We start from the raw sequence: 113,522 nt of genomic DNA, 5'->3' as shown, positions 1-113,522 counted from the left end.
GACTTTGGGGAGAGACTTTTGGGGTCTTTAGCATCCCCATTCTTTATATGGATGGACAACTGATATTTTCTCAGTCTTATGTAAGCTATGAATAAAAATACTTTTAGAAAAAATTTCTACTTTTATTGTTTTGTAACCCAATTGGCCAAGAAAAGGAATACTTGTTATAGAAATGCAGCTTAAGACCAGATGGTGCTGCATTCCTTAAGCATTTTATAAGGGAAGATGAGCCGGGACCTAAAGGTGAAGCAACTACAAACTTTCACTATTGGCATTGGACTTAATTTTCTATCATGCAAGTTACTTAGACTATCCCCCGGCCCTCGACCCACTCCCGGCCCCGCACCCCTTTTAGGCTCCCTTTTTCATAGGGCGAAAGGGTGGGGATACACCTTTAGTAGTTGTACCATTGTTCCATTCCTTCTCTCAGATTCTTTAAGGTACATTTTGTCATTAGCCAAAATCAGATAGGAGCTTTTGATCCAAGTGATTTTATTTATTTTTGGTTTTTGGCCCACGCCTGCTGTGTTCAGGGTTTACTCCTAACTGCGCTCAGAGCTCATTCCTGGCAGTACTGGGTTTGGGTGGCAGAGAGCGGGGTGGGGGGGGGGGCTGGTAGGGAGGGACATATGGGTGCCAGGGATCAAACCCAGGTTAGGCTGTACTGTCTCTAGCCCCAATCTGAATAATTTTATAACATGGCTTCTTTACTAAAGGTTTACTAATTTATTTTGGGTTTTGGGCCATTTATTGTTTTGTTTTCAGGCCACACCTGGCAGTGCTCAGGGGTTACTCTCAATTCTGTGCCCAGGAATCTCTTCTGGTGTGCTTGGGGGACCATATGGGATACTGGGGATTGAACCCAGGTCTGTCACATGCAAGGCAAGTGCTCTACCAACTATACTATCACTCTGGCCCCCAAAGATTTTTTTATTTAATGTGAAAATTTTACCCCTTTTTTGGGGGGAGGGGCATACCTGGCTGTGCTCAGGGTTTACTCCTGGCTCTGCACTCAGGAATCACTCCTGGCAGTGCTCAGGGGTCCATATGGGATGCTGGGAACCAAACCCAGGTCATGGGTGTATGCAAGGCAAGCACCCTACCTGCTGTATTCTCTCTCCAAAATGTACTTCTGAGGGCTAGGGCGATAGCTACAAGGGCTGGAGAGCATGCTTCGAATGCAGGGGCCCCAGACTCAATCCCTGAGCACCATGCCACGAGTAGTCCCAGAGCTCAAATGAAAAAAACCCATGTATTTATATCCTGTAAAGTAATGAAAGCTAAGAAAGTTTTAGTTTTTACTTTAAAAAGCATGTTTAAGATAACATCTATTATAAGACCACAAATTTTAATGTAATTATACTAACATGAAATCTTGCAAGACATAAAAATGAATACAGTACGACTAAGTTGAGTTTGCTTTTTGTTGTTTTGGGGCCACACCCAGCAGTGCTCATGGGTTACTCCTGGCTCTGCACTCTGGAATATTCCCGGCAGGCTTGGGGGACCATAAGGGATGCCAGAGAACCAACCTGGGTCAGCCACGCTCAAAGCCCACTGTACTAGTGCTCCAGTACTAAGTGGAATTTATCCTAGTAATAAAAGGTTGGCAACACTTTTTTTTTTTAAATGTAATTTTGGGCTGAAGAGCTAGTACAGCAGATCAAGTGCTTGCCTTGCTTGCTGTTGGCCCTGCACCCCATATGAACCCAGGGCACTGCCAAAGGTCACTCCTGAGAACCAGACACAGCCCCTGAGTACTGGCAGCTGTGGTCTAAAAAATTGTCTAAATGTAAGGGCCAGAGAGAGAGCTCAATGCAGTATGCCTGGGTTCACTTCCTAGCACTGTTTGGTTTCCTGAGCACTGTTAGTGTTATCCCCAAATAAAAAATAATAAAAATGACTTCAGGAATTCAGAAGGTAACTAGGTTGCATAAATCCCCCAGGTCAGTATGAGGTTGAGTTTAAATCCTGCATGCACCAAGGTGGTCCTAAAAGCCCCAGTAGGGGAAGTAATTTACTGTATCAATATACAAAGGAAGCTCAAAATGACTACATACAAGATTGTGGAAATGACAATCGAACAGATTAAAACTACTGGACGTTGTAACCTAAAAGGATGACTGAGGTGAGGGCAGATGCAGAATACATGTGTTGTCAGAATAAAGTCCTAGATTTGATTCCCCAACACCCACAAAATGAAAGGGTAAATATTATGGTAATTCTTTTTTTTTTTTTTTTTTTTTTTGCTTTTTTGGGTCACACCTGGCGATGCACAGGAATTACTCCTGGCAGTGCTCAGGGGACCATATGGGATGCTGGGATTTGAACCCGGGTTGGCCGCGTGCAAGGCAAATGCCCTACCCGCTGTGCTATTGCTCCAGCCCCCTATTATGGTAATTTTTTTAAAAAATGGAAAAACTGCCTGACAAAATTCAACTCAAAATTCAAAAACTCATTTATGATTAAAAGGGAAAAAACCGCCTTACCAAACTAGGAATACAAGGAATCTGCAAGGTATGGCTAACAGCAACTTAGATGAAAAATAACTAGGTGAAGACTGTTTTCCCCCTAGGGTTGGGATCTGTTCCAACACTGTTGGAGGTCAATGAAGCAAAAGAAAATATAATCAAGATAGAAATGTCAAAGGACATTGAGAAACTACTAGGACCTAGTAAAGACAGAATACACAATTCTATTGCTATGTACAATTAGAAACAATTGTACTATCCACATTTGGAAACTAAAATGTTAAAATTTGAAAACCGAAATGTTGAGGACACTGATAAAGTCAAATGACCTAGGATACATAACAAGATACGCCATGTTACGGATTGGAAGATCCAATTCTCCAAATTGATCAGTATATTTAACTCCAGTAAAAAGCTCAGAAGGAATTTCTGTAGAAGAGTTGATAAGCCTGTTACAAAATTTTTTAATGGTAAGGCACAACTAGGATAGCCAAAGATTTCTGGAATAAAGATGGAGTTCTCATCTGACTTCAGACTCCACACAGGCTCGCTCTTCTAGCCCATGTTTTCCTTCAACATGGATCTCGTTTGTCTCTGGGTCTCTATGCTTGACTGTTTCTACTCTGGAGAAGCCTGTGTTCTCTTGAACATCTAGTTCTTCCTTTCCCTCAGATCTAATAAGTTTCAATTTTTCAATTGCCTAAAAACAAAAAGGGTAATTGAGTGTGGTATGCAATAGAATAGAACCCAGAACAGATCATTGTGGGGCCAAGGATGAAGGTAGTTTAGTGGTAGGGCATTTGCCTTGCATGTGTGAGGCCCTGGGTTTGATTCCTGGCACTACAAAGTCGAATAGAATTAACAACGTGTGAGGGTTTCAATTTCTCCACATTTTTAATTGCCAATATTGTCTTCTAACTTATAGCCATCCTATTTAAGTGATGTGATTTTTTTTTTTGTCATTGTGATTTACATTTTTCTGGATAGCTGATATTGAGCACATAGGCAATTTGTATATTTTAAGTGTCTATTTGTATTACCTATGTATGAAAAAGTCTGGCTTATGAAGCTGGAGACATAGTACAGCAAGCAAGGTGCTTGCCTTGCACACATTAATTCAGGTAGATTCCCAGCAACCGATATGGTCCTCTGGTCTTCGCCAGGAGTGATCCCCGAGTGCAGAGGCAGGAAGTACGCCCTGAGCACTATCCAGTGTGGCCCCAAAGCCAACAAAACAAAGAACTACCAGGGTTATTTGTTTTATTAGTTGCAGGAATTCTTTGTATATTCCAGATACAAGTCCTAAATCATTTATATGAATGAGTTGCAATTCTTTCTTTCTGTGGGTGGTTTTCCACGGTCTTGATGGTACTCTTTGAAGACAGCTTCTAATTTTGTTGAAAAACAATTTTCTTGGTGTCATGTCTAAGAAATTGCCTAATCTAAGACTCAAAGATTGTTTTCTTCTAAGTTTGTAATTTTTCTTTGTCTGATGCATTCTGAGTTAACACTTTGGCATGAGGGTGGATATCCAACTCTTCCAGCACTTTTTGTCAGAGTAAAACACATTTTTGAAGGAAATGCCTGTTTTCTAAGGGGGAAAAGAGGATAAAGCTGGGTCAAAGAGATAGTACAGCAGGTAAGGCACATGCCTTCCATGCTCGATTCGGGTTCAATCCCTGGCACCATGTGTAGTGCCTGAGTTTTACAAGAGTAAGCCCTGTGCACAGCTGAATGTGACTCCCAAAACACAAAGGATAAAGTTGCTGAGTAGAAATTACAAACAAGATACCTTAGTCAAACTGAAATAAATAATTTATTTAAATTTCGCTATAAAATATAGCATAGCAAGTAAATCTGCTACCAGAGTTGGAACTTTCAGTAGAGAGTAACCTACTTACTGTGCTAAACACAATGATGAAAATACCATTCGATGTTTATCGAATTTATCCAGCACTTAAATAATGCAAAACATTCAGTTCTTAAGATATATATTACAGTAAAGAACATTAGGCACAGATGTGAACCTGGCTTAATGATGACAACCGGGTACAACATTGGGAGGATTTAGGGCTGGGGAATGTTCAAAGAGCTGGAAATTATGCTCTGCATGCAACAGTCCTGAGTTCAGGTTCAGTCCCTTGCACCACATGGACCCCCAAACACCACTGGGTACAACCACCAAGTACCACTACTGGGTGTGGGCCCTAAACCAAAACCCAACCCAACCCAAACCTTGAGTTTATATAAGCAATAAGATGGCGAGTTGCTAACAGACTTACTTTAAGATTTATCTTGAAATATCTTATTAAAACTCAAGTCTTTTGCAACTCCCAAATCCAAAATATCCAGATGTCTTGGTAACCGCTCTTGTGCAAAATGGAATGCAACTCCTGGTGCATCAAAATTTTGAGGTAGAACAGATTTTTAAAGTAGTACCTAAGAGATATTTCAATGAGGAAAAGTCAACTTTTACCTACTCATTAATCTTGCATTTTTCAGTTTACATGTTAATACTGAGTATTCACTTATTGGTAAGCATAGATGTTTTACGTTTTATATTTCATATTCCCACAGGTGAATGTGTTTTTCTTTTATCCATCAACATATTCCTATTTTTGGAAGTACCTGTATGTTTTTCTGTTTATCGAGAATGGTGAAAAGTATTCTTAGTACTTTCCTTCTTCAGATTTAAGCTCTGAAATTTCTGAAACCCATTATATGATGAAGATTCTTCTTAACCATTATCTCAAGTATATATATTAATCAGGTGCCATCAAATTCTTTTATCAACAAAGAAAATGTTTTTCATTATTTCAGTCTCCCTTAAACATGAGCAGACTTCAAAAGTTAAAATAAAGGCTTCTCCTTTTCTTTTTCTTTGCTTTTTGGGTCACACCCGGCAATGCACAGGGGTTATTCCTGGCTCTGCACTCAGGAATTACTCCTGGCGGTGCTCAGGGGACCATATGGGATGCTGGGATTCGAACCCAGGTTGGTTGTGTGCAAGGCAAACGCCCTACCCGCTGCGCTATCGCTCCAGCCCCAAGGCTTCTCATTTTCTGATGAACAGTGGGCTCTTCCAATAGAACACAATTATCCACTCTATTATTCAAAAGTAGGCATTCAAAGTTCAGGATAGTAGATCGTGAAGATTATATTACCTATGTTCTTCCCAGATTACACCCCTCTCTTAGCTGCAGCACAAGGAACCACAGAAAGCTTAAGTACTTCTATTTTAGAGTCCTCTAGCAAAGGAACTTTTTGTTATTTGATATTTAAGCCTAAATTTTTCAAATCCCATCTTAACTTTCAAAGGCAAGTAATTATATTCCAGATTTTTAAAGTATTTCATCAGTTTTTTTTAGACTGGTAAAGCGAAGCTTTTTCAGGGGAGATAGCCTGTTTGTGAAAGATGCTTTCAGGAATTCTGGTTGTCATTCTGTTGTTTTTTAAAGTAGATTCAATATGCTGAAAGCATATCCAGCTATATATATATATATATATATATATATATATATATATATACACATATATATGTCTAAATCTCAGGTATCAGAAAACTTGTAATCTATATATATAAAACTCAGGCTTGTAGTAATAAACCCAAAGATAGCACCATTTGCTCCTTGACTCACTGCTTTCTACATTTTGGGTAACTCTGAAATGCAAACCATACCCAAAATATGAGCAGATGTTCTTTTGTTGGTGGCGGTTTTTTTGTGATGTACATAATTAGATATTCTTTTAGGTCAGAACTGTAAACCTATTGTGCAAAATGGCCATTTTATTAAAAAAAAATAGTAAGCTGAGTTGAACAATTATTTCTAATAAAAATTTTGGTGTTTTAGGTCCCTTAAGTAGGTACCTATCATTATTTAGGAAATGTTTGAACTCAGTGGTATTAGAAAAATGAACATGTGTAATCCCGTAAAGATGACCAGTGTTTTCTTCACCAAGCTTTCATTTCATTTCTTCCTGACGACTGTTTTAAAGGGCACTGACCTACATCTTTAGTCCTGAGCTTTAAGAAACAGCTGATGATATCCTTCAGTAACTTTACAAAATGGTTGGTGACACATACTTCTCCATCAAAAAGATGGTCATCTAGCTCTACAAAGAGAGACATGTGCCCACAAAGTTCTCTTAGTACTTCCTGTTGAAGGTATAATTCCCTCTGTTGAGGAAGCAGTTCATATACTGCCATACCTGAATGGGTTCTTAAGACTCGCTCACAGATATTTACGACGTGATAAAGACTTTCTGAGGGCAGATGCAAACCATTCACCTTTTTAACACACAAGAGTGACCCGGTCTTAGAGGCTCTGAGATCTGATGCGTATAGCGCTCTAAGGCAGTCTTCACAGGGCAGATCAGCAGACAGCTGATCTGCAATACAGCCTGCACAAGAAGTGAGCTTTTGCCTCTGATCGGTCAGGTCTAGCAATGCCTCACTGAGTGAACAATTAGACCAGTCGAGGCAAACATTCTTTCTGTGAACAAGAGTCTTTAAAGCACTGCCACCATACTGACGCTGAACTGTCCAAAGGGCCAAATCTGTCCTCTGGGCGATTGAAATGTCAAGGATGCTGACTTCACTAAGAAAAGCTTCATGTGGTGATCTGTATCTGGGCTCCAAATCATGGTAAGCCTTCTGGAATGCCATAGAGGTAGGGTTGGAGCTGATTAGTAATACCTGTCTGAGCATCTTCAAAAATAATTCCAAATGATCTTGACTAAATTTGTAAGTCAGAAGATATGGAAAAGGTATGACCTTTGGGAACACATAATTGTGGTAGAGCCATTTCAAGCTCTCAGCATTAAGTAAAAATCCCAGGAATCCGAGTTTTCGTTTACTTTTAATTATTTGATTATTGCTAGTGTCGAATAATGTAACAAAAATAGTCTTGGCTTCACTGAATACATGATTAATTTTACTAAAAGTCTCAGGCAACAGAGGTCCTTTGAGTCCCTTTCCATAACAGTTTCTACTATTGAATATGTCAAACAGATTGTTAATCAAGCGTAAGAAATGGATGGTGCCGGTACAGTTCTGGAAAGGAGGCAGACCCAGTGAGAGAAGATATTCTAATGCACTGGCCACACTCTCACTGAATAGCTGGGCAGCACAATTCATTTTGAGTACATGGTTCTTCAGGTTTGCCAGCTTTCCTGGGATCTTTTCCAAATCTGATAATTCCTTTTCCTCTAGAGCTACTAACTCCACAAGGTGCTGCCAATGTGCTGTGCCGTGCATGAACCGAATGCTTTGGAAATCCTGAAACGTGTTGCGTATTAACTTCAGCAAGTGGCAGGAATCAAAGAAATAGGCAATCTGTTGAGAAGAGGATGAAGGATGCTGAAATGTGCACTTCATATTGTCTTCACTGATGTGGATCCCCAACACTTTGGCCATCTGCACACTGTGTCCTGTGGCATCTGAGGTCACGGCCACAACCGTGATCCCTATGTCACTCAATTTTCCAATCGTCAGACGGAGCAGCTGGGCCTGCAAATAGCCAGATTCCCTGTTTACAAAAAAGTAACCAAGAGGAGTTCTCCAGTGACCGGCAATCCCCACTGCCATTAATAAAATAGTTTCAGAGGCCAGTGGCATTTCATCGGCATCCAGCCTGCCAAGACCAAAGTCCATGAACCCTTGCAAATGGTGGTCGCTGGGGTCCCACTGAAGCTGCTGCTTCAGAGAAACACCTTTAATTATCAGTGAACAGTACTGATAGCGTTGGTCTCCGGTCTCTACTCTTTGTTGCAGAAAAGAAAAAATGCTGCTGTTGAAACCTGGACTGGGTTTGCACTTGGAGAGCCATCTAGGAAATATGAAACATGAAAACACTATAACTAAAATGAAGAAACCAAAGGGGAACTATCTTCAAAGATACTTAAAATAAGCATAAACTTTTTGAAGAAATGAAGCCAAGGGCATATAGTCAAATTCTACGGACATTTTCAATGACATATGCATATGCTCACCTTATCAAATATAGAATCTTAGAACACAAGTAGTATTTTTAGATGCAGATTATAAAATTCTTATTTACTTAAAAAAATTACAAATCATCTGGCCAGTTTGTGCTAAGGGACTTACCTGTGAATTTATTAAAATAAGAAGGTGATTGAAGGGAAGGAAACTGAGAACTTGTGATACACTGAGTTTGTTGTGTAGATCTGGAAAGTGCACCAAGGGAGCACCTAGGCCACTTAGCTCACAACATGCTTTTATTGGCGAACAAACGTGAAGATCCATTCCCGAGAGACCTGTGAGCATTAGGTAAACCTCCTTCCACGGCCTCAAAATATGCCCCGAAGATCTGCCATCACCCTGCCAGGCCCATACTATGTTTCAGAAATTCCTTCCCACCGTCCCAGGCTGCTCGGTATCCACTCCTGTCACAGGGGCTGCCTGCAGAACCCATGACATTCAGAGCTCATGTAATTCTTTCTAGTTTGTCACAGATTATAAACCAACAAGATTAGGGGCTGGAGAGATAGCACAGCGGGTAAGGTGTTTGCCTTGCACGCGGCCGACCCGGGTTCAATTCCCAGCATCCCATATGGTCCCCTGAGCACTGCCAGGAGTAATTCCTGAGTGCAGAGCCAGGAGTAACCCCTGTGCATCGCCAGGTGCGACCCAAAAAGCAAAAAACAAAAAAAAACAAAAACAAAAAAAAACAAGATTAATAACTGTCGGCAAAATAAAACCTAAACGGAAATGAAGTAGAGGTTGACAAGTCAATCTCAACTGGTCTACTTCTGTAACGTGTCTTCTATGAGGGTGTCTGATGTGGTCACATGCTTGGTTACGCGATTTATTTTGGGATAGCCAAGTTCTACTTAATCGACACTTTCAGGGTTGTGGTTTCTAAGTGTTTTGCTACATGGGTGGAGAGAGCTGAAATGTGCTGAGAGTGCCCAGCACCACCGTCTTGAGTTCTGCTGGGAGTGGCCAGAAAACCACAGTATGGCCCCGAAACCAACCATTTAATCAAGCAAAAATGGCCAAGTATTCTGCTGTAACCTAGAAGTTCCATAAACAGAATTTATGTAGTAATATGCCACAGAGACTTATTACACCTACACATATCTATGATATACATACATACACACAAATAATTCATAATTTAATGCCACTTATGACCTATTAAGTCACTTTCAGGTTGCATCAATATACCTGAAAAAGTTACAGGGTGAAAAAGAAATTTGATTAAGTAGTTTATAATCTATGTAAAAGGTATATTGTATTGGGTTGTGACATAGTGGTAGCGCACGTGCCTTGCCTGTGTGAGGCCTGGATTCAATCCCTGGTATGCACACGCACACGCATACACACACACACACACACACACACACACACACACACACACACACACGATCAGAGTATTAATTTATTGGTGTTGGCGGTGGGGAACCTGGTGGTGCTAAGGGATTACTCCTATGCGGGACCATATGCGGCACTAAGGACCCAACCAGGGACAGATGAGTAGAGTCCACGGCAAGCATGATAACCTCTGGACTATCTCTCCAGCTCCCGAGATGCATTTTTATTATTTTTATTTATTTATTTTGCTTTTTGGGTCACACCCGGCAATGCACAGAGGTTACTCCTGGCTCTGCACTCAGGAATCACCCCTGGCGATGCTCAGGGGACCATATGGGATGCTGGGAATTGAACCCGGGTCAGCCGCATGCAAGGCAAACGCCCTACCCGCTGTGCTATTGCTCCAGCCCCACCGAGATATATTTTTAAAGTCTGGTAAATTTAGAGGCAAGGGAGATGGCTCAAAGGCAGGGAAGTGCATGCCTTGCATGCAGGAGCTCCAGGTTCTATCCCTGGTACCATATAGTCTCCCCCTGACTGCTCTGAGTTGAGAATAATCCCCAGACACCACCAGATCTGACCCTAAAAGCAAATACATCAACCTAAACTTAAAAAGTGTGACTTGGAACAGTTAGATGCTCAAATAGTCAGGAGCTGATGCGAAGGGACAGGAAATAAAGAAGCCAAGATATGAGGCCCCAGGTCCAGCTTCAGTGACTCACTAACCTCTCCCTCCACTCCTTCCCTCACCAAAAAGGGGGCAGGAATAAAGAAAACTGAGTAAATGAAAACAAAACTTGGAGAAACAAAAGGTATATATGGAATGCCTCACATAAAGCCCAAAGTCTAAAACCAGTTAAGGTGATCTTGATTTTTCCTTTTTGGTTTGGTTTGGGCCACACTCGGCAGTGCTCTGAGGTTGTTCCTGGCTCTGCACTCAGGAATTACTCCTGGCAGTGCTCAGGGAACCCTATGGGATGCTGGGTTTGAACTCGGGCATATCATGTGCAAGGCAAGCATCTTACCAACTATATTCTCCCTCTAGCCCCCAAACCAGTTAAGCTTCTAAACTCTTATAGACAAGAAGGCCTGAGACAAAAAAGGTGTAGGAGGAGGAACATGCATAATATATCTATAAAAACGGTTTCTTGTGTATCCTTTAGTGCCCCCTGAATTCCCAAGATGAAGATGGCATATAGTTATTTTTAAAAAGTTTTTGTTGTTTTTGGGTCAAAAACAGAAGTGCTTAGGTGTTCCTGACTCTGTACTCAGGGATCATTCCTGGTGAGCTCAGGGGGCAATATGGGGTTCTGGGAATTGAACCCAGCTGTTTGCATGCAAGGCGAACGCCATGCTACAATTTTATCTTAATTTTTGGTCATACCCAGTGGTGTTCTGGGACTATCCCTGGTGGTACTTAGGGGACCACATATGGTGCCAGGGACTCAACTACGGTGTGGCTGCCAAGTACCTCACCTGCTGTACTATCTCTCTGGCCCCTGAAATTTTGACTTATTTTTGCCAGGGATCAAACCCAGGACTCATGCACACAAGGCATGTATCTTAATATGGTTCGAATCCCAGCATCCCATATGGTCCCCCGAGCACCAGCAGGAATAATTCCTGAGTGCATGAGCCAGGAGTAACCCCTGTGCATCGCCGGGTGTGACCCAAAAACCAAAAAAAAAAAAAAAGGGAAAGGGCTGGAGATATAGTACAGCTGATTATGGTTCTGTGAGCACTAGCAGAGGTCAGTCTCGAGCACAGAGCCAGGGAATGCCCCTGAGCACTGCTGAGTGTGTTAATCCCTCCAAATAAGTAAAATAAAACCAGGTGCTAGTGTACAGTCAGTGCCCAAAGCTAACAATACTATATTGTATACTTGAAAGTTATTAAAGTCATAAAACTTATAAGAAAAAATGGGGTCAGAGAAACGATGCAGCAGGTAAGGCACTTGCACGCAGCTGACCAGGTGGGATCCCAGAGCACAGAATCAGGAGTAAGGCCTGCGTGCTGCCAGGTGTGGCCTCCAAATTTTATTTTTAAAAATTTTAAAATTTTTAGTCATTTTTGCCTTTGGGGGCACACCTGGCAATGCACAGGGGTCACTCCTGGCTCTGCACTCAGGAATCACTCCTGGCAGTGCTCTGGGGACCATATGGGATGCTGGGAATCAAACCTGGGTCGACCGGGTGCAGGGCAAATGCCCTACCCGCTGTGCTATTGCTCCAGCCCCATAAATTTTATTAAAAAAAAAAAAAACAACTGTAAGGAAATAAAGGAATTGTACATGTGTTTGGTGACATGAACAGACTTTTAGTGGTGATCATGTTCTTATTTACACAAACACTGAATCCTACCTAAAAGAAACTAATGTTAAGTCAATTATAACAACTGTCACCGTCACCCCGTTGCTCATCGATTTGCTCAAGCAGGCACCAGTAACGTCTCCATTGTGAAACTTGTTACTGTTTTTGGCATATCAATACACCACGGGGAGCTTGCCAGGCTCTGCTATGTGGGTGGGATACTCTCGGTAGCATGCCGGGCTCTCTGAGAGAGGCAGAGGAATCGAACCCGGGTCGGCCACATGAAAGCTGAACGCCCTACCCGCTGCGCTATCGCTCCAGCCCAATTATAACAACAACAACAAAAGAGATGTTTTCCCTAAGATAGATGGGATCCATAAGCAGTTCTCCAGTTCAGCGCCCATTTTCAAGTTTTAAAGCTAAGGCAGAGAGTACAGCAGCTAAGATGCGTACTATGCACAGGGTTCAACCCCTGGCACCTCTGGATCAATATCTGAACAAAAGAGCCAGGAGCCTCGCAAAGTATGGCCCCAAAACAAAAACATAATATTAGTTTTAATACTGCTGAAGTGGTGAAAAGCCAGAGGCACCTTCCAGGAGTGGGGGAGGGGTTCTGGCCTCAGTCTCCCTCACTCCAGTGAACCGAGTGCCACTCTTTTGATGGCCAATGCATATCTTTCTTACAGCTGTTCAAACTTGTAAGTAACCAGTGTGCCAATTCTTCATGCCGCAGGTATTTATCAAGAGGTCACTCTGTTCCAGGCGTCATGCCAGCAGAAGGCTGGCAGAACCGAGCACCAGGACTGGTCATTCTATTTGCATGGTTCACAGACTTAAGGGGCTTAATTACTAGAGGGTCCATCATCCAGAAATAGTGGGAGGACAGACTAGCTAATCTGAGCCTGAAGAGTGAGGACCCATCACCAGAACTAATGTGGACAATGGGCGAGTTCTATTCAGATTTCAAACTTTCCCAGCAGATGGAATCCTTAAGGCAAGAAACAAGAAATGTCTCACGACTGGAAACGGTATGTAAGGCAGAACCACAGGGCCCAGTAGGAGCTGCATCTCAGAGAGGCCAGTAAGTCACAGCAAACTGAAGGCATTTGGTCTGCAGGAGGCTTAGGCAGCAAGGAAGTGACTGGGATGGGCTGAACTGGTATGTGGGAGTCTTAAACTCCAGGAGCTCTGAGGGTGACCTGATTTGGATAAGGTCTTTACATAGGTAATAAAAGTTAAAAGAAGGGCTGGAGAGATGAGAGGACAGGGGTTAGGGTGGCTGCCTTGAACGTGATCAACTTTGATCTCCAGTGTTATATAGGTCCCTCTAAGCACTTCCAGGAGTGGTCCCTGAGAACAGACCCAGGAGTACTTCAGGGTGTGGCCCACCTAGTCGTCCATACCCAGCTGAAAATATAAAGTTAAAAGAGGCCATTTGGGCTGGAGTGATAGCATAGCAGGTAGGGCGTTTGTCTTGCATGCAGCCGACCCAAGTTAGATTCCCAGCATCCCATATGGTCCCCCACGTTAGGAGTAATTAATTGCTGAGTGCAGAGCCAGGAGTACCCCTGTGCAATGCTGGGTGTGACCCAAAAAGAGAAAAAAAAAAAAAGGCCATTAAAGTGTATCCTAATCTGACATGAACACGTCCTCATAAAAAGAGAAATCTTTTCACAGAAACACATGGACACAAGCATAAGGAGGTAACAGCAAGAAACATGGGGAGAACATTTACCAACAAACTCACAGGATGGGAAGATGATAAACTACCAGTACATGAGTCTGTAAAATCAGCCTTGCTTCATTTCAAGAGGCTCTGACTACTTTACCAAAAACATATTCTTCAAAACAGGTAGGGCATACTTAGTAGTATAGTGGGTAGGGCATTTGCCTTGCATGTGCCTGACTGGGGATCAGTCCCTGCCATCCCATCTGGTCCCCTGAGCACCACCAGGAATGATTCTTGAGAATAAAGAATTTCATTAGACTCAATATCGTTCTGTGTGTGTGTGAGAAATATTATCACTGCTATAGTAATATGCAAGTGCCATCAAGAAGTTTATAATAAGACAAAAATGACAAATACAATAGCCTTAATGTATAAAAATAAGTAAATGAACAAAATATTTGCCTAACATCTGAAAAGCATTCACTTACGTTCTGAGGATGGAAGAATGAGGCAGTTTAAGAATCTTTCTCACGTAATCATAGACTTTGCTACTACACAAGTAGAGTGTACACGCGAACTGTTTCATTTCTGTAGAGTACTCAGCTATCTCTCTCCAGTTATATAATTCCCACTTAAAATCTGTTAAAAGAAATGGATTTACTCACTAGGATGAAAAATGTGTAGTTAACATATTCAAGTACACATCAGAGCATTTGGGTACAAAATTGTAGCTGGGCATTAATAGGCCAAAAAAACAAAAACAAAAACAAAAAACCCAAAAAAACCGAATCCCATGATAACTTAGTCCAGAGCTAATTTCAGACCTCTTGACCAATTTATTCTGGATAATTCACTAGAAAGAGTGAGAGAGAGAGAGAGAGAGAGAGAGAGAGAGAGAGAGAGAGAGAGAGAGAAAAAGAAAAATGTTTCGACTTAAATTATTATTTTATTATTCATTGGTAGTCAGAATAGAGATTTTCAGAGGAAGAGGAAGTAACTGCAAAAAATCTTTGGATTGTGAAAACATTTACTTATTTTTGTTCCCTGGTTACCGTTTATCTAAGGGTGAAAACCAAAGACAAGAGACATTTCCGGGGGCTTGAGACGGCATAGGGACTAAAGGGCTTGCCTTGCACCAGGCTAGCTGACCTAGGTACTGTGTATGGTCTCCCAGGAGGAACCCCCAAACACAGAGCCAGGTGTGACCCCACTTCCCAAAGAAACATTTCTAGGAAAAGATGCTAATGAGAATGAACAGATAATCTTGCCTATCACTAAGGAAAAAAAAATCCTATCTTTGGCGGGAACCACATTTATTATCTCTATTAACCTCTTAAAAACACACACAAAATAGCCTCCCCTCCTTTAGAAAGACCCATACTTTTCTAGTAATAATAGAACATGCTTCAGTCTGTTTTTGTGCTGTACCCAGGGATGTTCAGCGGTTACTACTGACTTCGCACTCAGGAACCACTCCTGGCATTGCTCAGGCGATGATATGGGGTGCCAGAAATTGAATCTGGGTCGGCTGCGTTAAAGGCAAGCACCTTACGTTTATCTCTCTCTCTCTCTCTCTCTCTATATATATATAGAGAGAGAGAGAGAGAACCTTACCGTACTATATCTCTGCCCTATGGAGTACAATGGAGTACATGTTTCATGTGCAGAGGTCCAAGTTTCATGCAAGTAACCTCTAGGTCACTGAAGCACTGGTCAACATTAAATTTTATCATTCATACACTTATTTGCTTTTCCTGTAATAGACATTGAATTGTATTCTTTAAAAAAATTTCTTTTTGCCTTGAGGGCCATACTCAGCAGTGCTTGTGTTCCACTCGTGGCTCTGTGCTCAGGGTATGAAGGGTACGATGGAGGCCAACTCCATGCTAACTAAGCACATGTCAAGCTCACTGAACCATCTCCCTGGCCTTTGTAGTCTGGGCTGTGGTACTAAGGCTTCATTTCTTTGCCAAGAGTATTTCCACAGGTAAAACAAAAATAGATACTTAAAGATAGTTCAGAAACAATAATAGCTGTTTTGTGACTTTCACAGATCTCTGGATGATATACCTGAAAACTGTGCACGGAGCAGAAACTCTGTTTCTTCAGAAAGTAGTTTCTCTTCTACAAGGGCGTCAATTAATTTTAAGTCCTTTCTCTTCTTGATCAATGTACAGTTTTCTACAGAAACGAGCCTCTTTTGGGGTACCTGGAGCATCTGCTGCACCTCGGCCAGCTTCTCTACGCTGGTCTCTACGCTGGTTGTCAGAGGTGTCCTTAAACTGTAGTTATGGTCCTCAGCGGCGGTCTCGAGAGAACTGTCAGGAAGCGACTGCTTTAGGACCTTCTGTTTTGCTTTACCTTTAAGGGGTGTACCCTGAAGAACCTATAGCAGAAATACACGGAGGTTATTTTGGAGATGCCCCGACAGAAGTCATCTATAAAAAATACCCTGGAGAGAATGCAATGGGCTGGAGCGTGTGTGTCCAGATGGGATCCCAGGTTTGGTCCTGGCTTTGATCCTCAGCAGTTTCCAGAGCACGGCCAGGTACGGCAAAACCCCAAACCAGCAAATGCAAAGCACCCACCTGCCATTGTGGAGACTTAGTTAGAACAGAAAAGGCCATACTCTGATTTTTTTGTTTCTGGGGGTCTCCTAAGTGATGCTTAGGAGATCTGAGGCTCCACCAGTAATTTTTGTTTATTTATTTATTTTTTTGCTTTTTGGGTCACACCTGGCAATGCACAGGGGTCATTCCTGGCTCATGCACTCAGGAATTACCCCTGGCAGTGCTCAGGGGACCGTATGGGATGCTGGGATTCGAACCCGGGTTGGCCGCGTGCAAGGCAAATGCCCTACCCGCTGTGCTATCACTCCAGCCCCTCCACCAGTAATTTTTGGCCAACTGGCCTGGAGGTTTGGTGCAAGGGCCAGAAGATTCGATGCTGTGGTCCTTTAGGGGTATACCCAGCAGTGCTAGAGCAGTGCTGGGGACCATGTGGTGTCAGGAATCAAACCCATGACGATTTGTACTATCTCCCAGGCCCATAATCCAAGTTTTAAAGGTGACCAGGGGTCCACCCAGGCTGGGACTAGACCCAGGACTCCTACATGCCCACTGAGTTCTCACCCCTGCCAATCTCTATTTCCAAATGTATCATCTACAGCTTTTCCACCTTTGTCCAGATGAGACACCCTTTCACCCAAGAAATGTAACACAGGCGAGAACTACCAGAAGCATACTGGACTTGTCATGCAGTTGAGTTTGAGTTCATTTATGGTAGCTGTGTGTTCAGATATCTTATACTGTTGCCAAATTTGTCATGACCCCCCACATTCAATCACCCCAGTTTAAGAAATAAGGGTTTGGGGCCAGAGCAATAGTACTGTGCGTAAGGTGTTTGATCCTGAGTATCCCAAATAGTCCCTGAGCACCCAAGTGCATAGCCAGGAGTAACTCATATGAGCATCACCAGGTGTGGCCCACCCCCCAAAAAAGAAGTGAGGGTTCATATGACAATGTAAGCACACACATTCATGCAGAAATAGTAACTTGTTCTGAAACAAAAGCAAGAAAAATGGCTGGGGCTGGAGCGATAGCACAGAGGGTAGGGTGTTTGCCTTGCTTGCAGCCAACCCGGGTTCGATTCCCAGCATCCCATATGGTTCCCTGAGCACCGCCAGGAATAATTCCTGAGTGCAGAGCCAGGAGTAACCCTTGTGCACCACTGGGTGTGACCACCTCTCCACCACAAAAAAAGAAAAATGGGCATTACCGAGTGATAAGCCTTTGGCTTTTGAGCACAAAATTAAAATCACTAGGCAGCAGGGGTGAAAGAAGCAGCTGAATAGAAGTGACAAAAGTTCGGTGACCGAGAGTCTAGGGAACTGTGGCTATATAGTAAGTAGTCTTATACAACAAAACCATCAAAGTTATCACTACTGGATTCATGCTGCGTAAAATACAATTTAAAAAACACTAGCCATAAGACAAGCTACTGTGAGTCTTCAAGGCCTTGTAAAATGGACTTGTTTTCACCTAGATGTAAGTACCTTGTACAGAGAAACAGAAGGCACGGCTCCTTTTTTCAATTTTCTTCTTATGCCATACGATTCAAAGTCACTTTCTTGAAAATGTCTGGAACACAATATAGCACCTGGGCCTGGGATCCAAATCTTCTTACTCCTGGGGTCCACACGATTCACGGCCCTGATCCATTTCGAGCGTTGTAACGTATCAGTTGGAAACCTAGCAATCATATTACATTTTGATTAACAACAAATTATTACATATAGAATTATCAATGTAATTGAAGTTTAGCTTTTGTAATCTGATTTTACTTGTTAGTTGATATTTTTAGTCCATTACATGAATGATGTCATCTATTTCCACTTACATGGAACTAATTCTGATATTAATCAGTCTTCAGGGTCTACTATAGCACCTGAGCTAATTTGTCTCCTCCTCCTCTGTGGTGATTTCAAGTCAGATCCTTAAATTACTTGGTACCCCCTGCACAGGAAGGAACCTAATTTTCTTCGCCTTGAATATGGGCTGATGTTAGTGACTTGCTCCCAAGAAATACCATAAAAGTTCCCAACACTTCTTCCTCCCTGTTTTCCCTATGGAATGGCTTATTCTGAGGGAAGTAACTCCCATATCAGAAGCAGTTCATGGAGATCCTACCTGGCAAGAATGAGGCCCAAGCCAAAAGTCTTGTGAAGATACTTCTTGAAAGTATCTTCCGTAGTTTTTTTTTGGGGGGGGTGGCTACGCCTAGTGATGCTCAGATGCTCAAGATGCTCTTGGCTCTGTGCTCAGGGATCTCTCCTGGTCAGTCATATGCAAGCTAAGTGTCCTATCTGCTACACTATTGCTCTGGCCCCTCAAAGTTTCTTGACTAACATTGACAATATTCTTTTTTTGGGGGGTAGGATGGGATAGCAGTGGCACATCCAGAGGTTTTCAGGGGCTATTCCTGGTTCTGTGCTCAGAAGTGTCCCTGGTGGTATGCGGGGGACCATATTAGGTGCCGAGGACGAATCTGGGGCTGGTAGCTTACCTCCTTTATTATCTCTCCAGCCCTTGACTACAATCTTAATTGATGTCTGGTAATGCTAAGTCATTGCTGAAATCTGACCTCTGAAAGTACAGGAGCTAATAATACTCAACACTAAAAAAAAGTGGAGGGGCTGGAGCAATAGTACAGTGGGTAGGGTGTTTGCCTTGCACGTAGCCGACCCGGGTTTGATTCCCTGAATCCCATATGGTCCCCTGAGCACTGCTGGAAGTAATTCCTGAGTGCAAAGCCAGGAGTAACCCCCATGCATCACCAGGTGTGACCCAAAAAGCAAAAAAAAAAAAAAAAAAAAAAGGCAAGCAAACAAACAAAAAACCCCCAAAACAAAAAGAGTGGAGCTATCTAGCTTCTAGCATGATGCCTCAGTGTCATCTGGGGTGTCCAAAGAGCCCACAAGAGGGGGTGTCCTTGCTTCTAGCCATCCCTGGGTGTCTTCAGGAGGCTGTGAAGGGTGCAAGTCCGCTGGTACTAGGACATGGGTGACAGCTCGGCACTGCTCAAGGCCTGGCAGTGGCTTCCAGTCCCCACCACTTGCTGCTATGGTTTGCAACGGACATTTTCCTTTCTCTGTTGTTTGTTTTTGGGCAGTGCTAGGGGTTACTCCTGGCTCTGCACTCAGGAACTACTCCAAGTGGTGCTTGGAGGACCACATGAGGAACTGAGGATCAAATTAGGGCCAGCTCTGTGCAAAGCATTCATTCTACCTATTGTAGGATCTCTCCAGCCCTTGTAATGCACAATTTCATCTGCATAATCTATGGACAAAGTGACTCACATGGCCCCCTCCCCCCACCAAAAAAGGGGAAAGAAACCAGAGAGATCAGAGGTGAGGCAGTTTAGGTCCCAGGCACTGCCTGTGTCCCCAGAACCACCAGGAGTCACTCCTGAGCACAAAATCAGAAGCAACCTAAGAGCACCATAGTTTAAGAAAGATTTAGAGGAACCAGGGACAGTTCAGCAGGAAAGATGTATGCGTGAAACTGTCATTTGCAGCATTATAACTCACAGCAAGTTGGTAAAAAAGAAAAGCACGCAGCATTATGGATCATTAGAATTACATTTTCTCAAGGCAGGGTTTTAAGTTACCCACTGATTCCAAATATTTATTGTTACTAACCTATAATTTAACTTAAATATGTTAATGAGAATGTAAATTATAATTGGTATACACTTTCTGGACTATTTTGAAGTATGAATTAATTTTAATTTGTCACACCCAATTATTTACTACCAAAGTTCAGAGTTCGTAATTTCTTTTAAATGTTAATCCCAGGAGCCATAGAGATAGTACAGGGGTTAGGGCACCTGCCTGTGCGCAGCTGACCCAAATGTAATCCCCAGCACCACAAAAGGTCCCCAGAAGCCTGGTTAGAAGTGGTCCCTGAGGACTGCAAGGTGTGGCCCGAACACAAAACACAAAGACCTAAAAATGCCCCCTTGGATTTAGCAAGATAATTCAGTGATCCTTATTCTATTTCAAGAAAGCAGGGTTAAAAGGTCTCAGGCTACAGTAATTAAAAGGTTAACAGGACTTGGAGGGAAATGCAGGCTCCCTTTGGTTATCAATGGAAGGAGGGGCAAAGGGGCAAATAGCCTTCAGGGCTTCTTCTCCTTAAATCTGAAAACTGTGTGAGGGGTTCAGTGGCTTTAGGCAAGTACTTAAACCCTCCCACCCCCAAGGAAAAGACTCAAAGGTAGTTTAAAATGGGAGGCATCAGCCCCACAGTCTCACATTCACTGTCCTTTGTCAATTTATTCGAGGGGGCACCAGTAATGCCTCTATTACACTCAGCCCTGAGATTTTAGCAGCCTCTCATCTTTCCCAATGACTGGAGGCTCTTACAGGGTCAGGGGAATGAGACCTATTGTTACTGCTTTTGGCATATTGAAAATGCCAGAGGTAGCTGCCGGGCTCTTGGGCTCTTAGAGAACATGACAAGCTACCGAGAGCCTATTGCCCACTTGGGAAAGCCTGGCAAGCTCCCCGTGGCATCTTCATATCCAAAATACAGTAACAGATATAGACATACCTCTCAGAGAGTCGGCAAGCTACCCATGGTGTATTTGATATGCCAAAAACAGTAACAAGTCTCACAATGGAGACGTTACTAGTGCCTACACGAGCGATGAACAACGGGACTACAGTGCTATCTTGTTACAGACTGTCAAATATATGATCACTTAATCCTTGATAAAGGAGCAAGAGTATGAAGCAAAGAAAGCCCTTCAACAAGTGATGCTGGGGAAATTGGCAGCTACATAAAAAAAAAAATAGAAAAGAACAAAAAAGAACTCTGACCTCTCTCTAACTCCAGGCACAAAAATCAGCTCAAAATGGATTAAAGATCTCAATATCAAGGGCTGGAGCGACAGTACAGCGGGTAGGGCATTTGCCTTGCACACAGTCGATCCAGGTTCAATCCCCAGCATCCCGTATGGTCCCCCAAGCACCTCCAGGAGTAACCCCTGAGTATTGCTGGATGTGACCCAAAAAACCAAAACAAAAAAACCTCAATGTCAGACCTGAATCCCTAAGGTTCATGGAGCAAAACATAGGCAGAACCCTCCACAACACTGAAGATAAAGTGTCTGAAAGTTTAAATACCATTAACCAAGCAAGTAGAAGCAAAAAATAAATGCGACTACGTTACACTAAGACATTTCTGCATCTCTGCAGAAATTTCAGCACCACTTAAAGCAACTGAATACTGTTATAATTCTAAACTCGACTTTTACCATTTTAATTGTATTAGTGTGCACGGGGTGCCAACAATAGATCACCAGCACTGCACTGGTAACAACGCGACCACTGAGCATCCCTGTCCCTTATCACAACAAAATTTTCTCCACGTTGGAGAGAGCTCAAAGGACTGGAGTGGAGCTATGCAGGCAGGGAGTCCCCTGCTGGATGCCCTTCAGGGCAAGGTTCTGGAGGCATGCTGGGGGCATGCTGGGTCCCAAGCATTCCAGTCCCCTGGGAGCAATGCAGGGTGTGGTCCAACAACTGATAACACGTCTCCAAGGTGTGCTTTTCACTTCTCCACACTATTATCTGCAAAAACTGTTTCCTGTTTTTCCATGCTACTCCCAGTTCCCATCCCCAGAAAACCCACCTAGAAAAAAAAAAAATTCGAGGTCAGATACAAGTTCCTCCCTGCTCCCCTCCCCCCTTCTAATAAAGGTACAGTCCGTGTCAAATTATCTAACAAGTTAACGGTTAATGTTTTTTTGGGTACTACTGAGGAAGGGTGGGGCAGGGCGGTTGTCCACAAGGGCTGTGCTCAGAGATCACTCCTAGCCGGGGTGGGGGAACCAGGTGTGGTGCCGGGGATCGACCCCGGGTCACCGCGTGCAGGGCTGTACCGTAGCTAGGTTGGGGTCTACGTCAGCCCCTGCGACTTCCCATCAGCTTGTACCAGACGCAAAAAGCCCTTCCATGGCATGCACGGCCGGATCCCGCGGGCCCCTGACGATTTGTTTCGGGGGCCACATGCCAGTCCTGGCTCTGCACTCAGGAGTCACTTCAGGCGATGCTCAGGAGCACCATATGGGACGCCGGCGAACACGGGCCGATGGCAGGGCAAGCACCCTCCCCGCCAAGGCTCCAGCCCCACGGCATTTCCAGAACTACCGCACACACGGGAACACCAGCCCGCACACGGGCACCCTCAGGAAGGGCAGCGCAGGCCTTCCAGATCTTTCCACCTGCCCTCCTCCCCGCCCCCCTTCTCCTTGCGGCCAGGTGCAGAGCGACGACAACCCCAGAGGTCGCCAAGAACGCCTTCCCAGCAACTGCGGCTGGGCCGGCAGACAAGAGAGGAGAAAGAGAAAGAGAGGAGAGAGGAGAGAGGAGAGAGAGAGAGACAGAGAGAGAGAGAGAGAGACAGAGAGCGAGCGAGCGAGAGCCGCCCGTCAGCCTGAGGGAAGAGACTGACTGAGGTAAGAGTCTGAGGGGAAAATCTGAGGGGAAGATCTGAGAGGAGAGACTGAGCGGCGAGTCTGCGGGCAGAGTCTCTCCACGCGGAGCGACGCCCCCTTCTAGCCCCCTCGCTTCACGCTACGCACGTCACGGCGACGGCGACACGCGGCGAGCGGCCCCGCCCCACCGTGGCCCGGCGCCGGGGCTCGCGGGAGCTGCTCTCACGCACTGGTGGAAGGAGAGGCCGCGCTCCCGGCTCAGCACGGTGTCCCGCGTGCTGCAGCCCACCGCCGAGCAACTCCGGGTCATCTTGAGGCTGCGCGGGGCTCCCCCTTCCGCGAGGCGGCGGCGGCGGCGGCGGCATGGGAATGAGACGCCCTCAGCTCCGCCTGTCGGCGCGGCGGCCACGACCTTTATTTGCCGCGGAAGGCGGGCTCTCGGGGCGCACGGCCCAACCCTTCCTCTCCCGGGGGCGTGGCGCTCGGCGCGCCGGCCAATCCCCGGCCACGTCGTGGCGCAGCAGCCAATGAGGAACGCCGGGGGGATTAAAGCTCGCCGCTGCCGGCCCCTCCTCCCCTCTCCTCAGCGCCGGGCGGGTTGGCGGCTCGGGCGCGGTCCCCGCTGGCTCCCTCCCGGCCTTTCTCGCCCCGCGCCCGTCGGGCTTCAATCCGGCGCCATCGCGCGCCTCGCGCGGCCGGGCGTGAGCGCGACAGGCGGCGACGCCGGGGCCAAGCCGAGGGCGTCCGGATGCGAGCAGGATCTTGAGGGAAGGACCGAGGCCTCGGGCGCCTGAGGAGAAAGGAAGCGGCGGCGCCAAGATGCTGGGGCCGGGCTCGGGCCGGCCGGGCGCGCGCCGCCCGGGGGCGAGGTCCCGTCGCGGGGGCCGCGCCCTGTGCCCGCCGTGGCTCTCCGCGGAGCCTGAGGTGAGGCGCGCACGTCGCCCGCGGGCCGCGCGGAGGTGGGAGAGGGGCTCGTTGGTGAGAGCCGCCGCCCCTGAGGAGCAGAGCAGCAGCGTCCGGGGGCGGCAGGGGAGAGGGGCGCCGAGCTGGGCGGGCGCGGGCGGGCGCCGTGCACCGCGCCGGGAAACGGGCAAGGTCCGCGCCCTGACGGGGGAGCGGCGAGCGAGGCGTTGGGAGTTCGCTCTCCACAGACGGGGGCCGAAGAAGGCTGCCCGCGCCCCCTGGCGCAAACGCACAACGCTTTTGCGTTTCTTCTCCGCGCCCCAGAACCGGCCGGTGTTTCCGGGAACGGTTGCTGCAGGGCCCTCCTTTTGGTTGGCTCTGCCCGGGTTCTTCCAGCCATTGGCCGTTTTTCCTTTTGCTGTTTGTGTCTTTGCTTTTTGGGGGTCACACCCGCGTTGCACAGGCTTTGTTCCTGGCGGTGTTACCCTTGGTGGTGCTCGGGGGACCGGATGGGATGCTGGGCATCGGACCCGGGTTGGCCACGTGCCAAGCAAACGCCCTCCCCGCGGTGCTCTCGCTCCAGCCCCGGGAGGCCGTCTTTTCCGGTATTTCGTCATTTTAACGTGCCTGCGTCTACCCGGAATGAAACGAACTTTTTTTTTTTCTGGCCTCTGTAATGCCCTTCACCCGGACTGTAAGGAATAAGCCGTGAATTGGGGAAAATTGATCCACAGGGCATGTGGGGGTTTGCCTTTTTATTTATTTATTTATTTTTGGTTTTGGGGTCACACCCAGCAATGCACAGGGGTTACTCCTGGCTCATGCACTCAGGAATTACTTCTGGCGGTGCTCAGGGGACCATATGGGATGCTGGGAATCGAACCCGGGTCGGCCGCCTGCAAGGCAAACGCCTTACCCGCTGTGCTATTGTTCCAGCCCCGGTTTTTTTTTTGCCTTTTGTTTGCTTTTAGATCATACCCAGCAATGCTCAGGGTCATGCCTGGCTCTGCACTCAGGAATCACGCCTGTCGGTGCTCCGGGGACCAAAGGGGCATATGCCCCGGGGTAGAACCCGGGGTGACCACATGCAAGGCAAACGCCCTCCTCGCAGTACTATCACCCCAGCCGCCGTGTAAGTTCGGATGTAATGGGCACTGAGGGCAGGACTGGATTTAAATTATGGGTTGGTGGGATTATTAAAGCCTTTTCTGGTATTTGGCCAATTAAAACCTGAGTGGAGCTGAATAGAAACAAGTGAGGTGGGACCTGAGAATGGAGCTCGGTGGGAGAGCATGGGGGAGGCCCTCGACTTACCACTGCCGCCAGTTAAAAAACTAAAATCCATCCTGGATTTCTGCACCACATGGGGTCCCTGGGCCCTGCCAAGAGCAAGCCCTGAACGTTGCTGGGTGTGGTGCTTCCAACTAGAGTGAGGCTGGTGAGTGCTTGGTGTATCAATAGGGATCTGGGTTCGAGGATTGCTATTGATTTTTGTGTGTGTGTGCTTTTGCATCACACCTGGTGATGCTCAACGGTTACTCCTGGCTCTGCACTCAGGAATTACTCCTGGTGATGGGGGCAGGGGGGCTGCTATATAGGATGCCAGGGATCTAACCCTGGCCTGCCAGTTACAAGGCGAATGCCCTATCCTCTGTGCTGTTGCTCCAGAACCAGGGGCTGCTACTGAAACAGGTTCCTAGGTAGTGTAACCTGCTCGGAACCTGGGGGGTTGATGGGAATGAAACCCCAGGTCCAGGCGCTTATCTCCCCCTCTCCCCAATAGTTGAAAGTATTCACGCTGCTGGTTCAACCTCAGAGTACAGAGGAAAAGAGGGCTTTGTTTATTTGGCTACTTAAGTTTCAGATACTGTGACTCCCTAGGAAAGGTGGAATTCTCCTGCTTATTAATGACCAGGAATCACTGGCTTTGTTGCCTAACAGATTTACTTGGATGTTGTAGATTAGCTCATGGAACTGACCTGAGTCCTCAGGGGCCCTTATGAATGGGATGGACATAGTGCGGTGCTGCAGAGAGTTCGGGAACCAGTCTGGAATTTGTATCTTTACATTTGATTTTAGTTTTCACATACTATTTTTTGTTAATGGACTAGTTTATTAATGGCCTTGTGGCCAGTTTGACCACTTGATCATATCTTTGATCCCTTTGGTACCTTCATATCCAGTGATTAAACTTTTCACTGCTGTTCACATAATGAACTGCTGTGATTATTGAATGATTAAATGAGGATATGTAAGCTCTCATAAAGATGGTGTTGTTTGTAAAAGTCTTTACTACTACACAGAGTAATTAGAATATCTTTTCTCAGGAATTACGTTCTTGGAGCTGCTGGCAAAAGATTCCTTGACCTTGAAAGGTAATAACTCAAAATTTTCACGGGAGGAGGTAGTCATCAATAGCAATGAGTGGGAATTTGAGAATTGTTAAGTCAGAAATGAAATTGTAAAGGGTTTGGTGAATTTAATTCAGTGTATAGCATTTCCCCAAGTGATCGGTTACTTGGGGAAAAATAACGTAAAATTTATTGAACAGCTAGGGGCCAGGCATAGTGCTACCCATACACGTTTATTTCTCACAACCAGTCTTGTGTAAAACTATTGAACTTATTGCTGATAAAATAACACTTTATCACTGTCATCCTGTTGCTCATCGGTTTGTTCTAGCGGGCATCAGTAACATCTTCATTGTGAGACTTCTTGTTACTGTTTTTGGCATATCTAATATATCTATCACAGGTAGCTTGCCAGGCTTTGCCATGTGGGCAAGATACTTTTGGTAGCTTGCTGGGCTCTCCTTGGACCGAGAAAGGACTCACCTGCCAGGATGGTTGAGAACCTTTATTCGGTAGAGCCACCTAATCACAAGTGAAATTAAACACAGTATTTTCCTTCAGTAGAAAAAGTTAATCTTTAGCCAGAGAGCTAGTATAGCACGTGTCCTGCACACAGCAGACATGGGCTCAATCCTGAGCAACATATATGATCCTTGGATTACCACCAGGAATAAACTGCCTGAGGACTGAGGGAAACAGACATTATCTTCTGAACTGATTGTGCATTCTCTGATGTCTGTTGGCTGAGACCTGGAGATCATCACCATAGAAACTCTTCCTAGACTAAGAGGGTTTTGGTTTTTTTCTTTTTTTCTTTTTGGGTCACACCTGGCGATGCACAGGATTTACTCCTGGCTCTACACTCAGGAATTACTCCAATTACACCAATTACTGGTGGTGCTCAGGGGATCATATGGGATGCTGGGAATCAACCCAGGTCAGCTGTGTGCAAGGCAAATGCCCTACCCGCTGTGCTATCGCTCCAGCCCCCTAAGAGGGATTTTTTGCAAGGTAGGAGTGTACGTTCGAGGGTTACTCCTGATGGTGCTCAGGAGACCATTGGGATGCTGGGGATCACACCCTGGTCAGCCTCTGCAAGGCGAGCGCTCTGCCCCCTATACTGTTTTTCCAGTTCCCCTGTTTGAATGTTGTGACAAAGCCTGTCAGTGTCTTGACAGCTTGTGTTTTCTGGAGGAAATCCCAAGAGCGACAGGTGAAGATGGAAGCATTTCTTTTTAAGGTTATGATTAATGTGTGACATGCCTTCACTTTGCCCTGTTTTGCTTGTGGTGGAGATCACACAGAAGGAAGAGGGATACTACTGGGGGTAAACTTGGAAGTTGGACTCCTCATATTAAATATCATTTTAAATGCCATTTGGGGGAGGCCCCTTAAAGCATTACCCCCAGGAACCTGGGGGCGCTGAGTCCAAGGACTGCCAGGCAGTGCTGACTGGCTTAGTATTGGTGCTCCAGGAACTTTGTGGTGCTGGGCATCGAGTTTGGTGCCTCTGCATGCCAGGCTTGTTCTTCCGTGCTATGAGCCATCTCCCTTAATTTGCAGTTCATTGAATCAAAGGTATAATAATTAACGTCCAAGTCTGATCATTTCAAGTCTGAGAGCACCTGTAGCCAAGTATTATGCTTGTTCAATTTTTCCAGTCTGTTTTTTTTTTTTTTTTTGCTTTTTGGGTCACACCCGGCGATGCACAGGGGTTACTCCTGGCTCTTGCACTCAGGAATTACCCCTGGCGGTGCTCAGGGGACCATATGGGATGCTGGGATTCGAACCCGAGTCGGCTGCGTGCAAGGCAAACGCCCTACCCGCTGTGCTATCACTCCAGCCCCTCCAGTCTGTTTTTGTCTGTCTAAACTGTAGCTAACTAAGTTCCTTGTGAAAAAAAAATTTTTTTTTTTTGAGGAATCCTCCTTCATTTTTTATTTTTATTTATTTATTTATTTATTTTTTTGCTTTTTGGGTCACACCAGGCAATGCACAGGGGTCATTCCTGGCTCATGCACTCAGGAATTACCCCTGGCGGTGCTCAGGGGACCATATGGGATGCTGGGATTTGAACCTGGGTCGGCTGAGTGCAAGGCAAACACCCTACCCGCTGTGCTATCACTCCAGCCCCTCCTTGTGAAAAGTTTTGAGGGACTTTATGTGAGGTGGTTTTTTGGTTTTTACTCTCTGCCTTGCTCATAATTTTTCTTGGATCCATATTCCCTCTTAGTTCTGCTTAGGTGGAAATAGAAAATTAGAACTAGATCAGTGGTCCCCAAACTTAGTACTGTTTTTGAAAAAAAATCCCTTAGTGTCTTCCTGGAAAGTGCTGGCCCCCAAGATTATACCAGCACCTTGAGAAGGCAGTATTAGCCGCTTTGGGAAACAATCTACATAGAGATTGAGTATCCCTACCAATAGTATTTTGCTTACAGTACACATTTCTTTGGAAATCTTGGCCTTTCTGTTTAGTATTCTTAAAGGAATATAATTCAGTTACTTATAGGAAGATCCATTCACAAATATTTGCCAAAGGCTGGAGTTAAGATGATGCAAGAATAGTCACTTGCCCTTTCCCTCAAAGCATAATAATTTAATATGGAGAGTGTATTTAGTTTTTATCTTTCTGTCACTAAACACATTCTGTGGGCTTCTCCTTTAGTGAACCCAATGAACATAGTTCAGATCTAGTGTTGCACTAAGATTTTAATCAGTAGTGTTTAGATTTTTTATGGGCTGGAGCAGTAGCACAGCGGGTAGATTGTTTTCCTTGCAAGTGGCCTACCCAGGTTCCATTCCTCCGTCCCTCTTGGAGAGCCTGGCAAGCTACCTGTGGCGATATTCAATATCCCAAAGCAGTAACAAGTCTCACAATGGAAACGTTATTGGTGCCTGCTCGAGCAAATTGATGAACAACTGCATGACAGTGCTATAGTGTTTAGTTTTATAGTCTTGAGTCTATAAGACTATTGAAAATCTTAGAGATATTACTCCATAAAGCAGTTGTTTTTGAATAAAGTTATCGCTATCTTTTATCAGACTTGGTGCTGAGAAGACAACTTCAGGTTAAAGTAATTTGTGGGGCTGGAGTGATGGTACAGTGGGAAGGACGCTTGCCTTACACACAGCTGACCTGGGTTCAATCTCTGGCACCCCATATGACCCTCAGTGCCTGTCAGGAGTGATCTCGGCACAGAGCCAGGGGTAAGCCCTGAGAACTTCGGGTGTGGTCCTAAAACCAAAAGAAAATAATTTGCAAAATTATATACTTGAATATTTCTAAGATTTTTACCACTTATAGTACAACTGGGTATCTTGACGGTTTTCAGAAGACAGTTGGAATTTATAGAAAGGTGCATTTAATATTAAATATAAGCAATTAAAATCTTACACTAGGCCTTAAGTTGAAAATAATAAAACAAACGTCCAATGATTAAACATTTTCCACTGCTGTTCACATCATGATTTGTTGTGATTAATGTATGTGGATGAGGACTTATGGATAAAGAAAATTAGGAAGCTTCTATATCTGATGTAATTTTTGTACATTGATTTACCTATAACTGTTTTTACTTTCAGGAATACAGTTGAAGGGTGTTTTTCTTGTACAACATTTGTGCAACTTCTTGTACCAGATCAAATAATCTGAAGATAAGTCGAGCCGGAGCGATAGTAGAGCGGGTAGGGTGTTTGCCTCACATGCAGCCGACCTGGATTTGATCCCTGGCATCCCATATGGTTCTCCAGCACTGCCAGGAATGATTCCTGGGTTCAGAGCCAGGAGTAACCCCTGAGCATCTCCAGGTGTGACCAAAAAAAAAGAAGAAAAAATTGAAGATATGTATCAGGTAAGGGATTTATAAATTTATTGGATTTGACAAAATATGGAAAAGTTGACTCTAAATAGTTTATTTGCATAATGTGGGTTTATTTCAAATTTCACTTGTTTTACTTTTCAAAGATAGCAGATATGATTTCAAAAAATTGTCTGGTTAGTTGATTCAAGAACTTAAAATTGGGTAATTTCTTAGAAAGATTTTTTATCCTGTGAAATTCTTAGAGATTATGTTTTAGGATTTAAATTTACCAAACTGCTGGTATTGATAAGCCAGCAAATAACCATAACCGTTCTGTAACAAATAAACTTTGCTCATGAAGCTGGGAATCTCAAATCAAGTACCACTTCTGTCATTAGTTGTGCATGTTATCTTTCTGTTTCTCAAATTTGAAGAATAGAAAGGGAAGAGTTTTTTTATGGTTACTTGTGTGTAAAACACAAAAATAAAAAGAAAGAAAGGCGCGGGTGGCGAGGCAGGTGAAGGAACGGACGGAGCCAAGATGGTTGGTCTCATGGCAGTTTATTCCAAACTTCTTTCTCCATTCTCCTCTGATTCTCCTCCCGCTTCTTTCTCCCCCATCCTACTTCATTCTCTCTCTCTCTCTCTGCCCCCCATGGATCTGGCCCCCAACCCACTCTTACAGCCTAGTTAAATCTCCACAGCATGAGGGGGTTGGGGCATACACATAGGTGTGGTCAGCAATAGGTTAAGGTTCTTTTCCCTCAGGGGATGCTTCTCCTAGGACTTAATTCTCTTTCAGCAGGAGGATCCACCCAAGGGCGGAGTCCCATGAATGTGTTTCTTTTCTCCTCAGCCAGCAAACATATAAGAATTCATAATATTAATCATTTTGTATGGACACAATAAGAGATGCATTAAAGCTTATAGAATTGCTCTCCTGGGGCCATCTCAATCTCAGACTACAGTGCTCAGGCCAGAACAGTCTTTCCTATCCCTAGCAGGGTCCCAGTCTCATATTGGATCATGACAGCATTTGTCTATGATCAAGCTCTTAACTTATAGTTAAGAATTAGGCACTTTGGCCAGGCCCATCTCATGCCAGGGTGTCACATAACTCACCGCTTGCCCTGGATCCTTCCCGCCCCACGTCGGGGACCCTACTTTGGGGTGCTAGGAACTGAGGGCAACTGAGGCTTAAGTGGAGAAAGCAGATGCCCGGGAGGGAATAATATTCGAGGCCAATTAAGTCCCAAGTTACAAAAACATAATATTGTCTTCTTGTGTCTATACAAAAAAGACATAGCTTTAAAGTAAATTATTCAAAAGGCATAAAGAGGAGAGAAAGGCAATGTTATAATATTCAGTGTCCTAGGAAGTTCTGACCTTACCAATTAGCAGTCATATTAAGGAAAGAGCAGATAAGCTGGTAGAAGTGGTTACAGATAAACAAAGGAATGGGAGTGACTCAGGAGCACTTTGATGGGTGTGACTGATAAACCTAAGCTCCTAGTGGCAAGGGGAGAAAGGACAAACCAATGATATCCAACATCTTGGTGTTAATTTAAGGTGCTGTTTGTTTTGGGGTCACACCTAGCTGTGTTCGGGGGATCTGTAGTAGCCAGGATTAAACCTGGCCTGTTACCTGCAGTGTGTAGATTTAGTCCATTGAGCTATTGCTTTGACCCTCTGTTGGTTATGTTTTTGTTTCTTATGTTTTGAGGCCACATCTGGTTGGGCTCAGGGATCGTACCTGGCACCCTTATGGAGTGCTGGGGATTGAATCCACCTCAGCTGTGTGCAAGACAAACACCTGGCCCGCTGTACTGTCTCTACAGCCCCAATTTTCTGTTTCTGGGGGTATGCTGGGGAATGTAGCTCAGTGCTAGAATGCTGCCTTGCCTGTGTGAGGTCCTGGATTTAATCTTTGGCACCACAAAAAAAGGAAGAACAGTTTAAACATTCATGTATGTCTATGAAGAGGTTTATAAAATATATTTAAAAAATTAAGGTAGCAGTAAAGGAGCTATGTGACCATTCCATATTCATCTTGTGATTATAATCTGCTGTTTGGACAACAATAAACTTAACCTATTTATAACTTTTTTCCCCCCCAAGAGTAAAGGGTTATAAACATAAGGGAAAGTTAGTAAAATGATGTCTTTGAACTATAAATTTGGACTGGCACATTCTTATTTGAAGAGTTCTGTATTAGATTATTTCTAAACATTCTAATAGAGTGTTTTGGCTGGAGAGATAGTACAGAGATTAAGGCACTTGATCTGCGAGTGACTTACCGGTTCAGTATGGCACTGCATAATGGTCCCCGAGCACCACCTGAACACAACCAGAGGATGGGGTAGATAGCTGAAAGGGCTGGAGGGCATACTCCATATGTGGGAGATCCAGTTTGATCCCCAGCACTGTAGGTTACAAACCAAAAAGGGGAGCAGAAAAATTGACTGAGGTAGGGAATTAGCTCAAGTGGTAGAGCATATGTCTTGCTGAGTTCAATTGAACTTGATCAATCCCTCTCTCTGATTCTTCTAGCCCCACATACACCAGCATTGTCGGGTGTACCCTTGGTGACTTTGTGGTCCTCATATATATGGAGAGGGGTTCCTGAGCAGCACTCAGGGAACACCACGATTCTCAGCCAATCTGCTGGTAGTTCAGTGTTACGGGCCTGAGGCTAAGTGGCTTCTGCTTAGGTCCTGCAGTGCCTGGATACCAACCCCAAAGGTGCGCAGGGGATCCAGGGCTGCACCCAGGAATTGAATCCAGGTTAAGACATGCTAGGTGTGTGCCCAAATTATTATACCATCTCCTGATTCTAAAAATCTTTTTGATTGCCTTGTGGATTGGGGACGTATGCCTCAGTGGCTGATAGAGCACATATTTTGCGTGTGTGACTGCTTTGTGAACTAATACAGGTTTTTCCTTTTTAATTACAGGTGATCTTTACTCTGCGTACTTTTCTTTACATGGCATGTAGATGAAGATGAGTCTTCACAATGTAAATAGCACCAGCAATACAGTTGAAAATCTCACAGTAGTAACTGAACTGTTATGTAAACTTTGCTGCTAACTTATTCTTTAGTCTGTATGTCATCATGCCAATAAAAGATGAGTGTCGTGATAAATAAACTAATTTCCTTCAAAGTTTACTGGTGATCAGTCATTACGTGTTAGTTCAAACACATACACAGCAAAGCACATTTGAGTTGCCTCCTTGTCACCCAATGTTAAGTCTAAGTGACATTGTTACAAAAATGATCATCATGAGAGGAAATTGGTTAGTAAAAATGATCGAGCAGCAAACTAAATTGGTAATCATGAAATGAAATTGAATGTGGTTACTGGATTTGAAGATGATGACAGCAAAACAATAATAGGACAAGACATTGCTGTGTGAAGCTACAATTTTCTTTTTAAAAGAAATACTGATGAGGTAAGTTCATTTTGTATATATGTATATATATTGCTTTTTGGGTCACACCTGGCAATGCACAGGGGTTACTCCTGGCTCTGCACTCAGGAATCACCCCTGCGGTGCTCAGGCGACCATATGGGATGCTGGGAATCGAACCCCGTGTGCAAGGCAAATTCCCTACCTGCTGTGCTATTGCTCCAGCCCCCACATTCAATATTTTGTTATGGGGTCACACATAGTTTTCCTTAGGGCTTACTCCTGATTGTGTTTGGATCAATCCTGGTGGGGCTAGTGTGGGGGAGTGGGTCTGTATAGGGTGCTGGGGCTTGCACCGGGGTTGGCTGCATGCAAGACAAGTCCCTACCTTCTGTACTACCTCTACAGTTTGTAATTCAGCATTTGATAAAATTTAAGAACAGAAATCTGCTTATGATGTTATGATGTATTTGGCTGCACAGTGGATTAACTGAGCAAAAATAAATTACCATTTGTCCAGCATTCAGGCCAAAGCATTGAAGTTGGCACTGAAAGAAAATTATAACTGCAAGGATTCTGAAAAAACATTGTGGGGCTGGAGCGGTAGCACAGTGGGTAGAGCATTTGCCTTGCATGCAGCCAACCCAGGTTCAATTCCCAGCATCCCATATGGTCCCCTGAGCACGGCCAGGAGTGATTCAGTGAAGAGCCAAGAGTAACCCCTGTGCATCGCCAGGTGTGACCCAAAAAGCAAAAAAAAATTAAAAATTGTGCTATCAATAAAGGTTCTTTCGATTTTATTCAAAGTTATCTTGAATTGGTTAAAAGAAAGCTCTAATAAAACAATGCCCAGGTGAAGATGTTACAGTGATAAAGAATTACTGGCAGTTGGGGGCTGGAGCGATAGCACAGCGGGGAGGGCGTTTGCCTTGCACGCAGCCAACCCGGGTTCGAATCCCAGCATCCCATGTGGTCCCCTGAGCACCGCCAGGAGTAACTCCTGAGTGCAGAGCCAGGAGTAACCCCTGTGCATCGCCAGGTGTGTCCCAAAAAGCAAAAAAAAAAAAAAGAATTACTGGCAGTCCTAGCATTGTAAGACTTTACAAAATAATTTTGTAGAATTCGCGTGGAGTGTCACTGGTGTTACAGAATACAGAGACCGACATGGAAACGTTCATTCAGCACCATTCAAGAGGCAGTTCTAAGTGTACCACCAGAGAAAGCCAAAAGTAAAGGGAGTCATGTCACAAAGAATGAACAGGAAGTGGTAACAGTGAAAATTTCACACGAAAGGGGTTCTCAGTAAAATGGTAGAAGGTGTGCGGCATTTAGCCAGTTCATATGAAAGGTGTGCATTTGGGGGCGGGAATAGGGAGGGTAGTGCCTTTGCTTTGAACCCAGCTGTCCCAGGTTTGATCTGTGTTGTTACCCCATATGGTGTCCCAGTCCCCTCCAGGAGTGATCCCTGTGTATAGTAAGGAGTGATAACCTGAGCAACTGGGAGTGGCCCCAAACAAAAGAAGTGCTCATTTGAAGATGAGCAGGACAACATTCTGTCTGGAGATGGGAGAGTGCAATGTTCAGGACAGCCTTAGGGGGCCCCACTGATGCTCTCAGCCAGCAGTTTAGTGAAGGGTCCAAGGATCCAATTGGAGCTACCTGAACTCCCGTAGCAGTGCGTGGGGCCTCCAGGGCTATCCCGGGCAATGTAGGCTCCTTGTGGTACCGGGAATTGACCTGAGGTCGGTTGTATGCTAACCTTTTCTGTTTTGCTTTTGGGCTACATCTGGTGGTACTAGGGGATGTTGAGGAGCAAACATGTTGACCACGTGCAAAGCAAGTGCCCTATCAGCTCTGAAACAGTTTTCTTTTTTTAAAAAAGTTTAGTTTTAAAACAAATGACAATGCAGGAAAAAAAATTAGTTTTAGGGTCATAGCCATAGTGTGGCAGGTAGGGCCTTTTTCTTGCCTATGGCCAACCGCTTGGATCTCTGGCATCCCATATGGTCCTCCGAGCCCCGCCAGGAGTGATGCCTGAATGTGCAGCCAGAGAGAAATAAACCCTGAGTACTGCTAGTGTAGCCCAAAAAGCAAAGGGAAAAAGTTTCAGGGTTTTCTCTGATGGTGATGGGTCCCTAGATGACAGCTCAGGCCTTGGGAGTTAGCTCCGGTGATGCTCAGGGGAGCATGGGATGCTGGGGATTAGTTGAAACTAGTCTGTTGGATGTAAAGCATGTGCTCAACCAGTGGGCAATGCCTGGGCCCTAGTTTTGGTATGTTTTAAATACCAGTTTTTGTTTCTTACATTTGTAACAATAAGAATTATTTGTTTTCTTCTTTTAATACAAGTTTACAGATTATTAGTCCCATAGACAAAAACTTCTTTGCATTTCTGTTTTCTTATTTAAGATAAGAACTATCTGCATTTAAAACATCTTATGTTTTATTACGTTTTATAGGGGAGTTATACTTAACTGATGGTTAATGTATTGAGTCTGGAATCGAGTTAATTCACTTAAAAATTTTTTTTTATTAGTGAATCACCGTGAGGTACAGTTACAGACTTACAAACTTTCGTGCTTGCATTTCAGTCATACAGTGGTCAAGTACACATCCCTCCACCAGTGCCCATTTTCAACAATGGTCCCAGCATCCCTCCCACCACCCCCACCCCAACCTCCCCCAGCCCATCCCGCCTCTCTCTCCTTTTGGGTGTTGTGGTTTGCAGTAGAGGTATTAAGTGGCCATCACGTTTGGTCTATAATCTACTTTCAGCCCGCATCTCCCATCCGGAAGGGCCCTCCTAGCATCCTCCACTTGGTGTTCCCTTCCCTATCTGATCTGCCTTTTCCCCCAGCATGCAAGGCTGGCTTCTAAGCTGTGGAGTAATCCTCCTGGTACTTATCTCTACTGTTCTTGGGTGTTAGTCTCCCATTTTGTTACTTTATATTCCACAAATGAGTGCAATCTATGTCTATCCTCTTTCTGACTCATTTTACTTAACATGATGCTTTCCATGTTGATCCACCTTTATGCAATTTTTTTGACTTTATCTTTTCTAACAGCTGCATAGTATTCCTTTGTGTAGATGTACCAAAATTTCTTTAACCAGTCATCTGTTCTCGGGCACTCGGGATTTTTCCAGATTCTGGCTATTGTAAACAGTGCTGCAAATGAACACATAAGTGCAGATGTCATTTCTACTATACTTTTTTGCATCTCCGGGGTATATTCCCAGAAGTGGTACTGCTGTGTCAAAGGAGAGCTCAATTTCTAATTTTTTTAGAAGCGTCCATACTGTTTTCCAAAAGGGCTGCACCAGTCAGCATTCACACCAGCAGTGAAGGAGAGTCCCTTTTCTCCCCACATCCGCGCCAACACCAGTTGCTTTTGTTCTTTTGGATGTGGGCGTTAATTCACTTTATATTGGCCTTTGAATGTACTATATCAAGATTTGTGTATAAAAGTTTTAATACTGAATTTGTCATGTTTGCTTTATATTTAATCCATTTCTAACAGTAGTGGAGATTGACTGGGGTCCTGTGCGTGCCAAGGCATGTGCTCCAGACCTTGGAGCTCTCTTTAACACTTACCTATAATTTGAATTTTGTTTTCTCTTTTTTTTTTCACTGTTAACTCGAGTACATGTGTGTTGTGGTTGGACATCTAATAGGAGCATGTATAACATCCAAATTTCAGTTTAACGCTGAGAAAACCCAACGGATTAAAAGATGCTTTTCAGAGATTTGGTGTCTTTTTGTTTTATATAAAACTAGTTTTTATGATCCTATGGAGCAAGAAAAACTAGTATAGTTGTGCCAGACACATGTATTATTAAATATTTAGATGACACGCTGCTGCTTGAATCATGGGGTAAGGTTCTAGGGAGCCTCGTACCAGATGCAGGGAGGCGAGGATCTTTGAGGATCTTTGGGGGATGGGTTAGTAGGCCCACTATTTTGTTGACTCAAACGGTGATTCACCTTTGTTTTTTTATTTTTGCAGTTAATAATCCTTGCAGCTCTATCCAAAAAGAAAAAAAGAAAAAGTTTAAGACAGTAGAAACTGAGTGTCTTGATTTCTGTCTTACATAACTTTGTTGGGGGGCAGGGGAGAGTGGTGGTAGAAATGCACCCTAGCTCAACTGCACCCTAGTTCAAATGACAGGTGAACTTTGTCATTTGAACCACACGTGTAAGACACTAAGAGTCTGTTTGGAAAGATCAATGAGAGTATTTGCGACCACTCTAGGAGTCTATAAATCAGAAGACCAAATACCAGATGATCAGGGGAGGTGTGCAAAGGAGCAAGGGAAGAGACAGTGTCCAAGAAACAAAGACATAAAAAAACCACAAAAATGAGCTTTGAGGTGGGAAGGGCACAATTGAGAGAGGGCCAGAAAGGGTCCAGGGGCCTTGCTAAGGTGGCTGGCAGTGATGTTAACGCTGTAGCCTGGAACAAACATTACACTCCTGTAAAACTTTAGTTTTACTTGGTTTGGGGCCACACCCGGCGATGCTTACTCCTTACTCAGGGCTTATTCTTGGCTCCGTGCTCAGGATCCATAGGGATGGAATGACGAGCTCGAGCTCAGGTGGGCTGCCTGCAAGGCAAACACCCTCTTCACTGTGATCTAAACCTCAAAAACGAGCCTTAGGAAAGACAAATGGGACATCTGGGTAGGACCCAGGTTCTAGGCCCCGGTGCCGTGGCGAGCCACTTCCCTCCTGCAAGCAAACCCTCTGCTCTGGAGGCCGGGCTCACGCCGCAGGGACAAACGCTAAAGGGCTCTCACAGGGACACTAGGGGGAAGGCGTCCCCGACCACGGCGCCTCTGATCCTCCGTGCCCACGGCCGGCTTTGCAGACGCCCGGACGGCAGGGTAACCGAGCTTGCAAGGACAGTACCGCAGCACCTGGCCAGGGCTCCCGCGAGACGCGCGCGCGCGGCGAGGCCCCTGCAGAGGCGGCCTGTCGGCTGCGGCCACGCCACGGGGGTGCTGCCGACGCCTGGGCGCTACGTGGCGGTCCTCTGGGCCGCGGCCACTCCCCCCGCTGCACCCAGCCGCTCTGTGCGTCTGACGCAGCCTACCCCGGAGCACGGGTGCCGCGGGGTGGCTCGCCCCGCCCCGCCGGTCAGGGCCCAACCAACGCCGCTTCCGGAAGTGCCCTGCGTGCCGCGTAGGCGCGCGCGCGCGCCGCAATGGGCGGGGCCAACGTCCCTCCCGGAAAGTGCCGTGTGGGCACGCGCGCGCCGCGGTGGGCGGGGCCCGCGCCGCTCTCGGAAGTGCCGTGTAGGCGCGCGCGCCGCGGTGGGCGGGGCCCGCGTCGCTCCCGGAAGCGTCACGGGCCGGACGGGCGCGGCGGGCGGGGCCGCCGTTGCCACGTTGGAGCGGAACGTGGAGGTGGCCCAGGGCCGGGAGGAGGGGCGGCGGCGATCGCGGGCGAGTCGGACGGGCGCTCTCTCACTCACGCACGCAGGAACGCTCGCCGAGGGTCCCCGCCAGGTACGTGCCGCGCCCCCGCCCCCGCCCCCTGCGCCGGGCCCGGGGGGGACGTGGCCGGCCGGGGGGGCCGCTGTCCCGGGGCGCGCGGCGGCCGCGCCTGGCGACGGGCCGGGCCGGGCCTGCCCCGGGCGCGGAGGGGCGCGGCCCCGGGCGGCTCGGACGGCGGCTCGGGGTCCCCCGGGCGCCCGGGGGTCGTCGGGGCGCGGTGTCGGCGGCCCCGGGGGCTCCGGGGGCTCTCGGGGCTGCTGTCACGTCCGCCGCCGTGCAGGGGCCCGGGGGCCGCGGGGCCGACACAGCCCCGATTGCTTGTCGCCGGCGCTTGTGTTATTTACCTGCTGCCGAGGGCTTTCGCCGCCGCCGGGTTCACTGCGGGACGCGGGGGCAATAACGCAAAAAAATAAATATTGCCTGGGCTTGCGGGCACGGGAAAACTCCCCGCGAGCTCCAGGAGTGGGTGGTTTTTTTTTTCCCCCCGGAGTCTGGAGTTGTGGGGATGGGCCGTGGTGACAAATCTGCTCTCCCAAACTTTTTTTTTTTTTTTAAACCCCACCTAAAATGGTAAAGCTGAGATTTTGGATGCCGGCGTTGGCCGCCGAAACTGTTTGTAACAGGTCCTTGGGGTCTGGATCGTGTCTCGTTTTGGCCTGTGCTCTTGCAGCGTCCCCCGGAGCCGGCTCGCCCTTCGGGTGGTTCTTCTGTGTCCCTCCTTTCTACGCTGCCCCTTAATTGCAGCCCTGGGAGGGATTTGGAGATGCTGAAGAACTTGGGACTAGCTTGGGGTTTTGGCCTTGTGAGTCTGTGTTACGCAGATCCAAGGTTATTTGGGCAACGTGAGGTTTCTAGAATTAGACTGTCTGATTTTGCGGGAGCAGGTTCTTCTCTGAAACTAGTAAGAATAGAAAGAAATTTGTCGACTGTAAGGATCAGTGAGCCTTAACGTTTAGGTACTGCATTCCTCTTTGAGATTGGCTAGTGTGGGCTCATGTTCCTAGAAGAATGCATGTTGCACACATAGGATCTTCTATGTAATTTCAGGAGGGTTACAAATCCCAAAGTAAAGGGACTTGGTCTAGATCCTCTGAACAACTGTGTCCATTCCTAAGAGATATTCTGCCCAGGCAATGGTGGTTTCTTTCCTAAAGAGATCTCATCCCTGTTTGGGGAGTCAGAATTTTTAATTCTATTCCCTTTTTCAACAGTTTCCTATTTTTTTCTTAAACTTGAGGTGTGGATCAACTCTATGTGGCATTTGTTGTGTTTTTAAAGGAACAGATCTGTTGAGTTGCTTCCTAAATTTGACATCTAGAAAATGAACATCAATAAAGGTTTCCACTTAGTTTCCATGAAGTTTCTCCTAGAGAGAAACTTGGACAAAAAGGAGGATTTGTTTTGGATATTGGGGGTTACACCCTGTGATGCTCAGGGTTTACTCCTGACTATGCAGTCAGGGATCACTCCTGGTGGTGCTTGGGGGACCTTAAGGGGTGCTGGGGATCGTACCCTGGTTGGCTGTGAGCAGATCAAGTGTCCTGCTGTCTCTCCAGTCCCAGACGCTTGCCTTCTTGGACAGTCACTGGGATAAACATTTCTTTGGTAATAGCTGACACAGCATTTCTTTACTCTGTGCTAGTTACTCTTCTGAGTGCTGTGCATAAAATCTCGCTTAGTCCTCATAACAACCCATGATTTAAATCCATTTGCTGTTACTATTTTATCAAGGACATCGCCAAAGGTACACGTAGTAAAGCTGTGTGCCTAAAATCAGATCTGGGCAGGCTGGGGCTGGATTGAAACCCGGTGTTGGCTCCAGAGCCCAGGCTCCTAACTGCTAGCCGTAGATGCTGTTTTGTAGATGGCAAATGTGCCCCAACCACTGCCCATGCAGTTTTCTATTGTGTGCGGAAAATGATTACGTTCTTCATAAAACAGTGTTGAACAAAGCAAGCCTGCATAGTGTGAATTCTTATTGCATATAATTCTGGGGAAAAATTGGGCTGGAGTGATAGTATAGTGGGTAGGGCTCTGGCCTTGTACGTGGCAGACCCTGGCACCCATAGAGTCCCCGACGTTGCCAGGACTAATTCCTGAGTGCAGAGCCAGGAGCAATCCCTGAGCATCGCCGGGAGTTGCCCAAAAAAACAAACCCCATATAATAGTGGAAAAAATTATACAAAGGCTATAGAGCAAGTCTCACTGGGGATAAAGACATGCTTTATTCTAAATCTCAGTGTGTTCCAGAAAATTAGTGATAATGAAATAATCATTTTTCAAGAGAAGAAAATATGTATGTATCCAGATGAAACTATTCCTGCAAGATTCTGGGTTATTTTTGTTTGTTTGTTTGTTTTGGGGGGTGTGCATATGTTCTACCACTGAGCTTCTTCCCCGACAGTCATGGTATCATTGATAGCTTTGACAGTTAAGCCTGTGTGGATGTGGTGCTCTTGTCTAATTTGATTCAGGTCACTAAGGTTAGTTCCAGACCACTGTAGTACAATGACTTGTTTTCTGTTTGTTTCTTACAGATGGTATTGAAGCCTTGGGTTCGAGACAGGTTACTAAATGGAACTACTCTTAGTAAAGCATTGAGGTCAAGAAAGAGACGTTGATCAATTCTTGAAAATCTCACTTAGTCATTTTATATTCTTGTGGATTTGTCTTTCTCTTTCAGTAGTTGTTACACATTAACTAGGTGTTCATAAATTTAGGTGACCTTCTTGTACCTTTGCTCTTAAAGATAATGTAATTCACGTAGAAGGTTTTTAAAAATGCAGATCAGGGGCCGGGAGCAATAGTCCGAGGATAAGGCAACTTGCCTTACACCTGGCCATGGGCAACCTGGTTTCGAGTCCTAGCATCCCATGAGGTCCCCAAGCACCACTGAGGACTAATTTCTGAGTGCAAGACCCAGGAGGAACCCTTGAGCATCACCAGGTGTGGCCCCAAAACAAAACAAAAGCTTATTTATTTATTTATTTATTGCTAGTGATTCGCTGGGGAAAATAAGAAATATGTACTAATGAATTGTAGTAAAATCTCATTAAAATGAAATGGAATACTTTGTTACAAAGTTCTTAAAACATTTTAACAGATATAATATAAGGAGCTACAAGACCCATCAGAGCTGTGTGGATTGAATTCTCTGGTGTTTTCTCATAAAGGAGGTAGGACTTGAGTTTATTTAAGACTTGGTCCTTAAGCGACGCTAAATAGTTTTTGTTGGAAGAAATTTAGAGAGACGAATGGGTGATGAAGATGGGGAGGGAGTTTCCAAAGAGATCACTGGTTTGAGAAAGGCAGCCTTTTTTATTCTTTCTTTAACTTTTTTTTTTTTTGCGCCACAGTTGGTGGTGCTCAGGGCTTACTCCCAGCTCTGTGCTCAGGGATCACTCCTGGTGGGACTCAGGGGCGCGTGTGACGTGGCTGGGATCAGACCCATCTCTTCCGCACGCGAGGCAGACGCCCTACCCGCGCACTGTGGCTCTGGCCCCCTTCAGGGCATTTCTTACTGAAGTAACATTGAGGAACTTTGGGGGGTAACTTGTAGTTTGACTCTGGAGCTAAGCGTCTGAGTTCAACTCGTGGTCCTTTTGCTAGCCTGTACAAATTGGACTTTCTGTGTCCAGTTTTATCACCTGTAATATTTTCTTCACATATAAACAATTAGAATATGTTAAAACTCAGGGCATCGTTAGTCTGTCACTGTCATCCCATTGCTCATCGATTTGTTTGAGCGGGCACCAGTAACGTCTCTCATTGAGAGACTTATTGTTACTGTTTTTGGCACAGCAGTTGGGCGTTTGCCTTTCACGAGGCTGACCTGTGTTCTATTCCTCCGCCCCTCTCCCGGCAAGCTACCGAGAGTCTCGTTAGTCTAAGGTCCTTTTATTTAGTGTCAGGAATGGAACACAGGGTCTCATATGCAACCCCCAGGCTCTACCGCTGAGCCCAGCCCCAGCCTAATGTCCTCTGAGAGAAGGGTGCTTCACCCTCTGAAGATGGGTTAGCAAATGGGCAGAGGTGCTGGTGGGCAGTTGCAACTGTTAGCCTGACTTTACAAAACGTTCAAGTAAGAGAAATAGGAACATGGGCAGGAGAAGTTGTACGGGGTGGGGGGCGAGGTGCTTGTCTCGAATGCTGCTGACTCTGGCTTCATCTCTCATGCCACACGTGGTCTCCCGAGCACCAGTGGGGGTCAGAGGACTGACCCAAGGACTGCTGGGCATGGCCCCTCCCCAAATGAAAAGGAGTAAGATACATATAGTTAAGTATGTGATAAAGCAAGAGTTGATTGTAAAAATTCAAAAGTTAAGAACTGGAAAATAGGAAGAAAACTGGAGGTAGAATAAGCTGTGGATTTCCTCACATCATTGCTGATGGCTAACAGAAGACATCATTTCAGACGGGCGAATCTATTATTAGAGGCATAGACATATTTAATGGTACAAAGGTAAACACCAAGGAAGATAATACTATTGACTGTGACTGTAGAACAAGAGGGGAAGTCTTGTAAAAGATTATGCAAGCTAATTTCATTTGTATTTACCGTAGCTGTGTAAAGAAATAAAGATTAAGGTTATTAAATGAAATTATGAACTTAGAACCACAACATCTTATCAGTGCATTTTAAATCGTGTTAAATAATCTATTAAGCATTTTCAAATTGGATCACTAAGCATAACCTGATTTCCCCCCCTGTGTTTAAGATAGTACAAATAAAATGGTTCATAAGTTTGAGGGGCAAAATACACACATAAAATAAAATGAAAAGACAAAGACTTAGGCTATGGGTCTTAAAACAGAACTAGATAGAATTCAGGTCTAAAAACTTTTTTTTTTCTTTTTGGGTCACACCTGGTGATGCACAGGGATTACTCCTGGCTCTGCACTCAGGAACCACTCCTGGCGGTGCTCAGGGGACCATATGGGATGCTGGGGATCGAACCCGGGTCAGCCGCGTGCAAGGCAAATGCCCTACCCGTTGTGCTATCACTCCAGCCCCTAAAAACATTAAAAATGTTTTTAAACATTTAACTCCATCAAAAAAGAAGTAAATTTCATGAAACTAAAATGGGTTTCTGACAGTGCATTTAATATTGTAAATGCCTGTCAAATAACTATCAAATAATAAAGTAGCACTCATAAAGCCAGTTTTAGGGAGATCACTGTATCACTGTCATCCCATTGCTCATCGATTTGCTCAAGCAGGCACCAGTAACGTCTCCATTGTGAGACTTGTTACTGTTTTTGGCATATCAAATACGCCATGGGTAGCTTGCCAGGCTCTGCCGTGCGGGTGGGATACTCGGAATCAAACCTGTTTTAGGGAGAGAGTAAGAAAAATAGATGCAAATGTTTTATTAGCTATAGACTTTTAATTCAGTCATACTTGGTTCAGGACAGAGAGAGAGGAAGGGAGGGAAGGAGGGAGAGGGGAAGAAAGAGGGAGGGAGTGGGGGAGAGAGGGAGAGAGAGAGATGTAGGGCGGGGATTGTTGAATACCTAATCCGTGAGGTGGAATTGGTTAGTACTTGTTGAACTCAGAAAACGTCTCTTAAGTCTCTTGAACCTTCACAAAGATCTGGTTAGAGGATCCAAAGAAAACTTAATTGAATTACAAAAACGGGATTGGGGGGGCTTACAGAAAAAAACCAACAATTTAATAAAAGTTGTCTCCTCCACCTGAATATTGAATTCATTGAATTCATCTCCTGGATAGAGAATATAAGTGGAAATTGTGGAATACACATATAACTGTAGCAGCAAAAACACTCGGAAAATGTGGGATCTGGCAAAAACAGTGTACAGAGAATATTCAAAACCTTACATACTTAGAAATGTTTTAAATTTATTTCCTTTTCTTAAACCTTTAAAAATACTTAATAGAGAAATAATAAAAATCAGTGACGTAAGCATTCAACTCAAAGTTTAAAACAAATAAATATAGGACTAAGAAATATACCTGAGAAATCGAACTTAGTACTGAAATATAAGGTCAAGGAAATAGTAAAAAATCAGAGCAGATAATTATCCAAAAAAAAAAACAGGGGCCAGGATGAGGCTCAGTGGTAAGGTTCATGCATGCAAATGCAAGGCAGCTTTGGTTTTACCTAGTCCTGTGAAAAAGGGAAAATGGGAAGGAAGGACCCGAGAGATAGTACAGCAGAGCAAGGAGTTTGTCTTGCACGTAGCTGACCCGTGTATGATCCCCAGCACCACATAACTTCCTCTGAACCCCACCAGGAGTGACCCCTGAGCACAAAGCCAGGAGTAAGCCCTGAGCACCGCTGGGTGTGGGATCTCCTCCACCCTACCAAAAAAGGATTATCCTGAATAAACATTATTTACCAAAAGTGACCTTGAATAAGGGAAATTCAACGTTAATTTCTACCCGGGAAATAAAATTGCCAACATAGCAACTTTAGCCAAAGAGTGGTAAGATTAGATGTTTGGTGGGAGAATTCCACCAAATCCACAAAGAGCCGGAAGCCTAAAACCTAAACCAGAGTTCTAGCACGTCAAAAACAAAGGAAGCTCATGTTTTTGTGGAGGAAGTGCACCAGAGCTATGAAGACTAAACACAGTGCACAAGAACGTATTCCCGTTTGATCTCAGCCTCACTTAAGATTTTATTTGTCTTTTGTTTGGGGCCACACCCCGCGGTGCTCAGGGCTATTCCTGGCCTATTCCTGTGCTCAGGGATCACTCCTGGTACCCACAGCTGGGGTCTGTGCAGTTAGGGATCGGACCCGCTCGGCTGCGTGCGTTCAGGGCCAGCGCCCGACGGGCCGTGCTCTCTCATTTATGATTTTCCAAGCAAGACTTTCACCAGTCTAGCAGCACGCTAGCAGGATAACACTTAGAGTCAAGACAGGTTTTTCAGCGTGTGCTGAGAGGACTCGCTATTAGCAGACCTACGAGTGTAGTCTGTTGTTCCGGGTTTTGAGGGCTGGGGTTCGCGCCCACAGCTGGCAGCGCTCAGGAATTCCTCCTGCGGGCTGTGGCCCCCTGCCTGCCAAGCGAGCATCTCACCGATCTGTTAGCTCTTTGGCCCCATGGGGCTTTTTTGTTTTTATTTTTTTTGGACAGATCTAAGGAGAAAAATTACACAGTTGAGGTCACCTCCAATTACCTAGTGAAGGAAAACATCTGAAATTTTTTTCAACTCAAAATCTTAATAAATGACATCCAGTAAAACAAAACAACAACGGCTATTTTCTTTCCTTTTCTGGGAAATGAGGAGGCCGGCCACACCTGGTGGTGCGCAGGACTTCCCCCTGGCTCCGAGCTCATGGCCATTCCTGCTGGGGCCTGGGGGACCTTAGGGGGTCCTGGGGATCAGACCTGGGTGGCCCCTGGTCAGTGGGGTACAAGGTAAGCTCTTATTATTGCGTTATTAGTCCAACCCCAATGGCTACTTTCTTACATTGTATATTTATATCTTTATGTGTGTATGTGTATACATGCATATAAATCCAAAGTGACTTGCTAGCTGTTTCACTAAAGAAACAAGTCAGTAGTTTTCTCATTTCAAATTATTTCTTTCCCTTGTCTAGGCAAGTATGTGTAGGACCGTATAAACAGCAGTGATAGCACTGACGTCCCGTTGTTCATCGATTGCTCGAGCAGGCACCAGTAACGTCTCCACTGTGAGACTTGTTGTTACTGTTTTTGGCATATTGAATATGCCACGGTAGCTTGGCGGACAGGATACTCTCGATAGCTTGCTGGGCTCCGAGAGGGACGGAGGAATCGAACCCAGGTCGGCTGCGTGCAAGGCAAACGCCCTACCTGCTATGCTATCGCTCCAGTCCTAGATAGTAGCGATAAGAATATTTAAGACAGTGGAGTGAGTACCATGGGAATAAGCAGATGAGGAAAGGAGATCCTAGTTCTGTGTCATCCCAGTTCTGTAGAAGAAGGGACGGGATGGCCAGTTCTGTAACTCTGTGGACGTCTAGGAATATACACTTAATGGGGACTCCTCAGGAAAGCCTCTGTGGTCTTGGTTGTGACTGAGTGGCGTCTGAAAAGGCATTTCCCTGGGCGCTGCCAAAGGAGAGCCGTGCTTGCCGGCAGGAGGGGCAGCGGAGGAAGCGATGCTTTCAGGCCAGTGGGCGCATTCCCGGAGTGAGCCCCGGCGGGAGCATGGGCTGATTGGTGATTGATATGGACTGACCGGTCAGGACGGGTCCGAGTGGGCTCATCGGCTGTCACGATGTGCCACTTGAGGGTGTGATGAGGGGTCCGACTCAGGTTGGAGCCCAGCTTTGGTCTCGGAATACGGGGCTCTATTTTTTACTCGGGAGGCCTGTTCTAAATAAAATTTTTTTTTTTTTGGGTCACACCCGGCGATGCACAGGGGTTACTCCTGGCTCATGCACTCAGGAATCACCCCTGGCGTTGCTCGGGGGACCATATAGGATGCTGGTATTCGAACCCGTGTTGGCCGCGTGCAAGGCAAACGCCCTTCCCGCTGTGCTATCACCCCAGCCCCTAAATAAAATTATTTTTAAGTAAAAATTTGTGAAATGTAAGAAAAGGTCAATCATAAGTGGAGATGAGTAAGAGAAACCGTGGTAGGGCTGTCAGCCAGGACGATCCATACTCGTATAAAAGGGATTCTGGGTGTTTCATGATCCAGCGAACACAGATTTTACCCGTACAGAGCTGACGTGTGCAGTGGGCGGTGGGCTTTTGTCAGTACGGGGAGGGGGGCTGCTGGGCCACTTGTGCTGCTTCTGTTCCAGCGAGGCCGAGGCTTCAGTGTGAGGGCGCCCAGGACGTGCCGCCCCTCCGGCCTTATGCCAGCAGTGCCACCCTGGCATCCTGTGCCTGGGAAGTGTCTGGGGTTCTCTCCTCAGTGCTCGGGCCATGTTTTTTTTTTTTTTCTTTTTGGGTCACACCTGGCGATGCACAGGGGTTACTCCTGGCTCTGCACTCAGGAATTACTCCTGGCGGTGCTCAGGGGACCATATGGGATGCTGGGAATTGAACCCGGGTCGGCCGCGTGCAAGGCAAACGCCCTGCCCGCTGTGCTATCGCTTCAGCCCCAGTGCTCGGGCCATGTGGTCACGGGCCTCGAGTCTGAGTCGGGCCGGTTGCTGGGCATGTGACCCTGCTCCCTGCTACCTCCCTGACCCCAGAGCCAGCTTTTGGAACCTCTCATGCGGTGTAAAATTCAGATTATTAACAGGACACTTGGGACGACAGACAAGGGTGGCACTGGCTCAGATTTTACTTTCGGGAGTGTGAAAAAAAGAACATTTGCCGTGGTATCCTGCAACGTTAACATCGCGCTTGCCTTTGTTTTGGTAGCGTGGTGAGAGGTCTGGGCCTGACCCGCAGTACTCGGGCACTGTTCCCGCTGAGTGCTCTGGGCGTGCTCCCAACAGTGCTCCGGGGCCCGTGTGGTACTGGGGATTGAGCCTGGGCCACCTCGTGCACAGCCTGTGCTCCAGGCCATCGAGCTCTCTCTGCTAGTCTTAATCTTCTTGTTGCCATCATTTGTTTTTTGGGCTCACTGGGCAGTGCTCAGGCTTATTCCTGACTGTCCGGGATCACTGTGAGTTGTGGTGCTGTCTGTGGTGCCGGGAACTGAAGCCGGGTCAGCCATGGACAAGGCAAGACTCTTGTACATGCTCTTGCGCTCGCTCTCTCTCTCTCTCTCTCTCTCTCTCTCTCTCTCTCTCTCTCTCTCTCTCTCTCTCTCTCTCTCTCTCTCTCCCCATTTTAATTTTATTTACTTTTTTTTTTTTGCTTTTTGGGTCACACCCGGCGATGCTCAGGGGTTACTCCTGGCTCTGCACTCAGGAATCACCCCTGGCGGTACTCGGGGGACCGTATGGGATGCCGGGGATCGAACCCAGGTCAGCTGCGTGCAAGGCAAATGCCCTATCTGCTGTGCTATCGCTCTGGCCTCTGTTTACTTATTTTTTTGTTGTTATTTTGGGTCACACCTGATATTCAGCAGTTACTCCCAGCTCGGTGCTCAGGAGTACAGATGCAGTGCCGGGGATCGAACCAGGGTTAGCTACATGCAAAGCAAGTGCCCTGCCTGCTGTACTATCGAGCCAACCGTGGTGGCCCTAGTTTTAGAGACTGCTCTTAGCACTGGGTGCTCCTGCTCCTGGAAGTTGACCTTCTCTTATCTCTGACTGCTACCCATCCTTATCTAAGAGGTGTGTTGTGTAGCAAGGTGAATTCTGCTCGTACTATCCAGGTATTGTCTTTGCAAACCTTTTCTAGACTCATTCTTCAGACGAACGACTATAATCTATAAGCCAAAAAAAAAAGTCCTATATTCCTATGTGTCTCAAAATAACGTCAAAATAATGCAGTTTTTTCTTTCTTTTTTCATATTGAACATTCCCAACAAGTAATACCTAACAATTAGATTTCTTGGCATCTGGATATTTCTACTGATATAAGTTGGTTCTTTATAAGTTTCCATGTTAAAAATTGGCCCTCTGTTACATATTTGATGTATTCTTACGTACAGTCTTTCCTTTCGCAGGATGAAGCTGAAGGAAGTAGATCGCACGGCCATGCAGGCGTGGAGCCCTGCCCAGAATCACCCCATTTACCTGGCTACAGGTGAGCTCCGGGGGAGAAGAGAATCCCACCCGGCCATTCACAGGCAGCATAAGCTGCTTCGCTCCAGACGCATTCTCTTCCCCGGCAAGATGCCGGATTCTTCCCTGTTCCCGGGGTTCCGTCCCTCCGTGTGACTCCGTGACAATGCGCGCCTGGGCGTCTGTGCTGTGTGGTGGTACAGTGGCTCCTGTCGTCTCCTTCTTACCGAGCGGGAGTTGTGCTTTGTCTTTACCCCACAGCATCGTCCCCAGTAGTAAGCACAGCGTGTAACTTGTAAGGAAGTGACCGTCGGAGGGTTGAGGAGATGGCTCAGAGGGTGGGACATGCACTCTGCACGTGGGAGCCTCTGGGTAAATCCCTGACATTAATTACACGACCCCCCGATACCCCCGGGAGTGGTAAAAGAATAAATTGAACATTTTGATTAATAATGAAGAACATTTTTATATCAGTAGTTGGATTTGCATCATCTGTGACTATAAGGCGGTAAAGTTGAGATTTTTACTTTTTTTCCTCCAGAAAGTTTTTATGGGGCTCAACTCACATGGCAGAGTACATACCCAGCAAATCCCCGAGTCTGATTCTGGCACGGCTCCACTGGGGGTAGCCGGGGTGGTGCCCAGGCAGCATGGGAAATGACTGCCAGGCTGAGCGGCCCCAGGCCCCTGACACGGCAGCGGGTAGGGGGTGGTAGGGCATACCTGGAGATGCTCAAGAGTTATTCCTGGCTCTGCACTCAGGACTTACCCTGGCGGTGCTTGGGGACCATATATGGTGCTGGAGATAAAACCCAGGGTGGCCACGTGCAAGACAAATGCCCTCCCCACTGCCCTATCGCTCCAGTTCGGATTCTTCTTTTCTCTTACTTTCCTTAGTCACCCCTTTTTGCCACACCACATGACAGGGATATTTTCACACTCTTGGGTCAGTTCTCTCTGCTAGTTAGGCACGTTGGTGTAAGTAGCTTCTGATGTCGTATCAGCTATAACAGAGCTTGGATCTAGAAGCTGTCTCTAGCCCACCGAGCTTCTCTCAACGGCCCCACCCCCCCGCTGGACTTATATAAAAGCCTCAGTTGCGAGGGGTGGGGCCTCGGCCTGCATCGGAGCTGAGCCCCTCTCAGATTCACTGTCAGGTGATGTCTCACCAATGTAGTTTTTCTAGAACCGGCATCACCAGTCAATCCAAAAGTGCCACCATGTCCCTGGCAAACTCCTCCGTCTCTGGACGGGCCTCACAGAGATACAGTCTGCTGGAAACTTGGATATGTGGGTTTTGTGACTGAAATCTCCAGGCGTTCTCCGAGTTGAGGTGGTCTGCCGCCCCCCACCTCCCTGTCCTGCTTCGGAAGCCTCGGCAGTAACGTTCACACCCCAGCACTGCCACCCAGTTTGAAAAGCTACTCTAGCCTTACCGTTCCAATAAAAATACTGAACGCCCTGAGTAAACGCAGGCTCCTTCGTACCTGTATTGCAGACACAGTGAGAAGGAGAGAAGGAAAGTGCCTGCCTAGAGGCGGGCTGGGGCGGTTGGGGCATGGGTGATGGGAAATGTCACTGGTGAGGGTGGGGCTTGGATCATTGTGTGACTGAAACCCAGTCACGAACTCATTGTAATGGTCTGTCATGGATATTCATTAAATAAATAAAAGGGTTTTTTGTTTGTTTGTTTGGGGGTCCTTCGTGGCAGTGCCCAGTGGCCATTCCTGGCTTTGTGCTCAGGCATGATCCCTGGCGGGGCTCAGGTATTGTATGTGGTGCAGAGGATTCGAACTGGGGTCATAGGATTCGAACTGGGGTCATAGGAAGGCAAGTGTCCACCTCCTCTTCTCTCTCTCTAGCCTCCTCAGTCAAAGTTTGAACTTGGGGTCTGGGAGCAATAATACAGCAGATGAGGCACTTGCCTCGCATGCTGCCTACTGGCCTTCGATCCCTGTGGTCCCTTGAGCCCCTCCAGGAATCCCTGAGCGCAGAGCCCGGAGTAAGCCCTGAGTACCACCCACTAGGGCCCCAAAACAAAACATTTGAACTGAACTTGTAGTTCCTTTGGGGCAGCCGTCATGCTGGTACTTCTCAAGAAGTTTCTAGGGCTGTCAGACTTTCATTTCCTTTAAAAATGACCTTCGCTCCTGTTCTCACTAAAAGTGTCCTTAAATGTGGTCCCAGAGTCTCATCCTTATAATACTTTAAGCCTGTGCCCGATGTGCTGGGATTTCAGCCACTGAAGTAGCATTTCACGCATGAGATAGCTGAGGACATGCATGTAATTTCTTTCTTTGAATGCTTTTTCCCTGAGTCTTATTTTCACATATGTAGTTTGTATATGTATGTATGTATTTTTTTTTAATAGGAACATCTGCTCAGCAATTGGATGCAACATTCAGTACCAATGCTTCCCTGGAGATATTTGAATTAGACCTGTCTGATCCATCCTTGGATATGAAATCTTGTGCCACTTTCTCCTCTTCTCACAGGTCTGAGATTTAACATTATTTAATTATATTTGTGATTGACGCTTAGTGTGTATGTGAATCTGCCATCAGTGACATGAAATATGAGTGAATTTCTGTAGAAGTAGAATAAGTCTTCACACGTTCTGTTGACTTTCACTTTTTGTGTTTGGACCACACCCAGCGGTGCTCAGAGGCTGCTACTGGCTCCGTGCTTGGTGCTCACGCCGGGCGATGCTTGGTGGGAGCCGGGCGTCCTCCTGGGTCCCCACCCTTGGCCTCTCTGCCTGGCCCCTGACTCAATTACATAGTTGTTTGTAGGATGGGAAGAAGATGCTGTAGTTCTGATACTCCCCCTGGCCTAATGGTTACCTTGTTTCACTCCTAAGCACAGGGCATAGGGCAGGGTGATTCATGGTACCGTGCTCCGGGTACTGTGATCCTGGACATCAGCCCAGGGCTTAAGCCCTTTGAACCCTCTCCCTGGGCTCGAGAGTTGCTTTGTTTCGTCTCTGTCTCACCTGTTTGCCAGAAGGAGGTAGTTGGATGAATATTTAAGTACTGATAGTGGCACCTTAATTCACCGTTGTATTTATCTGCTGAATGGTGTCACTCCGCTTGGTAGGTTAGTTTAATTTTTCCTCTTTGCCTGAGTATTTCACAGAGATACTTCACATGTTTCTGAGACAGTAGGCACTCGACTCACTTCTCAGCTATTTATCCTGTGTTGCAGTGTAGAGAAAGATACTTGCATGTAGTCCTGAAATACGCTTATTGCCTCAGTCGTGCAGATTTTGTTGACGAGCTTGTTCCTTAGCTAACATTAGAGGCTCATGTCGCCCTGTTCTTCACAGCTCTCCAGCTGACACAGGAACCCTCAGACCTTTCGTCTAGCAGTGGTTCTGCCGCCCCGTTTGTTGCGTACCTCCATGCCAGCCCTAGCTCATCTCCATAGTCTTCTTCTCCAGAAGCAGGAGGGCTTGTCAGAGGATTCACATCACTTTGATGTCACTTTTCCAGGCAGGGTATAAATACTATTTTTAGAAGATTTCAAATTTCTTAAATTTTCAAACTTAATTATCTTTACTATTTAACAGGACACTACTTTTTTTTGTTTGTTTTAAGTATAACAGATTTTATTTGAAAGTTTTGAGGAAGGGGGTTGGGGGCTGTAGAGACAGAGAGGAGGGGAGAGAATAATGCACTTGAGAGAACACGGGCTTTTCTAGAGTGGAGGGGGCCCAAGCCCACACCCCGGCTTCAGACAGGAGAGTCCACATCGCAGGAGGGGGGGTGTGGGTACACCCTGTGCTCAGGCGCCACGTCTGCTCCCAAACTGCTCGTCGGTGGGAACTTCTGTAATGAAATAGAATCGGGAAGTGGTTTATTAGCTCTATTTTATAGATGAACCACAGGCAGTTTGGGAAGTTTAAATAATTTGTTCAGGGTCTTACTGTTTCAGACTGGTAAGATGAACCTTATTTTTTCACAAATCAAGAATATTGTGTCATACTATATTACTTACGTAGAGTGTTTTTATTCTTGAAGATGAAAAAAAAATACTGTTCACCTAGAAGTATAAATAAAAGCCAAAATGCTGTTTCCCCAAGTCCAAGGAGTTACCAGGAATAGAAGAGGAGCACTATTTCTGCAATATTCATTAAGACAGAATATTAAATGTTTTGGGTTTTTTTTTCCTATGTTTATTTGATTTCAGATTTACTTGATTTGTGTTATTTTACTCATTTTCTCCTTAAAGATACCACAAGTTGATCTGGGGGCCTCATAAGATGGATTCCAAAGGAAATGTCTCTGGAGTATTAATTGCAGGTGGTGAAAATGGAAATATTATTCTATATGATCCATCCAAAATTATAGCCGGAGACAAAGAAGTTGTGATTGCCCAGAACGACAAACATACTGGCCCCGTGAGAGCCTTGGATGTGAATATTTTTCAGGTTAGACTTTGACATTTCGCCTGATTCTGCAGCTTTTTTGAAATGCGTGTCTGGATCTGCTGTGCCCGGTCTGGGGTTTGAGAGCACGACACGTGGGCCTGTGCGGTGTGATGAGTGAGAAATGGACTTCCCAGTGCGATGCAGAGCGGGGAGATGAGGCTGAGTGGGTGAAAGCAGCCCCAGAGGCCGCTGTTTGTGGAGAAGGGTTGCGTGTGTCAGAGAGATGGCCGCTCTGTCGTAACTGGGATAAAGAGCACACACAGATTATGTGTGCCTATGCTCAGGTATAGCGAGACGTAGTGAATAAATTATGAGTCTTGATGGTTGCCATCAGAAACATTACTGAGTATCAAGTATACAAATGCAGAGGTTAATATATACAAGTATATATTAGGTTAGGAAGGCACAGTAGTATAACAACAAAAACTATTGAGTTCTGGAGTGCTAGTCTAGCAGGGTACACAGCCGACCCAGGTTCGATTCCCGGTACCACATGTGGTCCTGCAAGCCCTGCCATGAGTGATCCCTGGGCGTAGAGCCACGCAGGAGTAAGCCCTGGATACTGCTGGGTGTGACCCAGGAAACCACAATAAAACGGAAAATATTAAGAAAATTAGAAAGGTTTTTTTTTCCCCCCCTGTAGACAGGTAGATAATTTGAAACTAAGAAATACAGAAACCCAAACTTCTTTCTGTAGGTTTTTCGTTTGTTTGTTTCTGGGCCACATCTGCAGTGTTCGGAGCTTACTTCTGGCTCTGTATTAAAGGGCCGCCGCTGACGGTACTGGAGGGACCGCATGTGGTGCCAGGATCAGACCTGGGTCGGCCTCATCAAGGCAATAGTTGCCTCATCAAGGCAGTAGTTGATCTTGCCCAATAGTTATTTTGTCAATGGGATCAAATGGCTGTTGACTTTGAATTAAAGTGTCTTAGTGTCTCAGATGGCAGGGCCAGAGAATTTCTCCATTTTCTTGGTTTGTATAAGTTGGTAAGAAAAGAATTGGTGTCAGATAAGGGTCAGTATATGAAAGGTAATCCTTTTCTATACTTTGTATCACAGGTATTGTCTGTTTGACTCTAAAGCATGTTACAGAGAAAATAGGAATATTGTTACCAAAGGCAAGAGTGAACATACATACATGAGAATTTAAGACAAATTCTGCTAACCCTGTCTTGATCCAGCTCCAGAAATTGACTTAGATATTCTGAGATGCAAGCCATTATTTTAGGATCTATTTGAACACAATCAGTGGTGACCTATTTTCTTCCACAATGAAATCTCCAGAGATGCAAAATCACAAATGATAATGCCCTTAAGATGATGGAGTTAAGGATTTACCCATGTGATTATTTTTTAATGTCTTACATTTGAATGTCAGTGGGCATATTATCTCTTTAGCTAAATAGAGCTTTGAAATGTGTTTTTCTAAAAAATTTTAATTTTGGATGAGAGATGTGGTTTAGTGGTAGAGCATGTGCCTTACGTGAGTGGCACCCTGGGTTTGATCCCTGGTACCAGAAATAAACAACCGAAAACCTCTTTAAAGTTCCAGATTGTTGTGCATAGTATTTAGAAATTCATAGACTTTACTTTATTTTTTTAATTAAATGAAGATTTCATATATCCTAAAACTGACAGGTCTTCCCCAGTCTGTACTGAATCACTCTAGACGCACTTAATTATTTCTAAGTCATTCATCGGTTATCATTTCTTTTTGTAGACTAATCTGGTAGCCTCTGGTGCTAATGAATCTGAAATTTATATTTGGGATCTAAACAATTTTGCAACTCCAATGACACCAGGAGCCAAAACACAGGTAGTGTACCAATTTTGATGTGGTCAGTTCCTTGATGCTAATTTCTTTCTGTGTTTACACAAAACTGATTTCTTTAACGTCAGTGTCATCAACCTTCTGAGTGCCAGCAGAGTTCCCGTCAGTGAGTAAAGGATCCGTGTGTTTGCCGAGTCGAGTTCCTCAGCACCAGATGCGTGTTCTGCCAGTGGAGACCAGGGAGGCCCTTGTAGTTTTGTTAGGTGGAGTATTTGAATACAAGGCGCTATTGGCCGTAGTATTTTAACAGTGTTGATTGTAGAATAAAAATCATAGACTAGAAAAGAAACATTACAAACAACAGCAAAAAGCAACCCAAGACTCAGCCCCCTTTCCTGTACTTCTAAGTTGAGAAAAGACCTTTTCTCCCCCTCCCCTTCCCTGAAGTTTCTTTGTGCTGACTGACCACTACTTGAGTAGGTCGCTGGACCGGCCCGAACATTTTCACCGTCTGAGAAGTTACAACACCAGCATCATGTTCTTCGGTGTTACATTTGTAAAGATGTTTTTCTAATGGCTGCCGAAAGGATTTGCCCTACTGTTCCCTTTTCAGACAGAAATTGCTCAGTGACCCCTGGAAATCTGCTTTTCAGCCAACAGACTCCCTCCCGAGTTACATCTGAGGCTACTCCTGTCCCCACTGCCGTGTCCCTCTCTCTCCCCGGGGTTCCGTCACACACCTAGGGAAAGACTGGACTAGGCTGGCTGGTACTTTTATCTTTGCCCCGTTGCCTACCCTCGTGACAGACATTAGTGATAAATACCTTAGTGATAAATACCTATCTACCTTATGGTTCATTATCTGCCTTGTGGCAATTGCAAAATAAAGCATACTTAATTTTTTTATTACCAGGAGCTTATTAATAGATGCCTTTTGAATCAGATAGTATTAAACAAGAGACTTACACTTGAACTTTGAGCTGATACGTATTGAGAATTTAGGAATATAAAAAAATTTGTGGAATCTTTTTTAATCCACTTTTTTGAAAGTGGAGGATCAACTTTAGCTGTTAAGTCTTGTCATAATTGAGAGAAATCATTATTTAATAACTTACTCCTTACAGCCTCCAGAAGATATCAGCTGCATCTCCTGGAACAGACAAGTTCAGCATATTTTAGCCTCAGCCAGTCCCAGTGGCCGGGCTACTGTGTGGGATCTTAGGAAAAATGAGCCTATCATCAAAGTCAGTGACCATAGCAACAGGGTGAGTACCTGATTGACATGTGATGAATGGATATTTCTGTTGTATATTTCTATACTGTTTGTCATCATTGACAGCAAATTAGATTTCCGTAGTCAAATTCTATCTTTTCCACAGCCAGTCATGCTAGAGTTAAAAAGTCATTACTGGGGCTGGAGCAATAGCACAGCGAGTAGGGCATTTGCCTTGCACTCGGCTGACCCATGTTTGATTCCCAGCACCCTGTATGGTCCCCCTGAGCACCGCCAGGGGTAATTCCTGAGTGCAGAGCTAGGAGTGACCCCTGTGCATCACCGGGTGTGACCCAAAGAAGAAAAGAAAAAAATTCTTTATTCCCAATAATGTTGGGCCCCCACGGCAGTGCTCAGGAGTTTCAGGGGTCACTCCCAGCAGAACTCAGCCTCCTGAACCAAAAGGCCAGTGCTAGGGCCTGGAGTCCTCAGGGAACCACAGGGTACAAGGGATCAGACTTGTTTTCTCTTTTTCTGTTGGCCCGGGGAGAGTGGGGTGCCCTAGCTATGCTCAGGGCTTTCTCCCTGGCTCTGTGCCCAGGGATCACTCCTGGCGGTGCCTGGGGCTGCGTGTGGTGCTGGGGATGGACCCTGCACTGACCCTCTGTCAGGGAAGCACCTTGCCAAGCACTGGATACGCTCGCCGGCCCACCTGCCGGAAATACTTTGTAAACGTGTAGTTTCTAAATGCCTGGCTTCCTCTCTGCCCTTGGTTGGTTACTCTTGCTGCCTCCTGTCTGATAGGTAAGGCTGTATAACCCTGAAGTTTCAGGTTTAACAAATTATTAACATTGTATCATCACGTGCTCTAAAGTAATTTAGGCACAATGTACTGCCTTGTTTTGTCAGTATGTTTTTAATTACGTTAGTTACATTTTCTTTTGGTTTTCTTTGTTTTGGGCCATTCCTGGCAGTGCCCAGTTTCTCCTGCTTCTGCACTCAGAAACTTCTCCTGGCAGTGCTCGGGGGACCATAAGGGATGCCAGAGATTGAACTCAGGTCAGCTGCGTGCAAGGCAGATGCCCTACCCACTGTACTATCACTTCAGTGCCCTAGTTTTTGTTTTCAAAAATTAATTTGCCTAAATTAGAGGTACATATATGTGTATATGTATGTATGTATGTATATATATATATATATATATATATATAAACACCTCTATATTTGTTAGAAGAAAATTTATTCTGGGTCCAGTTCTTCAAAGAATCAGGAATTTAAAAATGAGATTTAATGAGATAAAGCCTCTAATAAGCATAATCGTCATCTTGGGAACACTTTGTAGGATCAGGTAAATTTCAATAATGTTAATTTACCTATGGAAAATTTAAATGATACTCCTTGCAATTTTTTAAAAGTCAAATTTAAATTTAAAATTTTTGTAATACCTCTACCCTAGTTACAATTTTGGTAGGAAAACTCACTTACTGTGTCACTCAATAGTGAGTCATTTTGATTTCACTGATCCAATAGCTAAATGAAATGAAAACATTCGAACTTTTTACTTTGAAGATTACAGTTTTTAAGTCCTTAATAAAATTTAATAACTTGTCGTTGTGGTTTTTTTTTTGTTGCTTTTTGGGTCACGCCTGGCGATGCACAGGGGTTACTTCTGGCTTTGCACTCAGGAATTACCCCTGGCAGTGCTCAGGGGACCATATGGGATGCTGGGATTTGAACCCGGGTCGGCCATGTGCAAGGCAAACGTCCTACCCGCTGTGCTGTTTGCTCCAGCCCACTTGTCTTTTTTTTATTAAAAGTAAACTAGCCCCAGTCTGATTGTTTTCTGCCATTCAAAGACAGCCATGTTCCTCAGTTCAGTTTTGCTTTTTCCGGAGTGATGGGACTGCTAACCCTGAGCTTACCTCGCCACAGATGCACTGCTCAGGGCTGGCCTGGCACCCGGAGGTCGCGACCCAGATGGTCCTTGCCTCGGAAGATGACAGGCTGCCAGTGGTTCAGATGTGGGATCTTCGCTTTGCATCTTCTCCACTCCGTGTCTTGGAAAACCACGCCAGGTACCATGTTTATTTGAAGAAACATCTACTTTCTACTTGCAGTTAGCACAAGTTTCTTTTTTTTTATTTTTTAACTAAAGATAGAAAATCTACTTTGTAAAGGTAGTGTTGAAAAAATTACACCTGCTTTTATAAAAGTAGGTTTGTCATGGGTTGTAAAAAATCACAAAGGCAGCACGTGCGGGACGGGGAGACCCAGTGATGTGTCGTGTCGTTCTGTTGTCTGCGGGCACTCCAGGCAGTTCCTTCTCGCACACACCACTCGAGTTCAGTGTTCTCGAGCCGCTGTGAACGGACCAGATCGGGACGGCTCCTCCTTGTGCTCTGCTTCTGTGTGTGCCACGCTGTGCTCTCTTCTGTCTGTCTCTCTGTCTCTGTCTCTGTAGTCTCTCCTCTGGTCTCTTCCGACCTCTCTCTGTCTCTGCTTCTGTGTCTTCTCTGTTCTCCCGCGTCCTCTCATGTGTTCTTCTCTGTCTCTTCTGTCTCCTGTCTCCCGTCAGTGCCCCTGTCTTCTCCTTCAGTCTTAGTTTATATAGCAAATTACATAGGGCGGTAACACAAAGGTGGGTTGAACATCAACAAATCAACAAAGAAGGGTAAGACCATTTCTCGAGGAGATTAACAAAATCTCAATTAAGGAGATTACTAGGAAATCTGTTCAAGGGTGGGGTCCAAACAAGGGTGTGTCAGGGTGTGTCCATTTCTTCCTTCCTCAGCTAGTAATTGCTTAAATAGTTATAGTAAACTTACTTCTAATATTTCTAGCAGTGTCATTCTGTATGAGCACAGTAAGAGATAATATCAGACTTAAAGTTTGGTTCTTTCTGAGGACATTCACAATGTATTCCAGACCACAGTCCTCAGGCCAGGTTAGTCTTCCTAACCCCAGCAGGGTCCTAGTCTTGTCATTACTTTTGGATCATGACAGCATTTGTCTATGACCATGCTCTCAACTTATAGATGAGTATTGTGGCACTTTGGCCTGGTCCATTTCGATTCCAGGGTAGCTCACAGCTTGCCCTGGGTCCATTCTGTCCCTCGTCAGGACCCTGCTATTGGGGTACTAGGAACTAAGGGCAACTGAGTTGAGAAAGCAGATGCCCGGGAGTAAATATAATTGGAGTCAATCAGCTCCCAAGTTGCAAAGCATAACATTAACTGTCTTCCTGTGTCCATACAGAAAGGACATTGCTTTAAGGTAAACTAAGTTCCCTGTGGCAAGGCTAAAGGGACAAACCCCATGTTATCCTACAATGGGACTTGCATTTTTTTTTAATAGTTCAAAAGTTTGTTTCTGTTCTATATACTTTATCAATTTGTTTTCTCTATTAATGGTTTGGTAGTGTTTGTGTGGTTTTGTTTGGTTTTAATTTTATCTTTTGATGCCATTGAAACTGGGCTAAATGCAAGGCATATGCTACACCACTAGACATATTCTGGCCGTCGTGATGTATTTGGGAAAATAGGGTATTCCCGACAGTGCTCCCAAGTGAGCCCTGTGGTGCTTAGTGGACTATATGTTCTAGGGATTTGAACCAGGGTCTTGGCTGCCACAGATGGCCTTCCTGCCTGCAATGTCTCTCTAACCCATAATGGTTTGATTAATTTATACTTTGAATTTTGGGGCATGCCTTGCTGGCTTCCTCCTGTCTCTGCTCAGGGGTCACATGTGGTACTGAGCATCAGACCGGGTTGGCTGGCAGTACTTTCTTTCCCTCCGCATAATGGTTCACTTTCATCTTGTGATCATTCTCTGATTTTTTTAATACCAAAAAATGGTGATCAGATTACATGAGAGCAATGTTGAAATGGTAAATTAAAAGGCTTTCAGCTCCTATCTCCCCGGCTCTCCCTTCTCTGGTTTATTCAAGGGGCATCTTTACTTTTTGAGGGGGCTGCTGGGGGTGCTCCAGGCTCTGCTTGGGCGTCAGCTGGTGGTACTAGAGATGAGACTGGGTCAGCAAGGCCGCACCTTCTCCCCAGACTCTCGTCTCTGGCCCAGGAGTCTGGCTTGTGGCCTCACTGAGTGATGGTCCGGGCTTTGTCCTGGCTCCGCACAGGGATCATTTCCAGTGACGCTCAAGGGATGTGTGTGGTGATGAACCTGGGCCAGTTTGAGGCCCGAGTGACGGTACAGCAGGTAGGGTGCTTGCCTTTGGTCAAAAACGCTTGTGAACTAAAGTTCCCGGGGGCCAGAGGCTGTAGTTCAGTGGTAACGCAGATACTTTGCCTATGGTCCCTAACACCAGACCATCCAATAAACAAACTCAGGGGAACTTCTCAGATTTGAAAAAAGAATCTAGAAAATAAAAACAAAAAGTAGAAATTATAAAAAATGAGATATTTTCTAGCCATTTCTAGCCATAGATAAAGCTATGTTTTGTGCATCTTAATTTATTCATGATCTAAAACTCCAGTTACATATTTTTTACGTTTTATACACATGTATACCGTTAGCTTTTTTTTCAGTTGTGAATGTTATAGTATCACACATTGTTTTTGGGTTAGGGACCACAGTTGGGTGTGGTCAGGGGCTGTTGCTGGCTTTGTGCTTCCGGGTCGCTCCTGGTGATGCTTGTAGGGCCCAGTGGTGCTGAGGATTGAATCCAGGCCTCTCACACGAGAAGCATCTGCTCCAGACCATTGATTTACCACTCTGGCTTTATCACCTGGTTTTTAAATTTAATTTTCTATTTATTAAAAACGCTGATTTGCAAAGTTGCTCATTATACAGTTGTTTCAGGCATTTAGTGTTCCAAAACCACTGGCGTGACCTTCCCTCCACCAATACCCCAGTTTCCCTCTCATCCCCAACCTTCCCTCTTAAGCACATAACAAATTTACTTCATATTACTTGTTCCAACAAAACTTTAAGAAACAACAAATAGAACAATCAGAAAATAAAATAGTAAGAGCCAGCTTGTGATTGCTGTATGATTTTTAACCTACTAAATAAGGAAAATAAAACACTTTTCATTTACGTGAGTTTCCAACTCTGGAATCTAAAGTATATTGCATTAAATTTTATTTTATATTTGGATCTAATTATGGTAATAATCATGCCTTACCTGTCATTGATAGAAGTTCAAAAGAAATTCTCTGCTAATGTATTTTGGGGTTTATATGAAATAGGTAAAACTTTCTATGTAAATTTTCCCCTTACACTTTATATAAACACTGTGGTTTATGAGATTGTTCATGATGATTTGTTACAGGCATTCAGTATTCAAACACCAGTCCCACCTCCGTTATCATATTCCCTCTACTATTGTCACCTTCCCTTCCCTCCACCATTGTCTCCAATTGTCCCGACCATTTCTCATGCCTGCCACAATTATTACAGTCTCACAGTTATTTACTTTATATTGCTTGTTATCAATAAATTCCTAACAGAATGATAAAATAAAATTTCCTTGGAAGAAAATTAGTGTAAATTATTGTATCTTACCATGAAGACATTAAGTCCTTGTATGAGGGATTACTAAGATGATGTTCTAGGTTAAGTCTTGTGTGCAGTTGTTTGGTTACTCGAGATTAGTTGGCTTCTGTGCTCCGTCCCATCCAGTCTGGTGTGCTGCCACTGGATTATCAGAGTTGTGGAGTTTGGAGATGTCATGTGGCAGCCTTTGTGGCCGCGCAGCCGAGGAAGTCCAGAACTTTTAATTGGCTGGTATACAGCTAAAATTAAGTTTTTAACTGGGTGGTGGCTTTGGGGTGTGGATGTGACTGCCAGGGCTTTGGGAAGTACAGGGAGGCAGTGGTAGGTAGCCCACTCTGACTTCGAAGAAACCTGGAGATTTCAGTCACAGAGACCCTCATACCTGAATTTTTTAGCTGATTAATTTCTGGGTGGGGTTCCATCCCAAGACGGAGCAGTCTGGGGGCTGAAGCTATAGTACAGCGGGTAGGGCATTTGCCTTGCACGTGGCCAACTGGATTCGATCCCCAGCATTCCATATGGTCCTCCGAGCATCGCCAGGAGTAATTCCTGAGTGCAGAGCCAGGACTATGCCTGTGCATCGGCGGGTGTGACCCAAAACAAGAAAACAGAAAGACGGTGGAGTCTGACTGGAGGCATGGCAGTGATTTTGCAGTGTACCAAGTAATTTTTAACTGCAGATTTTCTCATCAAAAGATAACCTGTAGCTTACTAAATGCCTAAGTTGTTGGGCATTTCATTGTTGCTGCCATGTACTGTATGCTACGCTGAGTGTCCCTGATGGTCTTAGAGTATACATGTTACTAAATTACTTCCTCAAAGGGCTCTATGAAAGTTTACCTCCTAGCAGTGGTTGAAGCGGTGGTCTCCAAAGCCTAGGTTGATTGATGAATTGATTTTTCTCAGGTTTAAAAATTTGTTCATCTCTTTTTTTTTTGTAGGGGGATTTTGGCAATTGCTTGGAGCATGGCAGATCCTGAATTGTTGTTGAGCTGTGGAAAGGATGCTAAAATTCTCTGCTCCAACCCAAACACAGGAGAGGTAATGGGAATAAATATTTCTTAAGCGTTATCATATATAATCCCCACTGAATAAGAAATGTTCCGTATAATCTCTTTAATGCATTATTACAATAGATGGAGATGTAGGAGAAGTGTTCATCTAGCAAAGATTTTATCAGGAGAGCTGTTGACGCTTAGCTGTTTCAAGCTTGATAGCCGCTCTCTGAAATGGTTTATCTGAAATTGTAAATCATCCCTCACTTCCTATTCAAGGTGTGTTTACCTGCACTCAGAAGTACTTGGTTTATTTCACATGTGGCTACCGGAAACCAGTTTCTTCAAAGTAGGAGCATTTGAGATTTGTGCTTTTTCCTGCTCTGCTATTTATTCCCGACGAGATTCTGACAGTCTGGCAGAGTTTCTGCTATTGCCTTTGAGTGACTAAAGGAAGTTCCAGAGCCAGATGGTCAGCCTTTGTCGTGTCAGCCATAAATGTTGTGTTAGACACACATCTTTCTGTGCACTCACACTGTGTTTGATTTGGTTTCGGTGTGTGTGTCTCCCGACACAGTGCTTGGGGTTTGCTCCTGGTGGTGCTCAGAGGCCCGGCGGTTCGAGGGCTCACACCTGGGCTATAGCATGCAGAACTTCTGCTCACAGCCTTTGAACTATCTCCCCCGCCCCTTTTGGTTTTGATAATGGGGTGACCTTCATCTTCCCTTTTCCTTTATTTAACTTGTTGATTTATCCTTGGTTTTGAAGCTGGGGTGTAAGATAGTGGTTGAATGCATGCCTTGCATGCGGATGACCCCAGCGTTGCGGAAAATGAACACCCCCAAAGACCTTTATTTTTAATATGATATGAAACCTAAGCTAAGCTAACTTGGCTGACTTAAAGTCTCAAAGCCTGTGCTTCTTTGCTTTTTAATGGGGTATCATCAGTTACTATGGTATAAAAGTTAAATATCCACTATATTTGCAGATTTTTCTATATCTTCCTCTTAAAGACAGTGCCATGCTAAATTTTGTTCTTATTCTGCAGTAACATGAAGGACTTGTACATGTTTTCTCACTACTGAAAGCCAAATTTCTCAGGAAACTTTCTTTTCAAGATTTGTGTATTTTGGGATTTTTTTGTTTTGGTCTTGGGGCCATCCCCGGTGGTATTCAGAGTTCACTTCCTGCTGGGTCCCAGGATCACTCAGTGTGGGGAGTGGGGGGACCATGAGGTGCTGGGGGTCGACCTCCACACCACACATGAGAGCATGTGCTCCAACCCATCGGACCATTTCTCTAGCCCTTAAACGGTGTCGTTGTGGGTGTTTGGAGGTTAGCAGGCAAAAACACTTGGCCAAGACAGAATTTTTAGAATTTAACAGTAGACTCTAACTTTTTGGTCTTTCAGTGACAACAGAAAACTGTAGTGTTTGAGATGTACTTATTTCAGACCTCCAAATTTTGAGTAGCGTTTCTTTTCATCATAATAGAGCATTAAAATGGATTTATTTTGAAACTTCAAAGAAACGTAGAATAACTTTTCCTCAACTGAAGACACTTTCTAAAAGAAAATATAGTAGTCTGTTGCTTCTGCCGGTTCTTGGTTCTAATGTGGCTGTGCCATTTTCTAATGATTATTCTCTTGCCTAGGTGTTGTATGAACTTCCCACCAACACCCAGTGGTGCTTTGATATACAGTGGTGTCCCAGAAACCCTGCTGTCCTGTCAGCCGCTTCCTTTGATGGACGGATCAGTGTTTATTCTATCATGGGAGGGAGCGCAGATGGTTTAAGACAGAAACAAGTTGATAAGGTAATAGGAAGTGGGAAGGCTGAGGGTCATGTTTCCTGACAAAGAGAATGACCGTGTTGTATAGTGATTTTGAAATGACTTCTCTGGTTGACAGGTCTTACTCATTGCGTAGTGCAATTTAAAAACTTACTCGAATATGATTTGAAAATATGTGGGGCTGGAGCAATAGCACAGCGGGTAGGGCGTTTACCTTGCACGCGGCCTACCCGGGTTCAATTCCCAGCAACCTATATGGTCTCCTGGTGGTACAGAGCCAGGAGTAACCCCTGTGCAAAAAGCAAAAAAAAAAAAAAAAGACTATCCAAGATCGAAAATGACTTAGATTTAGCTTTAGGAGGTGGGATGGATAGCAAAAAAAAGAAAAAAAATATGTGATAACAGTCTTTCTAAAGTGACAAGTTTGAACTTCATTATTTTTCCAGCTTTCATCATCTTTTGGGAACCTTGATCCCTTTGGCACAGGACAGCCGCTTCCTCCATTACAAATTCCACAGCAGACGGCTGCCCACAGCGTTGTCCTGCCGCTGAAGAAGCCCCCCAAGTGGATCCGGAGGCCTGTGGGGGCTTCCTTCTCGGTAGGTGCACGCGTGTGGGGGCGAGAGGTAGAGGGCTTCAGGGTGAAGTGGACGCGATGACTCCGGGGGGGGAATATCTGATACGTTCAGGGGAGCCTGCTTCCTGTTGGAGTAAAACAAGCTAACAGTCATTTTTATTGATTTAGGTTAACGTTCAATTTCACGGTTCAGAGGCATTAAATATATTCACACTATGCAGCCTTCGCACCGTCCGTTCCCAGCCCCTGGGCCCCCCACCAAGGTGGCTTGCTTCTCTCTCCGTCCTTTGTCCCTGTTTCCTTCCTCCTTGCTTTTTCCTTGAGAAAGTGCTATCTACCTTCTTCCATTCTAGTTTTTCTAATTGCCCATCCCCCGAACGTGCCACTCACGAGGTTCAGCTCACTGCGAGGTGCTGTGTGGGCAGTGAAGGGACGGGACTGATTTCTCTCATGAAGCTGTTGCCTGATTCTGTTCACACTTTGGCTGTTAGAGTAGATGATTGCGTCTCTGCTTTCTTTACCTACTTTAATGAATGTATTAAAAATACATGTAGTATATAATACATAATGTGCTGTATGACAAGGGTTTCTGAAACTTTTCCCCATCATGATCCCTTTCTGCCCAGCGATTCCTATGTGATCTGAGGTATCTAAAATAGGTATACAGAGCAGACATTGCTGATATCAAATTATAAACTCATTTCAAAAATGATTTTTTTTCCACAATCCTTGCATTTGCATTTAGTTACATGTTCCCATATTGGGTTGTGAGCCCAGTATGGTAGCTGGACTTGACGCTAAAGCTTCCTAGACTTATCTGGCCTACCACCCCCTTTCCAAACAAAGAGCCCCTCAGCGTCCCTGGATGGGCCTTCTCTCAGGCTTAGCAGGAGCACCTCCCCTGCCGCCCAGCCGCTGCCGCCTTCCTCGAGAGGAGCCCCTGTGGGGACCCTGCGCTGTGCTCTCACGGCCTCGCTGAAGGGACTTGGTGCCGTGCATGGACTCATGCCTTGCGTTCATTCACCTTTGGGTGGGGGGCAGCTGTCCTAAGTTGGCGGGAGCTCTGTTGCTAGTGATTTGATGCCGGGCCTCGAGACTCTCCCGTGCCGTGAGCCCCTGCCGTGCCAGAGACCCCCAGGCCACCTCTCAGGGCCGGGAGCCCAGGCAGGAAGGGCTGAGACAGCTGGAGGGAAGGTGTAGAGAGACACTAGACTGAGACAGCCGGCGGGAAGGTGTAGAGACACTAGACTGAGGACAGCCAGCGGGAAGGTGGAGAGAGACACTAGACTGAGAACAGCCGGCGGGAAGGTGTAGAGACACTAGACTGAGACAGCCGGAGGGAAGGTGTAGAGAGACACTAGACTGAGACAGCCGGCGGGAAGGTGTAGAGACACTAGACTGAGACAGCCGGAGGGAAGGTGTAGAGAGACACTAGACTGAGACAGCCGGCGGGAAGGTGAGAGAGACACTAGACTGAGAACAGCCGGCGGGGAAGGTGTAGAGAGACACTAGACTGAGAACAGCCGGCAGGAAGGTGTAGAGAGACACTAGACTGAGACAGCCGGAGGGAAGGTGGAGAGAGACACTAGACTGAGGACAGCCGGCGGGAAGGTGGAGAGAGACACTAGACTGAGAACAGCCGGCGGGAAGGTGTAGAGAGACACTAGACTGAGGACAGCCGACGGGAAGGTGTAGAGAGACACTAGACTGAGACAGCCGGAGGGAAGGTGGAGAGAGACACTAGACTGAGAACAGCCGGCGGGGAAGGTGTAGAGAGACACTAGACTGAGACAGCCGGCGGGAAGGTGTAGAGACACTAGACTGAGGACAGCCAGCGGGAAGGTGGAGAGAGACACTAGACTGAGAACAGCCGGCAGGAAGGTGTAGAGACACTAGACTGAGACAGCTGGCGGGAAGGTGTAGAGAGACACTAGACTGAGACAGCCGGAGGGAAGGTGTAGAGAGACACTAGACTGAGACAGCCGGCGGGAAGGTGAGAGAGACACTAGACTGAGAACAGCCGGCGGGGAAGGTGTAGAGAGACACTAGACTGAGGACAGCCAGCGGGAAGGTGGAGAGAGACACTAGACTGAGGACAGCCAGCGGGAAGGTGTAGAGACACTAGACTGAGACAGCCGGAGGGAAGGTGTAGAGAGACACTAGACTGAGACAGCCGGCGGGAAGGTGGAGACACTAGACTGAGGACAGCCAGCGGGAAGGTGGAGAGAGACACTAGACTGAGAACAGCCGGCGGGGGCGGCTTTAGGGGACGGAGAGTGGCCCTGACCTGGCGGAGTCCCAGCATCGGAGGGGACGGGAGAGGCGCGGGGCACACCCCTGTGGGGGCGGCACGAGGGACAGGGTCAGCTGTGCGTCACGGGCCCGAGCAGCTGGCGGCTCCGGCCGGCATCTCTCCGGCGGCCTCTTCCCTAGCGGTCCCCAGGAAGCCCGTCTCGGCCCTCGCCGTGCCGCTCCCCCTGAGCCTGTCCCCTTTTGTCCTAGTTCGGCGGCAAGCTGGTCACCTTCGAGAACGCGAAGCCGCAGGCCCCGCAGGGCCCCGAGCAGCCGGCGGCGCCGCAGCTGGTGTTCGTGAGCCAGGTGGTGACGGAGCGGGAGTTCCTGAGCCGCGCCGAGCAGCTGCAGCAGGCCGTGCAGGCGCAGGCCTTCGGCGCCTACTGCCAGCGCAAGGTCGACGCCTCCGCCTCCGAGTTCGAGAAGAACGTGTGGTCCTTCCTGAAGGTAACGGGCGGCCGTGTTCCCTCTTCAGCGGTTGGCAGAGCTGAGTTTCCGCAGTCCTGAGCAAACTGGAGACGCCTTGTTGTGGTTGTTTCTGTTTTAATGCATCACCGTGAGATTCGGTTACAGACTTACAAACCCCCGTGATTGCGTTTCAGTCAGTGTCCGAGTCCCATCCCTCCGCCAGTGCCCGCTCCGCACCGCCAGCGTGCCAGGGTCCCTCCCCACTGCCTCCGTGGCAGGCACACGCCCTCTCTCTCTCTCCTTTTGGATGTTATGTTCTGGGTGTTATGGTTTGCAGTATAGGCGCCAGGCAGCCACCGTGTTTGGTCCAGAGTCTACTGTGAGCACACGTCTCCCATCCCGAGCGAGCCCCCCAGCCACCATTTACTAGGGTAGAGACACGTTGTTCCGCTCACTCCGTTCCATGATAACTGACCGTGTCACCTTGAGCGTGCTCCCTTCCTCCCTCTGCGAAACCTAACGAGACGTTCTCTCCTGGTGACAAGTACGTTGTAGAGTGGAGGTACTTAGGGGAGGGACATGCAGCAGACCGACTTCAAACTCGGGTGCAGCAGGGGGCCGCTTAGAGGCAGTGTGCCGGGCTGTGTGACCCGACAGCAGAGCAGAGAGCCCCTGTCAGAACCGAGGGCTTTCCGGGTCCTGAGCGGGGTGAGAGAGAGGAGACCTAGGAAGATGGCAGGCCTCACCCGGCTGCTCCCAAGACAGGAGAGTCACGAGTCCAGTTTCCACGTCCGTCATCTTGCCCACACTGAGTGTTTCCTGACGCCAAGGCGCTTGTTTTCATATTTGATAATTAGTACTGGGGAAGAGGGCAGTGAATGTTACGGAGTGTGAGTGTTGCCTTCATACAGGTTTGGGATGTGAGCTTTCGAATATGTCAAAGTGATGGTTTGAGAATGTCTTGTAGAACAGGTCCTGTCCGGGACCCGCCCACGTCCCAGCTCGAATTGTGGAATCCCTTTCCTTTACTCCGAGGAGTTCCTTCTTTCTCTCTCCTCTCAAAGTGTCTATTTTATTTCAAAGATAAAGAGTAGAAAATGAGAGTAAAATGTCCGTTGGGCCAGTGATACAGCTCAGTGGCAGAATGTACTGAGACCCTGGATTCTCTCTCTCTCTCTCTCTCTCTCTCTCTCTCTCTCTCTCTCTCTCTCTCTCTCTCTTTCTCCCTCTCCTTTTCCCCCTTTCTCTCATAAGCTTAATTCGGCAAAAATAGTTACAATAAATAAATTTTTTAAAAACTGTTCTTTGGATTCTTACAATGAACTTCGTATCTGGTCAAGTGAAAATCCTTACAATACAGATCTTATTTCAAGAATGTGTATTTTATTTTAAGGTAAACTTTGAGGATGATTCTCGTGGAAAATACCTTGAGCTTCTAGGCTACAGAAAAGAAGACCTAGGAAAGAAGGTAAACTTTTTTTTTTAATTAAAGGAGGAAATTAGGGGACATTGACTGTATAGATAAGGTGTTTATATACAGGGCTGGAGCAATAGCACAGTGGGTAGGGCGTTTGCCTTGCATGCGGCCCACCCGGGTTTGATTCCTTCGTCCCTCTCGGAGAGCCGACAAGCTACCAAGAGTATCTCGCCCACATGGCAGCGCCTGGAAAGCTACCTGTGGCTTATTGGATATGCCAAAAACAGTAACAACAAGTCTCACAATGGAGACGTTACTGGTGCCCACTCGAGCAAATCAATGAGCAACGGGATGACAGTAATACAGTGACTTATATACAGTGGGTATATTTTTGTTTTGGGGCTTTATAAAATACTACACATTATCTCAAAACATTTAATAAACTTTTATACCAATGTATTTGGTCACCATGGTTTCGAATACATTTTTGGTAAATATGAAGTTCATTTTTTATCTGAATTTACATGTTACAAGAACTAACCGAGATACAAGGCTGTGAGCCTCAACTACTAGAAATGTCAGTTATATTTTATTCTGTGTTCACTCCAGCTTACATGGGGAAAATTAGGGCACTGCTTTATTATATCATAATTTTTCATTCTGTTTATGCTTTTAATCCATAATTCCAATTGAGTTGGATCAGCTATTAAGCTCTCTTATGAGTATTTTGAAGCCCGGCTATCTGTACTGAGTCTGGAAAAAGCAGAAAGTTCAAGTGATTTGCTTAATGTTTAAAAGCCAGAGAGATAGCATGGTGGGCAGGGCGCTTGCCGAGCACAGGGTTGACCTGGTTTTGATCCTGGGCATCTCTTAAGGTCGGTCCCCGAGCACTGCCAGGAGTGATTCCTGAGTGCAGAGCCAGGAGTAACCCTGCGCATTGCCAGATGTGACTCCAAACTCCCCCGTTCCTCAATGGTCAGGGCGCGCACATACGTGAGTGCTCCAGGACCAAGTTTGAACCCCATACCACGTGGGCACCCAAGCACCGCTAGGGTAGCCCTGGAGGTGCTGGGATGCTCTGTGTCCAGACCCTGCCTTGGAGCCATCTGGCCCGAGTGTCACCCGGAGAATCACTGAACACGAATTCAATCCAGTTGCATAGCTGGCTTCGGGGCGGAGGGCTTAGCCCTGCCGAAGTGCTGATGCCGTGAGCAGGGTGGATGCTCGGGCGTAGGAACCCTCCAGGGAGGTGCTTTGGTGAAAGTGCGTGGGTCGGGCACGTGGGCGGCACTGTCCACGCCCGCCTGGTGGCCAATGCGCCGTACAGACCTGGACTCCCTGCACAGCCACTGCCCTCGTCTCTTGGTCGTGTGGCTCTGGTTCACACGTGGGCTTTTTTTCTTTTTCTTTTTCTTTTTCTTTTTGCTTTTTGGGTCACACCTGGCGATGCACAGGGGTTACTCCTGGCTCTGCACTCAGGAATTACCCCTGGCCGTGCTCAGGGGACCATATGGGATGCTGGGATTTGAACCCGGGTCGGCCGCGTGCAAGGCAAACGCCCTACCCGCTGTGCTATCGCTCCAGCCCTACACGTGGGCTTTTTAACTTGTGTTTTTGCTTTGCTTAATAATAACTTCTTTTAAAAAATTATTTTAATGTAGGAGTACTGCTTTTATTCAACCCCTAATTAAGCTGATTGAATTGAGCATGAACTCTACTTTAAAAAATTTTTTTTGATTGAATATCTGTGAGATGTACTGTTACAAAGCTGCTCATAATTGGGTCTCAGTCATACAATGATCCAGCACCCGTCCCTCCACCAGTGCACATTTCCCACCACCAGTATCCCCTGTTGCCCTGTCATCACCCCCCAGCCTCCACCCTCACCCCCAGCTTCCCTCTATGGGAGGCACTTTCCTTCTTGCTCTCTCTCTTCTCCTTTTCCTTTTGTGCAATATAATAACTTCCTAATGCCAAAACTTTTCTCCGTTTGTAAGAGATTAATGTTTTACTGACTATCTCATGGGAAAAGTAATAGGAGCTACACCTGTCAAGAATCCTTCCAGCAGCAGTTCTTCCCTAGTGTGTACCCGAGATTGGGGGCAGGTGTTTTTATTGTTGTTGTTTTGCTTTTGGGCACCCGGCAATGCTCAGGTTCTGCACTCAGAAATTACTCCCAGTGGGCCTTGGGGGACCATATGGGATGCCGGGGATCAAACTCAAGTCTGCCACATGCAAGGCAAACGTCCTATCCTCTGTGCTATCGCTTCAGCCCCTGAGAATTATTGCTTAAAAATTTAGTGTAGTTGTCCTGTTTAAAACACAGCAGAAGGAAACTTACTTATTTGGGGTGTGGCAGAGTAAGTACATGTGAGTACTGCAACTCCTTTTAATTGAAACTAAAGCCATTGAGAAACCAGTTCTAGGGTCGGAAAGTTAGTACGGCAGGTAGGTACTTGGCCTTGCATGCTAGCTAGGAGAACCCTGGAATATCACCAGGTGTGCGTCCCCCCACCCCCCCCCCCAAAAAAAAGGGAGAGAACCCAGTTCTGTAGTCTATTCTTTTCTTAAACATACCTGATTTGGACTTCCGTTGGATTTTTGCAGTGAGAATGGTTTATTCTATGCTGTGAAGCAGAATTCCATTTTTAGTAGGTGGGTTGTTATTTTTATTTCAGATTGCTTCGGCTTTGAACAAAGCGGACGGACCTGGTGTGGTAAGAAGGCTTTTTTCCATACCTCCCTTTTAAGATTCTGGTGTAGGTCTTAACAGAGAAAGGAATGTAATTTCCGAAATTTGTCAGTTTTATTGCTTTTAAAGCATGTCCAGTGTTTAAAAAAAAATGCTGCTTTCAGATATTTGAATCACTGTGATTAATTCTCATTTGGAAGTAGATTAACTGGCGGGGGGGGGGGGGTTCTTTTTTGCAAGAGATAAACAAACCCCCGCCAGGGAGGGCTCAGCTGCCGTGCGGGCCGTTTCGGAGAGAAAGGCAGGGCCGGCGGCTCTCCCCCGCTGGCGTCTCCGGCACGTGGCTCAGTGCTGCTCTGGCCGTGCCTCTGGCTCTGGGCGTTGGTTGGTCTGTCGTCCTCCTCGTCACTAACAACTTCTAACAGCCGTGTTCTTCCACTTCCTCCGTGACTGTTCGTTGCGAAGGCCCGTGCGGACTCTGACCCCGTGGCCCAGAGTGATGGGGAGGAGAGCTGTGCTGCCGGCGAGCAGCCCGTGGGAGAGGTACTGATCTTTGCCTTCTCGATCTCGGGGGGAACGTGCCGCATTGCTCACGTCGCTGCGGGAATAACAGCCACTCAGTAAAAATAAAAATACAGTCGGCGCCCGGGCCAGGGTGCGACTGCTCTCTCCGCCGATTCCCTGGGCCAGCCCGGGACTCCGGGGCGCAGTTAGCAGTGAGCTGTGAGAGCCGTTGGGTGGGTAGGAGGGACACCAGCATGCCGGGTGAAGGGATTGTGCCAGAGATGCACGTTGCCTTGCGTGTAAAGTTCACGTATTTTTCCTTAGCGCCTTAGCATTTGGAGAGCACTCCAAGTGAGTGTCTGGGGTCCCACTAAAGAGTATTTCACTAAATAAATCAACTGTCATGATCCAATATAAATGGATCCTGCGGTGGAGCCAACAGTTGGTCACTAAGGAGTTCTTGAACACAGCCGTTCTATCGTGAAATATTTTCCTTTTTAATTTATTCTGTGTTTTTCAAATCGCTAATAAATGATCCCATAATTTACTTACCTTTCTAATTATATTATGAAAAATTAATCAAGTTCTTACATCTCTTCGTTGATTTTTTTTTTCTGTTGATTGTTCTGTGTGGTATGGGTATATCCTGACTCTAAAACGGTTCTTAAAATCTTTTACTAAGTTAGCAACTTAGTAAATTTTTCAGTCTATTTCAGTTGAACATGAAAGTCATTTCTAAGCTGGGAATGTGGTTTATTGGTAGACTGTGTGCCTCAGGTATATGAAGTTCTCAGTTTGGTTACAGAACTGCAAAAGAAATATATACTTAACTCAAGAATTAAAGATACAGATAAAATCTTACTAAAAATCAGTGAAATTTGGGGATACTTAACATTGTATCACTGTATCACTATCATCCCATCGGTTACAGATTTGCTTGAGCAGCACCAGTCTCCATTGTGAGACGTTTTGTTACTGTTTTTTTTAGCATATGAATAAGCCACGGGGAGCTTGCCAGGCTCTGCCATGCGGGCGGGATACTCTGGGTAGCTTGCCGGGCTCTCTGAGAGGGACTTAACATTGTAGTGCACATTAAAGAAATGTACTTTCATTTATGTTACAGCTAAGCCCAATTATATATTTACCTAAGAGAGAACCATCTAGAAATAGGCTCATTAATGAATAGGTAAAAATAATACATATCAAGCAAAAGAGTAGTCATCAGTGTGTATTTTTTGAGTATTTTAAAAGTTTTGTGTAAGGAAGGATATCTTTCCCTTTATTTGATGGTGCTATTCCAAGCACAGTACCTGACACATTGAAATACTTAGCATGTAATAGATATGTTTTGTTGACCTATGTGTATTTATTTATTTATTGCTTTTTTTTGGGGGGGGTCACACTCAGCGATGCACAGGGGTTACTCCTGGCTTTTGCACTCAGGAATTACTCTTGGCAGTGCTCAGGGGACCATATGGGATGCTGGGAATGGAATCTAGGACGGCCGCATGCAAGGCAAATGCCCTACCCACTGTATTGTCCTTCTGGTCCTGATTTTGAGTTTTTAAATTCTTTAAGACAACACATTAGTTGAGGAAAGAATGAAGGTTATAGTCATTTCTTCTTTAATAGTATCAGTCTATACTATAATTACACTCTACGTTAAAATTACTCTTCGAGAATTATTCTTTTTTTTTTTTTTTTTTTTTTTGCTTTTTGGGTCACACCTGGCTCTGCACTCAGGAATTACCCCTGGCCGTGCTCAGGGGACCATATGGGATGCTGGGATTTGAACCCGGGTTGGCCGCGTGCAAGGCAAACGCCCTACCCGCTGTGCTATCTCTCCAGCCCCAGAGAATTATTCTTGATCTTGAATACTAGACACATTAAAGTGCATGGGTTGGGGCTGGAGCAATAGCACAGTGGGTAAGGAGTTTGCCTTGCACGCAGCCGGCCCAGGTTTCATTCCCTGCATCCTGTATGGTCCCCAGAGCACCTCCAGGAGTCATTCCTGAGTGCCTGAGCCAGGAATAACGCCTGTGCATCACCGGGTGTGACCCAAAAGTAGAAATTAAAAATAAAAATTAAAAACGTGCATGGGTTACAGAAACAATTTTCTTGGATATATTTTACCTTTTGTCTTCTTTTAAATGTTTATGCATAGCTAAGGCGTTTGAAATATTTACTATTTCAGAAGTGTTAGGCCTTTTTGCATTTCTTTCCTTCCTTAGAAAGAAAATACTGAATTTATTTTTACTCAGTCTTGCAAGTAGTCTCAGAAAGTTGTAGCAGAACTGTATATATTTTTAACCCTGCTGCTCAGCATATGACCGAGAGCACAAATTGTCATTGAATTTAGAATACATACAAGATTCCATTTGTATCAAATTTATAGAAGGACACCAAGTGATGTTTTTCCTTTTTTTTAAAGACTGGCGTAGCTAAAACAGGAAGATACTCGGGCCAGCCGGGGGGTGGCTCAGCTCTAGAGTGGACATCTCACGTCTTTGAGTCCCCCAGTTTAATCCCTGTCACCGCAAGACAAAACAAAAAGTCTACTTTCTTAGATCAGAAGTGTTGTATTTAATTTCCCGTAAACTAATACTACTTTTGTTCATACATACAGACTGAAATAAATACTTCTAAAACAAAAGTAAAAAATATCCCAAAAATACACTATCATCAAAACCTAGCAGATAGAAATTTCTAGATGCAATAGGAGCAGAGTTGTTGTATAATCTCAGTGTATTATAAAATGTCACTGCGATGTGAATTATAGCCTGACTATTGTTAATGAGTTCTTGTTATATATTTACAAGTTGATAAGGAGTAGATCTACACGTTTCCATCACCAGCAAGAACTTTGTAACTGTGCTAAGGGATGTCAGGCAGACCAAGGGGGGGGATCATTTTGTTATAGTCGCTCTGCTGTGCCACAGAATAAGTGTTCCCAATGTCAGTGACCATTGGGAACAAATTGGATAAGACTACATGTATCTGTCACACATTTCAAGCTGCTCTTACCCGAGCGGGGTACCTACGAAAACAAAGATTTTTGAGCTTCAGTAACTTCTGAGCTACCAGCAATGGATATAGGAACACTTGCATTTGTCAACATTATTTCTCACGACCTTGGATTTTGCTGGTGGTTGTATAATAAGGGTTAATGCTCAGGAGAGTGCTGGGTTGGATCTTGCTGTAAACTGGGATCTGAGAACTTTATTCTTGACTAACTTAGCGTGTCAATCTTGTCAGTTGATAAATGGTAAATGATCCTTTGTATGAATTTTACTTTGCTAGCATATTCCATAGTTCTTTCCTGGCTAAATTACTGCCCTTTCCATCACTATAGCACATTAAAGAGGAGAAAGAAGAGCGTGAATTTTTACCATCAGCTGGAGGAACATTTAACATATCTGTCAGTGGGGGTAGGTACCTGTTACTTTCAACTACTTTTTTTTTTTTTTTTTTTTGGCCTGGGGAGCAGGGTTGGGCCCTGTGGAGCCTTGCTCAGGGCTTACTTCTGACTCTGTGCTCAGGGATCTTTCCTGCGAATTATATGGAGTGCCAGGGATCAAACCGGGTTCACTGCATGCAAGGCAAATACCTCATCCCCTGTACTACCTCTGTGGCTCTTCTAAATTTTTATTTGTCTGGGGGCCACACCCAGCGAGGCTCAGGGGTGGCTCCTGCTCTGGTCTGAGGGATCGCTCCTGAGTAGGCTCAGGGGAGCCGTGTGCAAGGCAGGCGCCTTCCCCCGTGACTCTCTCACACCCCTTAACTTTGATTTTTAAAAACGATTTGAAGTTAAATAAGTCCCTAAATTAAAGTTATAAACACTCATCACAGGTGGTGGAGGGTTGGAAAGAAAAGCCCAATTACCATTAAGTACATATAATTATTGCCTTGGAAATGGTGGTATATTCTGACATCTATGGGATAAAAACTAGGTAATGACCCAGTTTAAGTAATCTGGAAAATGTGTTAATTTGCATATACTTCAGTGTATTTCAATGGCTCTCAGCAGCTCTGTTAGAAATTAATCCAACAGTAATATTCAGAAATGAGCATTGTGTATTGTGTATACATGTAAAACTTAAGCACAGTATTATTTTCTTTTTCTTTTTTTTTTCTTTTTGGGTCATACCATCGGCGATGCACAGGGGTTACTCCTGGCTCTGCACTCAGGAATTATTCCTGGTGGTGCTCAGGGGACCATATGGGATGCTGGGATTCGAACCCGGGTCGGCTGTGTGCAAGGCAAACGCCCTACCCACTGTGCTATCACTCCAGCCCCTCAATATTATTTTCAATAATAGAAAACACTGTTTAACTCAATTTATTGTTTCTCTGTTGCAGATATTGATGGCTTAATTACTCAAGCCTTGCTGACGGGTAATTTTGCAAGTGCCGTTGACCTTTGCTTGCATGATAACCGCATGGCTGATGCCATTGTATTGGCCATAGCAGGTGGACAAGAACTCTTGGCTCGAACCCAGAAAAAATATTTTGCAAAATCCCAAAGTAAAATTACCAGGGTATGTTATTTTTAAAATAAATAATGCCATTTATCTAATTACTGAAATTATATGCTTTTATTACAAGTAACTAAAATGTAGAAAATAGTAAAGAGCAGAAACTCATTATATCTGACCCAAAAATAGGCAGCTGGCCTATTTTTTGGCCTACATCTCCCCGATACCTGGCCAATATCCAGCCTAGATACTGTTCCGATTTTCTACGTTGCACTTACAATTTTGAAAGGGCAAATGGTTTTCATATTTTTATCTGATAGACACAGAAAAACTGAAAGATACAGATGTTTACGTTCTCTAATTCTTGTCAGATTCTTACACATCCTCCCATGCCTTTTCATCTTAATTTATATAATAGAAGCAAAGTCATACATGCCCTCGGGCCCAGTGCACATGTGGGTGCCGGGGATGGAACCCGGCGTAGAAGCTTGCGAAGCAAACGTCTAATCCAGCCCCTTACGGATATTGTTACAATTATTGTCAGTATTTTCCATATCCCTAAGCATTCTTTGACAAATTAGTTGCCCAGTTCAACTGCATGGGAAGCATGTGTTATTTCTTTGATGGGGTATTTTTGTAATTTCTGGTATTTTCTGGACATAGTGGCAGTTACGCTTCTCGTGCCTAAACTCAGTGTGAGTTTGTGATTGTTTGCTGAGGCTGCCAGTTTTTCTCGGTCCCATTATTGTGGGCCTCCAGCCTGGCCCCACAGGGCCTTTCCTCCCTGCTGGCCGCTGGCTCCGTGCAGTGGCCCGAGGGTGCTGTGCGACTCGCAGCTGAAGGTGCTGGGGTGCTAGGTGGCGCCTCTTGGGCTGCACCTAATGATGCTTGAGTGACCCTGTGATGCTCAGAATTAGCCTCGTCGGGCACATGCCAGGCTGCCCCGTCTGTCCACTGTGCTGACCCCGGAGAGGTCACTCCAGGAAAGGACTTGCTCGCACAGCTCGTCGGAGCCTTTGGGTCCCACCCCCGGGTGCTCTGGGCGCTGCTCCCTGCTGCGCCCCCTCCCGGCCCTGCTCGGACAGCCTCAGGGCCCGGCTGATGCTGACCTCCCCGCCCCCGGAGGCGCTTCCCAGTGTGGGGTCCCAGCAGGGGCCGCTGTCTCCCCGCCGTGTGCAGGCTGCTCCCCGCTGCCCTCGCCACGCTGGCCGCCCGGCTGCTGCTTGTGGAGCCCAGCGAGCTCGGCGCTCCCCCCCGCAGCTTGGTGCTCGTGTCTTGGCCAGGGCGGTCTTTTCTTTCTTGATGAAGTGAACTCAAACTTCCCAGCGCAGATGTTGGTCGTAGAAAGGTTTATCCGTCACTCCACGTCAGGTCTCCTGTTACATGCTCCAGCGATACCCGTACATTTCAGCATTTTGTGAAGTTTGTGATTTTTTTTTCCCTTTTTTTAATCTTTATTTTATTTTTATTTATTTTTATGTTTTTTTTATTGAATCACTGTGAGATACAGTTATAAAGCTGTTCATGGTCGGGTTCCACTGATATCCCCCCAGGCTTCCCTACCATCCCACCTTCCTTCCAAGCCCTGTGAGAGGCTTGGCACTAACCTCCGATCTTATCTTTTCAAAAATTACCCAAATAAATTCCTCCTGCCACAGTTGGTGAAGCCTTCTGTTTTCCCCCAGTTTTCCCTTCACTGTGTTTGTGATTTTTTTTTTGAGGAAAAATAATAACCAATTTTCATGTCATTTGGTCCAGGAATATACTCACTTTGCTGCTGTATTCTGCATGAAGTACTACGAGTAGTTTTTTAAAGATAAGATTAGTTAGCCAGCATTGATTTGTATTGATAAGGTTTTGAGCTCCCCTTTGCTTTCCTTTCCCAAGCTAATCACTGCAGTGGTCATGAAGAACTGGAGAGAGATTGTTGAGTCGTGTGACCTTAAAAACTGGAGAGAAGCCTTAGCGGCAGTGTTGACTTACGCGGAGCCAGATGAGTTCCCGGCGCTTTGCGGTAAGGGAATGGCCCTTGTTCGTGTGCCCAGTGTGTGGCTGGGCGTACTGAAAATACAAGAAATAACGTTTTAGTAAAAATATCCATAAAACCTAGAATGGTAAAAATTCTCACTTGAATATTTTTTTCAGTATTGTTAATTACATTCCTTCTCCATACCTGGCATTGTTTTATTAATAATACCATTTTGATGATTTGGGTTTCAGATCCACCCGATTTGGAATCATATCTCTACCATTTACTAGCTAATGTGTGGGGTAAAAGAAATAACTTTGAAGTTCTCAGTCTGTTCCCATGGCAAATGGCACACAGTAGGCCTTTATAAATATTAGCATGGTACATTACGGAAATTGGTCCTGGTACCGTAAACACCAGGACTAACAGTGTGATTAAGGAATAAATATTATTCACAAGAATAGGAGCTTCAGGCGGGTGTTGGAAAACCCTTGAAGGTACTATGAGAATACAGAAATTACCGGATACTGCCTTCATCCTCGTGTCTTTATGGCCAAGCTACTTAGTGGCGATGTCTGCTGTGCATTGCCACGGGTCAGTGACCGCATGGAGTCCAGTGACCATTAGCAATACTCCAACACTGTTCCCAGTTATTTCCGCTTTCCGTGTTTGCGGTTTGTTTGGGGGTACACCTGCTGGAGCTCAGTGTGGGGTGGGAACAGGACTGTGGGGAGTCGGGGCTGAACCCGGGCCTCCTTGCTCCCCCCACCCCCGCCCTGTCCTGTCTCTCGCACCATTGCCGGCGTCCATGCGGAGTGTATGAGTTCACTTGCTCCGCCCGTGCCGTGTGGGCACACCCTCCCTCGCCCCGCAGAGCCCCCGTGCCCGTGCCACGACCGGGTGATGGTTGTGCCTGCTGCCCGTCGGTGAGGAGGTCTGAGCTCCGGCCCCACCCCGCAGCTCGCCCGGGGTCTGATCCTGCTTCGTTTCTCTCTCCCTGTGCCGCAGACCTCCTGGGGAGCAGGCTGGAGCGGGAGGGCGACGGCCTCCTGCAGACGCAGGCCTGCCTCTGCTACATCTGCGCCGGCAACGTGGAGAAGCTGGTCGCCTGCTGGAACAAAGCTCAGGACGGGAGCAACCCGCTGTCCCTCCAGGTTCGGATCTTTGAGGCAAAACCCTGCTGCTGCTTTTTCTGAAAGTGTTGTCTTTCACGGTGTCTGTGTCCTGGACGCGAGTGAGGTTCCGTCCCGGCACTGCTTTCTCCCCGCCCGTTCTTGTTTCTGAAGTTGTTTTGCTGAGATGATCCTGGGTGTTTATGTCTCTGTTTTCGAGGGCCTTAGTCTGGTACAGTGGGAGAATCAAGTGAAACGGTTTGCACTGCTCAGGGGATCAGCGTTCAGGGTGGTTTGTCGAGGAAAGTAGCGGGCAGGAGCGTGAGCCCTGCCAAGGACGTCTCGGTGCCCCCCTGCCCTCGTCCAGGAGCCCTGGCTGCCATGTTGCAGAGGGAAAAACGGGCGGCGGGGTGGGGTGCCTGGAGCTCATCTGCCCCCACAGGGAATCTGGAGAACAGAAGTCGGGGAAGTGGGAACTGTAGCGTCGGTGCATGCGCAGGAGAGGAAGGAAAGAGTGTGAGAGAGATTCCCAGGTGCTCAAACCCTACGGCAGAACAAAACCAAAAAGTTCCTTTTTCTGTTTGATTTTTGTTTGGGGGCCACACCCGCTGGTGCTCAGGGCTTACCCGGGCCCTGCTCAGTGGTCCCTCCCGACAGTGCTCGGGGACCATGTGAGGTGCTTCCGACTGAACCCGGCTGGACCGTGGGCACGGCAGGCATCCTGCCCGACGGCCTCCTGCTTTCACTTTCAGCCTTTGCCTCTGAGTAGTTGCACCCAGCGGGTGCCCGCTGGCCTGAGGCCATTTAGGTCTGAGTCAGGGAGACGCCCTCATCCACCTACACGGCAGCCGCCGAGTTCAGACTCCGAGGGCCGGTCAACAGGCTTTGAGCATCTCGGTGCTGCTCTCGCCCCCCTCCACCTCTCTTCCCTGCCTCCTCATCCTCTCTTCTTTGTCCTGCTCAGGATCTGATCGAGAAGGTTGTGATCCTGCGGAAGGCTGTGCAGCTCACCCAGGCGCTGGACGCGGGCACCGTGGGCGTGCTCCTGGCCGAGAAGATGAGCCAGTACGCCAACCTGCTGGCGGCGCAGGGCAGCATTGCTGCGGCCTTGGCTTTTCTGCCCGAAAACACAAACCAGGTGATTGGCACTGATTGTTTCTCGGCCCTTGACGTTGCTGTGATGTGAAGGTGCGTCCTTGGATGACTGCTGGGGTCGGACACGAGCGCACGGCAGGAGGGTGCCCTGGAGCCTGGTTCTGTCCCTTGTCTGTGGGTGAATGATACTGACCGTCTTCAGGGATGGGCGCAGGTGGGCTCCGCCTAAAGGTGCGCACAGCCTAGCTCCCTCGGCACGGAGGACGACGTGCGGGGAAATTGAGGAAAGGCCTGGCTTGCTGATTTTTAAGCAAAATAATTCAAGTGATGAAAAATTTATAAAGATTTTTGAAAAGTTCTATACCTGAATATATGTTTTGCTTTTTGGGTCACACCTGGCGGTGCACAAGGGTTACTTCTGGCTCATGCACTCAGGAATTGCCCCTGGCGGTGCTCAGGAGACCATATGGGATGCTGGGAATCGAACTCAGTTTGGCCGCGTGCAAGGCAGACACCCTACCCGCTGTGCTATCACTCCAGCCCCTACTTATTTCTTTCGGGTTTTCTTTGTTTTGTTTTTGTTGGTTTGTGCCACACCTGGCAGTGCTCAGAGCTTACTCCTGGCTCTGTGTTCAGGGATCACTTCTGGCAGGCCTCATGGGACCATACGGGGGTGCCAGAATCAAACCCCGTTTGTCACGTGCAGACGAACACCCTGCCCGCTATCTGACCCCCTTTAAAGTATATTCTTTTTTATTTATTTTAATTTTTTTATTTTTGCTTTTTTGGGTCACACCCGGCGATGCACAGGGGTTACTCCTGGCTCTGCACTAAGGAATCACCCCTGCTGGTACTCAGAGGACCATATGGGATGCTGGGAATCGAACCCGGGTTGGCCTCGTGCAAGGCAAACGCCCTACCCGCTGTGCTATTGCTCCAGCCCCTAAAGTATATTCTTACAGAAAGCATCATTTTAATCTTACTGTCTTTTGCATATCTCAGTAGACTTTTATTATTTACTAGGAAATTATCTGGTGGTAAGACTTTGTGATACCATTTATAATCTTTGTGTAAGGCAATCAGGTACCCCTGGAAAATTCTAAATGAAAACTTTAAACCGTCATATCTGAATTTTTAAAAAAATATTATGCAGAAATGTATAGTATTTTAGAATATTAAAACTAAATATAGGGGCTGGGGTGATAGCACAGTGGGTAGACTGACCCGGGTTCGATTCCCAGCATTCCATACGGTCCCCTGAGCCACGCTAGGGGTGATTCCTGAGTGCAGAGCCAGGAGTAACCTCTGTGCATCTACAGGTGTAACCCAAAAATCAAATAAATAAATAAATAAAACAGTATAAACATTCAATGTACTGCTTTTTTGTTATTTGATCAGCTTATATTTATTGTAGATCTGTAAATTTTTTTTTTTTTTTTTTTTTTTTTTTTGCTTTTTGGGTCACACCTGGCAATGCACAGGGGTTCCTCCTGGCTCTGCACTCAGGAATTACCCCTGGCGGTGCTCAGGGGACCATATGGGATGCTGCGAATCGAACCCGGGTCGGCTGCATGCAAGGCAAACGCCCTGCCCACTGTGCTATGGCTCCAGCCCCTATCATTGTAAATTTTTATAGATTATATTTTATTATATTTTACCCCTAATTTATTTCTTTTCTTTTTGTTAAATTAAGTTCCCTCTTTCTCAAATCGCCATTTTTAACAGCTAATTCTTGAGACCTTTTTCCATATGAAGAAACAAATTGCGTTTTCAATTGCTTTTGCATAATCTTGTGTGATAATTGCTCAGCTACAAGGAAATGTCAGAAGAACAATAAGGTTCAGCTGCCCTCAGAGGCGTCTCTGCAGCGGGCATGGCTCAGGTTCCTTCTCAGCTCCCTGCCCTCTGCTGTGTCGTGGGCCCGTGCTGCCAGTTGTGAGTGTTAGACTGCCTTGTCAGGCCTGGAGGCCGGGGCCTGTTGCTGCCTGCCTGCCTGTGACCGGGAAGGGCCTCTGACGAAGGCCGGCCTGCCGGCGGGTGAATGCTCACACTGCTCTCTCGTTCCCCGTCTCTTTAGCCGAACATCGTACAGCTTCGCGACAGGCTCTGCAGGGCCCAGGGAGGGCCTGCGCCGGCACAGGAAGCCGCCAAGGTGCCCTACGACAGGCAGCAGCTCCCGAAGGGCAGGCCGGGCCCCATGGCTGGCCACCGGCAGATGCCCAGGCTTCCGACTCAGCAGTATTATCCCCAGGTGAGTGTCCACCCCCGGCTGAGTCGGCACGCGTCGGCGTTTCTCATTGAGTCCACGAGACCGGGCGGTGGGCCTAGAGATTGACGTGGAAGGGTCAGACTTGACCACGGCGTGTGTGATGGGGCCAGACAGATGGTGCCGGGCTGAGGGACTTGCCTGGCACATGGGCAGCCCCAGCTTGGTCCCTGGCACCGCACGATCCCCCAGCACCACCAGGAGCAGTCCCAGAGCACAGAGCATGGAGTAGTAGTCCCGGAGGGTCACCAGGTGTGACCCCCCGCCAGTCCCAGCAAGAGGAGAACCAAAGGAACACAGCACAGGGTAAGGCTTTGTGCGGCCAACCCCGGTTAGATCCCAGACCGTTTGTTCCCTGAGCCCTGCTGGGTGCAGTAACCCCCTCCCCCCAGCCCAAATAAGGGAAGGGAAACCAACATCCGGCCAGATGCATCTGTTCTTGTCATTCATAGAACAAACTTTATGTAAAGTAGAAGTGATCCTGTGGGTGACTTGATGAATTTTATCAGACATTTTCAGAAAGGTGTTTGTCCACACCGTGTTTTCCGAATTATTAGTGCAGGGTTTACTGTGTCTTCTGCATAGTACAATCAAGACTCTCCAGAAGATAATGTTTATTTGAACAGCTTGTGTGCTAGAGAAAAGTGAGTGAATGACCAGATGTTTATAAAGCATTAGTCGTGGGGAATATGAAGAACATTAATATTTGTTAAGTTAAAATGACTGGGCATTTAGTGGCACAAATGTAACCTGCTTTTCCTTCCAATATTTCCAGACTGTTTCCTTTCATATTTCCAGACTAATGTAAAGCCTCCGTATTTTTTTTAAACAACAGCTTTATTTTCCTTTGTTTTGTTTTTGTTTTTGTTTTTGTTTTTGGGTCACACCTCGCAATGCACAGGGGTTACTCCTGGCTCTGCACTCAGGAATTACTCCTGGTGGTGCTCAGGGGACTATATGGGATGCTGGAATTCGAACCCGGGTCAGCCATGTGCAAGGCAAATGCCCTACCCGCTGTGCTGTTGCTCCAGCCCCAACAGCTTTATTTTCCTATAAAATAAATGGGCACTTTGCCCATATTAAAAAAGCATCAATTTAGGGCCACAGAGAGCACTCAGGAGAGGGGCACTAGAGGCTCTGGGTGTGATCCCTGGGGCAGCCTGACCCCCCCGAGCGTGGCCTGACACTGTCCACCCCAGGCCCTCGGGTCTCCTTGGCGTGAGTTGGGAACTCTCCTTTTTCCCCAGAAATCCAGGACGGACGCTGATGGCCGACAGGGCCTTCTTTACCGGCCACCGTCCTGGACGGAAGTCTTGGGCAGCCGGGAGGACCGACGCATGCTCTTGCCTGTTTCCTGGCGAGCAGGGCCTGATCAGGATGACCCCGTGACTGGTGCCTGTCCCCAGAGCCGTGGTTTCAGCCCATCCCCAGCCACGCTGAGCCGGCCCTTCCACAGGGAAGGGAACCACAGATCTAGAATGTTCTCTCTGCTTTCCGTTTCCTTCTCTCGCTTCACAGATACGCCGAGAGCCTGATGAGGGCCTGACTAGATTTGATTTGTCATGTATTTTAAACAAAACAATGCCCAGAGAGTGCAGCGGGGCGGGCATTTGCCTTGTATGTGGCCGACCCGGGGTTGGATCTGGTCCCTCGAGCACTGAGCCAGGAGGAAGCCCCAAGCACTGCAGGGTGCGGCCCAAACACTATCAATAAATTTTAAAAATTTCTTTATTTTTGTGGAAGTTGCACTAGACTTACACTAGGAAATAAAATGATGGTTTGGAAAATTGAGCCGAGGGATTAAGTCCCTAGCCAGAGTTTAAGACACAGTTAAATTGCTCTGCGTCGCGTGACTGAGAGGCCTGGGTTACAACCCCCAGGCCCACAGGTGTGAGCGGTTCTCCTGGGACTGAAAAGGGCATCTGGAACTGGGAGAAGGATGTCTGCGTGTCTGTGTGTCTGTCTCTCTCCCTCTCTCCCTCTCTCTCTCTCTCCCTCTCTCTCTCTCTCTCTCTCTCTCTCTCTCTCTCTCTCTCTCTCTCTCTCTCTTTCTCTCTCTCTCTGGGTTTTTCTGGCTTTCTCGCAAAAGATAAATGCATTTGAAGACTTTTGTTAGATTTGGAAATCTCAGAAGAAGAGAAAGCCACGTGGAGGCATGAATTCAAGCATTGTTCACAGAGCAGGCGGGCAGGGCCGGAAGGGGGCAGGATGGTGGGGCACCACTCCACCTGGAGCGTAGCTGCTTAGATACCGGAGTTTTGATGGCTCCCGATTCTCTGGGGGACCCTCTGGCCTTGCGGAAACCGGCGTGGTGAGATGGGCAGTCCGGCGGTGCTCAGCCCTGCCTCAGTCGCAGGCTTGCTCTGGCCTCTCGTATCTAAATAAGGCTTCTCTGGGTCTGGCTTTCTTGGTGGGGGCTCAGCGGGGCATCTCGAATATTCGGCTTTAATATACTGATTGTGTTGTTGATTCTCAGCTTCATCGGGGACTTAACGATTTTTGTGATGCTAACTGGAATCGAGAATGTGGAGCTTTATGTTTACAAATGTGATGGCAGCATGGAGACTATTAATGCTTCCAAACAGTTGCTCTCTCCGTCACTTTCTCTGGAATGTCTTTCCTCCTCACTTGCAGGACTGAGCTCCTGCCTTTCTTCCTGACACTCTGGAATGGCATTATTCCTTGTGCTTCTGATTAGATTCTCACTGATTCTCCCCCCCAACCCCCTTCTCCCTGTGAAGCGGGGAATGTGCATTGTTTTCTTACGGAGCACCCGCAGCCCTGAAAGCAACTGCCTGATGTATGCCGTCTTGCGTCTCTTATTTTTCATTCTGCATGGCCGTGAATGCCTTGGGGTTCTTTTTCTTCTTTTAACGTTCCGTTTTTTATTTTCTGTGATTGGTATTTCTTTGTTCGATTCAGGTTAGAGTTGCCCCTACTGTCACTACCTGGAGTAACAAAACTCCTACTGCCCTTCCCAGCCACCCACCTGCAGCCTCTCCCTCTGACACACAGGTATATCCTTCGTTACTCCTCCCTGGCGACCCCGCTCCCGCCGCTGCCGCCCGATACGCCCACCGGCTCCGTCTCGCTCCTCTTCCCCCTCTGTCTGCCTGCTTTTGGCCTGTTGAAGCTTTGACGATGCGAGAAGCAATTTTTAGTTCAATTAATTTTCTTGTTCCTCTCTCCTCCTGAGTTCCAAATTAACTTCAACTAGAAAATCAATCCAGGTTCTCACTGGTCTAATTCTGATTTCACTGAAGATTTTCTTTTTTTACTCTTTTCTTTCTCTTTCTTTCTGAGCACTGCAGAAATTGAGCCAAAGTCCCCTTGTGAAACTGTCCTTTTATTTCCAGAATGTGGAGAGTAGATGGGAGTTAGTAAAGAGGGACAATCCTGGTGGCTTATAAATATTGTTGGCACTGTGTTCTGAGGCTCCTTGGCGTCTCTTGCCATTCGCTGCAGTGATTGCTCTGGGCCTCTTTGATCCTTAAATCATTCACATTAAATTTCTGGGAGGGGGGGGGATGTGTCCTCAGTAAGATTGGCTGTGAAAAACGCAGTGTTCCTTACAGTCAAGGTGTCCTTTAGCCACGAAAAGCAGAGGTGAGCAGATGCACCCAGTAGCGGTCTGGGCTCAGCGCGTGACCCTCCTCTGTCCTTCCTTCTCGTCTAGGGAGAGAATCCGCCCCCGCCGGGCTTCATCATGCACGGGACCATCCAGCCCGGAGCCGCGGCCCCTCCACCGCCCACCTCGGGGCACATGCCCGCCCAGGTCGCGGCGTACACACAGCCACAGCGTGAGTAGCCGGCGCCCTGTTGTCCTGGCACAGCCGTGCCAAGGACGGCAGCCCCAGAGCCTCATTCGGGAGAAACGAGCTTCCCTGGGCCGGCCCCTGCACAGCACCCCCACGGGCTGAGCCCATACCGAGAGCCGTCAGGGGGGACTCCTGGCCTGCCTTTTGGGTGACAGAGCCTCAGAGGGGCTCCAAAGACAGGAGAGCGGGCAGGGCACTTGTCTGGAGTGTGACCGACTTGAGTTCGATCCCTCGCACCCTGAGCCCTGCCGGGAGTGGTCCCAGAGCACAGAGCCAGGAATCAGCCCTGAGCATCTCCAGGTAGGGCGCCAAAAGACAAAGAATCAGAGAAGTCACGGATGTAGCTCAGTGCTTAGAAGTTAAAGTTTGCAGAGTTTGATTCCACAGCCACCCCCATCACCCCCAAAGAAAAAATAAATTAAGAAAATTAAAATATAGGAGCTGGAGAGATAATACAGTGGGTGAAATCTTGCAAGCAGCTAACCCAGTCCGTACAGCATCCCATATGGGCCCTCAAGCACGGCCAACTGAGATCTGTAAGCACAGAGCTAGGAGTAAGCCAGGTGTGACCCCAAAATCTATAGACACACACACACACACACACACACACACACACACAATTTAGGAAATTATTTGGTATACACTTTTCCTTGGCAAAATGATCCAAATTGCTTTTGGAAAAATAGTCCGAGGTATATTCATTGTTATTTTCCGTTTTCTTTTTTTAGACTTTTTTTCTAAGACAGGTATTGGTTCATATTAAAATTGAGTTGAATGTTCAGAAAGTTTTAATATCTAGGGGCTGGAGTGATAGCACAGCAGGTAGGGAGTTTGCCTTGCATGCGGCAGACCCGAATTCGATCCCCAGCATCCCATATGGTCCCCTGAACATCGCCAGGAGTAGTTTCTGAGTGCAGAGCCAGGAGTAACCCCTGTGCATCGCCAAGTGTGACCCAAAAAGCAAAAAAAAAAAAAAAAAAGTTTTAATAAACTTTGTGTTTTAATAAACTAGAGTGATGTCACGTGGGTAGGCTGTTGGCCTCCACGTGCCCAGGTTGGATCCCTGACGTCACTTATATTGTCCCCTGATGGTCACACTTGGAAAGCAAAATTAAAAACAAAACAAAACAAAAAAAAAAACTCTTTAGCTTTTAAGAAGATCCAAAAAGTTTAAAGTCTGAAAATGTTTAGTCGTGACTAAACGTCTTCCACAGACACACGCCAGGACGCCAGGTCATTGCCTAGCCATAGTCTGAAGTCGATTCCGCTGCCTCTTCGCCTACTTACTTACTGTCCGGCCACGGACAACCGGCCGCAGTGACCATTCCATGGGGAACAGAGTTGGCTGCTCAGGAGCGCCCTCCCGCTCAGGGCTGGACCGACCCACTCTCCCACCTGCTGGACAGGGTCGCTGGCGCTTAATGCAGGGCAGGGGTTTTTTTGTTCATTTTTTTTGTTTTTGGGTCACACCCAGCGATGCCCGGGTTTCTCCTGGCTCTGCACTCAGGAATCACCCCTGGCGGTGCTTGGGGGACCATATGGGATGCTGGGGATTGAACCCGGGTTGGCCGCGTGCAAGGCAAACGCCCTACCCGCTGTGCCATCGCTTCAGGGCAGTTCTGAGCCTCCCCCGAGCTGCCCCTCACTCGCACAGCCAAGGGCGTCACCTGGCAACTGCATCTGGCCCGGCGCCATCTGGTGGCTCGGCGGGTCATTGCCACCCTCCGGAGAAAGTTCCGAGAAGGGCCACGTTTTGCAGTTGTTTGGACCCGGGGATTCCCAGGTTTTCTTTTCCTTCCCTTCCAAATTCAAAGATCGTCAGGAGGGGCTGGAGCGATAGCACAGCGGGTAGGGCGTTTGCCTTGCATGCAGCCGACCCGGGTTCGATTCCCAGCATCCCTTATGGTCCCCTGAGCACTGCCAGGGGTAGTTCTTGAGTGCAGAGCCAGGAGTGACCCCTGTGCATTGCCGGGTGTGACCCAAAAAGAAAAGAAAAGAAAAAAAGATGGTCAGGAGACTGAAGGGGCCGGGGCGCCTCTGGCGGTAGGAGGGGGGCTCCAGGGGCTCCCCGCCAGCAGCAGGCGTGGTCTTGGCACTCACGACGGCTGTGTTGGGGCACCTGAGTATCGACCCGGACTCGGGACCTGACGCCCGGGGCGGGAACCGTGGGGGGTACAGAGGAGTCGAGCAAGCGTGGCTAACGGCGTTTCTTTCCCTCCCGGGGTGTAGCTTACCAGCCAGCGCAGCCGTATCCCTTCGGAGCCGGGGGCTCGGCCGCCTTCCGGCCCCCGCAGCCCCCCGCGCCGCCTGCCTCCAGCGCCTACCCCAGCGCCCCGTACGTGTCCTCCACGCCCGCCTACTCGGGCCAGCCTCCGCTCTACCCGGCGCAGCACCAGGCGTCCCCGCCGGCCACCAGCCCTGCCGCGGCCTTCCCCCCGCCCCTGCCCTCTGGATCGTCCTTCCAGCACGGCGGGCCGGGAGCACCCCCGTCGTCCTCCGCCTTCGCACTGCCGCCAGGGGCCAGCGAGCTGCCTGCGTCCCAGAGAACAGGTCTGGCCCGCAGGGGTGGGCAGGGGGGAATGGCTGCTGACAGGGGTGTTGGCTGCCAGGTGGAGTCTGTCTGCGAGTTGCTGAGTGAGGAACGCTGAGTGAGAACACCCAGGGGGGAGAGCGCGCGGGCTGCCGCTGACCTTCACAGCAGGGGCGAGGACTGACGGGCCAGCTGAAGGCCGGTTGCGTCCGACAGTTTCCACGGCTGCGCTGTGCCCATCGGTGCTACCAGGGGCATCCCCACGCGCCACTGAATGTTGCCAGGGGTCACCCCCAAGCACAGAGCCATGGATGGCCCAACTCGCACTCCTCCTCTCCCCCCAGAAGTAGGAGTAAGTGAATTAGCACGAGTTGAACACACCTTGAACACATACTAGCACCTGCCGCTTTCACTCTCCCGACGTGAGACTCGGGACTGAGGTTTGCGCTGGTGACGGCGCAGTCTGTGATGGAGGCAGGAGCAGCCTCTCGGTCTCAGGCCACGCTCACACGCCCCTCCCAAAGCAGGACTAGAGCCGTGTCTCTCCGCGTCGCCACTGGGAAAATAATCAGTTTCTTTCTAATCCGAGTTAAATATTTGCATATTTTTAGTTTCTAAGCACAACTGCATTTGTCCATGGCAGGAAGTCCTTGCTTAAGCACGATAAGGACATCTCCTAATGCGGCTGGAAAGCAAAGACTAGTAATAGGAACAGCCGAGCTGGCTCAGCCCCCTGCCCCCTGTGATTCAGTTGGCAGTTCTAGCTCTGTAACGCTCTCCTGATGCCCTTCGTGTGTCTGCTTAGCTGCTGTGAACGGTTGTGAGTGAGGTTTGGCTGCAGCTCGAACATGTCTCAGTCACGCCGTGCTTCTTCATGAGACTTGGAAGCCTACTTGCCGTGCCCTGTGGGTGATTCTTGCCAGGCACTAGGATTTTGTTTTATTTCATGTGTTGGGGAAGGGTCCAGCCACACTTGGCGGTGCCCAGGTCCCTCCCAGCATGCCAGGACCACACCCCACCTCCTTCGTGCAAAGCATAGTGTGGCCACTGAGCTCTCCCTCCAGCTCAGCACCAAGATTTCAAAATCCTCTCATGGGAACCACAGAAATACGTGCCCCGAGCTCACGGGAATAGTGTCACAATCATCAAAACATGAATTCACTCATTTGGGGGGTGGGTGGGGCACACACGAGTGAAGTCACACCTGATTCCTGGCTCTGCTCAGGGATCACTCCTGGAGGTGCTCCTGAGATCATATTTGCAGGCAGTGCCAGGGATTGAACGGGGATCAGCCACGTGCACCTTAAACCCTGTATTACCTCGGGCCCCTTTTTGTTTTGAGCTCACACCACTTGACCCCGATTCCTTCCCAGCACCGCATCTGATGCCCCCAAGCGCTGTCGGGAGTGATCCCTCAGTAGGGACATAATAGTAAGTCCCGAGCATCCCTGGCTGTGCTCACAAAACAAAAAAGTTTAGTGGGCGGTGCTGTTCAGTAGTAGAATATGGGGTCTGGAGCGATAGAACGGCGGGGAGGGCATTTGCTTTGCACACAACCGACCCGGGTTGATTCCCAGCATCCCATATGGTCCTACGAGCACCACCAGGAGTGATTCCTGAGTGCAGAGCCAGGAGTAACCCCTGTGTATCGCCGGGTGTGACCCAAAAGGCAAAAAAAAAAAAAGAAAGAAAGAAAGAAACTAGTAGAGCATGTGAGTTGCATGCATGAGAAACCAGATTTATCTCAGGCAATTTGTGCATGCGCGTGCACGCGCACACACACACAAACACACAGAGATTAACTGAATCTGAAGCAGCTTGAGTTCATTTTGACCCAGAATTGATTGCTCTCTTGGATAGGAGAATTAGATAGACATTTCTCAGGATTTAAGTTCTATTCCCTTGAAAGATTAGTTTGTACTTTCTGGGCTTGATGGGTGTGGAAAAAAAAAAACAATTAAAAATGAGAAAATGAGTTTAGTATATCTTTGGTAATACCAGCTAAGTCTCTTTTACATTTTATCTACAGAAAATCAGTCTGTGCGAGACCAGGCACCTCTGTTGGAAGGTGAATTGGTTATAAAAATAAAAGTTTTGGAAATCTCTGAATCGTTTAATAAAATTAATAAATGGCTATTTACAATATTGCATGTGAACTTCAGAATTGAAGATATTCTAAACATAATTAGAGTCATCTTTAAATTTGTCTTATTAATCAAATTCTTGTAATTGGACTTAATAGTGAGCTTATAAGCTAGCTTTAAATTATAAAAGCTGTCTACTTGATAGTAACATAAAAATTGCTGTACCAAGATTATCTTCGATTCAAGTGAGATTAAAAGGTGATGGGGAAGATTTGCATAAAAGATTTGCATAAGATTTGATAAATAATCTATGTCTTACCAGGACTTTAAGAATTTGATAAGCAGCAGCATATGATTTAATATTTTGTGATTGCCACTTGACTGTTGTGAAATCAATTTGGTGAAATCTCTCTTTGTGAACTTGCAGAAGACGGATTCTTTTTTGGGGGGTGGGGGTCACACCCGGCGATGCTCAGGGGTTACTCCTGGCTCTGCACTCAGGAATTACTCATGGTGGTGCTCAGGGGACCATATGGGATGCTGGGGATCGATTGAACCCAGGTTGGCCGCGTGCAAGGCAAACGCCCTACCCGCTGTGCTATTGCTTCAGCCCACCTGATTCTATTTTTAGAAATCAGGGCAAGTAAACATACATGCTGGTTGCAGTTTTGCTTTGGGAATGGGTTTTGTTGTGTGTTTTTTATTTTGTTTTGTGTTTTGGCCACACTGGGTTGTGCTCAGGGCTGACTCCTGGCTCTGCACTCAGGGACCACTCAGCCTGTCCCGCCACATTCAAGGCAGGCTCCTTACTCACCGTACCATCTGTGTGGCCCCAAGAACTTGCTTTGTTGTTGCTTTGCTTGTTTTTTAACTTTTTTATTGAATCACTGTGAGGTAGACCCTTACAAAGCTGTTCATGATTGGATTCAGTCCCACAGTGTTCCCACACCCGTCCCTCCGCCAGTGTACGTTTCCCAGCACCCGTGTCCCCAGGTTCCCTCCCCTCACACCTCACCCCCACCTCCTACCTGCCTCTGTGGCAGAGGTACTCACTCCCTCCCTCTCTCTCCCTCCCTCTATCTCCTCCTCTCTCCCTTTCTCCTTCTCTCTCTCTCTTTCTCTCCCTCACTTCATCATTCCCTCTCCCTTGCTCCCTCGCTCCCCCACCCCCCTTTTTGGGCATTGTGGTTTGCAATATTAATACTGAAAGTTTGTCAAGAATATCCTTGTACCTACTTTTAGCACTTGACTCCAAGAACTTGTTTTCAAAAGTTTCTTTGACAGGGGCTGGAGCGATAGCACAGCGGGGAGGGCGTTTGCTTTGCACGCGGCCGACCCAGGTTCAAATCCCAGCATCCTATATGGTCCCCTGAGCACCGCCAGGAGTAATTCCTGAGTGCAGAGCCAGGAGTAACCCCTGTGCATCGCCAGGTGTGACCCAAAAAGCAAAAAAAAAAAAAAAGTTTCTTTGACATTACGTCATTATGTGTGAATCACAGATTTTTTTTCTTGCTAAGCAGTTTTGTGATTTAGCATATGAATATCAATAAAACAAGTACAGGTAAAATATTCTATCTTATTTCTGGCAAGTTTTATTCATTTTTTTCTTTGAAGATACTGGCATTCTGATAATTTAGTGCATACTACTACAAATATTCATGTCATACTATAATAAGATGACAGCTTTTGGGGGGAAGGCATTTACAGAAGTTGAGTTTAATTTTATTTTTTCTGCCAACCTGAAATTTACTTTGTAACTTTGTAACTTTTTAAAAACTTTTACCCTAATTTGAGCATCCTTTTCTTTTTGCATAAACAATTCCTAAGGCAGTTGTTTATAAATAATTCCTAAAACAGTTTTCTTCTTTATTAACAATTCCAAATATGATTTTAAAAATTACTGATGCAGGGGGCTGGAGTGATAGCACAGTGGGGAAGGCATTTGCCTTGCACGTGGCCGGCCTGGGTTCGATTCCCAGCATCCTATATGGTCCCCTGAGCACTGCCAGGGGTGATTTCTGAGTGCAGAGCCAGGAGTAACCCCTGTGCATCACCGGGTGTGACCCAAAAAGAAAAAAAAAATTACTGATGTGCAGTTGAGATTTTTTTTTTTTTTAATATTTATCAGTGGATGATTTGCTTATGAATTGCTTTCTTGGGAAGTAGGAGTTTGCTACTTTCATTCTTTTTTGTGAGTAAAATATGCCTTAAGTTTGTTGATTCAAATGATTTGTTTTTTCACCTAGAGAGAATTGCTAATTGTTCTTTGGCCATCCTAGACTGTGGCGATGTGAAGACTGGACTGTTTTAAACTTAGTGCCTCTGCTCGCTTTCAGTGGCAGTCACGGCAGGTCGTTACTGTGCACCAGGACCTAGTGACTGTCAGAAGGTCTCGGTGGCCCCGCGGCTCAACCAGGAACCTCGTGGCGGTTCCTTACGCTCAGGGCAGAACCGGAAGGCTTTCTGTCTGATGGTGTGTTGCACTGAGATTTCAGGGGCCGAAGGAGTATTTGCTCTCTGTTGTCTGTTTCAGGCCCTCAGAACGGCTGGAATGATCCTCCTGCTCTGAACAGAGTACCCAAGAAAAAGAAGGTACCAGAAAAAGATGCCCTTCCTGTTGCCTCCAGGGGTCCCACTCACTGCAGCCCCCAGAGCCCAGCATGCGCCCCCTCCCCCCCCCCCTGTCCTTCCACGGGCAGAGCTGACCGACCGTGGCAAGAGTGTCTCAGTTTGGTCCTAGTCAGGGACCGGTCTCCTCAGTCGTCATGGGTTTGGCCCCTGTATTTTAGACGGACTTTGTCCTCCACTACGGCATGGATGGAGAAATCAGCCATTGTGTCAGAGTCGGAAACTTTGAGAGCTGTGAGAGCAACCATCCCCCCAGTAAGAAAGGACAGTAACAGAATTTGGAGACACTAAATGGACAAAAAGTCCTGAGATGGAGGTCACTGGTGGTCAGAAACTTAGCCTCTACTTGGCTGCTTACGGTCGGGGCGTCCTGCTCTGAGGGCCATGCTCGGTATCTCCGGAACACAAACACACCTTGGGGTTTCTGACCCGCATCTCGAGATAGGAGCCGGGAGGAAGTGAGAGGGTTTCAGCCCCCCTCCCTCTGAGCCAGGGCAGCTTTGTTGTTCGCTTTATTTCAGATCCTGCAGACTTTCCGGCGGGGTGGGGGGGGGGTCGTACTTGCGCATCTCTTTAGCCCTGGGATGAGCTGCTTCCCTTCCGTGGAATTATTTTCCTTCTTACTGAACGTGCTGTCTTCTCTTTCCGTCTCTCGAAAGATGCCTGAGAACTTCCTGCCTCCTGCCCCCATCACCGAGCCCATCATGAACCCCCTGGGCGACCCTCAGTCGCAGATGCTGCCGCCACAGCCTTCCGCCCCAGCGCCCCTGGCGGGCCACGCGTCCTTCCCGCAGCCACAGCAGCCGGGCGGGCAGCCCTTCCACGGCGCCCAGCAGCCCCTGGGCCAGCCCGGCCTGCCGCCCGCCTTCCCCAAGCCCAGTATGGAGGGCGCCCCGGGGGCCCCCATCGGAACCGTCCAGGTAACAGCTGTGCTGGAATTGGGGAGAAGTGGGGGCAGGGCTCTCAGCCGGGGTCTGTTAAAACAGCATGTAAGCGTTTGGAAGGATTCTTCTGTTAGTGCACGCGCCTGGCTTCGGATTAGACAGCCTGTGTTACAGATGATAGCCCTTTTGTGTTATTTTGCTTAAGGTGAAACAGATTTTACTTGGAGGGTTTTTGAAGGAGAGAGAGAGAGAGAGAGAGAGAGAGAGAGAGAGAGAGAGAGAGAGAGAGAGAGAGAGAGGAGAGATGGAGAGAGGGAGAGAGGGAGGAGAGAGAGAGAATGAATGCGGGCTTCTCCCAGGGCGGAGAGCACCCCGTGGTGCCCTTTTCAGCCATGCTCCGACATCCCGGTGCCAAGGCCAGCACCCCAGCCCTGGACACTCGGCCTCCCTGCTCGGGTTTCTGTCTCCAGCCCCCACTGGGGGTCCTTAGGAGTCCCTCCTGGTGGGGCTCTGGGCATCCCGGAGTGCCAGGATTCAGCCCCAGAGCTCCCAGGCAAAGCATTTATCGAAGCTTTTGGAGCCATCTCCTTGGCCCCGGGCGCCCGTGTCTCTTTCAAAGGATTGAACCACTGGAACTTGTGAGACGGAGATGAGCCTTCTTCATTCCTTTCTGTGAACATGCACCAACACCGGGGTCTATTCCCTCCCACTTAGACCTAAGCTTGCGTCTGATCGCCGAGTCCAGAACATAAAGAGTAAACGGAAACAAAACGATGCCAGGATAAGCACAGACAGTCTGCAGGCTGGTGGCAGGCGGCTTTGTGTGGCACCCCCCGGCAGAGTCGCCCCCTTTGGTTAATACAGTCACGATCAGGGTTGACTGTGGTCGGCCTCTGTACTGTCCGATCCTGTTTCTGAAAATCAGAGAAGCAGGCGGAGTTCCTGCCCCTCCTGCCGGGTATTCAATCTGACGTGGGATTTCACAGTGTTGTGTTTTCATGTGGTTTCACGTAGCCTGTTCACAAAGTAGCTGTTTTCCTTAACATGTGGGCCCGGGGCTTTGTACACAGGTGCTTCTGGTGCGTGATGGTGATTTCACTGTCTCTTGTAGCACGTGCAGGCTTTACCAACAGAAAAAATTACCAAGAAGCCTATTCCAGACGAGCATCTCATCCTGAAGACCACCTTCGAGGATCTGATCCAGCGCTGCCTCTCATCCGCCACAGACCCCGTATGTCACCTTACCCCAGTTGGCTCACTCAGGATGACCTTCTGTGTCGTTCTCTGTAATTCTGCTTGCAGTTGTACATGTTTCTCACTGGTTTACTTTTGTACCAAAAAACACTGGGACGGATTTTTTGCGCAAAAGTCAATTCCTCGTTTTTTGTCTTCCAAAAGTGTTGGGCCAGTTGGCATTCGCGCCAGAGTGAAGGAGGGTCCCTTTCCCCAGAGCCACACCGACGCTGGGGTGGTTTTCTCTTTGGTGACTGCCAGTCTCTGTGGTAGCTCATTGTTGTTTTGATTTGCTTTGGGGAAACCTTAATTTTTTTTTTTTTTTTTTTTTGCTTTTTGGGTCACACCCAGCGATGCTCAGGGGTTACTCCTGGCTCTGCACTCAGGAATTACTCCTGGCAGTGCTTGGGGGACCATATGGGATGCCGGGGATCGAACCCGGGTCGGCCGCATGCAAGGCAAACGCCCTACCCGCTGTGCTATCGCTCCGGCCCAGGGGAAACCTTAATTTAAGAACTCATTTTATTCCTTCTTGCTACTCTAAAATCATGAGAACATAATTTCCTTTTTTCCCATGGTGCTTCAAAGACTCAGATAAAAGTCCAGCTTTAACTTGACAGATTTGGCTCTGTACAGTGTCTTGAAAGGCTGAAGCAGGATTGCAGTTTGGTCCTGTTTGCGTTCTGGCTCCCGAGGTGTCTCGTTACCGTGTGTCGCTCTCCCTCTGCAGGACACAGACCCATCGCTGCATCCACTCGGCCATTGTGTGGCTGTGGATACGGGTCCCCTGAGGACTGCTGGCAGTGACCTCAGTAAATCGGGCCATTACGAGTACTGAACTCCTGGGCAGGAGCGATAGTGCAGTGGGTAGGGCATTTGTCTCACATGAGGTGCGTGTACATACATACCCCTTCTCAGTGAGGCTACACACACACACACACACACACACACACACACACACACCCCTTCTCAGTGAGATTTGACATACATACCCCTTCTCAGTGAGGCTACACACACACACACACACACACACACACACACACACATACACACACACCCCTTCTCAGTGAGATTTGACATACATACCCTTTCTCAGTGAGGTTACACACACACACACGTACACACACACACACACACACACACCCCTTCTCAGTTAGATTTGACTATGGTGAAAGCTAACACAATCCTTGGGCATCTGGCAGAGAGCCTCGTCCTTTTGCCTCTGACCCCACCCCATGAGTTACCATCTTTGTTCTAATAATCTCTAATTTCCTAAGAGTTGCCTTTCAAAGATTTATTTCAAAATGAAGATGTTCACTTTTTTTTTTTTTTAAGTGTTCTTACTTTATTTTTTGCTTTTTGGGTCACACCCAGTGTTGCTCAGGGCTTATTCCTGGCTCCACACTCAGGAATTACTCCTGGCAGTGCTCGGGGGACTGTATGGGATGCTGGGGGTTGAACCCAGGTCAGTTGTGTGCAAGGCAAATGCCCTCCCTGCTGTATTGTAGCTCCCGCACCAAAATGGTCACACCGTCACTGTGGTCAAAGTGGTCACTGTTCAGTGACAAGAACTGAAACCATTTTTTTTTTCCTTTCCTTCAGCAAACCAGAAGGAAGCTGGATGATGCCAGTAAACGTTTGGAGCTCCTGTATGATAAACTTAGGGAACAGACAGTAAGTGTGGGGCGGAGGAGGGTTGATTGGTAATTGCTTAGTCCTGGTGAAGTAAGTGTCTCGCCGCTCTCCCTCTGGTGTGTGTTTGGGAGCAGAGCTGCCGTGACAAACAGCACGGGCTTCGCTCTGTCCACATCTTTCATTGCATTTACTGGGCATGAGGGGGCAGGGTGGGGGCAGATTTTAATCATCTTATAATACGGAAGAGAAATACAAACATATAAGTATTGCCCTTAAGGTGATTGACCCGTATTCTTTTTTGTTTTGTTTGTGTTGTTCTATTTGGGGGCCACACTGGGCAGTGCTCAGGGCTTACTCTCCACCCTGCACTCGGGGTCACTCCTGGTGGGCTCAGGGGACCATTCCGCGTGCCAGGGGCCGAGCCCGGGTCGGTGGTGTCCGAGGCAAGCGCCCCTCCTGCTGTCCCATCTCTCTGGCCCCCGGTATCCATTCTTTTGCGTCTGAGTTCAGAAGTCAGAGTGGACACTGGTTCCAGAGGCCAGCTCCTCCGGGGCCTGCTCTTGAGCTTCTCCGCTGGGGGTCGCTGTGGCCCGGAGCCAGTGAGTGCCCGTGGCTGAAGGCCGCGGCAGTGGCTTAAGCGCCATGTCCCCTCGCACCCACCTCCGGTGCCTTCCTCCGGCTGTCTTAGCCGTGAGAGCGCGTGGGCGGGAGGGAAGGAGGAACTGGGCGTCCCGCATATCCTCAGATTCCAGCACTCCTCTTGCTCCGTCCCCACGCCAGTCCTATCAGCCTATCAGATGAAAATAACCTATTTATCACGAGAACCAAACTGGAGATGGTTCACGTGACAGTGAAGGGGATTCAGAATACATTTTTTCAAAAATAGGAACATGTAAACTAAATAACGACAGAGCGGGAAAGCCCCGCAAGTTTATGGCTTTAAGAGTTGGCCAGATTATTTAGAAGTTACCAGAATTGTCAGAATCGAGGCCTGGAGAGCCCTTGGGGGTAGGGCGGGCACGTGCCTGGGAAGCTTCCCCCTGTTCCCGACACCGAGTCTGGTGGTGAGAAGCACCAGGAGTGAGCCCTGAGCACCACTGGTGTGACCCGGGAGCAAAAAAAAAAAATCAACAAATTGAGTGCATAATGAAGGCACTCTGCGCCGAGCAGTGAGTAAACAGGCTTTCTCTAGTCGCTAATGCTCCCAGATGAGTTGGTGAGCCAGGACGGCGGCTGCGGGAGTGGGGCATTGCATGCAGGAGCCCTGGGTTGGACCCTTGCCGCCACGTGGTCCCCTGATGACCCCAGTAAGTTAGGCCGTTATGAGTATTCAGCGCCTGGCCCGGCTTCACTCTGCAGTGTCCCGTGTTCCCTAACCCAGTAGGCACTCACGCCCCAGCATGTCAGTCGTCCCAGGACTGACCCCCTGAACACAGAGCCAGGAGTGAGTCTGAGCCCCGCCGGCTGTGGCCCCAGACCAAACAGACCTGAAGGGCCGGCCAGTGAGGGACAGGACTTAAGGCACTTGTTTGATCCCTCGCCCCACCACCACCGCAGATGGTCCCCTCAGCATCACCAGGTGTGGTCCCTGAGCAGCGCTGGATCTGGCCCCCATAGTGGGGAAAACCCCCGAGAATGTTTCATTCATGGGCCGGGAGAGAGCTCCGAGGGTCTAATCCATTTGCACGCCGGAGTCCCAGCTTTGACCCCTGCGCTGTGGCACCCTGCATGCCACTCGAGGAGCCTGTGGCACCCCCTGAGTGCTGTCCGCTGGGGTCCAGACCACCCTCTCTCCCAAAACTGCTTTCAAATATTTAATTCCTTCCTGTCCATAGAAAGAAAATGGAACAGTACTGTAAGATTATGTCTAAACTAATTCACGAAATTTTAAATGCAGAGGGATAGTAACATTTAGTGTTCGGTTAGGAAATTTCTATAAGAAATACTGGTATGTTGTACATGTATGATTCCTAAACAGTTTTTCTTAGGGAAGTCACTTTATTCTGGTTCTGTCTTACAACTAAGTGTAGCTTGATTTAAAAAAACAAAAAAACAAAACCCATATTTCTAGAAGTGCCGAACGGTTTCTACATTTTAAAATATTGTTTATTCCAAACCCCTTGGAATTGTGAGGGTGTCGTGTTTGTTGGGTGGCCTCCTGGGAACTTCTCTGTAAACGTAACTCTCTCTCTCGACTCCGCCTCGCAGCTGTCACCCACAATCATCAACGGTTTACACAGCATCGCCCGGAGCATCGAGACGCGCAACTACTCGGAGGGCCTGAGCATCCACACGCACATCGTCAGCACCAGCAACTTCAGCGAGACCTCCGCCTTCATGCCCGTCCTCAAAGTGGTCCTCACCCAGGCCAACAAGCTGGGCGTCTAACCGAGCTGCTCCCCGCCCCGCCGGCACTGCCGCTTTCCCAAAGAAACGTGTTTTTACAGATGGTAAGCCCCGGCCCGGCCCTCGCTCAGCATGCTCCACCCGCCCCCGCGGGTCCGCCACTGAGACCTGCGCGGGCCCAGGCGCTTCTCCTCGTCCTGACCTTCCACTGCCCGGGACGCGCTCTCTGTCCTGCACAAGGCGTGCTTCCGGGGCCGCACACAGTTTGGTTTCCTGACGGGCCCCGATGAAGTGTGGGCAGGGAGACTCGGGTACTTTCGGGAAAAGAAGCGTCTGGTTATGCCCAGAGCAGAGCTGAGCTTCTCTCTTGTCTTCCTCACTCTCCATGTCGATCAGATTAAAGCGTATAATCCTGCCTTACGTGTGTGCTGCCTTTCTTCAGGAAACAGAACAAACAACTGCTCAGCGTTTAGTTGAATGTTTTATTTTGTAGCCTTCACACTGGGCTGGAGCGATAGCAGGTAGGGCATCTGCCTTGCATGCAGCCGATCGGGGTTTAATTCCTCCACCCGTCTCGGAGAGCCCAGCAAGCTGCAGAGAGCATCTCACCCACACGGCAAAGCCTGGCAAGCTCCCCGTGGCGTATTCGATATGCCAAAAACAGTCACAACACGTCTCACACTGGAGATGTTACTGGTGCCCGCTTGAGCAAATCCATGAGCAAGAGAATGACAGTGCTACAGTGCTACACTCTTCACGCTCTTGTCCTGAACAAATGGCGGATCTGTAGGCCGCCACAGGGATTTTAACACATGCTGATGAAAAGTAGGGTAACTGGCTTTAAATATCTATAAATGCAGTCTGTAGAGCGCTTTTTTTTTTTTACTCTTTTCTACTAGTAAGTGTTTTCAGTATTTTGTTTGAGCCTTAAGATTGAATGGCCTGTTTTTCACTTAGAGATGCATTCATTCATTGTTTTGGCCGGTTGGTTTAGTGTGCCAGGGATCGGGCCTTCCCCATGAGGCACGTACTTTACCACCGAGCTGACCCCCTAGTCTCATGACCGCTTCTTTTTAAAGTTATTTAGCTCTGAGGTTTGAGAAAGAAACTTCAATTTCTCTCCCCCCTCCTGTGTCAAAGCTACGCATTTTCTCTTGCCAAGTGATGTTACTATAATTTGTCTTAAGGACTATGATTAAAGAATCTTTGGGGGCTTCGGGGCACTACCCTCAGTTGCTCAGGGCTCCTTCTGGGAGTGCTGATGGGACTCACAGACTCTTACGGAGAATTAGAAACTGGGGGACTTGCCATGTTGACGCAGTTTCGGAGAGTTAGAAAACTGCCAGGGAGTAAGAGTCTCCGTCAGGGTTTGCAGCCGGAGCGAAGCCGTGCTTTGTTCTTGATTGGTATTTTCCCCCTTTCCTGTGTTGGGGAGGTGGTGGCCCTGACGTCACGCCCCTCGGCTGCAGGGCTTGGCTGCCTCCCAGTCTGCAGGATCGCGGTCACTTCACTCACATGTCTTTTTTTTTTTTTTGCTTTTTTTTGGGGGTCACACCCGGCGATGCACAGGGTTTACTCCTGGCTCTGCACTCAGGAATTACCCCTGGCGGTGCTCAGGGGACCATATGGGATGCTGGGAATTGAACCCGGGTTGGCCGCGTGCAAGGCAAACACCCTCCCCGCTGTGCTGTCACTCCAGCCCTCACATATCCTCTTCTTTAAAAATAAAACATGTCCAGTGTCACTGATGGATTTGTAGACACATTTTTCAGTTTTTGAAAACTTCAGACCTTTGCATAAAGCATCGGGAAGGGGACCACAGTAGATCAGAGCGTGCAGCTCTGTCCAGAAGAATGAGTGCCAAAGACATCACGGGGTTGGGTTTCTTGGCTGTCCGAGGGCAGCAGAGTGGAAACTTCACAGCGGGAAGGGTGGGTTGAGTTCCTCTGGAAGAATCTCGTGACCAGTTATCTTTGGAGTGGGGCTTGTCCCACCTCACGCAGTGCCAGGACCCAGTGCCAAGCAGGTGGGACGTGAGGGGGTTTCACTCCATAGGCAGGACACACATCAGGGGAGACCCAGAGCTGGGGCCACACACCCAAAGAAGCAACCACAGAGCCAGATGGATCTCTTGGTCTCTGCGTCAGCCAGGAGTGGAAGCTCTGGCAGAGAAGCCGGGCTGCAACCCCAGGGCACGCACGAGAGCCAGAGGTGGCTCACCTGGGCACACTCAACATGGCCTGGCAGCCAGAAATAATTCATCAGGTCCGACCAATTCACCACTCTAAGATAGTGCTCAGTGGGGAGGGCATTTGCCGACCCGCTGCACGCAGTTGGCCAAGGTTTGATCTTGCCACTCCAGGTGTTCCCCTGAGCACCGCCAGCATTAATTCCTGAGTGCAGAGCCAGGAATAACCCCTGAGCATTGCTGGGTGTGGCCCCCAAGTGAAGCAGTGCTCTTTGAGCTGTAGCCATAGAATGAAAATGGGTGTATTCCACCCACTCATGCTGAGCCAGTCCCAGGGAGTGGGTCAAGCACAGGCCTTCCTGCTGCAAGATCCGGGGCTCCGAGCCCCTGCAGGCTGGCCCCACACCTTGGTCGAGAGCTCCCCTTCTCCATGACGTTGCACCGTTGAGACACACATGCAGCCGGCTGGGGCAGGCTGCAGAGCACAGGATTATTTTTTCCTTTGTTTTTTGTTTTTAGGGCCCCACCCAGTGATGTCAGAGCTGGCTGTGCGCTCAGAGTTCACCCCTGTCAGGTTCAGGGGACCGTATGGGAAGCTGGGGACTGAACCCGGATGGGCCATGTGCAAGGCAAACGTACTCCCCGCTGGACTCCGGCCTCAGGAAATCAGTTTTTCCTATATGAGAAAAAATGTTAATTCTAGGGTTTGGGTTTTTTGTTTTTTTTTTTTCGGGTTTTTCTGCACTCAGGAATTACTCCTGGTGGTGCTCGGGCCCATATGGGATACCGAGGATTGAACTCGGGTTGGCCACATGCAAGGCAAATGCCCTATCTGCTGTTCTATGGCTCCAGCCCTGTAAACAGTCTTTTTTTCGGGGGGTCACACCCAGTGATGCTCAGCAGTTACTCCTGGCTCTGCACTAAGGAATCACTCCTCGGGGCTGGAGCCATAGCACAGCGGGTAGGGCGTTTGCCTTGCACGCGGCCGATCCAGGTTCGATTCCCAGCATCCCATATGGTCCCCTGAGCACCGCCAGGAGTAATTCCTGAGTGCAGAGCCAGGTGTGACCCAAAAAGCAAAAAAAGAAAAAAAAAAAAAAAGCAATCACTCCTGGCAGTGCTCGGGGGACCAGATGGGATGCGGGGGATTGATAGTTTAGGTCACATGTTTACAGCTGCATTAGCGCCTGTGGATTTGATGGAGTCCCTGGTTTTCCTCAGCACCTGCTCCTCGTGATTTGGTAATCTCTGTTCTGTAATCCAGGGCCAAGGGCTTGCCGTTCAATACCGCATCTGAATTTCCAGACATCAGGCTGGGTGGAGCCATGCAAGGTGGCCCCGTGGCAGGGCCCTTTCAGGGGAGCTGTTGGTCTTTCACGGCACCATCAAGGGACCCAGCTTGCAAGAGCCTCTCTAATACCTCTGCCGGCATTCTCTGCTCGCCCAAGAAAACTCTTACAATTTTTTTATTTCTGGTTTTGGGGCCACACCCAGTGATGTACTGGCCTTACCTCTGGCTCTGTGCTCAGGGGTCACTCCTGGCGGGGCTCGAGGACCAGATTGGATGCCGGGGATGGAACCGTGGACAAGGCAAATGCCCCACCACTGTACTATTAACTCCAGCCCCCAGAAAACTCTTAAAACCAAACTAGCTTATTTTCCAACTCAAAAGGGTTTTGGGACTTCAAAAAGGTGCTTTCAGGGTCAGAGAACCAGGTTCGACTCCTCGCACCTGTGCAGTTTCCTGGATACTCCAGGAGAGATCACTGAGCACACAGTCCTTGATGGCACGAATGAGCCCTGGGACTCGGGAATGGGGGGTGGGGCTCAGGATGGGGTGCTCAGGATGTGGGACCCGGGAATGGGTGCTCAGGGGGTGGGGCTCGGGAATGGGTGCTCAGGGGCGGGGTGTGCTAGTGCACCTGCCCTTCAGCGTCCGAGAGGCAAGGTCGGGGACACTAAAGTGGCCCCACTGCTAACCCAGCCCCCAGCCGAGGCATCGCCCAGACCCTCTGTCCAGCAGACCGGCTCTGGTAGTTTTTTCCCCACTTCTTCCTCTGGTTCGTAGCCTGGGCGTTCACCGTGACAGGCAAGGGCATCGTTGGTAGCATCTGACCGTTTCCAAAGGGGGGATTCGGCGGCTGTAGGGTCCTGGGTTTCAAATGAGAACTTGTTTGCCGAGCACACTGAGCCCCTTGTGTCCCCACCTACCGCATGAGATTGTGATGTTGCCCCCCGCCCCGCACCCCCAGGGACTTTTCTCCAGGTTGTCGACAGCTTCAGGATTTCACACACACGGGGCTGCAGTGAGCTGAGCCGGGGTTACTGCTCTGCCTCTGAACATGACCACAGGTGCTCGGAGAGACACAAGTATTCTATCTTCCTGCAGGGAAATAAAATACTTCATAAGCGTTTATTTATTTTTTATTGAATCACCATGTGGAAAGTTACAAAGCATTCAGGCTTAAGTCTCAGTTATGCAAAGATCGGACCCCCATCCCTTCACCAGTGCACATGTTCCACCACCAAGAATCACAGTATACTTCCCCCCCACCTCCAGCCCCCCCCGCCTGTGTAGCTGATAATTTTCACTTTACTTTGATTACATTCAATATTTCCACAAAAAAACTCACTATTATTGTTTGGAGTTTCCCCCTCTCCCCCCCCAAAAATCAGACCTGCTGAAAAGGAAGCATTTGATAATTTGTTTTCCATTGCTAAGAATGAAGAGATATGAGGTTGTCCGGCCACTATCATGAATTTTTGGATTTCTGTATTTTAGTAACTAAGTTCAGGGAAATTTCTGCCAGAAATTGCATCATTGCAATCTCGTACCTCTCTTTAGTGGTCCTTATAATATGGCAATCGCCACGCCTACCCCCCCCCCAAAAAAAAAAAAGCCGAGAGAGAAAAACTTTTCCCTTCACAGTCTAGAGACATTTCTGCAAGAAGCTGCTGGTACCAAAGTAATTTAGCTGGCCTCCGGGATCATGGCCATCCAGCAACAGAGAGGCCGCACACGTGCGGCCACCCGGGTCACGTCTCGGCGGAGAGCGGCTCATTTATTTTAATAGCAGAGTTAAATGTTGGGGCCAGAGGCCAGAGTGATAGTACAGTGGGTAGGGCACTTGTCTTGCATGCAGCTGACCTGGGTTCCGTCGCTGGCATCCCATATGGTAAACTGAGAACCTCCAGGAGGATCCCTGAGCACTGAGCCAGGAGTAAACCCTGATCACCTCTGGATGTGGCCCCCAAACAAAACCCAAAATAGTCTTAACTCAGATACATTTCAGTGCACTCCTGTCCAACCCCAGGACCTTTGCATCAGGCTCTGCCGACATGCACATCAGGTGACCGTGAGAACCACCCTTTAGAAATTATCCCTGTAGGGCCTGGAGCAATAACACAGCTGGTAGGGCGTTTGCCTTGCACACGGCCAACCCGGGTTCAACTCCCAGCATCCCATATGGTCCCCTGAGCACAGCCAGGAGTGATTCCTGTGTGCAGAGTCAGGAGTAACCTCTGAGCATTGTCGTTGTGACCCAAAAAAGAAAAAGAAAAACAGAAATCATCCTTGTACTCATCACTTTAGCCCCTGACCAGCCATGCTTCCTAGACCTCAGCTCTGTCCAGTTCTGCTGCTCGTTGGTGCCTTTTGTTCTTTCGTGCCTCCTGTTCTCTCTAAGCTGCTGAATATTGGAGCAGGGGAAGGTGTGAGGGAACAATTCCTCGGCGCTGGGTGCTGGTGGGAAGTCCTGGACTCGGGAAGGACCGTTCTTTATCCTGGTGCTCCCTTCCTCCTTCCCTTCCTTTCTTCCTTTTCTCCCTCTTCCTCCCTCCCTCCCTTGCTTCTCTCCCTCCGTCTCCCTGCACACCTGTGTGCAGAGGCCCTACCTGCCGTGCCCTCCCAGCCCCCACCCTGCTTAATGCCACCTGGGGTGGGGTGGGCTGGAAGCTGAGGGAGAATCTGTGGTGGGATTCACCATGGCCCTGGTGCATCCGAATAGCGTGTCAGCAGGAGAAAGCTGAGTCACTCACCCACGCCTGATGAGCTTTGGCATTGCTTTGGACTTTCCAATTCCCACGATGCAGGGGATCGATTCCAAGGCGCCAGCTCCCACGCGGCCATGTCGGGGAGCTCTGCAGGCCCCACCCCAGCTGCACTTGGCTTTTTATTTATTTGTTTATTTTCTTTTGGGCCATACCCAGCAGAGTGTGGCTTACTCCTGGCTCTGCGCTCAGGGGTCACTCCTGGTGGGGCTCAGGGGACCACATGGGGTGTTGGGAATGGAATTCAGGTCTGCCATGTGCAAGACAAGTGCCTCACCTGCTGTCCGACAGCTCCAGTTCCCTGGCTAGCATGTGCCCTACCCGCTGACCTATAACTCCGGCCCCTGGCTGGCACACGCCCTACCCGCTGACCTGTAGCTCCGGCCCCCGGGCTGGCACGTTTCTTGACTCCTGACCCAGAACTGGTGACAGCCGTGACTGCTGTCACTCTCCTGCAGTCTCTACCAGCACTGATGGGCACTGCGCTGGGCACCGTCAGGGCCTCTCCGTGAGCAGCCCGTCTGCACGAGCACACACACACCCGGTGAGCTTTGTCCTCACCATCCTTTGTCCTCCTGCCGTCATGCAGCTGTCCCTGAGAGAATCATCAGGCCTCCGGGGGTGCTGATGTCACAGGGAACCTCTCAGATTATTCACTGAATAAGCATCACTGTCCAGGGGCTGGAGCGATAGCAGAGAGGGGAGGGCGTTTGCCTTGCACGCGGCCGACCTGGGTTCGATTCCCAGCATCCCATATGGTCCCCTGAGCACCATCAGGAGTAGTTCCTGAGTGCAGAGCCAGGAGTAACCCCTGTGCAATGCCGGGTGACCCAAAAGAGCAAAAAAAAAAAAAAAAGCGTCACTGTCCACTGAGAATCTGAACGCGGTGATACCATGAACACATACCCGGAGTCTCCCGACCAAAGCAGGTTACAAGGGAAAAGCAATAAGTAAGGTTCCCGTTTCCACTTTTCCAGGAGGATCTTTGATTGCTTGTTTGGGGGCCAGACTCAGCGGTGCTCAGAGGCTACTCTTGGCTCCGTGTTAGGGGTCGCTTCCAGTGGTGTTTGGGGGAGTCATGTGCTCTGGGGTCGGGTCCAGGACGCCTCTGCTGAGCGCCGGTACTAGCTCTGCAGCTCTTCCTGCAGCCCAGAAGACACGATCTGAATTTCAGCAGCATCTGTTCCATTCAGTTGCTTAGATTCTTGTTGCAAAATATGCAATGGACCAAATGGGTTCAAAGTATACATGACACTCTTTCACTCAGCTGCTTGTGCTCAGAGATCACTCCTGACTTTTGGTTTTTGTTTGTTTGTTTGGTTTTGTTTTTGGGTCACACCCGGCGATGCACAGGGGTTACTCCTGGCTCTGCACTCAGGAATTACCCCTGGCAGTGCTCAGGGGACCATATGGGATGCTGGGATTAGAACCCGGGTCGGCCGCGTGCAAGGCAAATGCCCTACCCACTGTGCTATCGCTCCAGCCTCCACTCCTGACTTTTGGGAGGTCTGAGATATCTGGGCTTTTAGTTGTAGTAGCTCGAGAAGAGCTAGTAAAATCAAAGAAAAACAAATTAGTCTGGGGCCTGGAGAGATAGTGTAGGGACTCTAGTTCCGTCTGTCGCACGATGTCTCCTGAGCCCCGTCAGGAGTGATCCTTTGGGCCAGAGCAATAGGACAGTGGGGAGGGCGTTTGCCTTGCATGTGGTCAATCCCAGGTACAGTCCTGGCATCCCATATGGTCCCCCAAGCACCACCAGGAGTAATTCCTGAGTGCAGAGCCAGGAGGAACCCCTGAGCATCACCAGGTGTGGCCCAAAAGCCCTCCAACCCCCCCTCCCCAAAGTCAGGACTGATCCCTGAGCACAGAGTCAGGAGTAAGTCCTGAGCACCGTCAGGTGTGGCCTCCTAAAGCAAAAACCAAAGTGTACCCGTGGTCCTCTTTTTTTTTTTTCCCCTCCTGATGGATTAATGCAGAGAGAGCTGCTGAGTAGCAAGCACTGCAAATCCAGGTCTGAAAGCCTAGAACCACTTAGTACAACCATGACTCAGTAACGTCTGAGGTCTCCATTTTAATGGCGCCGCGCTCCCTACTGACTTTGAATATGAGTTTTGGCTGACGTGCCCTGAGCCAAGAAGCTATTTCTCATCAAGTACCTTGTTTTTGTTTTTACTGTTAAGGCCTGTGACCCCTGATTCCGTGGCCTTCCTGGAACTTCCTTTTGTCTATCATAGACTCGTGCTGTGTAAGTAAGGGGAGCCGTGAGGGGGTTTCAGAAGCCTTGTGAAGTACAGGAGACTCCTATTTCAGGAAGATAGGAGAGCTTGTTTTTTTTTGGTTTTTTTTTTTTTTTTGCTTAATTTTGTTTTTCTGGAAAGGAGGTGTCGTGCAGTAGTGTTCAGGGGTCACCCCTAAAGGTGTAGGGGACTTCACTGGGTTAACTGTGTGCAGGGCGGCTGCTTTCACCCCGTGGTTCTGGATTCTATTTTATTTTGTTTGGGGGCCACACCTGGCGATGCTCGGGGGTTACTCCTGGCTCTGCACTAGGCAATCTCCTGGTAGTTTTTATGGACCATATGGGGTGCTGAGGATCAAACCTAGGTCTGCCACGTGCAAGGCAAGTGCCCGCCCGTCCCTCTCCTGACTTGCTGCACTCAGCATGATGCTCTCTAGATCAGTCACGGATAGCAGCATATGGCAGGATTCTTTGTTTGCTTGGGGGCCGCAGGCAGCGCAGTGCCCAGGGCTCTGACTCTGGCCTCAGGGATCACTCCTGGCAGACTCGGGGGACCAAGTGGGATGCCAGGGATGGAACCCAGATCGTCCATCTGCAAGGCAGTCGCCCTACCCACTGTCCCATCTCTCCAGCCCACAAACGGCACACTTCCTCCTTTTCTTCCAGCCAAGTAATATTCCACTGTGAATGTGGGAGAATGGGACCCTGATCGGCTCCTGGTGGGAAAGTCACCTGGATCGACCTTTTTGGAAAACAATACGGGCATTGTTTGAATTTGTTTCCATGTGACCCAGCAATTCCATCCACTTTTTTATTTTTTTTTTGGCGTCTACCTAAGAGCCAGAAACTAGTGAGAAAAGACACTTGCCTTGTTCTTCTATTCGCTGCAGCACTGCTGACAATGGGGCAAATCTGGCTACCCTTACGGAGTTGGGGGATAGAACAAGTCTGTTTTAGCAGGCCCGGTCAGGCCTGCAGGGAGCCTGGTACAGTGGAGGGCCCCTCTGGACACCGAGCTAAGGATCTGCCGTGCTGGACCCCCGGCAGGGGACTCAGTGCCAGAGCACGATACATCCCGTCTTCTCTTCAGGCCCGGAGCTACGCAACTAATGTTGACTAGTTCCAGCTGCTTGAAGCAGTTGGTAAGCGGTAGCACCCAGGCTTCAGTGGAATGAGCACATCTCTCCTTTCCCACCCCCACCTGCAAAATCTAAAAAAAAAAAAAAAAGACAAAAAAGTAAGGCTAACCACCAATGCAACAAAAATCTGAGCTTTGGGATTTTGAGGGGGGTGGATGGTGAATATGGTCACACCTGCTGTGCTGGGAAGAGGAAGCCTCAGTTTCCCCTTGCGAGCTGCTACCAAGAGCTTCATTTCGGCTGTCCCCATGCTACATGTTAAACATTCCTTCTGCTTCCTGGGCTGTTCCTGAGACTGGGACGTTTCCCAAGACCATCAATTCTGTACCGGGCCTGGGGCTCCAGGGGACTAGGAGACAGAGGGCCATGCCTGGCAGGTGGTGACATTCATTCCTACAAGGCCTTAGATACACACGGTCCTTGCCAACCTTTAATCTCATCAGGGCAACAGAAACGGGCCCTACATTATCCCTGGGAAACTAGTGAGAATCCTCTGACACTTCGCTAAGTAGCACACAGATCCCGTTTTCCTATGAAACCCCACAGGATGAGCCGGACTTAGCCCTACACTCAGCTCCTCCCGCTGGGGCCCTTCTTTCTCTTCTCCCTTTGAGTTAACTATTTTCTGATGTTAGCCTGAACATCTCTATTAGTCAAAATTTTCATTCTTGAAAATATTACCAATAGGGGCCGGATCGATAGCACAGTGGGTAGGGCGTTCGCCTTGCACGTGGCCGACCCGGGTTCGATCCCCGGCATCCCATATGGTCCCCCAAGCACCGTCAGGAGTAATTCCTGAGTGCAAAGCCAGGAGTAACCCCTGAGCATCGCTGGGTGTGACCCAAAAAGCAAAAAAAAAAAAATTCCCAATACTAAAAATCTTTCAATATGTTCAAGAATAAACACACACACATACACACACACACACACACACACACACACACACACACACACACACACACACACACACACCCCAAACCTGGGGCCCAAGTGATAGTCCAGCAGGTAGGGCGTTTGCCTTGCACACGGCCAACCCAGGTTCTAATCCCAGCATCCCATATGGTCCCCTGAGCACTGCCAGGAGTAATTCCTGAGTGCAAAGCCAGGAGTAACCCTTGAGCATCCTGGGTGTGACCCAAACAACAACAACAACAACAAACAGACAAACAAAAGAATCAAAAAACCAGAAGAACGTGGGAGAGGTGGCCGAGCACGGCAGAGCTGTCAGCCCTCGGGCATCACGCTCTCGGTTTCTCCTGCCTCTGAGCCCAGGGATGGGGTGCTGGGATCGAACCGGGTCAGCCCCAGGCAAGGCAAGCGCCCTGCGGCGCGCCTGCCCCGTCCCTCTGGCGCCTGGGCCGCCTTTGCTCTGTCTCGCGTCCCTACCAGCCTGCAGAGCCCTGGCGATCGCCAGCGCAGGGGAACGTGCCAAGTCCCCGGGGTAAATGGATTGCATCGAGTGCCCGCGGCTTCCTCCCCCAGGGGGGTTGGGATAGCCCCCGGCCGCCTGGAGCTGCGGCTCCACTGCCTGTGATTGACAAGGGGCCAGAAGACGCTCCCGGCACAATCCCGCTGGGCACAACCCCGCTGACGCAGACGCCCCTGTGCGTCTCGGGCCGCGCCCTGGCGGGGTTTCTGCTCAGAGACCGCGGGGCGCCGGGCCAGTCCACCCGGGCGCCTGTCGGCCTCTCGCAGCGGGCACCGGCCCCCATGTGCACACAGTGATCTAAGCTCCGCCAGAACCACACGGGGTGCCCCAACCCCCACAAGGAACTGCCAGACAAGAGTAGGCACAAACAGCCCCAGACCCCCTGCGTGTCACAGCGGGGAAACGCCAGAGCCGGGGTCTGGACTGCGGGAAGCCTTGAGCAGACACGGTGAAACCAGCTCTGGGCAGCCCAAACAGGCGGCTCCGAGGGGGTTGCTGCGCGCAGGGCATGAATAAGGCCTCCAGCACCAGTCACTGCCAAATGCCAGCCCAGCCAAGCCCTCCGCCCTGGTACAGGGCAGGTAAGCCTTGGCCGGGGAGGGAGAAGATGGGGGCACTGGAGAGAACCAGCTCCTAGGGAGCCCCATAAATCCCAGCTGCTACGCACTGTCCCTTTCGTGAGGCACAGCCAAGAGGAACTGCCAAACAGACCTGGGTTCAAGGGTCCCTTTGCAACCCTCTGTAAAATGCAGGAAAACGCCTCTGATTTCCCCTCCAGCTCTGGAAATTGGATTCATCTGCTGCTTTTTTCCCCCCTTTTGTTTCTAGTCACACCCAGCCCTGTCAGGGCTCACTCCCTCACTCCTGGCTCTGCCCTCCCGATCTCTCCTGGCTTGGCTGCCTTTGCGGGACTCTGTGCGGTGCCAGGGATGAGACCTGGGCGGGACCAGTGCAAGGCAAGCAAGCGCCCGGCCCTCTGACCTATCCCCCGACCCCTTCCTGCCTCTTCCACGTGTCTCTGTACATCACCTACTAGTCTCCAGAAGGAATCGAGAACTATTTTGGTTGAGAGCTCCGGAGAGAGAGGACAGAAACAACTCAGACCAGATTATATTTGGATCCCTTATTTCCTCTTGGAGAATTCCCTCCTATCTGAGCTGGACAAGAATCAATGCAGCCCTGCCTGGCTGGGGGACGAGAGGGCAGGCATTAAAGACAGAGCTTGTAATTTGAGGACTGGGAACAGATATTTGCTTGGCCTTGAGATCTTTCATCAGCAAGGGGTATTTCATGCATCAATATCATTACATATTACCATGCAATTAACATTTCACAACTGCTCTGTTAAAAGCATCCAGGACAGACATTTGATGACCCAGGGATCTACCTTTTCCTGGAATGCTGAAAATTGGACCAGTGTTTTGCTGTTGTTGTTGTTGTTGTTTTATTTTTGTTTTATTTATTTTATTTGTTT

General features: G+C 47.7%; 2 protein-coding genes and 1 long non-coding RNA gene across 6 annotated transcripts; 2 read left to right on the top strand and 1 right to left on the bottom strand.

Annotated features, from left to right (window-relative positions):
• Positions 1 to 4,268: 4,268 nt before the first annotated feature.
• On the bottom strand, positions 4,269 to 23,142 carry THAP9 (THAP domain containing 9). 3 transcript variants are annotated; one of them, XM_055140311.1, is made up of 5 exons: positions 23,016 to 23,142; positions 17,840 to 18,035; positions 15,856 to 16,171; positions 14,274 to 14,424; positions 4,269 to 8,299 (listed from the first exon to the last, which is right to left on the bottom strand). In XM_055140311.1, the coding sequence occupies exons 1-5, from the start codon at positions 23,093 to 23,095 to the stop codon at positions 6,424 to 6,426; spliced, it is 2,619 nt and encodes an 872-aa protein (XP_054996286.1). In that variant the 5' UTR covers positions 23,096 to 23,142; the 3' UTR covers positions 4,269 to 6,423. The 3 variants fall into 3 exon arrangements, with proteins under 3 accessions (XP_054996286.1, XP_054996287.1, XP_054996288.1); XM_055140313.1 differs by lacking the exon at positions 4,269 to 8,299 and having other exon boundaries at positions 14,295 to 14,424; positions 15,995 to 16,171; XM_055140312.1 differs by lacking the exons at positions 17,840 to 18,035; positions 23,016 to 23,142 and having other exon boundaries at positions 15,995 to 16,129.
• Positions 23,143 to 23,200: 58 nt separating this feature from the next.
• LOC129405086 (uncharacterized) lies at positions 23,201 to 33,001 on the top strand. The gene is made up of 4 exons (XR_008630305.1): positions 23,201 to 23,709; positions 26,016 to 26,063; positions 29,622 to 29,890; positions 32,794 to 33,001. It is a non-coding gene; the product is annotated as an uncharacterized LOC129405086 (long non-coding RNA).
• A 5,576-nt stretch (positions 33,002 to 38,577) lies between these two features.
• On the top strand, positions 38,578 to 101,422 carry SEC31A (SEC31 homolog A, COPII coat complex component). Of its 2 annotated transcripts, XM_055139108.1 has the most exons (27): positions 38,578 to 38,754; positions 49,271 to 49,350; positions 51,700 to 51,823; positions 53,559 to 53,757; positions 55,478 to 55,573; positions 56,653 to 56,793; positions 58,674 to 58,816; positions 63,197 to 63,296; positions 64,904 to 65,065; positions 65,488 to 65,640; positions 68,121 to 68,357; positions 69,712 to 69,786; positions 72,414 to 72,452; positions 72,893 to 72,970; positions 76,284 to 76,359; positions 77,291 to 77,469; positions 79,294 to 79,420; positions 80,384 to 80,529; positions 81,452 to 81,625; positions 83,660 to 83,833; positions 87,525 to 87,648; positions 89,896 to 90,216; positions 94,814 to 94,872; positions 95,568 to 95,828; positions 96,904 to 97,023; positions 98,628 to 98,699; positions 100,869 to 101,422. In XM_055139108.1, exons 2-27 carry the CDS (start codon positions 49,272 to 49,274, stop codon positions 101,046 to 101,048), a joined length of 3,639 nt encoding a protein of 1,212 aa, XP_054995083.1. In that variant the 5' UTR covers positions 38,578 to 38,754; position 49,271; the 3' UTR covers positions 101,049 to 101,422. The 2 variants fall into 2 exon arrangements, with proteins under 2 accessions (XP_054995083.1, XP_054995084.1); XM_055139109.1 differs by lacking the exon at positions 72,893 to 72,970.
• The last annotated feature ends 12,100 nt before the right edge of the window (positions 101,423 to 113,522 follow it).

Source organism: Sorex araneus, chromosome 5, assembly GCF_027595985.1.
Source record: "Sorex araneus isolate mSorAra2 chromosome 5, mSorAra2.pri, whole genome shotgun sequence".
Classification (NCBI taxonomy): Eukaryota; Metazoa; Chordata; class Mammalia; order Eulipotyphla; family Soricidae; genus Sorex; species Sorex araneus.
The sequence above is the reverse complement of the archived record's forward strand: the minus strand, read 5'-3'. Positions and strand labels throughout refer to the sequence as shown.

Excerpts from the sequence above, each read along its gene's own strand:
- THAP9 (XM_055140311.1), bottom strand. The coding sequence starts at position 23,095 with ATGACCCGGAGTTGCTCGGCGGTGGGCTGCAGCACGCGGGACACCGTG. Across the intron at positions 18,036-23,015 it reads CGCGGCCTCTCCTTCCACCA|GTTTCCAACTGATACGTTAC; the intron begins GTGCGTGAGAGC and ends TATGATTGCTAG. Across the intron at positions 14,425-15,855 it reads GCTCCGTGCACAGTTTTCAG|ATTTTAAGTGGGAATTATAT; the intron begins GTATATCATCCA and ends TTCTTTTAACAG.
- SEC31A (XM_055139108.1), top strand. The coding sequence starts at position 49,272 with ATGAAGCTGAAGGAAGTAGATCGCACGGCCATGCAGGCGTGGAGCCCT. Across the intron at positions 76,360-77,290 it reads TAACATATCTGTCAGTGGGG|ATATTGATGGCTTAATTACT; the intron begins GTAGGTACCTGT and ends TCTCTGTTGCAG. Across the intron at positions 83,834-87,524 it reads CTCAGCAGTATTATCCCCAG|GGAGAGAATCCGCCCCCGCC; the intron begins GTGAGTGTCCAC and ends CTTCTCGTCTAG.